The sequence below is a fragment of the Cyrtonyx montezumae genome, unplaced genomic scaffold, assembly GCF_038088225.1.
Source record: "Cyrtonyx montezumae isolate F1298 unplaced genomic scaffold, pur_monq_1.0 scaffold_14, whole genome shotgun sequence".
In the NCBI taxonomy this organism is placed as follows: domain Eukaryota; kingdom Metazoa; phylum Chordata; class Aves; order Galliformes; family Odontophoridae; genus Cyrtonyx; species Cyrtonyx montezumae.
In genome coordinates, this window is record NW_027071870.1 from 1,987,908 (window position 1) to 2,132,086 (window position 144,179).

The window sequence follows — 144,179 nt, forward strand, 5'->3', positions numbered from 1 at the left end:
CAGTGTCCTGTTGAGAAAGTCTCTGGAGCATCCCAAAATGAAAGTTGATGTACAACTTCTGAGATTACAGACAGGTTTCCATAACCTAATACCAGGATATCCCGATCTTAGAATATTTCATTCCAGGTAATGCCAGCCACCCCAAAGTATATTTTGCTGTGGTAAGACATGAAGGTAGTCAAGCTAAACACTAACAAAATCTGCCTACACTAGAATATACTGGTTAAATTTTGGTGTGAAATTATGTGTTTGACAGGTGCTAAAACAGAGTGCTCTAGGGAAATACAATAAATGTCAGCTGAGGATCATGAAGATAGATAACACGATTACTAAAGCATAGCCTTTAAATATGTACATAATGCATCACTTAAATGACAGCCTTATTGAATAACAGCATTTATTTTTAATAGATGAGTATCTTAATAATCTTACATAAAGGAAAATTATCCTTATAAATGAAGATTCATGAAGATGAAATTCAGACGTGCACACGTACATTTTCTTTTCCATCAGTGGGGTATATGGACTCAGTGTTCCTGTAGTAAACAATTGTTTGCATTTTAACTTTTTGAGTTTCCAATGAAGGTGCAAGTAAAAGAATGATCATGTACAATATGGGTTCAACTCAAGAGCACTGTTTTGAGTTAGCCCATGTATAATGTTATGTCCAGCCATCCCAAATAATTGAGAGGAAAGTTATTCTGTATAAACCATCAACCCAGGGCTCTTCCTCCTTTTGGCATCTCAGGAAAGAGGTTTGGGTGCGACATTCAGTTGAATCATTAGATTTCCTCAGTAAAAGGTCTCAAAAATACCAACCTGTCTTTACTTGGCTATGCAGAAACAAAGATGGCACTTGTTCAAGGGGATGGCAGTAATCTGAGCAGCAGGGCAAAAAATGGTGATTGCTAAGGTGGATGAGCTTAAAAAGGCCTCCTCAGCAACACATAAAAAGGAAAGAAAATGCATTGGATAACATCAGTGCTTAATTTGCCACAAGTCAAACAGCAGGATACAGAGCTCCAGCAGGCCAAGGCCAACTCTCAGAGAGGAAAAATATTAGCAGCCTGGCAGGCTTTGTGCCATAAGCCAGTACACAATCCATGACAGTGCTGCTGGTGGGCCTTGAACCTCGGAGCAGCTTCCCTGTGGGCATGAGCTGCTGGACTTCAAGACATCCAGAAAAAGGTGCAGGCATGGTGGACTCAAACTGTGGGTAAATAGCATAGAACCTTTTTATCCTGTGGGCAGCCCTGCAGACCTTTAGCCTAATGTGTTCCCTAAGAGGAAAACAGATTCTGGTTTTATTGTCCAATTAAAAATTGTAGGAGCGCAGTTTGTAACAACTGTACAGTGAGTGTTTGTATGTGGTGGAACACATGAATAGATTGCTATTTAATTTTAACTCATAGATCACGCATTTATTTACCTATACAACTGAGCTAATTATTTTGTTGTTGTTGTTATTTTCAAGTGAATAGAACTACTTCTGTCAGTGAAAGTGCTGTGGAGTCAGAAATAGTTCTTCATGGTCTATCATAAAACGTGACCTATGTTTGCTTTCAACTAGAAACTTACAGAAAGCCATGAAAAGAACCTATAGCTTTCAATTCTGAAACAAAACCATCCTCTCTACACTGTAATTAACGTTCCTTTCTGCACTGTACCTACCTCAATCTTTGATTCCATGCCTTAAAAACTGAAAAAAATTGCCACTGACTTCATTAAAAGCTACATCACGCCCTGCTGCTGTGCTCCTTGCAACATTCTGAGAAAACCAACTTTAGAAAGGTGCTTTGAATGGAAAATTTACTTGAGATGGTCTTTCTGGAGAACAAGAGACTAGCAAGAGCTTTTGCAGTTTTATGTTCAGGCATTAATTTCTTTAATTAGTCATCAAACTAATTGTTTTGTGCATGATTTGTTGACCTATTGGGGAACTAATGACAATTAAGAAAGTACATGATGTTTTTATTTTTCAAGTAACTCCACAGTGGACAAGTTCAAAGCTATCAGAAAACCAGCTCAGAATCAAGGAATCTTGATTTGCATTCTCAGTTTCTCCTTTCTGGACAAGGAAGCAACTAGGATGCTGACTCATTTGTCTTCAGAAGCGTGCTGCAGGAAAGTGCTCTGCCCAGATACCTGTCTGCAAAACAGCCCTCCCCTCCCTGAAATTCACAGTGCTTAAAGCCTCCGTTTTTAACAAATTCTCTACTTTGGATGGTAAAAACCTTTCCTACGTATCTGAAAGGTCAAAACAAACAGAACTCAAATAATCAAATTACTGCTTAATTGCATCTTATGAAGCATTGGCACTGTATGCTCCAATCATCCCATACATTTGTTATACCGAAATGAAAAATATTACTTCCACTTCCACTTCTTATTTTAAATGTATTAGCCCTCCTCTTTAGACATTACAGTTATTAATGTTCAGGCTACTGCAATGGCTCTGAATTCTTATCACTCATTCAGCTGATATTATTACCCCGTCAATGCTGACATCAGAAATGGTACCTTAATATCAGAGAAAGAAGTCATGACTGGAATTATTCATAGATTACACAACACACACTGCTTGGGAGATAAAGAATCAGTGGAGCTTTTTTTTTTTAATAAAAAATTTATAGCCTGATCCAAAGCCAATAGAAAAATTCTCCACGACTTCAGTAAATTTTTATTCTAGCCCTCTGTATTTTAGGAGGGAGACAATCAGTGGGCCCCCAGCCTTCTATCTCTACTCTGATGCAATTTAACAGCACTGACAAGAAATCTATAAAAATACAGCAGAGGTGTGTGGGAGCATTCCCCACCTAATCAAACAAGAGATGGAACAGTTTATGCCACTAAAAAGTAATGGAAGGAAAGACTAAGAAGAATCACAGTAGTTAGCAGCAACAATTAAGTAAATAATCAATATATTTAAATGTTATCCTTGAGGAGAGATAAAGCTCAATACTTCCCAAATATAGCTAATACCAAAATGAAGAGAAAGAAGCTTTCACTGTTAGAAAAAAAAACTGGGTCATGAAAGTGGAAAAGACTGCATTCTCTTTCTTCAGATATTCACTTCAATTACAGCCACTTTCTGCTGATGCTGTTTAACCTGTTGCTTCTCTTTCCCTCAGCTGCTGCGTCACTGCTGAAGTGTCCAGATTGCCATCTCTCTGAGGGTTCCCTGAGGATCACCTTTTGCTGTGATTGGAAAAATAATTGAGAAACGCTGAATTCAAGAACAAGAAAACAATGCAATATGCACTACAGCTGTGAACGTATATAATGCACACTGTATAATTTGTTCTAAGTGTATTTAGTGAGTTGTAAAATCTTATTATGATTTTAGGTGGCTTTTTAGCTTGTAATCATATATATATTTTGAAAGATATGAGACAGATAGTCTTTGTAGGCACAAAATGTTAGCAGTCTTTTGAATATTTGTATGGAAAGGCCTAGGACCACTGGACATGGATGAGTCCATTTCAGTGTACTAAAGAAAGCTCTCCTGATTCCCAGCAGCGCAGTTTTATGGAAGATACCAGAAGTTTCCAAAAGTTGAATCTTGTCCCATTAGTATCTTGTAAATCCAATAAAAGGATATTTTGTCAGGTACTTGGAAAAGTTTGTTATTAAAAAGGCCCAAAGTAGAACATAATTTGAAAACGAGATGTGGTGACAGCAATTTTTTAGCATAGAATCATAGAATGGTTTGGGTCGGAAGGGACCTTTAAGATCACCTATTTCCAACCCCCTGCTAAAGGCAAACCTCCATTTAGACCAGGTTGCTGAAAGCTCCATCCAGCCTGGCCTTGAATAGTTCCAGGAAGGGGGCACCCACAACCTCACTGGGCAACCTGTTCCAGTGTATCACCACCCTCACCTAGTCTAAACCTACCCTCTTACAGTTTAAAGCCTTTTCCCCTTGTCCTGTCTCTACATGCCCTGTATAAAGTCCCCCCCCAGCTTCCCTGTGTGCCCCCTTCAGGTACTGGAAGGCCACTATAAGTTCTCTCCAGAGCCTTCTCCAGGCTGAAGAGCCCCAGCTCTCTCACCCTGTCCCTGTAGGGGACGTCCTCGAGCCCTCTCATCATCTTTGAGGGCCTCCTCTGGACCTGCTCCAACAACTCCATGTCCTTCTTGTGCTGGGGGCCCCAAAACTGGATGCTGATACCAGAAAGAAGTTGTCATCTTTGATAGAAACTCATTAAGAACTGAAACAGCCTCAGTTCTTTTTGACAATATTCAATAAAATGTTTAATCATTGTGGTGGGTGAAACTGAGTTGTCTGTCTGTACTTGCAGTGATTTACTTACATTCTTATAATTAAAGAATATCAATAAGGAACATACAAACTATTCTGACTTACATGATTAATTCTTTGCTTGACTGTCTAGATATCTACACCATCAGCCTCCTTTGAACATGTACAGTCCCAAGGAAGGCATGGTTTTGCATAGCATCTATCTTCTTGATTGTTGTATTTGGAGAATACAACCAGGAAGAATTAAGTTGGTAATAGTAAGTTCAGTGTCAGTGCTGTGGGAGGAGTCACCTGACTGACTGGACTGACTTCTTTACACAGAAGCATTTTGAGTGTTCGTATTTGCTAAATGGCATAATAAACCAGGATAAGAAGTAAAAAAGGATACTGATGATAGATGCTGAAGGATTTTTAAGATGCCAAATCTTAATTATTTTGTGATCTAGTCTAGTTTCTACATGGCTAGGGCAATAGTTTTATTCAGAAATGTATCAGCAGCTGTTAATTGATTGTGCAATGGATTAAACTTTAGCTACCTTTTTTTTTTTTAAATAATTACAGCTTACTATTTAAGAAATCAGCGATTGCAATATTTGATACTAACATAATGCCGCATCAGCTTTTCAGCACCCAAATGATGACTGTAACCTGCTAGGTTACTTTCAACACTTACTGGCTGTGAAAACAAAGCGTTAATCACACAGACTCTGAAAACCTGTTTATCAAACATGTAAGAACAATGTCAATCTGGTTTAGTAATTAAGTAATACAGTGATAATGCTGCCATTATTATTATCATGTTAACAAGATTCCTTTGCTCTCATTTGTGTACTGGAAGTTTGATTATATGGGATCTTTTCAGACAGCTTGACAGCTTTTCATTATTCCTTTTTTCTTATTATTTTTTAATTTATTTTTATTTTTATTTTTATTTGTGATAGAGTCCTGGAGTAATCTACTAATAAACTGTTTGCTAGGTAAATTTATTCATCAAGCCTAACTGAAGCCAGTAAGAGCAATGGGAAAAGGCTCCTGTTGGCATGACACGTGGAACATGTAAAAAAAGAAAAGAAAAAGAGAGAGAGAGAGAGAGAGCAACTGTTGATGAATATTTTGGGGACGGGAGAGAGGGTGCTCGTGCGCTGCGACGGGCCGCCCAGGAGGCGGTGCGGTCCCTGCCCGCGGAGGCGTTCAGGAAGCGTTCAGGCGCTGCCCTGAGGCCCACAAGGCCATCACTACGCTTCCCATCGTCCCGCGCTCCCAGCGGGCCGTGCGGCGCCGCGCTGTCGTGGCGCTGTCGTGGCGCTGCCGGTGAGCGCGGCGGGCGGTGGAGCGTCGGGCCGGCCGAGCCCTGCGGCTGCTTCCTGCGGCGCGGCCCTCTCTGCGGCTCCGGGCGCGGCCATGCGGCGCGCGGGACTGGGTAAGAGCCGTCCTTGCCTGGGGGGGATGGGGTGTGCGCTGGGAGGCCCGGGCCCAAAGGCCTGGACGCAGATGGGGCCTGACGAGAGCAAATAGGAGGAGTCCTCCTCTTCCTGCTGTCCGCCCCTCTTACGGTGCTTCTGGGGGAATGAGGGGATGGGTGGCTATGGAAGGAATGCCATAGAATGCCAGAACGGCTTGGGTTGGGAGAGATCTTTTCTCTTGCTATGAGTAGTAACTTAGAAGCGTTCAAAATTGCTTGTTACTTAGCAGGAGGTACTGTAGTTTGATGCCTTTGTAAAGGAAAGCAATAGGAACAACCCTGACTCCATTAAATGGCATAATGTTTAGTCCACGTTGGCACTTTTGATGCAGGGGAAAAAAACCCTCAGCTCTCCCTGTGGTTAAGTGGAGAGATGCATTTCAGCCTTTCTGTGTGTATTTGTCATTAGCTTAACTAATAGCATAAAATTTAAAAACCATCTTAGAAGTGCAAGAAAATGTCATTAAGTATGCTTAGCAATGGCTTTATGGCTTGACATCTATCATCAAAGTAACACTGTAGTTCTTTTACAAGTATGTACGCAAAGCACGCAGTGAAACTGAGATACAGATTTATCTGTGAATGTCATTGTGTCTCTTCTCTCCCTTTTTCCTCAAAAAGAAAAACACCCAAACACAACAACATTCAGGCACTGTGGCATTCTGGCTTGTCACGTAAATACTCATTAGTGATACAACTGGATCATTAGTAGAATGAATGTGGTAGGACTTTTTTGTTTGCTTTTCTTGTTTTAGACTCACTTCTTTGGTTTCAGAGCTTAGATTTGGGGTCTTAGGCTGATCTCCATCTAGGCTTGACTCAGCCTTCTTTTTCCTGCCTCAGTGCTGCTGCCCAGTTTATTTTGGTAGGGGATCTTCATTAGAACGTGAGGGCGGTGAGTGCGTGGAGCTGAGGAGGCCAACACCAGTTCCCTTCTGTTCTGCTTACTCTCTCTGCAGGATCAGTTGTCTGGAACCAGTCCTGCAGCACCCAAAAAATAAAGGCAGAGAGAGAAGAACTGCACGATGCTGACAGCGATAGCAGTGTGCTGTTGTGCCTAGAGGCTTGGCCTCTGGTCTAAGGTCTTGTTTGTAGAGAGACGTGTAAGGATGACTATGCTCTCCTTCAAAGGCAGCTGTAATCAATGTTACTTGTCTTTGCACTTCCTTCTTATTTTGAATTAGGTTTACTGCTCTGTAGCTGCATCAGTGCTGCTTTCACATCTCCAGGTGAAATGCATCTAGATTGACTTCCATAAAAACCATCTGAATACACTCTCTGGGAGAACGTTGTAACATTAAATTGCAGTCATTCCTCAATCTCGACCTACTTTGATTTGCATATTGAGAAGAGTACTTCAGTGCTTGAAAAAGGTTGAATCTATGTCTTGGGAGCGTGCCTCTTCCCAGTTGCCTGATTTCTGTTAAGGAAATGCATTTTTAAAAGCAGAGTGTTTTTCCATGAGTGGAGAACACTTACTCCAATGATATTTTCTGTGTGTAACTACTGAGTTTTCTGCTTACAGGTGATGGGGCACCAGCTGGCAACTATGGCTATACTAACAGTGGGTACAGTGTATATGAAGAAGAAAATGAAAGGTTAACCGAAAGTCTGCGCACTAAAGTCAGTGCAATAAAATCAGTAAGTATTTAATTACAGTTAAATTTAAATTAGGTGGACTTGTGTCTTGTTTATAGATGGTGGTGAAAAGCAGCAGCAGTAAAAAGTCATGGGGTTGAGGCTGTGCCACAGAAATGTACGGGTTGTGGCTCATCAAGAGCACTGTGGCTGGGGAGGCCTTGTCCTTGCTTCATGGGGGAGCTGCTGGAAGCTGAAGGTCTCCTGGCTGGTGCCTGTCTTTGCTGCAGCAATAACTATGCTGCATCTTTTTATGCTCCTGATCTATAATCTCAATCCTTACCTGCAGAGTTAACTTTCTGGCTTGACAGCAGTGATGCAAGTCCAAGATGAACTTTCTGGGTGATCACCAGACTACTGCTGAGCCTGGCTACAGTCTCTGGACTGACTGACAGGCTGCCACTTGTTCTGCTGTGCCATTGTTGCTTCATGACACACACCAGGGAAGGAACAGACAAGTTCACAGGAGAAGATTGTGTTGATTGCATCATAACTTGTCAGTGCAGTCGCATTAGCAAATGATAGGTGTCAGCTCCAGCAACACTGCCAGAAAGAGTGTGCTTGCTCCTCTGACCCAGGAGTTCTAGCAGTTTGGGAGAACAAGTAATTGCTACTCAGACTTGACTGGATCTTGCATTTTTGAGATGATAAAAATGTATTTCCTTCCCTAAGGATTATTGATAGAATGCTGCACTTGTTTTTATAACTCATGTTTCTGCTTTTCAGAAATGACAGATACTTCTTTCACACTTTGCCCAAGGAAATAGTAGTGGTATCATGTATTTTAGAGCAATTTCTCTAATTTATGTATAACTGACCACTCATATTTAAACCTTTTTTTTTTTTTTTCAATAGCTTTCTATTGAAATTGGGACAGAAGTTAAAAACCAAAACAAATTGCTATCAGAAATGGTAAGTGTTTTTTCACTAACTTTCTTTAAAGGTGGGGCAAGATTGTGGTTAGAGACAAAGAGCATTCCTTTTTGTAGTATGAACATTTGTTGAAATGCTCATTGCTGACTGCATGATGTGGCCAATTTAGCACTAGCATTTCTGTTCCTAAAGACGTGCAACTAAAGTATTAGGAGCATCCAAGGTCTTAATACTTCAGATACTGTTTTGAATCAGCAAATGCTGATCAAAAATGCAGTTAATGCTTTAAGGGCAATCAGTTTTCTCAGAGTAATGTTTGTTTGTTTGTTTTCCCCTCTTTTCTCTCCCGTTTCATTTCACTGAAACACAGGATAATGATTTTGACTCTGCAACTGGACTTCTAGGTGCGACTATGGGCAGGCTGAGAATGCTGTCCAGAGGGAGCCAGACAAAACTATTATGCTACATGATGCTCTTTGCATTGTTTGTTTTTTTTGTAACATACTGGATTATTAAACTGAGGTGATGCACGTTGTCTTAAGTTTAAACTGTGTAATTTCAACCATTGAACAGTCTTAATTAATGAAGACGTTGATCTAAACTGCCATATTCTGTTGATAAAACACAAGGAAATTATTGAAAATTGCATTAGTACTTAATGCAGTGTTGTATACAGTTTTCTTGATGTACCAAAGTTTCTCCCATTGTCCCCTGTTTTGGGGGGATTATTTGTGAATACGCAGGAACTGCTAACACTCTAGGTTGCTTTTTTAGAGTAAAAGAGCGTATAGAACTGGTTAAAATAATACCCACAGCAAGAATCTAAGAACTCCCCCAAAACCAAAGGTTATTCAGATGTGAAATAATTGCAGAATTACAAGGCCTTCACTTTGATTTTGCTTTTCAATCTGAGCCATGCTCTAAATTAGAGCTCCAGTTTCAGGCACATAGTAACTTCTAGTTTGCAGAAGCACGAACAATACTTGGATCTTTTGAAATTGGTTTTATCTGTGGATTTTTGAAAGCTTGGCCTGAGGGTAACAAATGTGATAGTGGTGCCCCCAGAAGTGTTTTTTGTGATGCCTAGATTGATAGGTATAACAGTCTACATGTTTAAGTAGCTTAAACTTTATGTTTGGGGGAGAAGTTACTTAAAACTGGATCTTCCTTTTAAATGTGACAAATGATTGCATGTCTTTTCTTTTAAGCAAATGCCTTTGATCATTTGGATCAACAAATTTGGATGCCATACAAATGTTTCCTTTACATTTAATTCTCCAAAACTTAATGATTCCATTGAATCACTGGAACTTGTACCATTAGTTCATTTGTGTCTCATTCTGTGATGAGCCCTAAGTCTGCTCTGCATGATGTTTGGATATGAGGTTGAATATTATAAATTTTATATTGATGTATATATTATGAACACCTGTTGGAGGTGCTGACATATTAAGGTTTTTACTTTTAACACTTAGCTTTAACTCACAAAGTAGTTTCTAGTGGTTAAAACCAACACATCTCTGGGTTCAATATTCAGAAAAATATTGTTTTCTAGATCTTGAGATTGTATCTACGTTTATAAAATAATTTTTCTAGAAATACTGTATAACATACTGCTATTAATAAGTTAATTATGAGCTGACAAATAAAGTGTCCTGAACTATTCTTGTTCTTGTTTGTATGCATACTTTCCTGCTGTACAATACCATTGTTTTTTTGGAAGAGTGCTGCACTTAAGCAAGCAGACCTGTGTGATGGAGAGCACTACTGAAATAAATGGAGGTGTATGCTACATCTTTCATGTTCATTTTCATACATAACAGAAGTATTACATCTAAATCACATATTTTGTAGAATGCCCTATGCATTATGCCCTATGTCTGTAGCCTATTTGATTCTGGATTGTTAGAGGGTCTACAAAGAACAGAACATATAAATACTACTGTAACAATAATACGTCTTATTTATATGAGAATTGCTAGGCTTGCTAAACAAACATAGTATTCTCAGAGCTGGTCAATAGGTTACACTTTGCCATCCCAAACTGAGAGAATGTAAGGGTGTCTAGCTTGTAGAGTAATAATTATTGACTTTACTTTGACAACCATACTCCTGTAATACGTGGTCATCGTTTAGAAAACATTTCATCTTCCTTTCATGTTCTGTCTGAGCAATTTCTAGGTGTTTGTTTATTTCTTACTAACCAATCTGTCTTACCAGTAAATGGAAGTAGTATTTATCTAAGTAGAGTGAAGTAGAAAATAGGTAGATGCAACTAGTTAAGCAGCAGAGACGTTTCCTGTATTTGTTCTGGACAATGTGTGAGGGTTTCTCTTGACAGAGCACATGGGTAAAAAAACCTCTTACTTGTCTTTCAGTTCATGTCTAGAACCAACAGGAATTTTGTTTTAAAAGTCAAACCAGATTAAAAGCTGAATTGTATGGAGTAGGATCCCTCTCCCTCTTCTTCTTCATTCTTTTCTTCAATCATCTTCAATCATGTGGTGAGATTGAGGGAAAAGGAATGGGGGAAAAAATGTAAGCCTTTATTTTTCTTTCTTTGTTTCTTCAATTAAAGTCTGTGACATTCTCTAAATTTTTACAAATAAAATTTGTAGAATAAAGTATGAACTGAATAAAATATAAAAATCATATAGCCCTGACTGTACCTGTTGCAGTTAGGGTTTTTATGTGTCATTTTTATAGAATATACGTTGTTTCTCAATTTAATGTAACTTAGATTCTAGATAGCAGCTATACGGGCTGTTTCCAAGTGAAAGGAAATACAATCTTTCCATTGTCTTTGGAGACTCCTTAAAAGATGCATAAGCACATTCCTGTGGTTACAAGGAATATTCTAGTGAAACATACTTTTCAATAAGACAAGCTGTGGCTTTTGCCTTAGAAGAGCAGCCAGTGTTTCTGAAGGTATGGCTGACAAACAGTTAAATGTAAAGAATGAGATTTGAAGCATCAGTTCTCCATTTGAACTTCTTAATCGTAGTCAATGTGTATTCTGGTAAGACTGTGTAACAGATCACAATAAAATACTGAAAATATTTAGTTTTATTTATTCTAATAGTATCATATTTATTATATTTCTGCTTCATCTTGATTGTGGCATGCAGATTTTACAGTCACATTTCACTGATTACAATTTTCATGATTGTTTTTATGCTTAATATTTTTCATTAATAATTATACATAAGACACGATACCTTAACTGCTCAAATTCCACCCTCCAAAGATTTCCAATACGATTAAGGTACTGTTTGCAGAATTCTGAAAATAAAAATCTAACCCCTATCCCACCACTAAACATGTACTGCATTCTGACATAGAATGATAGGGACTGGACTGGGGGAGCTTGCGATTTTTGACTTGGTGTTGCTGAAGGAACTCATTTTGATGTTTACTTGCTGAAACTGAGAGATGGAGAAGACAGTGGTAACTGAGAACAAAACCACTGTTCCAGTACTTGAATATTACATGGAATGAATGATTTGTGGCTTGAAAGCAAAGTTAAGAGAAATTAGATTACACTACTACTGAAATTGTACTGTATCCAGGTGGAAGTTACGTTTCTTAACTGGTTGCTTAGGTGCTCTAAGATGCAGCTATGCCTTAATTAAAGAAGACATGGATTACCAGGGCCCTCAAAGCTGTAAATCAGTAAAAATGGAAAAGATATTGCAGGCAGTAACGTTAATTTGATATTGGGGAAGCTGTGTCATGATATTGGTCAAAGACTGACAAGTATTTTGCTGGAAAAAATACTGTTGTATTATAAATGCTGTTTCTATGTATTCCACCCTTGAATCACATTGCCTGTTACCTTCAGGATGCAGTAATAACCACGCTCTTGCTTTCCTAAGTTTCCGAGGAAGAATGCAGATGTGTTATTTCCTTGGAAGTGTTTCCATGTATTTGCATATAATAGAAAGCATGATTTCATCTGTACCACCACCTATCGACATGAATCTCAAGTCCCTGTAGAAATACAAAGAGCAGAGTTAAACACTTGCATACTGCACTCGCAGAACAGTTGCACATGCCCATTTATTCTTCTATACATTCATTATGGAGCTGCTTTTATTACATTTAAATCCCCTGTTTATTTGTGGGTGCATGATGTGGTCAACTGTGTGTCAGCACCATAAATACCCTTCTGTAGATAAGGGTGTTGTTAGTTCAACATGAGAAGATACAATTTAGCATGACTGATGGTTAGATTATTTCAAAAGTAACCTTAACTTGGCAAGAACACTATTCTACCTCTTACAAGCTAAAACTTCTCCTAATACACAACTGCCTTTGCTTAAGTCTGGTCAGAGCTTCTGTGCAGATGCTGGCTCTTCCCAGTTACCTGCACACGAATTTCTGCCAGTTGTTTGCAGAATGCCTCCTCTGCTGCCTCCTCCTCAGGAGTCCATCTGCAATAGGTCCTGCAGTATCACCTCTGCTCCTTTGCAAAAGCTGTAGGTCCCAATCATTCCACTGGATTTTAGGAGGCAAGGAGGATTTTAGGGGGTAACAGTAATACACACTGAAATACTTAACCTTGCTTGTCTCTGGTGTACATAGATATTGCAGAACTGTATGGAGAAGGTACGTTTTTTATACAGTATGTTCTTCAACCAAAAAAACCACCCTGGTCTCCCTCATGGCTATGAGAGCCAGCACAAGTGTAGTTTAAATACGCATTAGCTTCTCTGCTTTAAAAATGAATAGCGGCTCCAAGCTTATTTACTTTTGATATGATCTTTCTAACTGGACTTATTTAAAACCCACCATTTATACTGCTAAATCATCCTTCACAGTATTGCTCCAATTCCCTTGGCTAGCCAGAATGCAAACTACTGCACTTCAAGCAATTTTCTGAGCAACTTTCTGTTCCTCTTTGGGGAGGAGTGAAAAAAAACAACCCGAATGAAAATCAGTTCTGCTAAACTGCCTCTACTCAATAGCCTGAAAATTTCCCACCTCCTTGTGGGTTTCGTTGAAGGCAAGGGAGTTGGAACAAAGGCAGGTTACTCATTCTTTGTGCTGTGGTGCTGCTTTTTCAAGCCAGAAAGCCTCTGACAATGCTTAGCATCTCACAGCACTGTCACCACAGTAAGTAATCCACAAAACCACCCTGTGATGCAGATAAAAACCCTCCATTTGCAGTGGGAATCTTGGACTTGTGGCTTGTTTGTATGAAGTTATAAATAGAGAGGTGAGATCTGGCTTTGCTGTTGTGTGACAGATATTTCAAATTAATAGATAGCAATTATATAAATGTCTTTTAAAAAGAGGAGCATTTCACATGAGTGGGTGAGTGCGTACGTCTGTCAGCCTGTCTTCCAAAATTGCTGGTGATTACATTTTTGTCTCTATTTTGTCTCCATTTTGAGGAATATTTCCTCTAGAAATTGCAGGCAAGCAGCTAGTGCTGATCTCTTCCCTGGAAGACAGGACAGAGTTTATGTGGTTTAAGAGGACTGAGATGACGAAGGATTCAAATGCTGTTAATCTGCCACCCCTCTTCCAGGAATAAGACTGGCTTTCAATGTAAGAAAACAACCACAGGACAACTTATCCTACCAGGAACCCTGTGAGGATGCTGAGGAAGGTGATACAGTAAACTTGTACGTAAGCTATTATAAGTTAACACTTTGATTGTCAACATCAGAAATATAGTAATATCGCATATAAATATTTTTATATATATAAATATTAGAATGTTACGGTGTTAGGCAGGCTTCCCCTGGAATGTTTTTGCTCTGAAACCACAACCTTGCTTTCTCCTTCCTGCGCTGCCGTACTGTTGCCTCCAGTGCAGAACTGCAGGCCCTCAAACACCCTGAACTCATGGGAGGTGAGCACTGACTTGCAGCGGCTTCATTCTTACTAGGGATAATAAGGAACCAGCCCCAAATGCACTCGAGAAGTACAAAAGGTGTAATTTTGGGAGATGCTGTTGAATGCTGTTTTCCTTGGAGAGTGGGAGGATCAGAAGGGCAAAGCAATTTCTTTGAGGAAAAGATAACCACTGTATTCACCGCCCCTCAACTCCAAAAAACTGCAATGCTCCCACACACCTGAAAAACAATCAATTTTCTGATGGATGAAAAAAAAACCAATTTCTTCAATGCTGACTTAAAAAAAAACAACACCTGTATGTATGAGGGAGAGCCCAGGAGCCCTTCCCACCTACCAATTCAGTTCACATTACCGATACTTTCTAGTCAGTAGGTGAACAGGACAGAAAGGACCCAGCACATTGCCAAGTGAAGTTTCCTACTGCCATAATTACCTAACGTAGAACCTCCTGCAGAATCTGAGGGACCCCCTCATTTACAGCCCCAATGTGTTACTGACTGGCATTAAGTCTCAGTGCATCTATTCAGTTTTAATGTTCATCTTTTGGCTGGTGTTTAACCCTCTGTATCCAGAGAAAGCCATGAGACATAGTTTTGCAGAAACCAAGCTGTGCTCGTCACCTTGTCTATAAACCTTTTGGTGCTCATAATCCTGAAAATCAGGGCTGATTTTCAGGCTGAGAAAATGAACAAGGGACAGGTAGATCTCACAGCGAGCACAAGTACAGCTTCTGAACTTGTAACATGCTTCACAGGCACTAAGACTGCAGCTACCACCACACACTACATCTGTTTCCAGCACCAAGCCAATAAAACCATACAACGTGTTGTAGTTGTAAATCCTACTACCATTTTTCATCCAAGAGGCTCTGCCTACTGAGGGGGCCACTCTGAACGACATTTTCCTCTTGAAAGTCATACAGCCATAGGATCTAAGAGGTTCTCCGTGCCCCAGGGAGAGAGACACCTGCACGGTCTTCGATGCAGATGTCTTCATATAACAGTAAAGCTCTGAGAAAATGAAGTCTTTCTCTTTCCTTTTTCCAGCTCATGCTGTAGGAGTTATCAGCGCTATTTTGACATGAAAAAGTGAGCACTCTTGAGAGTGGGGGTTTTGCTTACTTCAATTCTGTTTTCCCTGTCAGCCCGACTTCATAGCAGTGATTCCCTCAGGGGTGCTGCTTCCTGCCTTCTCAGCTAGCAGAGCACTGGTACTGCACCTTGCTAAATCCTCGATGTGATTCAGAGCATCACTGATTCCAAGAAGGCTATCTGAATGCTTCCTGCCAGCACAAATTGTGCTTGAGTACAAAGAGTTAACACCTTCTTTTCCCTCACTGTTATTATGTCAAAATGCATCACTGGCAAGATTTTTCTCCACAAAACTTACAGATGTATTCTTGAGTTTGATATGTGATCTCTTCCATCTTCAGACTCTTACAAGACCTCTGTAGAAAAAGGCTGAAACCATGTGTTTGCTTTCACAGATCACTGAGCAGTAGTTATTATTCTTGCCTCAGCAGTTAGCTGCTGACTTCAAAGCAGATTTTTTGTCAGCGGACATGGATGGGCTTTGTTCTGTTTTGTACAAATATAAACTGTGCTAATGATACAGACAGACTAAAGAAAAAATAAACAATATCGTGCACTCATTCTAGTTTAGAAATATTTTGTAAAGAATGAAAGAATATAAAAAAAATGAAGTAAAGGATGAAACTAATTGAAATATTACAAATGTCTTTTTAAGAAAATATAAAACATAAAAATAATTTAGAAAAAATGCATTAATTCCTTATTTAAAGGCATTTTCAATTAGGTTTTTAACTATCCTTAATTACAAATAAGACTCACAACACCTAGGTGGTAGATGGAGATAGAAATCTGTTTTCTTCCGCAGCTATATACACTTTACCTATTTCACACGACCAATCAATCAAGAATTTTCAGTATTGCTTTCATGAGTCTTTCACAATGCACCAAGGAAAGAAATCAGTATTCTTTCTATCACATCCCCACAAGAGTAAAACCTGTAAAAACTGACAGCCACTAGAGATATTGTTTAATACTTTAAACTTGCCATAGAAGTACAGAATCATTAAGGCTTGAAAAGACCTCTAAGATCATGACCTTAATTTAAGAAAAAAAACACACTTTTTTAAAAGCTCCAGTCAACAAGTTCTTCCTGTCTCAACAGAACTGTACATGATTACTATTGAAATATTCACTAGCTGAAATTTATTGTAAGTTATGAAATCTGAGAAACTGCAATACACTTGCCACTTTTTCCCTCCCTCTGGTCTATCACAGCCTGGGGCTTTCATGTAGATGGGAGCTTTGTTCAATAACTGATTTTTCGTGCTATCTTTGAGGCATTTGATGTCAGACAAGCAGAGAAACACAACTCCAGTCTCTCTCTCTTATCCAGAGTCACACTAGTAAGCTGAAGTCTAGCAACCGCACTCTTTATTTTCTTATTTATATGTTTCTATTCAACTATTTGATATTGGGGCTCAAATCTTTTTTTTCCAACTCATTCTCCTTCTCAGAATCGCTACGACTGAAAATGAAACATTTCAGTACATTACATCAGCCCAGTGTAGGCACCTACATGGTTGAACAGGTACCTTCAGCTACGCCTGCTAGGGAACAGAGAAGATACTTGATCTGCAAACTATTAACTACTACAACTGACAGCTGTGAATAAAGCCTTTTGGCAGACAGTTGCACTGGGTCAGTTCAGTATCTCCTCAGTAATACCCATGACCGCAATTCAAAGACTTAATGCACTAACCCTGCATTACACTGCATGCTATTTCAGGATTAACAGAAACTAACATTTCCTCAGAACTTTGCTAAGCATTGTGTGACAAAAATCTTTGTATGTTCTGGCAGGCTATCATGCTGTGCAGTTATTGGAAGCCCTGCGTGCTGCTTCACGAATATCACAGTGACGCGAATGGTTACTCAGACTGCTGGACAAAAAAACACAACAGCTTTAGGAAAGTTGCTGCTTTGCTTATCGTTACAGATTAACAGGATTCTAACTCGAACCTGTAATTGTTGATTTAGGTAATACTCTACTTCTCCCTCGTGCTTATGATTACTCAATGAGGGAATTTTCCTGAATCACAGAAAATTTTAGGGTATAAATATCACGCTACTTTTGGCCTTATAAGTGCTTATTTTTTTATTTTTTTTAGATGCAGAAAGATATATTTCTTTAGCCAGCAGACGCAGTTGATCCTAATAGGAAATACTCTGGATTTCTTCTCAGGGAAAATGTGACTGTACTGAGGTGCTCAGAAACCATTCTGGAATTCACATGGAAGAACCCTGCCCAGGGTAGGAAACCTAAAGACAAGTCACAGCCATAGAAACGTACATGACTACACTGATGGCAAGTGTTTTAAGACAAGTACTTATTTATTCAAGTGCCTACTGCAATAGCTTTCTGCATCTGCTTCGCTGAGGACATTCAACGCTAAATAAAGAGGTAGTGACAAAGGTAAATAAGAAAAAAAGGCTCTTGTTGACAACTGGCTTAAAACCACCACCATACAGCAGAGTGTACCTTTCAGGAATCCACAGGTTGAAAAAGTCTCTGATTTACCACAGTGAAGTTCCACGTGCTTAACATGCTCTTAAAGGTAGAAAGAGTAACTCCTACTTCCAAGGAATTCTGTGTTCTGCTACTTTGCCATTGATGGCAGGGTGGTCACTGAAGAAAGACACTCTCAAGAACAGAGAGCTTAGCTGCTCCATTTGCTGGAAGGGAAAGTGTGTGTACTACCTATACCACTGTACCCTATTACCTATGTTATATGGCTTAGGCATCAAAACATTACTTGGGTGTTAGAGGTGGGAGAACACTACACCAATCTCCTCAACCAAGGAGCTAAAAAGGCAGGAGTTATGTCTCTTCTCTCTTTTGTAGTGGTTTCAACAGAAGAGACTTGCCATGAAATCACCAATAAGTTTACACCACTCTTTAACATGTTGTTTCTACTACTTTCGAGTAGTCCTCATTATTCCAAATAATAATAATGAAAAACAATCTATTATAAAGAAATAAGCTTTGTACCAATTATTTTAAAGGTAATCTTTTCTCACTTTACACAGATACAGCATTTACCCAACTCTGAACTAACAGAACCACTATTTTGCCAACCATTAATTAGGTATTGTATTAGAAGGGCTGAACTGAAACCTGCTTTTGAAAGAAAATCTAAGCTCCACCTTGGTTTCCAAGCACAATATTGGAAAGGGACAGAATCTTGCAAACAGTTGCCAAGAAAATTGTTTGCTTTGAAGGAATTTTGCTGTAGAATTAGATACACTGCAAAATTTCAAGGGCCTGGCATGGGCCTTATTTAGTTTGCAAAAAGGCTGTTTTAATGATCTAATGTCTTTCTGGAAGCAGTCACATCTCTCAGATGTCTCACGTGATACCCAGTGTGACTAATTACATGGAGACTACTATCAGAAACAACTACTGCAGGTCTGTAGGCAGAGCCAGTGGCATCTCTTTCTGCAGTGAAGCTTACTGCAGGAGCCCAATGCTGAACTCCTCAAACAGATATATGGGGTGGAGGTGTGGAGACAGAAAAAAAGCTAATTTTCAGTGGTCCCTCACAGTCAGGGAAAACAGTGCTGTTTTATTTTAGTTTTGTTCCTGTAATCAGGATTACAAGAAAAGAGCAGAGGAAAAAAAATATCGCGTTCATAGGCTTTGCTGTTTTTTCCTTGTTCAATTGCCTGGCAGGTGCCAGAGGACCATTAAGCAAAACACAGACTTTATTTCCTTTACCTGAAATTCAAGCTAACCTGTGGGTAGTTCAAAACACGTTGTTATGGATGGTCGACATTTGGCAAAAGAACAGTCAACACTTGCGTGGTGTGGTCAGGGATTGCAGTCTGAGCCCTAATGTAAATCAGGGACATGCTATTCAGTGGAACAGTAGTATTCATGTAAGCCAGGGGCTGCTGGCCTTTTCACTGAGTGATCTTTTAGCAAGATACTTAAGAGGGCAAATTTCAGTAAGGAAACATCCTGCATTCACCGTTCACTTGCTTACCTGTAAAATCTGCTCACCAGAACCTCACTGGTGAATCCCATTCCTCCCCAAAACTGGAGACAGCTGTCAGTCACTTCACGGGCCAGGCGTCCTGCCTTGAGCTTAGCCATGGAAGCAAATTTGGTCACATCATTGCCTGCCACGTAGAGATCTAGAAAGGAAAAAACACAGTTACACACACACAGTCAGTGACCACAGCCTAGCAGCCATCTCCTTGTATTCCTGACCTTGTTTTTTGCATTGCAAAAAAGCACACCTGAGGAGGCAGACATAGGAACTCACCAATGGTGCGGTAAAGCAGCGAGCGGAGTAGCTCCACCTCGGTTGCCAGCTCTGCCAGGCGGAAATGCACGACCTGGTTCTGCAGCACGGACTGGGAAAACACTTTCCGCTGGCGAGTGTAGTCAATAGTTTCTTGTATTATAGTTTCCAATGGTCTCAAGACTTTAAGAATCAAAACACAGAACAAGACATTGCCTTCCTCAGATCATAGAATCACAGAATAGTTTGAGTTGGAAAGAACCTTTAAGATCATCTAGTTCCAGTTACAGGCAGGGACACCTCCCTCTAGACCAGGTTGCTCAAAGCCCCATCCAGTCTGGCCTTGAAAGCTTCCATGGAGGGGGCATCCACAACCTCACTGGGCAACCTGTTCCAGTGCCTCACCACCCTCACAGTGAAGAATTTCTTCCTAATCTCTAGTCTAAATATATTATCTTCCAGTTTAAATCCATTTCTCCTCATCCTGTTGATGCATGCCCTTATAAAAGTCCCCTCACAATCTTTCCTGCAGGTCCCCTTTCAGGTACTGGAAGGCCACTGTAAGATTCTCCTGGAGCCTTTTCTTCTCCAGGCTGAACAGCCCCAGCTGTCCACACCTGTCCCTGTATGGGAGCTTTTCCAGCCCCCCGATCATCTTTGTGGCCCTCCTCTGGACCTGCTCCAACAGCTCCATGTCCTTCCTGTGCTAGGGACCCCAGAACTGGATGCAGTACTCCAGGTAGGGTCTCAAGAGAGCAGAGCAGAGGGGCAGAATCACCTCCCTCAACCTGCTAGTCATGCTTTGCTTGATGCAATCCAGGCTGCTTTTCTTCTCGTTGAAAAAGATGCTATTTTTCTTTCAATACGAACATTAAAACATTAATTTTCCCAAACTAAACCATTCTATATGCTCAGTCTGGGGTGCAGTTTCAATTCTTAAAAAGAGCCTGCCATTCCCTTGTACCTTGAGGATAGATTTCGTATCCTTAATACACCTAAGCCCCAAACACAGCATAAGAGGAGGTGTGAAGAGTGCAGTAAAGTCAGAGATCACAGCATCCAATTGTAAGTATGTAACTCTTATCCTTTCTACATCATTTGGGGCTCTCATCACCATCTTGTAGCAACTCCTGCTTCCCATGCTATCTGTACCTCGCAGGGCAGATACAATCCCAAAAGAAAATCTGAAGGCAGACAGTGTGCACACTGAGCAATGCCAGAAATGTGAATTTGAGGAAGTTTTGATGGAGCAGGCAGAAACCTATTCAGAGATCATGGAACATGAACAGAATATGATTGCATTTTGTGATCTAATCTCAACAAAGAACGGAAGGGAAAAGTATGAATCTTCCCACCCACTTTGAGTGAATCCTGAACTGTGCTCCTAATGGTAACAGCATCAAGAGAGGGCACTGCTTGAAAACAGGCCGGAATTAGGAGATGCTACTTTGAAGTAAGGTAACCGGTTTGCTGCAGTTATCTTTTTAGCTACCTTAGTGCAACTCTGTTTTAAACAAGAAAAGGGAAGAGAGATGTTTTACAAGTGAAAGGGATAGGCTCAGTCCCTTGCAGCTTAGCTAGGATAATAATAGGTGCCCAATTTGTGAGGAATCTGGTTTGGCAGATGTGGGCTCAAGTAATTGTGGCAAAGAGTAAGAAGGGTGAGGGTGGAATGAATTCTCAAATACATTGTTACAAGAAGTGTTGTATTTTCTCTTTTGAAAACATGGATATCTACATTCACCCACGTTTAGAACCTGAAACACAGAAATCCAAATCCGCAATACAACATTTAACCAAGCCTTGAACTACTAAGAAATCCTTTTCCCCACCTAGCATGGTTCTTGCAGGTACCTACATGCAAGCTCCCTCACAGAAGCCTGCTGGGAACGCTTCTACTTAAGATTTCATCCCTATACTGCTCTCACACATTTTCACATACATCTCCATACTGTTTTTATATGCAGACCTTGGCTCTCACCACCATCATTCACCAGCTCTTCCAAAGAACACTGCTTTTTTGCAACCTGTCCCCACCACATTGGATAATGTAACTAGCTTTTCTTATTCCTTTTTCTCCTCCTTCCTAAAAAAACTAGCCTGAATGTTTATTTTGAAAAAAAAAAAAAAAAAAAAAACATAAAACAGCACCTCAATTTCTTCTGTGCTAATTCTATGATGCCATTCTAACGTTGGTTTTCTGATCAGGAAACTAACTGCTCTTTGAAATTGTGTTTCCTGTGTGGAAGGAACACTCCCGTTTTCCTAAAGGATGATAAATGATACTGTAAGATATAAAACACTAACAGCTTTTTTGCTTGTACTCCTGTGGTCTCCAGCTTCAGAGACACTACAGAAAGAGTAAGAAGTGTCTGGGCACCTCTTGTTCCTGACCCCAAGCTGGGCAGCATACAGCTGAGCCTGAGCTGCTGGAAGGTAAACCAATCTGCCATTCACTAATGAAGTAAAGAGAAAATTTTCTCAGGACAGGTATTTAAAGCTATGAGCATAGCTCTGAAATGGCAAAGCTTAACTGTTAAGTGAACACTAAAACACTGCAGCATGTAATGGATAATCAGAACTGCCAGCAATCCTGTACAACATCACAGCTCACAATACTTTGCCAGGCATACAGTAAGTACAGAGAAATGCCATTGTCAACATTGAATTTCGTTTTCTCTCTGAACTTTCATCTTTTTATCGTATGCGTGCATTTGTTTTCTCTTTTGTCATACCATATTCTTCACATCCCCAGGCAAACTTGGTCCCATGGGGTTGGGCTGACAGCACATGCAGGAAATATCACCTTGGGACAGCACAGGGACCGTGTGGTCTACCAGGCAGCAGAGCATTGTGAAAGCATTCACAGTTGTTCCACAGCTGCCAATCTTTTCCTCCTAGTTCCATCCAACTTCTATTACTCTCTGCTCATTAGAAACACACTTTGCTTTATGTCTCCACCCAATGCAGAACAAAATGAATCTATTTTCCTCAGGCATCTGCTGATCCCTCTCTGGTGAGATGTAGAGCGAGCTCCAAGCTGAACATCTGTCTCTTACGGACGTTGGTTGCCCATGCAAAAGGATCTGTCACGCTGCTCACTGGCCATGACTCAATAGTGCTCATAAAACTGAGACTACAGGAGAAGAGAGAAGTCATCAGAGAAGTGCCATTCTGCTCTCTCATACACTCACTGAACTCCCTTTTTGCCTCCAAGTTAAGCAATTCTCAAGAAAACTGTTTGCTTTTTCACCATAGTGACATTCCCTTCCTGTGGTCGGTGTGACAGGTCCTCAAAGTGACAGTGTTTGCTGGGTGTCACAACAGAGACGTGGCAGCTAGTCTTTCTCCAAGAAGCAGGAAACACAGCAACTTTTACTAACACCTTTGATAACGTGCCACTTGGAAGAAAAGATCATGCTTGTGACCCAGTTTTGCTAAGTAACATTCATGAAAAACTTGACAATGATAAAAAGTCTTACAGGTAATTCATCTTCCATCTATGTTTTAAATTTGTTTCACTGAAAATATACTTTAAAAGAAAAAAAAAAGGAAACTGCACACACTTTCTAATATTTGCTCATGAGGAAGATAGCCAATAAGCAAACGGAGGACCGTACATTTCATATTAAAATATTTCATTAAAAAAAAAAAATCCTCCCCAAGCAACAAAAACAAAGAAAAGAACTGCAGCAAACTGCCTCTGCCAAGTTTTAGGGAGCAGCCAAAGCAAGCATGCCAGGATCAGTCCCTCAAGTGCTTAAAAGCAACCAATGCTTTTCAGTGTCACATGAACAGCCAAGAATAGGGAATGAGAAGTAGCATCCATCTGAGGGTCAAAAATGAGGGCTAGAATGAACATGCACAGACCTCATTACAAAATTACTGAAGGCATGCAGATAGTCTGGAATATCAGAGCCTTCAGCAAAACACTTGTGGTTGTAAAACTATTTGTAGGACTGGAAGCTTGCAGTGCCTGTAAGGTTTTGGTGTAACAAACCACATCCATCAGGCAACCAGCTCTCTCCTCAACAATTTTTCTCTCATTTACCACAACCGATTATCTCTGAAATTTGGTATTTGATGTAAGATATGGGCTGTGGGCTTTGTCCTCACTCCCAGAGCTCCTCATGCATTTTACATCAGAATGTCAGTGGATAAGAGCAAAATCAACTCAGGACACAGCAAGGCCCAGTTCCATCCTAGCAGACACCGAGGAATGGAGCTCTCATCTCTCTTGGTCACAGAAGAGACCAAAGATTCCCTTCCCACATCGTTCATCATCGTTCTGGAAAAGAGAATTGAGACCTGGCGTCCCACTTCCTGAAAGACTGTGCTGGCTGCCAGGCTGTTGTGCAAAGCTGGACAGTACCAAGCTGCCAGTGGTTTCAGACATGAATGATCTCACCTGCTAGACTTTGTATTTTGATGCTGTCACTACTCGTCACTCTGCCTGGAACATGACTAACACTGCTGGCCACTCTGCTGCCTGGGGAATATCACTGCAACCTAGAGCTTCTCATTGTTCTAACTTAGCCACCAAAATGAGTGTAAAAATGCATAATTAAGTCCATACAATCCACATATGTATCTTGGTTACATTTCAGAAGGCAATGTTTCAGAAGTGTCTTTTTGCTTTGATTAGAGAAATCTTTCCTGGAATAGTGCTTACGATGACCATTCACACAAACGGGGAGTGGTTAAATGCAGTTACTAGCCCCAAAGGTAATGAGCATAAGGTGCAGAACTATATAAATCAAAATAAATCCTGACATGGTTTCAGTGGGGCAAAACTGTTCTGTTCATATGTTCTCCTAAGGTGGCACAGTAACTGCTGTTTAATAGCACTGTTATTAAATAGTGAAAGACTTCTTTTTAAGTTGATAATGCTTATAGAAAAATGAGACAGTAAAATATATCTACAGAGAAACTGCGTCCTGCCAAAGGGCTTGATTTTTCCTGATCTTCTGATTCCTTCAGATTAATTCCAAACTTTGTATAACATAAGTCTGTGATAAGCAAAGAATCATGAAGTCAGATACTTGAGGTACTTCGATGGTGGTCCCCAGAAATGAAGAAGAGTCTCCAGTGAGGCACAAGCACAGAACTAGGCCAAAGCCAAAGCTAGTGCTCTACTACCTTCCCACAAGGATAGAAAACTGATTTAAACTGCTCTGAGCTCCAAAATATCTGGTCTGGGGTCAACCTATAGCAGGGAGTCTTTTTTTTAATTTGGTCACTGGATCAGAAAATCGCTTTGTACAGTGGCCAACTGCCCAGCCACACACAGGCATAACAGCCTACGCACAGGAGTACAGAGGTTATTTACACAACCTTCTTACATCTTCAATCTTTTGTAAAATGAAACAATATTTATAGTAAGTTAAAGGAGCAGATGCTATGGGACAAGGAGAAAGGCTGGGAGGCTGAAGAAGGACAATTCTGGTCTGGATCTGGTTATCTGAAATATCCAGTCTCTCTGAGTCTCAAGCATGTGGATTTGGGTATGGCCTGAATTTAGAGTAACAGGAATTCTGTGATAGTAGAAGTTCAGGGAAAGGAGTTTGGTTTTATGCCATTATATCCAGTGTATACTGAGGTAAAACGTGCATGAACAAAGCTGTTAAATACTGTCTTTACACAGCCACTACACTCATTTTCTACAACCTAGGGTAAAGGAAAACATCCTAGTTTACTCTGCTACAGGAAAAGTCACAATCCTATTGCACATTAGTATTTTGATAGCCTTTGTACTATATTTTTAAATGACATAACATGATGCTGTTTTCTTTTATCAGCAGAATGCACTGAGAAAAAGAAAAAAAAACTAAACTAGCCCCTGTGATGCCTCACAAAATATTTTCTTTCTGTTTCAAGTTTTCCTGTAGAAAGAGAAGGTTGTCTGTAGCTATGCTACCACATTTCAAAAACAGAGGTCATAATTTACAATAAAAGGAAAGTGCTATTAGTCATGAAGTAAGGGTGACCCATGTATCCCTGCCAGGCCCCAGCAGCACAAGTGATGACTTACCATAGGCGACTCCCCACAGCCGCTCTTCTTGGAATTGCAACATCTGATATGTAAAACCCATCCCTTCCTCACCAATTAGGTTTTTGCTGGGGACTCTTACATCTTCAAAAAAGATCTGAGCTGTGTCCGATGACCTCAGGCCCAGTTTGTCTATCTTCTTAGTAACATGAATGCCTAAAGAAAAAAGATTAGAAAGGGTACAAAAAAGATAAAGCCAGATGTACAAGGACACTTCTAAAAAAGTGAATTTCACCACGGCTATAACAAAACCTACCTTTGGGAAAACATTATAGCATTCTGGAATGCAAGAATAAAATATACCATATCCCATTTCTAAGAGTTTTCTCCATTTTATTTGACTATAAAAATCAGAAATTGCAACTTTAAGGGTCTTACTTTCAATTACATCCCCAAATAATAATCATTTACCAGTAGTAATAATCTCACTTCATGTACACCTTCAAGCCGTGCAATATTTATTTGCTTATGTTTGATTTTTTGTGCACTGCAATAAAGTGCTGGAATTTAATTTAGAAGTATTTTCCGAGTCCCTGTACTACAGTCAAACAGCGAAGACATAATTTTTTTGTCATTTCTGAGCATTCGTTACTAAAGAACTTCTGCTCATGAAACTTCTTTTCCTTCTCTTTTTGCCACGTTTATGCTCCACTTTCTAGCCTATTTTGATCTTCTCCTGTACCTACAGAAGAGTTTATAATCATGCAGTCTCACTTATTCCTGGTAATAAAAAAGTTAGACTCCAATGTATGAATACAAACATCAAACAGTTCTCTATCAATTCCAAGTTTCGTTAACACTATGTATTTTCTGATGGCCTGTAATTACTATTTAGTCCATTTAAACAGTCAAAGACATGCTTTCAAAAATCATGATTCATTCCTTTGAGATTCCATGTGGACATCCTTTGAGAAGAGGGCTTGTCTCCCCACTGACCTCTCTGGGCAGCACAGACTCTGACCCAGTGTCCAGCTGTCTACTGGAGATGAACCTGTCTCCCAGGTTTTTTTGTTGTTATCTCCATTCAGATCTCAAAATTGCTTCAGATTTGACCATGTAAGATTTCAGCTACATGCTCCCACCAAGAAGTATTTGTCCTTGGTTATTTTTTTTTCCCCCATGAAGACTTTTTCCCCCCACAAATTTTTCCATGTTTTTGCTCAGATGCAAGCATGGCTTGGCACCATGCCGTGACAGTTAGATAAACATCCACTGATTTTTATGTTACAACCTTTGAAATCTTCCACCTTTACCTCCTTGTGTTCCTGTAAAAATTCTGCACAGAGATCAACACTGCTTCATAGGTAAACTGAAGCCATCAACCAGTATGAGACTTGTGCAGAAAGTGCCAACTACACGTGCCAAGTCAATATATGGAGGAAAAAAAACACCCTTCAAATCAACATAGATGTCTTCTGCAGGAAAGCAAACATTTTACTATCCACAAACACTGTATTCTAATCATGGCACTCTATTCTGGTAGGTTTATTTTTATTATTTTTTATAATTCTCTCTTGCTCTCTGAAGTGGTTTAGCAGGGGTTACTCACCACATGAATTGTGGTGGTCTCTTTCCATATGTGTTTGTATCCTGTTATCGTTCATGGCTTCCATTGAGCATCTCTTTGCGAACTAGAACAAACCTCTCAGCTCCTACTGACAGGAGTCTTTTGGTCTTCCAGGCAGAAAAAGTTGGCAGTCATTTATTTCAAATTCATCCTCTCTGGGAACACTGAGTAAGGTTATGGGAAGTTTAATCTCTCAGCAAAGCAGAGACGAAATACTGATGCTATTTCCAGGTGCCAAGCCTGCTCTCAGAAGAAGGTCCAGGCAGACTTTACACCTTCCACTCAAGACTACTCCATCAGCCGATCTATAAGCAGATTATGTGTTGGGAATATTTGCTTTCATAGGTGTTCAGTGTAGGAAGAAAATTAGGGCAGCTAAAATAGAAAACCTTGACTCCTGCATTGAAAGTTATCCAGCAATTTGCATCCAGTCATGCCAGGAAAGCATCTGAGGGACGTTTCTCTACTAAAATCAGAGCTAAACAAGCACACTCTGAAACCATCTGCAGGCCCAAATGATTTCTGGAACATCTTCTCCTTCTGAAATATCGCTGCTTGCTTTCTTTGAGAGCATCCAAGATCATGTCTTGGTCTACTTCCAGCCGTACACTCCTTCCCATATGAAAATGATCTTAATGATCTTTGATAACAAGAGGTTTATTAAGGCCTCAACTGGAGAAAAGTGCAATTGCTGACAGTTCTCTGTATTGATAAATCAATCCTACTGTGTGCTTACCCAGGCCCCCATAAGGTAACAGATACTGAAGGAAACTCATACAGGTTTGGTTAGGGGAGCTAAATGTGTCAATGACCTCTACCTGCACTTCTTCTCAATTGGACTGTGCATTCATCTTTCCTGAATCCATCTTTCTTTGTTGTGCTTTACCAGTTCCACTTGCACTTAGATTAATGAATCTCATTCAGAAGGAGGCCAACACGCACCAGGCGCATGAGGTGCCCTCTCTGTTGCTAGCATATGCTTTACATTCTCTCTTTTTGGAAGACACCAACACGTAATCATCTCTCTGTGATATGGTGCTATGGACATTGAAATCTTCCTTCATTTAATTAATTTCATTCTCTTCACAAGAAGTAACATATAATAAAATTTCTAGCAGCAGTAGAAATCATCTACCTAAATTATTCCCAGAGTACATCTGTATTAAATAAATCACAGCATAAAAACACATATCTCAACTGAGGAAAGCTAAGTACTTGCCTTACTAAAATCACTCTAACAAAACCATTTGCGCTATTCGCACCAGTATCACTGAGATGGACTGCTCTCTCTCTCCCTGAGAGTTCTTCCCAGGTCTCTTTGATTTTATGTTTTCTCTCACTTCTCCAGCCCTCTGACAATCTCTCTTTTATTCTATCTCGACAGGAAGTAGTCACTCTTTCCTGCCTTTTAGTGCTTGGGAAGAGACACTCTTGAAATTGCAACTTGAGAAACATGCTCTTTTCCCCTTTCCTGGATGTTCTCTTATTCTCTGTGCAATCTACCAAGTGCTATGTGATGACTCACAAGACAAAGCAGTGCATAACTATGTCCCAGGTGGTGCTGCAAGCCATTTGTCTATATATCTAACAGATGGACATTTTATACTTTACTAGAGTCTTTTTTCATCAAAAGAGAGTTCATACTTGTATGAGGAGTATTTACATGCCTAATGTGAGTAACTACTGTGAATCCACACCACACTCACCCAAATTCCCATTTGAAGAGAGGTTTTCAGCAGTTTGTCAAATATAGGTCATGTTTTTCTTCAACCCACAACAGACACTGTACATACCTACAACTAGAAGAATTAAATAACTTTTTGTATCTCCAGTAACTACCAGTTATTAGAGCTAATAATTCATTTCAGATATTTTTTCCCTTACACCACGTTATGTACATATAAAACAATTATGTTTTTATGAAAAGCACTGGACTCCCATCTTCTCCCAGCAGCTAGCAGGGAGTGAGTTAACACTGCACCTTGGATCTCATCTTTTCCCTGCCACACATTCTAGTGACTGCAGCAGTTAGTCAGACATAATATGCTTGTCCTCCACTGTGCTCACTCTTGAGCTTTGTTATACATATGTCTACAGACGCATGATAGTGCATCTTCCTGATGTCACCCAGACACTTCCTGTACAGTCCTGGGCTGCTGCCCTCTGAAGATAGTGATCTTTGGCAGACAAACATCCTTCGGATGTATCAAAGCAGCTGGAGCTTCCTCCTCACATCTGTCAATTGGCAGCCTTCCTCATACTTTTCCTCTTTGCTTCCCCTCCAGATTTCACTTCTGATGTAGCCCACTCACTGAGCACAATCAACTGTCTCAATAATTCATTTCAAAAGGTTACCAGTCTTGGTACAGTGACCTTTCTGGAGGTCCATATTCATGTCACATGGAAGAATGAAAGCATATAAACTTTGAGAAGAGTAATTTATATTTTTTAGGAAGATTTCTATATCTCTGAACATCGCCTTCAGCTGACTGACTGGCAATTTTTCTGCTCAAAATCTGTTTTTTACCATAGGTAAAGCAATTTTCTATATAGGTTGTGTGGCTAAAAACAACCCCATAAAGCTACAGTGATTCACATGTCCTTCTGGAATAAGCAAAATATCTGAAAACCGCCTAGTCAATTTCTGAATATTTGATCCACCTGTAACAGTACATTGGTGCTGAATTCAGAGAAGCAGTATTGCATTTGCACTCTGACTCTTTCATGAAAAATCATGAGGACTTCATGCAAATGGCTGATAAGGTCATCTGGAAATTCAAGGAGATTCTTGCTCTGAGTTACCACATTCATTCATCACTTATTGATAAGGCCAAAGTCAACAGGTGAATCAGCTCAGGTCAATCTTTGTGAGCTCCAATTCCAAGCCAGCTTTGCATGAGCAGTAATCTAGAAAGTCACAACCCACTAGCTTCAATCCTAAAGCAATTTGCTTGCTTCTTGACTTACTCCATATTCTAATTCACTTAAAATAAATTATCTTAAGATGCTCTCACCACTCTTTCATAACTGAAGACCTGAGATGTTATTCTCAGTCTGATTCTAGAAATAAACATACAGACATTCACTTCACTGCCATGGTGGCTTCCCTACAAACAAAACTGATAATGACACATTTCACAACAATCTTATCATTCAGTTTGCAGCAAAAATGCCATACATTTTAATATTTTCTTGCCACCCATCATCATAACTGTCATGCCAGTTTAAAGATTTGAACTTCCTAAAAATCACCAGGTCTTTTTAAAATAGAAATAATTTTCTAGGAATAGGAAAACTTGTTTAATTAATTCAGTGAAATCCAGTTTTGTTTTATGTTCTTCAAGAATGAGTAAAAAAATTATTTGAAACCTCTAAAAGGTTATAACTACTCAAAATTAAATTTCAATAGATAGAAAATTGAGAATGTTATTTTCAGGACTGTTTGCATCTACAAGTCTTTTCTGAACAGAAAAACAAGATGAAAGTTCTGTGGAATTTACTCAACACTAAAATACATTGGATGTTGTTATTTAAAAAAAAAATTGGCTCTAGTCTTAATGATTTCTTTAAAGCATTAATTTTGTCCTTGGCAGTAACCTGGATATATTAAGTTATGAAATACTCCCCTGCTAATGTGTCTGAACAACTTTTTCAGTTAAAAAGATTTTCCACATAATTTAGTTTGGGAGTCTCAAGCTGAAGTCTGCAAAATATTTAATTTCCTTCTCATTTGCTCATCCTCTTCATTTTTTGTGGAAGTACGAGTACAAATGAATTTCAGAACTGACTTTGTGTAACAACAAAACACTTAATTTAAAGGAGCATTAGTGGGTGTAGTCTCTTACCTGAAAACATTCCTCCTTGCAATGTGCATATGCAAAAACAAAAGACAACAACAAAATAAAAACAACAGTAAAATTAGCTCAGAAAGAAAAGGACTCTATGTTATTACCAGGTAGATTCATTGGCAGACATATGAGAGATTTATTTCGATGGGGATGTCCTTCACTTGTATTTGCCAGCAGGCACATCCAGTCTGCTTGGCACCCAGATGTAGTCCACATCTTACCACCATTTATGACATATTCATCACCTTTTTTCACGGCTGTTGTCTTGATACCTATTCAAAGCAAAAGAAATGAAGAGTTACTCTAATGAAAGAAGAATAAACTGGTTCCTGTGTGACTGGCTAAGTTATTCCCTTCCTCTCAGACAATCAATTTTCACCTCTCATTTCACTGCTCTCTAGGCTACAAAAGGCAGGCCCACCTGGATGAGTCTCTTTGATTACGCCCCAGGGAAAGCAGACCATTTCTCTCACTCCCTGTTAATTGGAACCTTCATCCCACAGGATGAAAGCAGAAAACTCTCCATAACTAATTTCAGTCACAGAAAACTCAAGCCAGAAATATTTTAGCCTGGGATGATCTATTACACATTTCTGCCACTGTGTACATTAGTCATTAAGAAAGACGTTAATTTCAGAGTCCCAACTTAAACAAACATAAGCTCCAATATATGTGTATGCATAAGGATATGTATACACACGCACTTCCTGCGTGTTCTAGGTCAGAATGGTGTAATAAATTCAAAGTTAGAAAGTCTTTAAAAAGTGAAGTTTAAATGTTAAGGTTGCCTGTACAACAAGGTGTTCTAACCACCTACTACAAAAAACAAAAGAACACATTATTTTCATTTATGAGTACAAACACCACTGCAAGCAGCCCTAAATGCAACAGGAGTGAATCACTAGTTACTGGTTAAGCGCCAGCAGAATTTCCAAAGAGCTCTCTTCTTTTCACTGAACTTGAATTTCTTCCACTGAAACCTCAACTGAAGGAGACTCTGCAACAGACATCCAGCTGCAAGTTGGTGATGGTGAAAAACAACCCAAGTACAAACAGTCCCAATAGCACTTGTATTATGAGACTATAATGTGCATAAGAGGCTATACAGTAAGGGAGGGAGTCAACTAGGAGAGTAAGAGGCAGGTACAAAGTGTATTGGGCAGCCACATTTAAGTCTGCATGAAGGTATAACCAGCTCACATGAGAAAGGTATAACCCTAGTCTGCACATGAATCTTCATCCCAAATGTTCTAAACTCAAAACAAATTGATAACAGGTGCCTGATCTTCATCTACAGGATCAAATTAATGACTTCCTGGAGCTATGATCTGCATGGCTGAAAAGATTTGTTTGTGAAAAAAAGGGAAAAGAAATGGCTGAAAATTCCGTAATAATGTAAGGTAAGGAAATTGCAGATATAGCAGTAGAAAACAAACTTACAGAAGTATAATGTTGAATATCAGGAGATAGTACAACATGGACTAAAACAGTAGCAATCTATGCCAAATATGTCCAAAGGACATAACGTGGAATCTGAATAATAATGAAGGCCAACCAAGTGAAGGAATCCAGAACACTTACTATGATAATACATGGACACAGACACTTAACAATCATACAAGCAGATGGAACAATACATGAAGGATGCAAAAGTGCTGTAATAAGTGACACAGTACAACTAGCGTAAAAAGGATGGGAACATACACAATGATTTACATCACACAACCCTCTGTTATGAAACAACTACTAAGAAGATTAGATTGAAGTTGCCTATAAGGTCTGCAGATGAACACTAAGCTACCACAAACATAAACAATATTTGCAAGCATGGCGTCACAAGAGACTAACTTTCCAAATACAGATTAGGGAAGAAATGCCTTACTAATGTAAAAGTATTGTCAAGTGTGATAGCCAACAGCTTGTTCCAAGTACTTGAACAATGACTGTTTAAAATCAACTTATTAAGAGTTTAACATCTTCATTAAAAGAAGTATTACCAAGCCAATAAGTAGATCTTACACTAAAAATACAGCAGAATTTGAAAACATGCTTAACTACTCACTAAAGTCAAGTGGACTCAGTCTGATGGATATGGCTGTAAGAACCTTTGGCATTTTTTACTGTAATTACTCTCCCTGATAAAGCATGGATCTGGGAAAAGGCTACTTCAATGTCTGCTTCAGTCACTCCTTTTTGGCATGTCCATATCACTGGCCCTGTGGTGTTTATATCTCAACAGCCTATAGAATCACCAAGGTTGGAAAATACCTCCAAGATCATCCAGTCCAACCATCCACCTATCACCAATGGTACCCACTAAACCATGTCTCTCAGTATAACACCTAAACACTTGAACACCTCCAGGTTCAGTGACTCCACCACCTCCCTGAGTAACCCACTCCAGTTCCTGACCACCTTCTTGGAGAAGTACTTCCTAACATTCAACCTGAATTTCCCCTGGTGCAAATTGAGGCCATTCCCTCTAGTCCTACTGCTAGTAACATGGGAGAAGAGGCCAACCACCATCTCTCCACAACCTTATTTCAGGCCACTGTAGAGAGCAATATGGTCCCCCCTGAACCTCCTCTTCTCCAGACTAAATAATCCCAGTTTCCTCAGCCGCTCCCCTTGAGACCTGCGCTCCAGACCCATCACAGCTTCACTGCCCTTTTCTGGACACACTCCAGAGTCCCAGTGTCTTTCTTGTAGTGAGAGGCCCAAAACTAAACACAGTATTTGAGGTGTGGACTCACCACGGCCAAGTACAGAGGGATGACCACTTCCCTGCTCCTGCTGGCAACACTATTTCTGACACATGCCAGGATACCATTGGCCTTCTTGGCCACCTGGGCACACTCAGTACCCTCAGGTGGATCCTATCCAGCCCCATGGCCTTGTGGCAGTCCAGTCCAGTCGGAGTACTAGGTCTCTGTTTCCACTCAAATTGTTTGAGGTTTGCTGCCCTCTTTCCTGACTTCACCAAGAATGAAGAATTACACCATTTCATGGTCACTCTGCTCAAAACAGCTCCTGATCTCCATATCTCCCATCACTCATTCTCTGTTCATTAACAGCGGGTCTAGCAGATGCACCTCCCCTGGTAAGCTCTGTTACCAGCTGCATCAGGAAGTTATCTTCTACACACTCTAGAAACTCCTAGACTGTTCCTTCTGTGCTGTATTGTATTTCCAGCATATACGAGGGAAGTTGAAGTCCCTCATGTGAACAAGGGCAAGCAATCATCCAACTTCTGCCAGCTACTGGTAGAACACCTTCTGTCTCTTCATCCTGGTTAGATGGTCTATAACAGACCCACCAGGGCATCCATCTTGTTAGCCCTCCCTCAATCCTAAACCACATAGATTCAACCTTATCATTCCCAGCCCCAAGCTCAACAACATAAAAATGCCCTCTAACATAACAAGCCACACCACATCACCACCTATCATTCCCTGCATATCCCTTCTAAAGGGCTTATAGCCATCCATTGCAGCAGTCAAGGAAGCAATCTCATCAAGTTTCTGTCATGGCAACTAAGTCATAGTTTGCCTGCCTCACAATGACTTCCAGCTCCTCTTGTTTGTCACCCATGCTGTGTACATTGGTAAAGATGTATTTCAATTGAGCCCCGTGCCTCACCCAAATTCCCATCATCATTTCCCTAAGCTCATCTCTAGCAGGTCTAGCTTTATCTCCTTCCCCCTTAATATCTAGTTTATTGTCCCCTAGGTAGATAAAGCATGCCATGAGGTTCCCTTCTAGGAAAGACAAGGTACTTCACCACACTGAAAGGCATATGAAGCAGCTTATACCAAATAAGTAACTAGGGCAGGTTATTTCACCACTCATATCACAGCAAGAGACGAGCTTTCTTTTCAGTGTGCTCTTGACTGAGGTCATGTACCTAAGCAGATTTGACAAAAGGCAAGGTTAGTTTCAACTCTGAAGGTCAACCTTATGATCACAGATAAGCATTTAAGTAAAAAATAAAAAACATGTGTGTGGAATTTCCAGGAAAAGAAGGAACAACAGGAAAAAGAAACAACAACTGCTATAAAGTTCCTTCAAGTTTAACTGAATGAATAATTACTTCAAAAAACAGGAGGTGGCCTGCAGGAAAATAAGAAGATTAATAAAGTAAGCTACAGTTTGGAGGTCAAAAGGTAAGAACTGCCATAAGTTAAACTGTGTTAAATCTTACATATGAAAAATGACAGAATCAAGAAAAGCAACAAACAAAAATACTTCAGCCAGAGAAATAAGAGAATGAGAAATAATGAGGTACAGAGAAGATACCTGACAACTAAAAAAACATTTTATGTGAGATTACAAAAAGAGTCGTAGCATAGCCCACAAAGGAAGGCACCAACAGGAAGGACTGTACACAGTGGAAACTAGTGATAACAAAGGTTGTTAGCCTTAGAAAGTTGCACAGACTTAGAATATGTTCGGAAAGAAAACAAAACTCAGTTTACCACTGATACCTGATTTAAAGCCAACCTGACAATTATTAAAATAGATTTTCTAGAGAAAAATCAGAAATGGAAACAGATCCTACTGTACCCAAGCAAACTAAAATATGTTCCTAGGCAACTATGTCTTAGGTGGTTGTTCTTTTTTTTTTTAAGTTGAAAATTAGGACAAAAGTGGAAAAGGGTAAGGAACTTAGCAACACAAAATTACATAAGATTGCATTAATAAAGGAAGTAATGACATGCAGGGAGGGTACTACGGAGCTTCTCCTAGGATATCAGTCTCTGAATGAAACTGATTGCCTGATTCCAGTAGTGATCTTTAGAAAAGAGCAGGAATACATCTGTGAAATGTGTTGGCAAGACAAACTTGGGAGACATCATCAACACATGACTCCGGTGTTGCCAGAAAGAAAGGGATGATTCTGAGTTTTCAAAGTCAACATAGCAAGTTGATTGCTTAGTTGCAAGGTGCAAGTAATAAGAATCACTGCTGTTATCTTCCAATATTTCAGAGGAAAACCAGTAAAGATGATCACTACAGTTAGCACAATTAACAAGCCAAAAAAATTACTGTGTAACAGAACATATCAGAGGCTAATATTTCTACCAGGGTTGGGGAAGTATTTATGACATTATAGACACCATGTTCAATTCTGGTTTTTTTAATGCTCAAAAATAGCTTACCTAAACAAACCCAGAAAAGTAGAAACACTGAATTAAATTGACTTGAAATTTAAGGCTGAAATACACCATCCTTTCTATTAAGCACTGAAAATTCAACAGAATTCTAGGCACTTTTCATTTCTCATGTAGAGAAAAGTTTTTTTCTTCTATCGTGTTCCCATCACTTTCAGTAAATTTAAAAATGGCAGAAGAAAATGCTACAGACACCTACTCTGTGACATTCTCTATTTCAAAATACACCAGCTCCCATCACACAAACTTGTTTCTAAGCTTCTTATATGAGCAGTTGCTTTAATTGAGTGCCACTTCATTTATTTAAGGGAGACAAATGTAACAATAACAACATGTGACTCCAAAGGAGTCACCCTTTAAGAGCACTATAATCTAGTTTCTGGATTTATTTCAAGGATAAAATCTTTAATGGCAGGTGAAAAAAATATCACTTCTCATCCTGCAGTCTGTCTTACTGTGGCACTGACAACCTGGGTTCATTGTATCAGTCTGAGTACACTCCAAGTCTTTCTTTAATTCCATTAATCCAAGTGTATTGTATCAATCAAGCTAGATCATAAGCAACATGCAACTGAAAGAATATTTATGTTACTTATCTAAAACTCTACATGCAGAAATTACAGCCATATTTGGAAAGCTTTAATAATCAGGTAACTTAACTACAGATGCATTTGATAAAATAAATGATGATGTGTTTCTTACAAGAGAGAAAAACAAGCCTATGCAATTATTGATTTTTCATAAGAACAATATTAATTTACTAGAAAGGAAAACAGCTATGGATCATGCAAGGAGATATACAGCCCCTTCATTTCATTTTCCCCATGTAATGCCGCCACACAATGGAAAGCCTGCAGCAAGTGAGAATATGCTCACATACGACAATCACAGACACAAAGGAAAGAGTCTACATACTTTCAGAAGGCCTCAGGTACACAGGGATCTCCAACAAGATACCCCTACCTCCCTGCCAACCCTTAAATGAGATGCACTCATTTAAGTACATCATAAGTACTGCATGCACCTGAGCTTGAGCTCCCCTGGGTTGGCCCTGCAATCTCACGAGGTGCTCAATCACTGTTTCAGGCCATGAACCACACAACCTATTAACAGTCCTTGGAAAAGTGCCTGCTGCACCTCTCCTCTATAGTACTTAATAATTATCTGTTTGTCTTGAGAAAGCAGTATGATCTGGACTGAGGAGATGGACATCGGCACTGGTTTTGCTGACCAAAAACTTCTGTCAAATCTGTTGATTTTTACAAAAGAAGACATCTCCATAATTTGCAAGAGCACAGCATGTTCAGCTTATCCATTCAAATAGCAAGACCTACACAGTGGTTTCTTGTCATTTTGTTTTCCTTGAAGCCCACATTCCACAATCAGGTAAGATATCTCCTCCTACAAAATCTGCTGCAATTGAACTATCTACTGTCTCCGTCACTTCAGAACTGTAGGTTGACCTGTCCATCTTTCAGTACAAGAATATGTTTAAAAACAAGCAAAACAGTTTCATGCAAAGTACCTGAATCACAAAGCTCATACATTTGATGTGGTAAATTCTTCATTATCCCTAAACAAATAATTAACCGCTCAGAGATAGAAATGACCGGAGAGGGTGAGCTGACATAAGAATGAGCTAGAGGAACTTATTGCAAAAGCATGATGCCATCAGTTTCAGAAGGGACTAGCTCTGCAATCTGCCCACATTCAGTGCAGAGGTCTGTATATTAAGGAAGTGCAAGCTTTGTCCATTTGTACAGCCCTCAGTGGATCACGTATGCCTGTAGGTTTGCACAATTAATGGTGACAGTGCAATTACAGGAGGTGCTGGAGTGCACCAAGCTGGAGTTCAGACACAACAGGACAGGCAGCAGGACAAGAACACTAGAGATACCCAGGGTCCACATGACAACTGCATATTAACCTGTTGTGCTCATCCGGCATCTGTTTATTCACTGACAAACACATCCAGATTCTTTGCTTTTGGATGAATCAGATGCATGTGGAAGCCTCCAACACAAAAAGAACATGTTGCTTTTGGAATCGGTCCAAAGGAGGGCCACAAAAAATGATCAGAGGGCTGTGAGGACAAGCTGAAAGAGCAGCCTGGATGCCCACCTGGTCAAGGGTGCCTGCTTTGACAGGGGGATTGAATTAGATGATCTCCTGAGGTGACTTCCAACCCCTACAATTCTGTGATTCTGTGAGTTGGGGCTGTTCAGCCTGGAGAAGAGAAGGCTCTGAGGGTACCTTGTAACAGCCTTCCAGTACTTGAAGGGGGCCTACAGGAAAGGCTGGGGAGGGACTTTTTATAAGGCCAAGGGGAAATGGCATTAAATTGTAAGAGAGTAGATATTAGGAAGAAATTCTTCAATGTGAGGGTGGTGAGACACTGGAACAGGTTTCCCAGAGAGGTCGTGAATGCCTCCTCCGTGGAACCATTCAAGGCCAGGCTGGATGGGGCTTTGAGCAACCTGGTCTAGTGGGAGGTGTCCCTGCCCATAGCAGGAGTTGGAACTAAATGATCTTAAAGGTCCCTTCTAACCCAAACCATTTTACAGTTCTACGATTCTATGTATTCCTGCTCCTGGAATACTATTTTTTTGCCTTCACCCTACCAGACTTTCTTCTGTATTTCTTACAAGCACTGGCAGCAACAGCAGGAGTCAATGAAACAAGATTCTTCCCATTAAAATACCAGATTGTCTGAAAACAGCAGTTTGCTAGGTTAACTTACTTGCAACATCTGATCCAGCTCCAGCTTCGCTGACTCCCAAACAAGCCACAAGATCTCCAGATATAGTTGGTGTGAGGAACTGTTTTTTCAACTCATCAGAACCAAATCTGCAACAGTATAATAAAAAGATAGGATACTGAAAGCTTTTGGAGGTAAACTTTATTAACAAGATACTCACAAATGTTGTTCTACTCTCAGTGATTGTCTGTGACCAGGTGGAATCTATCCTGAAGCCAAAGCCAAAGCGATTTTGTGAAAAGCTATGAATCAATATTCACTGGAAGTGTAGCCACAACCATTTTAAATATGGCTTATTAAGGCAAACACCTTACTCCTAAAGAAATGTGTGGTTCCAATACTAAAAAATCTGATCCTTATGACAGCTGCTTTGAGAGATATCAGATCTAAAAAATGTTGGCTGCAGCGCTGGAAGCATGATGAAGGACATTCTCTCTGCATATCTTCTGACTTCTGTACCAGCTCTTTGCCAGGTTTTAGTGGTGACTTAAAAGTTACAACCAATCTCTGGAAACATCTGTATGTTCATTATATTTATAACCCATTTCTGCATTTAAATCAAACAGTGACATCTATAAGTTCTTCTTCACGGCCTTTCTAGTCTCTACCAAATACAAAAAACAGTGACCTTTACCAGTCAAATTTGCCAGCTGATGGAAGAGAAACAATAGGTACATGGGATAAAACCTTTCTCCTCAGGAATCTAATCTTAGTCATCACTAATGAACATGGTTTCTAAACCACTTAAACCCAATGCTCTGGGTTACCAACTGCCTGCGTTCTACACCCACATGAGGAGGACCAAACTTCTTTTTGCAATGCCATAAGCCTTAGTAGAGCAGGGCTACTATTTCTTCAGGGAGGTGCCAGGACAGGGGGGAGCTGCTGAGTCCCTGTCCCTGGAAGAAACGAAGAGGCACTTTTGGACACAGAGGAAGAGCAAGGATAAATTGTCTGCAAAAGGACAGTTGTGTTTCATCCAGTAGTGAAGCAATTCCCATCCCTCCTTTGTCCTTTCCGCTCCAAAAGGCAGAAAGGCTGCTGAGGGTCAGCCAGCTCTCCCCAGAGACGTCCCTCCTTCCCTGTGGGATGCCAACAAAGGAGCTTGAGGGCTATTGTGTAACAGTGCCTTTTTTATTAAGGCTCCAAGAAACAGTGACCCCTTCCCTAAAGGAGATTTTTTTCCTAACATTTAGCTGTTTTTACCCATTAAACATACAGCTCCATAGTTGATTTTTTTCTTAAGCAACTTTCACCAGTTTGGCCTTGGAGCCTGAACGGTTAGCTCACACTCTTGTTCTTAAACCTCTGCTGTCCCAAAACCAGAAACTCCTTGGTTTGCAAGACATCTCTGTGAGCAGAAACCCATATCAGCCAGGCACTGGATTTAGGCGCCTTAGAAGTGGGTGCTCATTACTGATCTCCTAGCTAAGAGGTTTCTCAGGTCAATGTTTCAACTGACCTTTGTCTCACCAGCTGTCTAAGCAGGCTGCAGCTATCTGGACAATACTGGCACCATACATCCAAGGCATCAGTGCTACTTTATTGAAGGCTGACCCTTTCCCTCTGCTTTCAGTCTGCCACAAAGCAGTCAGAGGCCACAAGAAGCCAGAGATCAGAGTGGGAGCTGGCAGACATCCTTTGTGCACACAGAGAGCTCAGCTCCTAGGGCTGTCCTGGCCCATAACAATCACAGCTGCAGTCCCAAATAAATACAAGAAGTGAGCTTGCAGTGTTCACTCCTTCCCCCAGCACACTGGGACAAAGTCCCCTGGTTTGTTACACAGAGTTGTTTTTCCTTAGAACATGATTGTGTGTGGCCAGCTGAGAGCACTCTTTAAACAAGACAGAAACCAAAACAAACCAAAACCAACATAAAAATTAGATTATGAGATGAGCTGGCAGCACTGCCATTAGAGATTTCTGGCAGTGCTTAACAACGCTTAAAACTTTTCCAACCTTTAGTTATTTCAACAGAGGATTTTCATGACAAGAACTTTCCTCAGAAAGAAAATGTTTTGGGTCTGACAGCTTTGTTTGAAGTTCCAGAAAACAGTTCAGCTATTCCCAAAAATGAGGCTGGAGAAGAAGTTATTTTGTAATTAAAAAAGTAGTCTGGCAACACTACCTTCAGAAGATGATGCTCTGCAGGAAGGATGTGCAGCCCAGCAAATGGCCAGCTATTGTGTTAGAAGTATATCGCTTTTGTTAAACTCTACCCATCTTAAATACATCCTGGAAAGGTATTAGGTTTGCATAAATGCAATATTCACTTCTTTCCACTTTAACAGCTCCAGCATGACAAAGCTACACAAGGAGACTCGCTCTGACTCAAGATAGATCAGACTATATCAGGTTTCTGGGCTGAGACCATACCCTAGTGCATACATAGGGTGCCACATCATTAACTATACAGCATTAAAATCCATCTCAAAGACATATTCATGCAGGTGCATACCTATGTGTACACACACAGAGTCTACAGGTGATAAACTAGAGCTCCTTGTTGATGCTTGATAAGCCAGAAATCCTATTTGTGAAATTCTAACACACTAAGAGCTGCATGGAAATGGTCCACACTTAGTAAGTAACACTGGTAGAACGCCGTGAATACAGACACAAAAATGACAGTGATATACAGACTTGTAAATTGCGGGTAAAAGGTGAAAGAATTATGATGAAATACAGATTATAGAATGTTTCCTTGATCCACTCAGTTTTGTTTATGTGTTCTGCCAATTAGAAAATGGCAGCCAGTTTTATTAATTACAAATATATATAAAAATATTATTTCTGACACGTTAGGTTGCTACATTGAATGAAAATATGTCTATCACACATCACTGTTCCGACTTCATCGGGCTGATAAATCACTTTGTTAGAGCTCCAGATCTCATTCACATTTGTTTCTTACGTTTCTGAGAGAGAAATGCTGAGCTGTAGTGAATTAATTAAATTAGTAAAGGGTGTTCTGAGTAGAATTGACATTGTTTGATTCATGATTAAGTGCAAACTGAAATTCTGAAGATGAACAACTTCAGGCAGTTCTAACACAGCTCTCAGCATTTGAACAACTGAAGCTTTCCTGCACTGGAGGTCAAACATTCAAATTCTCACCTGGGCCTCTGGACTTCCTGAGTGGGAATATAATACCATCCTTTTAGACAAGAGGCTTCCTAAACAGTCATTTCAAGTACTGTTGTGAGAGAAAATACTGATCCTGATGCACATTCATGTATTCAAAAGGGCTGAAGCTGGACATTAACAGTGAAGCAACTTCAAAAGAATTATTCCACATCAAAGCAAAACAAAGCAAAAAAAGCTTTCAGATGATCTATGCGTTATTCTATATTTTATGTCAAAGATGACACAGGAATTTGCTCACAGACTTTCCAGGAAAAGAAAGAGGATTTCCTTCACCCAAAGAAGGAGTTGACTCTGACCTACGATCACATAGCAACAGGTAAATTACTTCCAGTTCCTTTTCTATTCTGCTTCCACACTCAAACTATTAATAATACATTAGCCACATGCCATGTTTTTGCATGATTTTAGTGTATTCTGCACAGATATCCTACTATTTAAGTCTAGTTCCAGCTTGGCAGTACACCTTTGGTCCTCAAAGTACATGGAAAGAAGCAAAAGAAAACGAAAGGCAATAAATTCTCCTTACAGACATGGAAAGAAACACATGGGGAAGCTCCTTCAGGCAGCAGGAAAGCCTCCTTAGGATCAGCAATTTGGTTTTCAAAGGTTTTAAAAGAATTGACACTGCAATCAGCTTTCTCTCTGTGAGTCCCTATTTCAGTCGAGATAAGAAGACACGCACGTTTAGAAATACCTGCATTTAGAAAACTTACTTACCTTTTGTGAAAGACAGCATAAAGAAAAAAAAAAGCAGTTAGAAAAATACTCCCAGTTTTTATCAAGCCTTAGCTTCAGTTATTTGAAGACTTTGGGAAATAAATTGCTCAGTTCAAGCTGCAGAGAAATTCTGAACAGAATATAGATGAAAATCCCAGAAGCCCCTCCTGACTACTCCAAGAGTTCTGGTTAAGAATGATTACATCAACCTTCTATTTATTTAGGAATGTGTTTTGCACTGAAGTGCAGGCATTGTGAAAGAGGAGTCAAATTAAAGGTTATCTTCAGAGAAAGCAGTTTTTAGCATGGCAGGTGTCCTGCTGCTCCCTCACCAGAAAGGCTGCAGCACGGCCAGCTGTCATCAGAGAGAGGGACAGCAGTGTGACACTGCTCTCTGAGAAGTTTGTTAGGAAGCAGCTGATTGGCACATTGCTCCAGAGTACCCATATCACTATGGAAGCTCTTCCTCCATGTCAGCACCCAGATGTGGACTCCATGTCAGCACCCAGATGTGGACTTTCCACAGGGCTTTCCAGCACAGGCTGCTCCACCCAGTGTGGGCACACTGCTTCTGGCCTGTGCCAGCTTCAGGCTTGGGAGGAATTGGCTTACAGCTCCTGCACCCACAAGGGCACAAAGGAGACCTGGAAAAACAGGACAGTGAGAAATATTTCAGATCTCCTTAGATGGGCTCCTCAGCTAACTTCTGTTTCTCCTCAGTTAATCTGTAACCGTCTCTGTGATGGCTCAGGACAAGGCCCAGCATGCTAACAAATTCAGTACCAAATGATATGGACAACACAAGAGTGCTGAAGGAGCACAAAACTGAGTTTTCCCTATGCTAAGCTTGTGGGCAAGCTGCCCAGCTGTCAGATCACCTCTTCTCACTTTCACCATTTCCCCTGCTGATTAAGCGGATGATCATGCTTTGCAGAACCTCTGTTCTTACTGTCAGCAGTAACTTATTCTCTCACAGTGAACAGGAACAGAGACAGTAACATCTTCGTGTTTTTGACACTAATTCTCAGATATGCAACTGTTTAGCATGGAGAAAGAATCTGCAATGCCTAAGCCAATAAAACAGAAAAGCACTTTCTTCCCACTGAAAAGTCCTCACTATCCTTACTGTCTTCCTATAAAAAGTAAAGTTTAGTGCCTGCTGATGAGATAAAAGAGCTTTATGCTGACCTGGTATCATTATGGATGTGTCACACAACAGTTTTTTTTTTTTACAAGCCCAGGGAAGAGCATTTCACTCACTGCCTCAGCTGAGAGCTGCTTCCACCACTCTGCTTGTAAGCAAGAAAGCAAGAGAGGCACTTTATCCAGAATGCATTTGCAAGATCTGACAGAGAGTTATGTTCAGAACCAGACACATCATAGGCTGGGTCACTGTTGACAGAACATTAGAGGAATCTGAAAATAACAGAGCAGTCAGTCTGGGCATCTTCCAGTGAAGGACAATTATTTTCTCCTGTAATTGTCTGCACAATAGAAGTGCACATAAATAAAAATCTGCAGAGTCGCTTCTGAGTATGATCATGCATATAGCTTTCTGAAGGTTGTCAGTAAAAAAAAAAAAAAAGAATGAAGTAAAAGGTGTAAAGACCACGAACAGGCAAACAGATACAAGTAACATTTTCAAAACTACTACTCTGTTTATAATTTTAATTATATAAACTGTTACTAAAATGTACTTTCCATTTAACTGAATATCTCAAGGGTCCCTACAGTGTAAGCCTTACAATAGCTTCTCGCTGCAGCAAGAAACCCATGGAGCAGAAGAGCACCTGGAGGAACCCTGACCTCTATTTTAAGAGTTTATTGTTTGAAAGTTTGAAAATATTAAAAGCTGCATAGTGTGTGTATGTGTATGTGTGTGTGCATATGTGTAACCATCCATCCAAAGTACTGCATCGTCCATACACCAAATTGCAAAAACGTGTGTAATTTATGCTGGCAGTGCATCCTTGTAACATATCACATTCGTAGAGTCAGCTCCCAGGTATACTCATACAAGCTTGATGAAAGCTATACAAAACCCAAATTTAGGAAAGTCAACAAATGGCTTCAGACTTTTAAATTGTTTTCTAGGGAATGATGTTTGATTTCTGAATTACTGTTTACTTTGTGCATCACTGATGCATCATCTATAACAATACTTAGCTAAAAAATTCAAATATTTCAAATTCACTTCCTGAGAATATGCGCTTTAGAATTTCACTAGCACAAGTATATGCAGTTTCATTGCTTTACTGCATCAGAACAGAGCAACATAAAGCCAAAAAACTGCAGTGGAAGAAAATTCTTTTACCTACAGATTTTCCTAAAACCTTGGGAATAAAAGGCTATCAAGGAAGAAAGGTCTTTGAAGATATTTGTGGTTTGGTGTTTGTCTTTTTTTTTTTTCCTCCACTGGACTATAAATAAGCTGCTGTTGCAACAGAAACAATCACCTCCACACTTTTAGCAAGATTTTGGCTCATTACACAAAGGAGAACAAAATTTTTGGAAAGATATCCTATGGTTGAGATCTCCAAATTCACACATAGCTAGCAGAAGAATGACTGGATGGATGGATGTAATGGGAAGAGAGTCTGAATTCCAGATTCTACAGCTGGATTTAGAAATATTTTTTCTAATAGAATGGAGAAACAAACCAACCAATACTAAAAAGCTTTTCTGTGCAAGTACTCTCCTGTATACTTGTTTAGTACAGAAAAAAAATCTGTCTTCATAATCATTATTTGAAGATAATTCCCACCACCACCTTCCAGAGTTTTTGGATGAACCTGTATCCCAGTGTGTCACCTCCCTCTAGTTTCGCAGACTGCTGTTAGGAGGCAGAATATGTGTGAAGCTGTGAGGTAAAGATGGAGAAGTGGGCAACTGCTTCTTAATGAAGGAAGAAGAAAAAAAGGTACAGGAGTTTGAATGATATTACATGATAAAAGGTGAACACTGACACGAGCAAATGAGAAAACGTATGACAAGTAAATGACAGGAATGGGCGTGTTCAGGCAGCATGATAAGTGTTACAATTTTAGCAGGATTTACACCAATCCTGATCATTATTTCTGGAAAGCCGGAGCTGGCAAGGAACATCTTGAAAAGCTGGAAGTAAGCTAGTAATTGTTAAAACATAATTAGACTCATTCTAATAATTAGAACTAAGCGTGGCCTTAGTATGACACCATTGGGAATTCTAGCTAAGAAAAAAAATGCACAAACGTGGATTCTGGAATCATGATTGTTTAATAGACTGTAACACCAAGGTTCTGTGTATGGAAACACATCAGTTACTATTAAACAAAGCCTACCTTTATTATATAATACTCTAATATTAAAAATGTGCATTCTCTCCCCTAAATTAATATGCCTGAAATAAAGGTAGAAAGCTGCTTTCAAGCATTACAGATGAGCAACTGCAACATAATCTGGACAGTAATGTCTTTTTCTACTCTAAAACACATGCCAGGATGATTTTTAAGATTAAACACACAACAGCTTGGGCTTTAGGCTAAACTAAACATTTTGGAACTTACCTTGCTAGTGCAGGAGTGGCCATGCTAGTTTGGACCCCAATAGCCATAGGGATACCTCCACACCGGATACTTCCCAGCTCCTCTGCCACTGCAATGCCATAGGAGAAGTCCAAGCCCATTCCACCATACTCTGGGGAAAAAAAAAATTATATATATATATATATCATACTGATGTCACTTATCCCATGGAAAAAATGATTTCTCACAATGATGTTCTAATTGGTTACAAGTGACAAGAAAAAAAAATACTGCTACTGCAAGGACTTGCCAAGTGAATTTACTGCTGTCTTGTAAGCATTTGATTTTATCAGACTTCATTTCAGAAAAATGATGTCACAGTTTTTTTATAAAGCCCGAACTTTAAATTCCATTTAATTAGCTGTGTGCATATTAGGTAACCTCTGGATAAGTTAAGTAGCATTATCACTTTAACTGGAAACAGCAGAAAACAGTAATAGCTGCTGAAAATGAAATCAGTAGGAAATATTACTTTTTATAGTGAAGGAGTTACCACAAAGATGTGCTTATATTATATTTGTTCTCATTCCCCATTTCACTTAAGTGCAACTCATCTTTCTCCCACCTAGCAACCAATCATCACAAAGCAAGATCATATGCACGTGGTGTCCACATGTGAAGCTGCCTCTGTTGCTCAGAACTCAACACTAGACAAAATCACAACACTAAACAGGAATACTTCATATCCTGGCACCTGGTCATGGCTGTCATTAAAGCATTATTCATTAACATAAGGTTGATGGTCCAGGGCCCAGGACGTTCTTCCTCCCCACATTCCATTCTACAAATTCAATTAAAGAGGATATTATTCTTCATCTTCTTTCCCAGTCCAGCACTGATAATCCCCCACGTAGAGTAACACAGAACAGTACTATGTTTCTATGATGGATGAGGTAATTTCTAGATGTATTAAATAGCTTTTATTCCAGAGGAAATAGTATGTGAAAGAGCTGACTGTCTGATGTCATTAGTTGACTGAGTAGTTCTGATTACATAAAGTTTTCCTCTTTTTTAATCTTTTCACTCATTTGAACACCAGATAAGAAAATGTCAAATAAACAGATATATGATTTCCCTCCCCAACACAGGGCAACGGACCACCTTCCATTATCACTTGCTGATGTCAAGTACTATCTGAACTCACTTCTAATCTTCTTAGACATTTTCAAAAAACACATTAAAAATAAAAACATCACAGTGCACACAAACACAGTGCTTTGTATGCTATCATCTATGTCCTAAACTCACAGAGACTGCCTTTGTGCATCCTTTTCTACACAGAGAAGGGAAATGATCAATGGAAAAGATTAAGCGTGAAGTTTAATTTTCTGGATTATCTGAATTACAGAATAGTTACTTTTCAAAACTTTTATCAGAAAATAAAGCATGCTCCTTAAAAACATAGACAAAATTTAAATTCCTAAACACACACACAGCAAACCCCAAAAAAGGAACTGCTTTATGCAGATGTGCACTTTACACACATTCCTTCTATGTACTATAACTTATTATATATTACCATAGAGCAGATTTACAATGTTCTCATTTAAGAGTAGGTATTAGATAGCACATTTCAAAAACAAAATGCAGCAAAAGAACAGCTCTCAAAGTGGTGATATTTGATGAATTTCCTTCTTGACAGTAGAAAGAGTGCAGACTCAGAAGATGAGAAAATGAGGGTGAAGCCCTAACAAAGAAACACAGAACCACAGTTAGAAAGGATCAAAGTGATCATCTTGTTCCAAACCACAAACCATGGGCAGGGCTGCCACCCACTAGAAGACGATGCTCCGAAGACTTTTATTGTTGGGATGGACAACATGAGAGATAACCAGAGAAGCAGAGAGGCAAGAAGGGTGGAGCAAGCTGCAGGAACACTGCACAAGAACCAACACATAAATGCATCAATTCTGCTCCAGAAGCCAAGGACAAAAGGGATTAATGAAGAAATACACGTGCTTGAATATAGGGAGAACTTCTTGTGGAAGTGCCTTGGGAGAAAGGTAGACACCATCCTCACCACCCAAAGGTCCACTACACATCCATACCACACTCACTGAGACAGCCCACAGCAGCCCACAGCTTCCTCTGGAACAAGCACTCAGCTCACACCAAACAAAACTGCTAGGTCTTCTCACTTCCACCTCCTGAAGAGACAACAGCAAATGCTGTATAGAATGAATGCTTAATTCTGATAACAGATTTTTTACTGCTCGTGGGCAGGAGGGTTATGTTCACCAGTTCCATATACAAAATGATGCTTTTTACAGTTATCTATACAGTGCTGCCATGCTACTAGGTTGATCTAATTTTCATTCAGAAAACCAAATAGGATGTCCAATATCATTTTTGGTGAAAAATCCGTGATTAAGGCGATCAAACCAATTCCAGATTTGATTGGTTTTGCTATATGTAAATATTCACATGTAAAGCATTTATAGGGTAAATATTTAAATCAAGTTGAGTGACACTGAGAGAACTGTTTGGCTACGTTTCCATTTTTAATTTGCAAGAAATATTCAAAGACCAAAGTGAAGCAAAACTACTCAGAAAGTCTAATGCACTAACATATTATAATTCAAAACATGTAGAATAGGGCAACTCTGCTATATCCAAATTGTTACTGTTTTGCTGACGATAACACAACTTCCCACTGTTAAACAGATTCATACGCTATCTTGTCCATTGTTCGACTTCAGGTACTTACACAAAGAAATTGAATTATAAAACTCAAAAGTAAGCACACGTGAACATGCATATAAACAAAAGGTCACATTGCAGCCCACGGGAGGGACCCACGCTGGAACAGGGGAGAAATGTAGGAGAGAAGGGTTGCTATGGACTGACCACAGCCCCCATTTCCACTCTCCCTGTGCTATTTGGGTCTGGAGGAGGAGATGGAGGAGTTGAGAATGGAATGAAGCTGAGCTTGGGAAAAGCTGATATTCTGTCTATTTTTTTTTCCTTCTTAATATATAAATCTATTTTAATTGGCAAATAATTAAATTTATTTTCCCAAAACCAAATCTGCTTCAAACATGATGGTAATCGGTGAGTGATTTCCCAGCCTTTATGTCAACTGTGAGCTACACTGAAAAATACAGTAGACATTTTTCTCATCATGTAAAGATAGGAAGCTCCATACAAAAACAAGCAAGCAGAACAGCAGGGAAACAGACCACATGGACCTGGCCCTAGCTAGGGGCACGGAAGCATTTTAAGAGGGTCTATGACACTGCTTTAGAATGCCAGAGCAATGTATTTTAAATCAGTGGCTCACAGCAGCTGCACCAGTTGCCCTCTGATGACCAAAGACTCCCTCCCAAGCCAGCCTTATTTACTAAAGAGTCACGGTCACGCAACACAACTAACTGCCCAAAGCACCAGCAATCACATCTGCATGTATCTTAAAGCTCAAGATAGCATAGCTCTTCAGAAATCACAAAGAAAACCTAAGGTGTATATAAACAATGTTACAGGGAAGGGAAGGCTAAGCTGCAAAATACTGATAGCATAAAAGAAGGAAGCACAGTGAACAGTAACTGTGTGAACAGCCACAGAAAAACAAAAATCCAAGATTGTCTGCTGCCCTAAGCACCAACTCAGAGAAACTTGATGTAATCACTGCTCACAGACCCCTCAGTCCTTTTTGCCTACTTTTAAGCTAATTATTTTTCCTCTTCAGAACCAACCTAACACCAACTTCACAAACATATACTTAAACTGTCCTGCAGCTATTTTTTTGCTTTTCTTTGAGGTTAAAAAGCACAGATCCCAGTTATTATATGCCTGAATATGTCCTTCCAACTGAATACCACAGCATGAAGAAAATAGGAAATAATCACACAGAAAAATGAAATCAGGAGGTGTATTGGCTGACTATCACACCTCCTAAGCTCTGATGGCAAAGTCATGCGACTTCTCATGTGGTTTCTATTTGGGCAAGCTCATAAACAAGGCATAGCCTTGGTTTCAAGAATACCACCTCTGCAGCCTCCCTGACAGTCCACCAGCAAGAGCTGCCAGGTCCCTTCCCCACACTGAGCACACACATTGCTCCAGTGTGCTGCATTTGTACCCAGCTTAAGTTCGTAGAATCACAGAATATCCCAAGTTGGGAGGGACCCAAAAGGATCATCAAGTCCAACTCCTGGCTCCAAAGAGGACGTCCAAAGGCCTGCCTTCGCATTACCCACTACCCTTGTTCTCCCAGGGGAGTGACTGCACAGGTCTAAGCCAGCTTCTTTCAAAAGTATCCATTTTGAACTGAACATTAATTAATAATAACATTACAAATAATCTCACTCCTCGATAAGAGTAATGCAGGTACAGTATCTTTATGAGCTGCTGGTACACCACACAGGACTCCTCCTCTCACAAAAAGTAGTATAAAACTATAACGTTACTCTGCATCATGGCACATCTTCCTCCAAAGGGATCTGAAGAAGTGTGAAAGCATAAATAAGTATCTTAAGGAACCTACTGTAAACTACAGTAAAGTACAGACACACAATATCCTGTAAGTGAATAAGCCAAAGAGAATGGGAATAGGTTTAACAGCAGACAGCACAGACATAGCCAAAAGAACTCCAGTTACATTTGTGAGGAATTTTTAGGTGCTTTATGAAATGGTGTCAAGATCTGAAAGCAGAAGAAATTGCACTAAGTTTTGTTGCAAACCCTATGACCGAAAAGCAAGCTAATTACTTCCATTTCTATAAGGCAATGGAACACACAGACAGTATTAAAAACGTCCAGAGCTCATTCTGGTTCTGTGTTCCACATAAATAATTAAACTGAGAAGCAATATTATGTGAGCCAGGGATTAAACAGATTTATTATATTTACTACTTATTAACATTTCTATGCCAAGACTTAATATGAAGGCTGACTATTTACCAGCTGAAAATTGCATTTAATGTACTTTCCTACAAAACCTTTTATTCAAGTTCAAGCTGATAAATAGCTTTTTGGAAACCCATATTTGTCTGACAAGGAAAACTTCAGCCAGTCAGCTCACAAGGTCACATCCAAAGATATAAATTTTTACTGGATCACACATTCCAAAACTTTCAATCTCCACAAAGGATTATAAACTGAGAATTAGAAGGGGTTTGTAGAGAAATATGACAAATGTTGGCTTTGAAAAAACTCTAGCAAAAAAAGGCTTTAGGAATGCGTGTAGTGAATAATACAATGAAGCTCAGATATTTTTTTGAGCCAACTCGGCAAGCAAATAGGGTTTAGTTCAGCAGCACAGGATTCAAAACAAAAACATACCGCAGGAGGCTTCCACAGGACTTCAATTAGCACGGGTATGCAGGACCAAATGGTATTCCAGCAGTTGATTACCAAGCTCCACAAGGAGCTGGGCCCAGATACTGAGCTCTACTATGCCTTCCCAGAGTACCTGCCTCACTGTAGGTCAACACACTCCTAGCACAGTCACAGACAACTATGAACTGATGTCCCGTCTTTAGGTAAAGCCAAAGAACACAAGAGCATCCCTATTTCTGAGCACATTTTCAGTTTTCCAAGAAATATTATGAGTTCGAACTCAGTCTGTAAAAAAAAAAAAAAAAAAGAAAAAAAAAAAAACGAATGTATATAGATGTATTTGTTTATGACAGGAAGTTTCATTCTTATTTCAGTTGTTAGTTTGCTTTTTTTCCTGAAGTAAGCTATAAAAGAAATTTCATAATTAAAAAAAAGCATTCTGGGATGAAAACAGAAGATTTTGCAATGCCAAAGCAGTGCATTTCCTCTTCTTTTTCTACAACAAAATCAATATTTCAGTTAAAGTGCAACATTTCCCTTCTTGATCTGTGCTCAGTAATTTTAACAGAAAAAAAAATGAATCGAAAACTCTGTCCAAAGGACTGTGGACAAATACTTACTGTTCTGGAATTCCAATTATCTGTTTTAGTTCTCACTTCTGTGTCTGACTTTGTGTATATCCTTTCTCTTACGATGAAAGCCGTGTTATATCGTAAAATAGATCATCCTTCTCCAATTCTAAAAAAGCTAACACAACAGATTTCTAAACTGAACTGCAATCACCAATGGGATTACATCACTATTTTCTTTTATTTACCTTGAAATTGGAGGGCGTGTATTATAGGGGACACTGACCACAGGTGAAAGGACTTCCAGTATAGCTCAAAGCATGCCAGAAATCACATCCTCCATCCAACACTGCTTTCTTCAAAAGAACCTTCTACTCAAAATATTACATAACTTCTACAAACAGTATGTCATCATCTGTATTATACTCCAAATATATGTATCTATTCCGATTATCTGTCTCCTCTTATTGAATTGGTTCTTAAATCAGTGACAGATCAGCACTGAAAGCAGTTACAGCCAGGAAAAGGAAGGCACTACAAGTGGGAATGACAGTGCCCAGCTGCAGAGCAGATAAAGCTGGAGCACGGCTCACTAGTAAAAGAATGTTGAGCTATTGTATATCTAAGAGATAATTATCCAACTGACACAGTGAGGTCTGTAACGTACATACCGAATACCCTAGGACAAAAGGAACTTTTCTGTTCTTTTGTGTAGAAAAGTGGGATGAGTTCTTTTAAAAAAGACATGTCTACAGAAAAGCCTATCTTCCATGAATCCCAATCTTACATGAATTTTAACTGTGACCCTAACCGTGCACACCCACGAGATAAGTACCTTTTTAGTATATAATTTAACTGTGATTTTTTACAATGAAAACAGAACACTGATTTAGCCTAAGTCAATTAAACTCTATAGGAAATTGCACCTGTGGTTCTGAATGTTTAAAATCCTTGCAGCTGAGGTCAAACCTCTCCTGATTGCAAATACTATCTGTAACATTTAACATCCCTCAGGAGCTTGAGCAGGGATATTCAGCATGCAGCTGACACTCAGGAGCTCCAAAAATGTCAGAAGCTGCCTATTCATTTCAGACTTTTTTCTTTTTTTTTTTCTTTAAAGTAGCTACACAATTAATCTTACCTTAAATTCACGTTGTTAAAATACAAGTAACAGTATAATAACTTGCTGGAGTAACAGCAATAAACATATTCCTCAGGAAAACAGTGCTTTGACTATGTAGACATATGGTAAGTTTGCAAAGAAATTACATTTCATTGCATATTCTGAATAATTTTGGTGAAATATATTAAATCAAAACACACATTGTATTGCACATCTCTCTACTTATGGGATGGCTCTGAAACCAAGCTTTAAAGCACACATATTCAAAAATAAAAGCAACAAAATGAGCTCATACGTATAGAAAAAATTCCAGAGATCAGGAAATTTTTGGAGGAGGTGCTGGAAAACCAGACTTAGAAGTGCTGAGAAATACCTGAGCAGTTACTTCATGGCTCCACGATCTTGCCAGTAACTCACCTTCCTTTCACATCACAGAACTACTGGGGGGGCTGGATCCCCCCATCAGCCTTCCACTTCACTCCCACACATCTTCAGGTAGATGATGCAAACTGGGGATGATGAGGGAGGGAAAGGGAGCTTGTTCACAATGGAAAACACACTTGTCAAAGCTACATATTATAACTACTGGCTTTTAAGTTTGTGTTGTACCATGCACTTTCCACTAGATCCAGCTCATTGCAAACAACTCGAAAAACACGACAGGCTTGTCAGCCATCCAGGAGGCAGCAAGAGTTTATGGCACTGTCATGTGTGCTGTTTGTAACTGAGTAAGTGAAACATCTGAAACCACAAAGACACGGTCAACGCGTGGGTGCGTAGGTGCAGGCACTGCCAGAAACAGAACCCACAATTAACATAATTAGCATATGAAGGCTTTTGGCAGGTGTTTGAGAGTTACATCCCCTTCCACACCAACGTTTTCAGAGGCACTATTTTGGAAACACGTCCAACAGCTGCAGAGCATTTCTCTTTCTCTACTCTCCCAGCTGTCCCAAGCCAGCTGTGGCACCACCAGCACAGCAGAGCTGCAGCAAAGGGAGCAGTGCAGGACTGTGGCACACAGTTCAATGTGCAGCTCCTCCACTAAAGCTGCTGTGCAGCCTTTGGCTTTCCATCCCCATGGTCTCCTAGACACTATTTCAGTCAGAAAAGTAACTATATTCCTTCGCCTTGCTTTTACTCAAAACTAATAAGCAGAACAGAGAAGTAGTGGCTGTGCCTCCTTTCTCTCAGCTACATAATTATCCTGAATAATGAAGAATGAGAAATTCTGCACCAAAACCATTAATTTACACTGAACTATCCCTATACATCTCAAGTGGTTGAGGAAAGAACAAAACCACTGTTCTTTGAAGGCTGAACGGCCTCAGAATTAGCAGTAAGGTTTGAGACCACGCTATACTTCACTGAAACAATAGGAAGGTTATAAGAACTATTCCTCTTATGTAAAGATGAAATTTTCTTTCCATTATAACAAATAGTACAAAATTAAATTGAATTTGTATTAAATTTAAATTAAAGTGGGACAACTTACAAAACAAAAAAATTCACAGTACCTCCAAGGCTACAGCCTGATTGCTTCAGTCAGGGGACATGAAACAAGACAAACATGAACTAATACACATCTTATTTCAGAGAATTAAGAAACAAAATAAAATACTGGCTCTTCTTATGTATTTATTTTTTGCTTGACTGTACGCCAGCATGGTAATGTGGAGGGAAGAAGGGAAGGAGGAGAAGGAATGAAAAAAATACCAAACTATTAATATTTTACATGAATTTCTGTATTTTGGAGCTTTGCTATTGCAGTCTGTGGTTACCCTGGGTAATGTTTTACCAATATGAAACATCTCCCACTTGTGATTTCATTGCAGTGCCCTGTATAAGCTTTGTCTTGCTCTGATTTTGTGCTGGAGTCGGTGCAGTTGGATTCCTGCTCAATTAAGCCCCGTGGCTTGAAAGGCTGAGCGCACCCTCCAGAAAAATTAGTCTTAAGGCTAAATAATTTGAACAGCTAATAATAATAATTAATAAATATATATAACAAAAGAAAAACAAAACAAAACCAAACAAACAAAATAACCTGCAATATATTGGAATTAAAAACTTTAAGAAACATTACTTTTATTAGTATAAAAGTAATAAGTATAAATCAAACAATGCATCTTGATATGATTTTCCCTTCCAGCTGTTTCCCATCTCTCAGTGTGTCCTTTGATGCTGCCCCTCCAGAGCCAGGATCACACTTCAGACAAACCTTGTTCTCTGCTCTGTGCCTCCCCGAGCTATGCTTGGCCAGGACGCTCCCCTCAGTGCAGGCTCAACTCCAGGCACTGAACATTGCCCAGCCCCGTCCTTGTGAGTATTGATCTGCTCTCCTGCTGCCCACAGGACGCTTTCAGAATGCCCCACTGAGATGAATGGCTATCGCTGATCTCATTGTTTTGATTGGAAACACAGAAAAGATGGGGAAAATAACACAAAACAAATTCACACAGATCTTACAGCTGGATCGGGAAGAAACTGGTCTGTTTAGCCTCCCAGCAATGGAGAATGCACAACAACAAGATTATATAAAAGCTAATCATATTGGAATTTCAGTATACATAATGTTTCCCTGTTGACTCACTTATTCTTTTCTTTCTTTCTTTTTAAATCTGATCTCTGGCTGTTTCTCAGTTGCAGTCAGCAAGAGCTCAGCACTGGCTGATGCTGAGCTCAAAGCCCCCACCTTAGAAATGCAGGGTGTCCCTAACAGCAGATGGCTCCTGTTGACAAAACCAAGTTTAAACAAAAGGGAGCAAACGTCCCTACCTCTCATCCCTTGTTTACACGATCATCCACCTTCATTTTCTACCTCTTTGCATAAGCAAAGTGTCCTTCTGTATGCCTCTTCAATAAATGGCCAGTGGGACAATTCTGTGGAAGATAACTGTATCACTGACTTCCTTTTAGAGCACCTTACTACTTAGGAAACCAACCTTTAGTGACATCATGATCCACAAAGCTGATAAAAGGCATAGAAGACATGGAAGGAAAAAGTAACTCAGAAAAATTACTTCTGTCATTCAAATTATTATCTCTACAAAATGGCAGATGCTGCAAGACTTACAGAGGTGTAATAAGTAAGTCTATTGATAGAGGAATCACAAGATTAAAAAAAGAAAAAAAGCCTATATCTGGGAAGAAAGTAATTATTTAAGGCAAACAATGGAGTAATTTCAGCGAAGTGCATGGGGAAGGAAGGCAGACAGATGGGTGGAGTGATGCTATCCATTACAGAGAAGAACAGGGAAGGAAGTGTCCTGGCTGTTGTATTTTATTTTTAACCTTAAGAGAATCGAGGGATGGAAGGAAATATGAATCCTGCTGGGCAATCTGGTATGTGCTGCAACTGGAGATTCCTCTTGGTAAAGGAGACCCTTGGCATGGGTGAACTACTGCCCTTTGTGAAAGCAGAAGTCTGCAGGAAAAGCGTTTTCCACTTCCAGCGCAGCAGTGACTGTCACTCCATCCTGTTCCCAGCATCACTGCTGCTGTTCCTGTCCAAGCATCATTTAGGTTGGATATTAGGAAAAACTTATTCTCAGAATGAGCAGTGAGGAACTGGAAATGGGCTGCCCAGGCAGGTGGTGGAATCACGTCCCTGGAGGTATTCAAGAAGTGTGTGGATGTGACACTGAGGGACAAGGTCAGGGGGCATGCTGGGGATGGGTTGGTGGTTGGACTAGGTGATCTTAGTGACCTTTTTGAACCTTAATGACTATATGATTCTATCATTTACCTCCCATTACTTCCCCTTTCCTCAGCACAGTCACAATGCCTGCACTGTGCCTGCAAGAGTTAGGAAATATCTGCAACTAAAAAGCAGAAAATGAACAACCCTACCTGATTCTTCTAGATGAGAGAAAAGCAATTTTTAGGGCTTTTGGTGGCTGTGCCATAAAGTATACTTTAAAAGTCTTCTAAGCCCACATTGAGTCTAACTGAATTGTGGCTGAACAAGCTGTCACAGGTTTTGACAAGAGGACTGATTTCTTTTTATTTTTTTTCTGTTTACACTTGAGAGTACTTCTCATTATTCTTGTGATAAATGACTTCACATCATCCACTACTTTCAGTGACACCTCAAGACAGATCTCTTTTACTCAAAATAAAAAAATAAAATAACAACAAAAAAAACCAACACCAAACCATAATGTTTTAAAGAAGTTCACAAAAGAATTCACTATTTATCCCTGAGTTTAAATATGATCTAAAATAGATTACAAATAATTCAATTTGTAATTGCATTACTGGAAATAATTCAGCCATAAATAAGCTGTCTTTCTACGTGCCTGCTAATTGAGAACATGTTTCTAAATGCTATGTGAAATTGTTTAATAAACACTTTCTCTAAACAAATGTATGGAGATAATGAAGATAGATTGTTGTCTGTTGTCAGTAACAACCTGACATTGACTTTTCATTATCCACTTTGAAAAGTGACACTGTCCACTGATAAGAGATTTTTATTTGTACCTGTATCCACCTATAAAGAAAAATGCTTTTGCTGATGATTACACATCAGGAAGACAGACTTGATAATGAGAAATAAAGCCAAGGAACTCTACAGATATATTAAATTCAAAACTAGTGCATGTACATTAAAGAATATTAATTTCTTGGACTTGTAGTTATATAGTTCATAAGTAGTAATGCTGACCATGTAACCACCTCTGTTTTTATCCTTACTGCCTTTCCTAAACTAAGATATGAAAAGTTGATTTGAAATGACTCACTGCTTTGATATTTCATTGTTACTTTAAAGGCAGAACCTTTACAGTACTTACTGAGTTTCATGGAAAAAGTACATAGAGAATTAATCTACAAATCATTATTAAAAGAAAAAAGAAAAAAAGAAAAAGAAGGAAATAAACCATAAATTTGATAGTTCCACAAGATAGCAAGCATCACAGACAGTTGCACTACTGAGGATAAGAAGTTATAAATGCAGCTGATTCTGAACACATCTCTGTCACCTTGGAAAGATCACATGGTGCAAGGTTTTCACCTTACACCAGCTCCAAAAATGAATGCTCCTGCATGAACTGGACAGAAGCCTGCTGATAATAGCACTCCTTCAAACACCTGTCAACAACTATTCTGGTATGCTACTTTTTGGTATCAGTACAGTGGCTTTCGGTCATTCCTTCTGCTACCTTCACTCCATGACTCAAGTCATGATTCATAAGAAGGCAGATAATACACAATCCAGCAGCCACAAGATGAAAACAGAAAAACTAAGTCTTGACATAAGACATAGATTTTTAACAGGGAGGCTAGGTACTAGGTAACCACTACAACAATCTTGCCACATACTGTGCCTTAGCATGCCAATCATTCCTCTATATAAATTCTAATCTGGTAGCTTTGAAAGCATACACAGACAAGCACATCTCAACTATCTTCCATTGTTTTTTACTCCCTGTCTCATGGATATTTTTATTTCAGTAACTGCATATAGCCAAGAAGTTTGTCATCTTCACCAACCATCTTGGAAGTGGCCCACAGAGATCCAAAGGGCACAGGCCAAAACCTACTTCTCTAATTTATCCATAAGTACTGGATTTGATCATTCAATTTCTGCATGGAACTTTATTACCTACATTAAACCTGAAGTTGGATGACATACTCAGCAGCTCTCTGCTTGCCATTAAATCTGAATTAAAGAATCAAAGAAATTAAAGAATCCCGTAAACTCTAGAAGAGCTTACATATTCTCCTGGTATTTAATACAAGTGGTACATCTCCAGACATAAGTTTTCCAGCTTTTAGTGAACAATTGAAAATCTTGCAGTTTTACCTGCTGGCAGTTGTAATTCCTGTGTCATAAGCAGTTCCTCCTTCCCTTGCCCATGCTTGACACGCACAGAATCACCCATGCCTTTAAATCACTCCCAGCTAAGGAGCTCTCTAATTGCTCCTACAAATCAGCTCTTTGATCTTTCTGCATTTCTTCCCTGAACTCATTACAATTTGCCAGAAAGTTTCAAGCCGAGACATGCCCAAACAAGAGGTGCTATCCCAATTTCATCTCAGTGTTGGTATAAACTGTTAATCTTGGATTTGAGTTCATTTGTAGATGCAAATTCCCTTAAACACAGGAAAAATGGACTTCCTCTTTTTTGAGCTTTCGCCAGCAATTATGGTGATGGCTCTCACCATATGTGCACACAAAGTTGCAGGCAAAAGCTTTGTAGCAAAGAGAAAAGTGAAAATAGAGAGGGAATTAAATTCTGCTCTCTGTTGCATAAAAGGACAGCTGCAAACTTCTGACAGCAGAGTGTGGATTGGTGCTGCTTACTGGGCTCAGAGGTCTTCCAGTGGCAGAGGCACTCCTGCACTGCAGCAAAGCATTCCCAACAAACAAAAACAGCATTCAAAAATGTATCTCTTGCAGATGGAAAGACAGTTTATTAAAAAATCTGAAATCAAGATCACTATTAAAAAAAAACACAAAAAAACTCTAGCAACGTGTAATAAAAAGTCAGTATTTTTTTGTATTTTTTATTTGTGCAAAGTGAAAGCAACATGAGAAATTCAGCTGACTGACCTAAAGTACTGAAACCAGCCCTAAGTTCCTTTTCTTGCCACTAGGCATAGCATGTGCCAGGAAAAGCTACCCCAAGAAAGATGCCAATAGCCACCCTCAGTCTCCCATGTGCTTCAGGGTACAGTTCTGCTTCCTTCATGGGGAAATAATTACAGTTTGAGGTTGAGAGACAAATGTAGAACAACCCCAGCTCCAAGGTTGGGATAAAGAGCAAACCCTTACAGCATGCTGCAGCCATGCCTCCCATGCCTGCAACTTCTACACCAACAAATGATCTCTGATCACTCCATAAAGAAGACGACTTCAGACTAACACTACAAGCAAGAACCAAGCAATGTGCAGGAAAAATAAAAACAAAAGCACGGCATTATTTTGTAAAAAAATCACAATTTTGCTTTTCCTTCTGCAAGTGAGAGATCTCAGCCCCCCCTTTTCCTGAGCACACCATGAGTCTCCGGTGTATGCTCTTAACATAACGCTCTCTGAGATTGCTTAGCAAATGTTTGCACAGAACTGCAATAACTACAGAGCATGAGTAAGTTTCCTCACTGTAACCAATCTGGCATGTTCCCAAATTTCACTATGACACACTTATTGCAAATGTACAGTAATTTCCAGCTGCCCAGCAGTGAGAATGCAGACTTTAAGAGTGTGTAATTCTTCACTGAAGTTTCACAAGCTGGTAAAACTTGCAGACACTTCTCCAACCAGCAGTACCTACACAGCCAGGGATAAGCACCCCGACCCTGACACAAATAGGCCTCCCCCACAGGCACCCACACCTGGAAACCTGATTAGGAAAGGGCAATGGGAAAAATACAAGATGGTCCACAGGCAATGCAATTGCCTTCCCATTTGAAATTCACATTAAAAGAAGCAAAGAAAAAAGTCCAAAAATACTTAAAGCTTGGACAATATATGTACATATGTCTTAAGACAATATTTTTATCATAGAATATCCCAAGTTGGAAGAGATCCACAAGGATCACTGAATCTAACTCCTGGCTCCACACAGAATCACCCAAACATGTTATACATATAACCTATCTCTAAGCCTGCCTTGCCTGTGTTACAAACACTGTAATGGAACAGCAGCACTGAGGATTCCTTCACTGCACCCTGCAGGACACAGCACCACATCCAGGCTGCTCTGCCATCCACAACTCCCTGGTCTGCAGATGACAATGAGGGGGCCCAGACCTCACCCTGCTGCACTTCAGCTCCAGCCAGGACCTGCACTGCACCCTGGGTCCCTACAGAGAGCAGCTTCCCACCAGCAGCCGTCTGCAGCTCTGGGTAATTAGCAGGTGTTGCATTAGTCTGATTAGTTTCAAATGAAGTCTCTTAAAAACTCACAGAGAATTACAGCAACAAAGCCATGCTAATTAAATACTGAAGCTACAAATGGAAATAAGTATCAGGGGAGGGTTATCTATGCCCCACTCCCATTGCTCAAAGGATTTAAGGTCATTTACTGGAATGCATTAATTGTTTTTGTGGGCTCATCCTTTACCCTTAATTTTTCTTTAACGTATTTAAGCTGTGTAAAATATGTATGAATCCATGAATTATGTGTAAGGCACAGCTACTGAAAATATCTTCATACAGATTTCCTTAGGAAAACATAACTGCAGCAAAAACTTTCCTAAAATGTCAGAAAAGCTTCATTGCTGTGTAACAAGCACAGAAAAAGTACATTCAGCAATAAAAGCATATGATCTCAAACAATACCAAAACACTGTGTGAACAATGTGTGCAGTATATATCAAAAAAGCACTCCTCCAAAAATAACACAATTACTCTTCACCTAATAACCAATATATGCAATATTATGGTAGACCTCAAATGTAAAGTGAGAGGTATATTGGATAAAAAATGAATCAGATGGGTAACTTGACAGTGAACACTGAGATGCTGAGGATAAAACCACCACTGAAAGTGGAAAAGAAAGTGAAGATTTTTTTCTGTAAATATTTATGGCATCAGTGATGAGCAATCATTATTTTCTACAACCCAAATCTAAAATAATTAGATTGTGGTATCTCTTGCCATCATACCAAGGAAATCCTGTCTAAAAGGCAGTATGAGACACGTTTCCTGTCCTTCAGTCCAGAGTTCATTAAAGTCAACAAGGATGCTGCCATTCAATCCCTGGGAGCAGGATTCACCCTATCTTGTCCTTTCCTGCTCTGCTCTGCACCACCATCATTGCCTTGGGAGAGAGGGCAGGCTTCCACCAGCTAAGTACTTAGGGTCCAGCTGATCTTGTTGCTTGGCTTAAGGCAGAGCAGAGTGGCTTATGGCTTGGTAGAAACCTGCAAGCAAAGATGTGTGAAGAAACACACCACAGAGGAAGCACAACGTTTATCACAGCGCTTCCTTTATGGAACTACGATGTCCATCTTCAAAAAATTGAAACTGTGGATACATGCACCTCACCTCTCACAGAGAATATTAAAATACAACAACCAGGACTTTGCAAAGTTATCTTGCACGGAGGTTATTTAAATAAAGGTGCTGTTTGCCCATAAGCAGATAGGAAGGCTCAGTTGGGAAGCCCTCTGCCATTACCTGATAGCCTCAGTCTGCAGCCAGAGCGCTTAAAGCACTGCTACAGGAACAAGCAATAGAGCTGACACGACTTCAAAACACAAATAACCCCTCAAGGCTGTGTCCCCTGAGGAGCAAGCTGTGACACGTCTCACCCAGCACAACCCGGAGCTTTCATTTGGCTTTCATCGCCCGTGTTGAACATGGACGTTTTCATCAAGTCCTGCACTTCAGTATTACTTTGTATCGTTGAGCTGTTTTTCATCCTAAACGATCTGATTGGTTGCGATTTGTTACTTATGAACATAGTTGTATCCAATCATTAAAAATGCATTTGTGGTATCCTTCAGACTCCCCAGGGCCTGATGAAATAAGAACAGCGCTGCCAAGTGATTTCACAGCCCGATGCCTGAGCACTAAGAACATTTGTAATATGTTTTGAAAGCATGCCCCCCTTCTCACCAAAATTAGCCACTCTCAATGAAAAAAAACCTGACTGAAAAACACCACAGATGAAGGCCAGGGAAGCCAGGCAAGGTGTGGGGAGATTCTGGACGTGAGCACTTCTCTGCCACACTTGTCTGCTGGCATCTCTCATGTCTGCCATTGCTGTCACTTTTCCAAGCTGTTCTGATCACAGGGTGCAGACCACCCTGAGCAGGAATTTCCTTCCTCCCACACCTCTCACAGCAAACAAGCCCCTGAAGCTGGGCTCCAGCTGCCTTTGCACCCTCTGCATTTCACTTCCCACCGCCATCTCGGGCTGTGGGTGGGCACCTCATGCCCCCCAGCAGCACGAGCTCACTCCAGCAACAGCTTCCAGACACAAGGGAAAACAATCACGGTCCAATGAAGGTTTCCATCATGCCTTCCTAACTGTCTAAGTGTAACTCTTGGGTTGTCTTTTTTGCCTTTTAAATAAGTCAGCATTTCCCTAGCATGGCTCTGTGATGAAAGGGAAGCCTGTGAGGACTTGTGCTCCTCAAAAGTCAGTGATAATTGCAAAAAACGAGCCCTATCTTGCCAGTGTTGCTGTGCATTTTGTAACTGTCGCCTCAGAAACACTGGCCTAAGTTTCAGTCTCTCTTATTTTTATATTATTTTTTCTTCTGTCTTTGTAAAAAATGTACCATCTAAATGTTAGCTCATTTTTTCAAAATTTTCTGCTTACATTCACATGTCCAACAATATTCACTACTTCCCAGCTTGTAGATATTCTCATCCACATGTTGTTCCATTTTGCCTTTTCCTATCAAACTATGTTATCACTGAACTGATTTCTATTAAGCCCTTCTTTGTAACTTTGTAACACCAAAATTCAGATTTCAATTTCTTTCCCCCAAAAAACATTAGTAGGCTACAGTAACTAACGTTAAGGATGTTTCCTTGTCAGAAATTAAACAGCAAAGATTTGTGGTTAATTTTGAGAGCTGGCAGATTAAACTTATTATTCAATTAAAAGCTGCTTCACAATGTCAAAAAGAATGTTCTATACACGAATCTGCCTTCTGATGGTAATTTTGTATAATTAATGACACTTTTTCCTGTAATCTTTTGTGTTCTGAAGTTTATTCTGTACTCCCACATGGAAAATGAGATCGTTCAGCATGTGGAGACACTTACAGAACCCATTGAATCCACAAAATATGGAAAGGAAAGGAGAACTATTTTAAATATCAGCTCGTTGTCCCCTCCAACACTATTAGCATTTTCACTCAAAAGATAGCAGATAGATGACTGTATGTAGTGTCAGAGACCACCATCTTCCACATGTACTGCTTCACCTACAAATAAGGAAAATTCAGGTTTCCACCTCTGCTTTTCTCCACCTCACCTTATAGATGCTTGTAGTGTAGCAGGCAAGAGGCAGTGGTCAGTGCAGAACTATCAGCCATGTCAACACACAAGTACTGCATGGAACAGACCTACTGCAATGGTAAAACACTTCAAGTTTAATAATCACATGATTTTAGTTTTGGAATCTTAAGATTTTTCAAGTCATTTGCTTTAAATGTGACAACAATTAAAACTTTTTAAAGCTTTTAGCAAGATCAGAGCCATAAGACTCTGAAATTCTGTACATTTATATAACTACATGAAAGGCACCTGTTTGAAAATTACGCCTGGACAAAGTCTAATTCATATCATTCCACTCTGTGCCATCCCCTTCCGAAACAGAAAATGGAAAGATTTCTCACTCCTTTCCCTAATTCAGAGGTCAGCACTATACAAACTGTACAGAGGCCCAAATTCTGGTTTATCACAGGCAGATGCAGCCCTGAAATCCCCAGTTGCACAGGGGTTACATAGAACAGCAACCCTATGGGTCAGGGCATTTCTGCACATCAGGGCACGTCCAGAGGACACCTCCAAAATGGAGGGTTTCTTCAGTTTCACAAGAAGTCCCCAGAAGAACTCTGCAGGCATTTTGTAATTGCAGACAAAGTTTTCAAAGACCAGCACATACTTATCTCAGAGAATTTTCTAGGAAAGAAGAAACTGGATTTTCAGCAGTAAAGAATAAATCAGAGAAAAAAGCAATGAGCATTAGGAGTATAGTTTCAAAGTAAGTTTGCTGGATGGAACAGAACACTTCCTTTTGAAATGACTTTTCCTTTAAGCACTTTCCTCCTGGTATTTGTTTCATCCTGCATTCTTCTGGCCCCACATCCTGCCCTGGAACTAAGGGATTTGATGATAATCCAACCGCAACTTGGGCAGAGACAGAGGACAGGACTCACAGGACCATGTTTGGAAGAGGATAAGGAGAGAGCACAGATAACCACTTTTGCTTTGGAGTGTTATCTGACTTATCCTGATATCTCCTCGGTGTGGTGACTAGGGAGGCCAGGAGAGACCGGCCCAAATGCACCACACAGATCCTGGTTTCTTTTACAGGTCCACAAACTGACAGGTTACATGAGCACAAATCAAGGCGTACAGTTTACACGGCCATGCAATGCAATCTGCAATGCTCAGAGCGTGTATCAAGTTCAGCTTAAACTCAACACAGAACACAAAGTTGACAACACATACTGCCCCCTCTAAATGCAGCACCGCTACCAATCTCAGCAGCTACAATCAGCTTTTCAGTAACAGAGCCTGGCACATGCAGAATACGGGAGTGTTTTGTTTTGAGGAGGTCAGCAGGTGTACAGGTGGCATGGAGAAGAAAGCCAAGGGAGGCTTTCAGCCGCTAGAAATGATCACATTTTCTGCAATTCCTTTTTGTTCTTCAAAACAACCCCGAGCATAGCAGCACTGGCCAGCCAGTGAGGCTATCCCCCTCCACTGTGCCAGAGGACTGAGCTAAACACAAAATAAAACACAGCCAGAGGGTGACTTTATTTGTTTTTAATCACGTGCCAAGTATGACACCAGCACAGTGTCAGGAAGCATCTGGACATATTGGAAAGAATTTCCTGATTTGCTGCGAGTTAATGGCTTTTTTCTGTTTGCCACAAAACAGCAAACTGAACTGCTTGTTCAGCTGCATTCCTTTAAAAGAAAAGGGGCAAAGAAATTCAGTATTCTACCTACAACAAACAAAACGACCCTAAAAATCTCTTGTAAATGTGGGCTTCCATGATAGCTGGGCTTAGCCTGAACTGCTCAGCCACAAGAGACAAGGGAAAGCAAATCCCTATTATAATGCTGAAGGAGTAAGACATGCTATTTATCTTCCAGAGTAAAACTCCTGAAAAGGTTACAGAGCAAGAATAAACAAAAGAATAGGTAAATGAAGCACAGTAAGTTACTAGTGTAAGGAAAAAAATATGCAATTTAATTCTTAATAAGCTTTCCCAATGAAGCGAAGTCCATTTTTATGCCCAGAACTTCATCAGTTTTGCATGATAAATATATATATATTACACTCACTCCTCCCAAAGGAAGTTGAAAACAGAAAATTTCAGTTATTGGAGAGGTCATGTGAACCCACCTGTGTCGTGTCCCCTTAAGAGAGAAAAACAGCAAAAAAGTGAGAAGAGGCTCAGCAGGAAATCACAGACAGTGCTGGCGGAAAGCAACTGCTAGGACTGACAAATATGGGTAGCAATGACCTGTAAAATTATGTTCATAGTAATTCCAATATGTGAAGGAAGAGGGAAGTGCAAAAATTATGTATTTCTTCTCTTGAGCTGGGGGAGCATGGAGCAGGATTTCTGGGTTAGGTGCTCAGGGAAGGACAGTTCATTGCAGTCTCACTCCTGCCCTGTGCTGTTTCAGTTATTCTGCAGCTGACTTTGTTGCTGGAGACCTTGGCGATTTGAAATACAATTGCTCACCCTAAAGTAGCTGTGGATGGTCCCACCATCTATAAAAGTATGTAACAGCTTCTGAGTTCCTATTAAACTTTGCTTTCCGGGATTCTTTGGCATGAATTTCACGGGTTATGCATAATGCAAAAAGAAAAAATAAAGAATTCCTTTTGCTGCCCTATTACTCACTAAACTTCCACACCAAGAGACCCCATTATTGAATAATAAAGGGAGAGTGAGCAGAGAGAGTCACAGCCTCTGTCACTTCCTCTGACGTATAGAACAGGGAGCCAAACAAATGCTGACTAAAGTCACCTTCACAGATTTTTAAACCATTTAATGATGCTATAAAAAACTCATGTAGCTGCCCCTGTGATACTCAAGGAAACTTTCCATTATTCTGCCCTTCACTTCTCTGCTCAGAAAATTGAGTGAATTTGTAAATGAAGGAGGTTTTTAGGGAGCACACGTTTTCTGCTAGCTTCACAGGCCAAAGGAAACCGCACGTGCCATGCCATGTTGTTTCAAAGCTCCTATGTCAAAAAAGCTTTATCCAAAATATGTCTCCCATCACCAAAAAATTTCTGGGACTGAAATGGATATTGACACAGTCAGCAGATAACAGAGCTCAGCTATTAGACCATGAAGAAGCTAGATAGTACTGTACTAGTTTTCCTATACACTGCTCAAGGTATTATCAGCCACTGTTTGTTCCAGTTCAAGTTGCTGTGGGTTAGGGACCCCTGGCTTCACTCATTTCTCTGGATGCAACAGCAGTTGAGATGAACATACTTTTTAAAAGTAAAAAAATAAAAAAGAACAAATTGGCATTGTAGTGTGATTTCAAAAGCAATTCTGTAAAACAGAAAAGTGGTATTAAATTTTGGTGTACAAACAATTCTGGTGGTTAGAAGAATGCTTCCCTTATCCCTCTGTCCTTCCTGGTTGGATAGCACTTCAAACACCTAAATAGCTCAGTCTTAACAATTTTAAAACCACTCTTTATGTTACTGGAAAACAAACAAACAAACAAGATTAAGGCATCTAAAGGATAGATGGAAAATTAAAAAAAGGTTTTAATTCAGCTTTTAAACACGACCTATCAATGCTACTACATTAAGCTTCTGCCTTAAAGAGAACATCTTACATAAGTAGGACTTAAAACAACAACCAAAAAGTTTCAAAAAGACACGTTTCCTTATATTCATTCTTTATGCAGTGTGTGTCAGAAAAGAAAAAAATGAACAACAAATCAAATCATTTCCTCTTGCTGTTACACAAAATTCAGAAAAGAATAGCTATCAGTCCCTCATATCTTATCACTGTCCTCTTTATATGGGTTTGCAGCTTGCAGGAAGCATTTGTTTTGTTTTCCTTGGATGTTACAGGTTATATTAGAGAAAAACAGTTGAAGTGTGAGTTCCTCATATCAAGTGGTTTGCAGCCAAGTCCTTGGGAACCAAAGCAATAAGAGTGGACAGTGCATGCAAACACACACTTAAAAGACCTAAAGGTTATCCCGTGTTGCACAATCAAAGGTTTGAGGGGTACCTGGCAGGCTTACAAGCAATAGGTTTTCTAGTCAACCCTGTAAGCTGACCAGACAGCACTGCCCATAAGAAAGAGTCCACACATTTCTCTTACGACTGACTTAAAAAGACTGGATACATGTGTATTCTAGATTTAATTATTTTAGCAAAGCACACTCAAATCGTGTATCCTTAAAGTACAAAGTTTAAGTGCTTATTTCAGTTCAAGTCATCTCTTTGGCAGACCATTGAAAGTTTCTAGGAAATGCGTGACAAACCTAATTGTAAAATACTCTGAAAATATGAATAATCCCTTTTTTAATGTAAAAATAAACTAGAATAATGATTACTAATTTAGCAGTGTACAGAAGATGCCAGATTAACTAGGTCAGGCAAGATCCCTGAGCACAGGCTGGGAGAAAGCAGGTCAGCCAGACACGTACTTCTGTCTCATGGTGTAGGGAACCTGCTTTGGCAGTGGGGTTGGACTCGATCTCTTGAGGTCCCTTCCAACCCCTATGATTCTGTGACTCTGTGATGTGGAATACAGCAGGTCACAGCTCAGCCTGGGACACGGCCAGCCTGGGGACAGGTTGGCCCCTCAGACACTGGGAAATATTACTGAGTTGAGTTCTGGTGCTTATAACAAATTTCAGCATGGTGCTAGGCAATGGGACGTCATTTCTGGTAAGGGCAGCACAGGAGAAGAGGACACACTGCTCCTATGCTGTATGCACTGCTCTTAGATGATACAGGAAGGCAGTATGGACAGCAATCACATAGGCATGCTTATGCTTAAAAACACTCATCTACAGCTCACTCTTAATTCAGCATAACACGGCACAATTCCTCTGGAGAGGATAAAGAACGATGAAAAAAAAAAAAAAAGAATCCAGGAAAGAACAAGAAGAGTCAGTCAGGAACTGGTGAGTACTCTAAAGAAGACCAAAGTGCCCAAAAAAGGAGCAGGCTGAGCAGCCTATGACTGCCAAGCACTGAGGTCAGGACAGTGCTCAGGGGGCATGGTGCTCCCCTGGCTCAGCTCTGCAGCTGGGTTTTGGGATTTTGGGACAGTCTCCTACAGACCCCAAACCTGGCTGCAAGTTTCAACACATTCTGAAGTTTTTCCATCAGGAATCCCTGCAGTAGTTGTGGTTATCTGACAGAAAAAAAACCTTCACAAGGCAAAGCCTTCCTACTGCTACATGTTATGGTATCTCAACACTGGGCTAAAGTGGTGTTATTTTAAACAGTAAAATTTGAAATATGAACCTTGAACAGCAAATGGACTTTGAAAGAATTTTAAACCAAACAGCTGGCCAAGCTGACTAGATGGATATTCCTTTCAAGTTTTAGAGAGAGATTAAAAACAAAAAACTAATTAAGAAAATCCTTCCTTATCTATAAAAATCAATGTATAAAATGAAACATACTTTACTGCAATATGTCATATAAATGTATAGCATATATAATACAGTCATGCTTATCACTACAAAGTACTATTCAGGACAGAATATTACTTTTCCATTCTGGGTACGTATTACAGCTGGACAGAGCATTTGCACATGCCTGAGACACTTGTTGCTTACCCACCCCAATCAGGAATTCACAGAAGCCTCAGAACTGCAAGGCACACAGCTGATAATGCTATGCAAGTTATTATGGCACAAAATCCCTGCTTGCCTCCCCAGAAATGAAATGAACTACTGTCTTGCACTGGTCAGACTGCTCAATCAAAAGAACTACTTCTGAAGTTTTAAAGCATCACTCATCACTGTCTCCAGTGTACCTCGCCTTCAAAACCGAATCAGATGATTTTAAAATTGACCACAAACCTTACAAATTAGTGCAGTATTTAGGCCAAGCCTATAAAAGGGTTTCAGTATGGCTGTACCACTATACAAGAGTGTAGGTTACAATATGTCTCAGTCCTGATAATAGATTTTAGAAGCACCTCAGAACCAAACCTTTTATTTTTGTTTACATTTCCTACTTCACTTGCTAGAGGGTACCAGATGTGCCTATCAGTATTACATGAGGGTACGCAACGAAATCACAGCAGACCAAGGTTCAGCCCCAGGTCACATCACTAGATGTGTTAGCTTCCAGGTTTACTGTGAAATGATGATATCTATGTCACACAATACAGCACAATTAAAAACATCACGATCTCAGTTCTCTGCATCTTTTCCTCGAAATTCACTTGTTGCACTCCATCAGATTGGAAACCTGCAAACGTATACATCTACATCTAAAGCACAAAGGGGCTTCATTCTTACCATTTGCTTTTTTTTTTTCTTAACCATGTAGAATATGCTATAAAATGTGTGCATCTCCTGTATGCAGGTTGCCAGACACACAGATTCACCAGGACTTGGCCTGTGCCACAAGCTGTCCTTCTCTCTGGCATAATTCCAGAACAGATTATCACTTTCCCCAGGAGTCCAGTGTACAGCAGGGGAAGTCCTACCGTTGTCTGGCAAGGATAAGGACAAAATTAACAAAGGTGGCTGCAATGTTAGCTACCTTTCAGAAGAGGAGAAAGATACTGCCAAGATCTGTTTGTCACCTTTATGAAAAGGCACATTACTAGTATGGGGAACTCTGATCTCCCTTAGCAACATTGGGATGATTAAGGGCTTACGCAATATCACCACGGATTAGATTATTAATGATGCATAATAATGATGTAATAATGATTTTGCATTAACTGGGTCCGTAGCAATTAGAAAAATTGGATCAGCATAGGAGAACCTAAACTATTTTTTTTTTCTCTCTCTCATTTCCTCTTATTCAGACATGTTCTGGTTTATACAGGACACCAGCTTCTTCTGTTGCTCAAATACTAGGCATAGAAGCACTAACCTAGGAACGACACAATCTTACTGCAATCTTGTTAATGATTTCCTCAGACCAGCTGTCATTCGGTTTGTGATCTCGTTACTGACCTATAGGATCTGCAAATGCTGACAAGTCAATACCTCCTCAATAATTTTCCATGACTGTTCCACAGTATTTTTCTCTGTTCCAGTCCCAGGAAAGGACTTCACTCCCAGCATAACACAAATGCAAGTGGATAGAAGCAAATGAAAGCTACACTTCACAGAGATTATTTTCCCACACTCAGCGTACTGACATGTCTCAATGCATTAAGTGTGCATTTATACTTCTCAGAAAGCATTCTCATTATGCCATCTAGGTACATGACAGATGTCAAGAATCTAGCATCAAACTTCTGAAACTGGGAAATGACGGTTAACTGTAAGCTAATGAGATTTCTAATAGCAAGGTGGTTTTTTTAATACAAAACATTCATTGTCAAGTGACAGTCTTGCCACTTGATCCAGAGAAATACACAGATAAATTCAATTATTTTAACTGAACCTCTCAAACATAGCATCTTAGTTGATATTGTCTCGATCCCTATATTCTTTCAATGTGTTGTAATCTTTCTTATTTCTTTAATTTATTTAGCTCCTCCCTCTGATGCGCTCTTTTGCTATTCACAACCATAAAATTAAGAACATCAGATTTTAGCAGATTTGCCTCTTCAAAATCCCTCAAACTCAGCAATTCTCTACAAAAATGAAAGAAATTCTAACCAATGTTACATAAATAGATATTTAGAAGTAAGGAAACAGGATCAACATGAAAAAATGAGTACCTCTCATACAGATAACACATTAAAAGCTACAGAATTTAATATAGTTGTTCAACCATAGCTTCTGAAACAGGTCCATCTCCAAATAAATGATGACAAGATACTACCAGGAATCCTGATTTCTTCTTCCACTGTTTTTCCATGATGTTACACTGAGGAATACCATCTGGCTTTTGATTCAGTTCAGTGCCAATTATTACAATTAGTTCTGTCCCACAGGTTAGATTGGGCCAATGACTCAATACTTAGACCTCAGAGCAGTATGCAGGTCCTTTTCATTGAAAAAAAACAAACATTACTGCTGCAAGTTTAGTATCAGGGAACGGAGAGAACTCTAAGTTAGAGAGGATTTCTCTCTTTGGAAGCCTGAAGCAACAGCACATAAAAAAGACAGAACCCATTAGGCAGTAGATAAGACCACAGCTCTGCTTCTGGAAATCAAGGATCTCACTCTGGTGCTCCACCTCAGTGCAACCTTCAAACAATATCACAGCTGCCCATGAGCACTTCCTGGCTGGAAGGGGGGATCATACCACAGGCACAGCATCTACCAGCTGTCCCTCAGAAACAGGCGAAGAGGCAAAGTGCTGTGAGCTGGATTCCAGACACCACATGGGGCTGTCAGCTGCGCGAAGCCTGAGAGATGCAGAAGAGAATTTGGCACAGCAGGTATGTCATGAAGCACCAAGAGCTCATGTACTTAAATGTGGGGACAGACGTAAGCATTTATTCCCAGCTAGACACCTCTAACTTCTTCCAGGAAGGAGGTATTTATTTATTTATTTTTCCTCCCAGTACCATTCAGATACAACCTGTAACCATCAAGGGGTACAGGTATCAGGTTATCAGTCTGCCCCAAAAGCATTGGTATATGCACGCCCGAAATGAACAAATTACTGTCTGGTCCTCCATTGTAAGCCCCAGGTATGAGGATTTACTTCATCTCAAGTACAAAAGCAGAATCCCAGGAACTAATCTGATCCCTCTATCAACAAGTTTAAAGGAAGATTATCTCTTCCACAAAGACTCACTGTCCTTCAGTAAGTGTTTCCTGCCGCTCAATAGCCAAACAAGCTATTCCCAGAGGTCCCACTGCGCTTCCTAACCACACACAAAGAATGAAGCACCTATGCTTCCAAATCATGGGCAGCATCAAAAAAATAATAATAGTAATTAAAAAAAAATCAAGAATCCATTTTCTTGTCTGACCAGGAAATTTCATCCTGCACCTTCCCATTTCATAAGAGAAAAGAATCACTCACGTAGAACTTGTATGTGTACACATAAAAATGTTTTCCTTGACATTAAGAAGTCTTAACTTACTTGACTGAGGTGTCCTTGCCACTGCCATCCATCACTAATTTTGTCAGCAATTCAATTCTAATAAAGCAGTGACTAGTTGGGGTTTATTGTTCTTCAAAGGCTATTTCAAAGCTATTTCTTGATTGTAAAACAAGTGCACCTTCTAACTGCTGATTTATTGGTTCATTGGTACCTTAATACACAGCACACTGCCCTCCTCCCACACTTCTGGAGCACAGCTGGCTATGCTTAAACCCAAAAGCATTGTAATTGGTCCACTCCTGACATACAGAATGTTGGGAGGCAAACAAATTCTCTACTGGCAACCATATCCCTTTTTGTCTCTATCCATAGATACACTTTAAGAAGTTTACATTTAGTCTCTGAAAAACCATACAACTCCATCCATACTATGGAAAAATCCCTCTGTAGTGACAGAATCCACTGCTCCTCCAAGGTCCTTTTGTTAATTTCAGCAATAAGGCTTAGTATTACAGAAAGGAAAGAAAGAGACAGCCCCCCACACACACTTTAGAAGTGACTTTCCAGGACCAAACTCTCACAAGGTCTCCTCTTACAAGAGAAACATAAATTTGTGAAGAAAACAACAGAATTCAGAGGATGGCACAGATCTATATTCTCACATTCGATACAGAGGCACATAAAATAAACAGGCTTTTCCAGCTGCACTGCAATCAATCATTTGAAGCTTGTCTTGTTGCATCAGATGCCCATCTGTCTCAGGTGACAAGAATATACTGCTTATTACTTTATCCAGTCCCAGATCTGGCACATATCCCAGCTCTATGGGAAGGAGATAATGTAAATCCTTTTTCATGTATGGGAACCCTTACATACTCTCCTGATTTTCCTAGTATGTTTAAGAATGTATTTCTGCAAGAGCACCGCTAATTCTTTGACAGGATTAAATTAAAGCTACTGTTTGGACGTATTGTCATAATCATTTGTGAATGCCAACACATTCTGCTCAAAATATTTATAGGACTGACAGTGAAACTGTTAGAGAAATACCTAGCACAGGAAACATTGCTGCTCAGTCCTCACAGCAGTGCTGTATACACACATGCAACAGGAGACGCTGCTCTCCTGCAAGCCTCTCCTTTGCTTTCCCTGAGCCTTTACAGGAGGATTCCTGTACTTCATCATCTGATAAAAACAATCTTCAGTCATCTGCATTGGCACACAGTTCTGCAAGCATGTAACAGCACATCTGGGGCCTGTCTTTGGCAACACATCCTAAAATTTACTAACAGCCAAGGCTTTGATTCAGAAACCATAAGATTACAAACATGGATTCTTCCAGCTTTTACTCTAATATCTCATCTAATCTGCACACGAAATGCTCCAAAAAATATGTCTTGCCCACTTCCCTTATGGAATCAACAATGGCCAATTATCAAGGCTGTTTAAAATATTTTTGGTGCCTACCCTAATATTTTATGTCTTTAGTTTTGGGACTGTCAATACCTCAAAAGCCCAGAAACTTTATAATTTGAGGAGAAACACGCAGCAAACATAAATGAAGTGGAGATGCTGGGTTTTTTTCCCCACAAACAAAATACTTTAGGCTGAATGGAGGGATTCAGTAAAACACATTCTGCATATAGTAAAAAGATGGTTTTTATTCATAATTAACATTCACTTTTTCACCATTTATTTTACCAGTAGGAAGGATTTCCTACACTATCTTTTTTTTTTTTTTCCCAAGGAACAGCAGAGCAGAAAAATGATTTAAACAAAAACATCACTCTGACAGAGGACTGACCAGAGAGCCCATTAGGTTAAATGCACTGATCATCCTGAGCATTCTCCAATTATGTATGTGTATGGCTTGGCCTTGCCCAGTGTTTACATAACCCCTGCAACTAACATCTTGAACTATTGTACTGCAGCAAATATCACTACAAGCATAAACAACTGCAAAAAAAGCATCCAGGAAAAACACTGACAAGTTTGGAGCCCACAACTGCACATGGTGGGAACTGATGGAACCTTTGCAATGCAAATAGTGCCCCAAATCAGTTCTTGACACAGAGAAAGTTTCCAGCGATAAGGGACACATGGAAGGCATGTTCCCTTAAAGGCCCAACTCCCATCTCAGAGCTCATTGTTCACAAATGGAACTGTGTTTACACAGGAAGAAATCCAGTTCCAGCAAACGGGAAGTCCAGCAGATGTTTCCTTCCATCAAAGCAAAACAAGTTTAAAACAAGGTTGTGAATTGGTTTTGCCCAATCAGAAAGCATCAAAATTAATTCTACTGAAAAAAAAAATTACTCAACAGAATGACCTTAGAAAATAAATTCAGAAAAAAACTTTTAATTTCAAAACTGCAGCTGCTAGAATGAATTTGCTTGAAAGAATTTAGTCTTCTTTACAAATGTTTTATGATCCAGGTCTGGAGGAATAAGAGGAAAATTATAATTTTGGTCTGTGCTGGAAAGGAAAAGTAGGGCAGACTGTTACTCACATGGCTCCACGTCTCAGATGCTCTCCTCAAGCCAATAAACCTCTCTTCTTCAGACCTCTCACAACATCCCCCAAACACCTGGCTGCTCTTGGCTTCCTCAGATCATTTCAGATCTTCAAGTACCTCTTCCTCTGCACACAGCAATTAAATAATAAAAGTGGCTGGGCAGAGTGAAAAAAAGGTACAGCTCTTACCTTTTTCTTTGCTTTTTCTTTTTTTCTTTTTTTCTGATTTTAATTACTGCTAACAGTACACACTGGTTACACAGCAAGCATAAGCACTCTGAAAAAGGATGAAGAATTTCATGCTTTGCCAAAGTAAATGCCATTGAGAGGGTGCTGTTACCCATCTGACTGTTTCACTGATCATCCCACTCTGTACTCTCAGGATGTGCCTGGTGTTATTGTATCATTACAATGGTACAAAAGGAAAGCTGGGTCTGAGCTCCTGTTGCACAGCTGAACGCAAAGGTAACATCTCACAGGAGCTATTTCATTTTCTGCAGCTACCAACATCTTGCTCCAGACGATCAGATGAGAGGGACAACGTCGCGCTGAGGAACTGTTCCAGTTTTTTAAAGCTTTTGTAAAATGCAACCACAGAACTCCAACAAATTAGACTAACAGCTAGACACAAATGTCAAAGCCAAGGATAAAATAATCTTAACTACAAGTATAACAAGTGTAGTCAGTGCATGCAGACTTCTGTGCCCATTTTTGCCTCTGCAAGCCCATTCTTCACTAGATCTTATTCATTTCCTTTTTCTTACAACTTTGTAAATATTATACAAAGTTCCCACCTCCACAATACTCATGCACGGCATGCTTGGCACTGAGGCTCCTTACCCCAGTGGAGGCCTCTGCACATCTTAAAATGCATACAACAAAGACAGAGCTATAATCTGGCAGCAATGAAAGGCACCATTATTACAGTCAACATGAGTATTAGCAGTCTGAAGCAGACACTGCCATGTCTGCCATGCCAGATGCTTCAGATCTGCCTAGCAAACAATTACGGCAGAAGGTGGAGGTGTTGTATTTTTCTCTTTCCTCCAATAATCCTTTTTGTCCTTTATGTAAATCTTAAATGTAATCTCAATCCGTCAGCAGTATTGTAAAGAAATACCAGCTCAGACCTAATTGGATTTGTCAGACAACAACAGCTAACCAGTTCTGCAAGCCCCAGAAGCTGAACAGCTCGAGCTTTCAAGTTGGAACATATAAAAAATATGAAAGTTCATTTCAAGAAGAAAGATTTCCTCTGAAAGTAACTGGTGAAAAGACCCTGACCCTTAGCAACATAGTGATGTGGTGTGGCATAGCTAAGGTTGTGTGAGCTGCTCTGTACAGATGATTCTTTGCAGTTAACTGTTCAAATGTTTTCACTTCAGGTTGCTCTGAATTTGATAGGTTGCTCTGAATTTGATAGAATTGCTAAATGTTTGCCTATCCAAACTACCTGCCCTTTTAAACTTTTAATTGACAAATAACAAAATGGGGAAAAAACAGAATTCTGACAGGAATATCTAACAATAGTATTTAAAAAATAGTATATACTATATTGAAAGCAAATGAAAAAAACTTGAAGCATGCATTTTAGCTGAAGAGTTGAAATATCTGGGCTTCTAGACTTCTCACAAATACAGGAAAACAAATATGAACCTTGCTTTGTTCTGCAAATGCTTCTGGCTGGAACAGTGCACTTCAAGGACAGTCTAGGATATAGCGGCCCAAAACCCACACAAACATCCCCTCCAAATGATGAGACACAATGCAACGATGCAGAGGTTACAGGTTAATTATTTATAATAGGCCAAATCTTACAGAGCTTTGAATGCATTCAAACCGTGATTTCCTTAATGGTGCTCAGATCCAGTAAAGAAAGAAAAGTCACTAGATGACCTGTACACTGAGAACTGAAGTGACATTTATTTCACTGGCTTTAAAACAACAACAGCTATTTTTTTTAACATTTATATTTAAGAGAATATCAACTTGATCACTTAGAAACATCATCATTTTCCATATCTGCACAGTTGTTAAGAAGCACGCCTATGACTTGGGAATAAAAGTTATCTTTGCACTGAATTCAGAACCATATTTTAATCTGGGGCAAATCATTTACTGTCTGCATCAATACTCAGGAGCTGTGCACTCTCCTACCTGTCGGCTTATCCACACCAAGAAATCCAGCTTGTCCTAGGGTTTTAAATACTTTATGTGCTGGGAACTGTCCTTCTTCTTCCCATTTGTCCACAAAGGGGTTAATCTCCTTGTCGATGATCTAGATTTGAAAAATAAAGTTACTGACAGAGACATTCTTACCGATACAACATTGACTACTTTTGTCTAAATAAAAAAGGAAAAGGAATGCACAGGGAAAATTTTGAAATCACCCACTTACAACCACTACAACAGCTACAGTGGGGTAAATATTAACAATCCTTTTAGCAATAGCAACTGATGTCCCTAGTCCATGTCCACTGTTCTACTGTTACACTGTTCTACAAAGAGATAATTTATTATTTTAAGAACTTCTATTAGTCTTTTCTCCAGGCTAAACAAACAAGTCTTGTAGCACTAACTGCTCCTTAAGCTGGAAATAGATCCCTCTCCCTCATGAAGTGCTGTGCTCATGAGATCCTGTGGAGTGTTCTTCTCAGCTGTCTATTTATTGCACATTCTTTGGAGAATTTCAGCCCATATACGGCTGCTTTCTGCTTCCCTGTTGGCCACAGAAATTCAGATACTTCACTGTTGGCTACACAAACTTGATTTTTCTCTTCTACTAAATTCTGAAAAATGTATAAGCTCAATATTCAACCCACTCAGTAATTACTTTCTCTCTTCTTCTACTACCTAACACAGCCCTTGTGACCAGCAGAAACAAAATACTCACCAGGACAGTAAGACAGCCTACACTTAATTTTCTGTATTGCCATATCCTTGATGCTCAGACTGCAGCACATGGACCCTTCACGTCAAGTTACAGGATGTGAAGCACCTTTTGGATTGTGCTTTTTCTAACAACATCTGGTAATGCTGATCTGAAAACACCCAGGGAAGTGCCTAAAAGTGGTTGTGAATCCTATACAGAAGGCTTTGTTGGGCTTCAGTGTTTTGACAGGTCTTGGCAAAAGTTTGATGTGAACATACTAATACAATTCTTTGTATTTGTTATGGCTGGTACTGGGCCAAATGTTTCACAGTCTACACATGAAACTACCTTTGAAGTTCAACAAAGAACTAAGGCATTCAATAAGTTCTTTTACATAATTCCTGCATATTATAATCTGCTCACTCCCATGCCTTTGAGCAGAGCTCAAGTTGTTTGACAAAGCCAAAGTTTATTAGCAGGTGAAGTTCGTCACATATAGTAAAGCAAGATCTACCTATCATTAAACAACAAAAAAAAATGGAGACAGCCTCGCTGCACAAACTGCAGTGTTTCCACATTCAAGAAAAAATGAACATCACAGTCCAATACCCAGTTAGTTCTTAACTCCTGGACCATCCACTTTAAACTGTGTTTATGATTTAAAGTCTTATTTACGATTGCAAAACAAACTAATCTTTGAAAAGTAATTCCTTCAAAGTATTATTAATGAAAATAGGGCTTTGGATAATTTGCACAGAATCAAAGAGGAGGAAAAAGCTATGGGTCAATCAGACAACAGAGCATCAATGTAAGAGAGCATTTGGGGAAACCCCTCCTCTTTTTGCTAAGGCATATCAACATGCTAGAGAACTGTGGTGCAGGTCACACAGCTGATGATTATATACTGATGGTTGGATATTATCACCCTTTCATACAAAAGCTGACTGAAAGAGAGACATTTTCAAAGGGCCAAATCATCAATGACCGAAAGGAATTTGCATGCTTCCAGAACATGTGCTTTAAACGATGCTGAAGACAGATGTATTTGGATGCAGATCAAGTATGCCACATACCTCTTTCTTTTGCCCTTTCCTTTGGCTTTTGCCAAAATGTTATTTGTGTGCCCCCAGAGAATTACATCAAGCTTCAACCAATTCATATGGTAAGTAATTCATTTTGAATTCACTTACATGTTCTCAGTGCACACAGCTTTCAGAAGCAAACACTAAGTGCTGCAGGCACCTTGAGCTAAATCATAAAGTATTCCTGCCACACAGAGAAAAAGCTTTCAGCAGTAGCCAAGAATCAGTTCTGTTCATTTTTACAGGCTTTATCATGAAAAGAATGTGGAAGTCATGGGGGGTAACATTCAGACATACATCACTACGATAGTGACTACAGTAAGAACTAAAACTCCTCTCAGCAGAAATATCTTAACTCAACATACTGTAAATGATATCCAACAAATATTCCCAACCACAAAGGAAATCCTTTGATCTAATCCATATGGCCAAATCATAGAGGTATTTGGGACCTGATGTCTATTTGGGAGTATCTTTCCTGCCACCGCAGAAATTCTGCTCTGTTCCTGACATTGAGGACATGGTAAGTCTTGTGTACAGGAACAGAGGTTTTTCAGGCTGCTTCAATAACCCATAAAGACATAAAACTAAAGGACTCAACTCTGGAGACAGAGATGGCTTATTCTGCATCTCAGTGATGCAGACTGTCATAGCTGTTCTCAGCCAGGAATTATTTTAAAAAACACTGTGTGCATATGTCCAGTCAGAAACTGATCAAGATGACAAACTCATTTCATGTTGAATGACAGTAAGAAAAATAAAAGTGTTTTATATTTCTAGCAGTCTTTACAAAGTTTTGTGAAAACAGAACCTGCAGCTTCCTGCTCAGGAAAGAGGAAATTGAGTGGGGGAGTTAAGGGGAGGAGAAAGACTGAAATTCAGATTTTTTGTTATGGATTATTTTAATCTCCATCTAGGGGAGAGCAATGAAAAATATTTCCCCAGAATTCTGCCAGATATTTGCATATTTTCCTTATTTTCCCCTGGAAGTTATTGTACTATTTAAATGAGTAAGAAACAAAACTGCACACATGAGATTTTCCTTCACATGGTGTTCAGTATTTTCTGCTGACACTGTACCAGAAGAAGCATTAGACATTGTCATTTAATTCTCACTGTAATCTAAAACAAGTATCCTATTTCTAGTGGAAATTTTGGGTACTGAGAGTGTCTACAGATGTTCTTTACAACAATTGAAGATTTCTTCACATGATTCACCAGCAACTTTACCTCTTAGCAAACAATTCAAATCAGAAATTAAAGATACAAAAAAATTTCAACACATAATATCTCATATCTGCCTCCTACAGTACTGTACAGTGGTAGTACAATATTTCAGCACATAATAAGCAGGATAATGTACAGCCTTGAGTCTTGCAAAAAACAAACAAACAAACAAACACAAAAAATCACATTAATATGCATTCCTACAAAGAGAAAGAAACTTTTACTAAAGCTCCCTGTGAGTTATACCTAAGTTGAGATTAGACTGACTTACTAGAAAAGCAAAAGAAAATGTCTGAGAAAAAAAATGTCTTATATTTTTTAAATTATTTGGATACATGGGCACAAACTGAAACACAGAAAGTTCCATACGAATGTAAGGAAAACCTTATTTACTTTGAGGCTGACAGAGCACTGGAACAGGCTGCTCAGTGAGGTTGTGGAGTCTCCATTTCTGGAGGCACTCAAGTGGACACTTTCCTGTGCAACCCACTGGTGCAAAATTGCTTTAGCAGAGTGTAGGACTACATGATCTCCAGATCTCCCTTCTAATCCCTGCAATTCTGTGATTTAGAGGTGCCATGTCATATCAGGTTAAAAGGAACAATTTTGCTTTTAAATCAAGCTGAGATAACAACTGAATCTTTAAATCTTTAAAGTAACATAAAGTACAAATAAATAAGCAACAAACTACTAACAGCATTCCTTCCTTGATTATATCGTGACAATTAGCAAAACACTGACTTGAAAGAAAGGAGGTTAAAGACTACAGAACCCTTTCTTTGCCTTTGACACCAGCAATAATTAAAGAGAATAATGAACAGCTAGCAGTACAACATTTCTCCTTGCAATTGAATTCATAACCTCTGGCAGCAGTGAGTGCACACAGCATAGCACAGTGCAGACTCTGGTGCTGAGGACAGGCAGTGTTTTCCCAAGGCTAAGAGTTGAGGTAGCCAAATCCATTACACTGCCCATATGCACTACCAAAACAAGCCCATAGAAATCACCATGGGATGCAACAGCAGCTGAGGGGGGGAGGCTATGTGACCCAACCCAACCTGGCCCAGATGAGCACAGCAGTGATGACCCCATGCCTGCAGTGGATGGCACCCGGAAGGAAGAGGACATGGCGTGGGTCTGACGAGATCACGAGCAGAAGTGGAGGCAGTGGAGGACATCGTAGACCACAAGAGTTACGAATCATCCCATCACACAAAGATGACTTAACCGCACAGCCACAGAAATCATTCCCTGAGTGTAAACTGTGTCTGCTTATAACACCAAGTTACTTAGTGAGCTTTCTTCCGGCAAACAAAATGCAGTATTCTCAAGTGATCTCGACAGCAAGGCTGCAACCCACTGCTTCCTCTTTCGGGATACATAACCATTACAGAGTGATTAACTGAAGATTTTCAAGCATTTTTGCAGGACCTTTATCTGAGGATTGGTTTTTTTAATACTAATTGCTGTAAATTTGTTAGCAACACAAAGCTATGGTTCCCTATCTCACTCTCTCCCTTTTATAACATAAATGCTTTCATTGCCATATCTCAGGACTCATCTAGGAAACCTAGTAAAAACAACCCACCACTACACAAGAGGTCCTAGAGATGGGAGATATCCTAGAGGTTGCCATAATACTTCCCCGTCCTTGCATGAGGAAGGCAAGACTCTCCTGTGCTCCCAGCCTGGAAGATAATGGCATTCAAATTCAACTGACGGAATTTATTCTGTATTCACTTTTGTCACCAAAAGGTACGATGTAACACCTCAGCCTTCTGCGGAATTTGCCCTATTTGAGCACACGATTTGGGACTGGGCCTCGGTGACAATTTGGGCTTCAGTGACACTTTGGGCCTCAGTGACAAACTTCTGCTCTGAGCTGTCATCAGACTACTGCTGGGAACAAACAGAGAGAACATTTTCCACAGTAACACAAGGTTGAACTGAAACAGTTCAATCTATGCATAGACATTCAGCTCACAACCCTGTAAAAAGACCTAGGAGGAAACAAAATAGTCCTAAAAGCAGAATATCAAGAAAATTATAATACAGAACAAAAAATGAAGTTATTCTGACTTCATTTTTTTTAAAGCAGCATGATTCAAAAACCTCAAACCAACAAGTTTCAAAATTATAATTTAGAAAACATTTCCTTTTAAAGTCTCAATACCTCTATGTCATCAAGACATTAAATAATGACATAAGTGTAGCATAGAGTATGGGGGAAACAGCAGGAAAAAAAACCCACGGTAATTAAGTATCCATTTAACCTCAAACTTTATAACTACTAGTAATGAATCTAGAGGGTGTGGTTTAAACATCCACATAAAGGTTTACAAACTTCATTTAGGAACTTTGAAACATTCCCATACCAAGCAGGATGTCTCCAAAACTTTGTCCTTGAAAACACAGATCTATGAATGTCTAAAGGACCACAATGTGCTGTCCAGGACCTTTGGTTTATTTTAGTCTCTCCAGCTCTCCACACACTTCATGTGCAAAAGCGACCACACTGCAGGATGTCTGTAGGACATGATCAGAGAATAGAGTTGGAGGTCTTAAAGGTCATCTAGTCCAACATCCCTGCAATGAACAGGGACATACACAGCTAGATAAGGGTGCTCAAAGCTTGGTCAAGCCTGGCCTTGAATATCCCCAGGGATGGGTTAACCACCACGTCACTGGGCAACTTGTGCCTCACCACCCTCACTGAAAAGGACTTTTTCCTCATCCAGTCTAAACCACCCCTTTAAGTTTGGAACCATTTCCCCTTGCCCTATCAAAACAGATCCTGCTAAAGAGTCTGTCCCCTTCCTTCTTACAGGTCTCCTTTAGATACTGAAAGGCCGCTCTCAGGTCTCCCCAGAGCCTTCTATTCTCCAGCCCCAGCTTTCTCAGCCTGTCCTCGTAGGAGAGAGGTGTTCTATACCTTGGATCATTTTTGAGGCCCTCCTCTGGACACAGTCCAACAGGTCTATGTCTCTCCTGTACTGAAGACTCCACATGTGGATGCAGTACTGCAGGTGAGACCTCACCAGTGCAGAGCAGAGGGGTGGAAGCATGTCCCTCGACCTGCTGGCTGTGCTTCTTTGGATGCAGCCCAGCCACGTGAGTAAAAAGAACAAAGACCCACAGATTTCATATCACTCAACTTTTTCATGTTCCCTTTCTAGGCAGCATGTTCCAAGTTAGGAAGAAAAAGTCATTCCAGCTTAGTGCTGTGAAGGTGGTTGAAAGGGGGCAGATAACACACCATTGCTAGCACCTCCAGATGTTAGGATACTGCTATTTTTTGTCCATTACTGCACAGTGACAGTGAATAGACCCGGCTCATGTTCTCCTTTCTCCAATGCCTTTAGACATAGCTGTGGCCAGAGCTGAGCTTCAGGAGAAGCTGACAGTGAATTTAAAACCAATACTCAGTAGGTTTTATAGAAAGTGAGAATTCTTGGAGTGCTCAAAAATAAATGTCCAGAATGAGAAGATGTGTTTAAAATTGATTAATTATAATACCACAATTCTTTTTTGTACCTTCAATTATATGTGCCACAGGCAACAAAGGATTAATGCAGCATGCTACAGCGCTGGGTACCAAAGACTGTGAGATCAGCAAACATAGGAACAAATTGTTACTAAATTAAATTTTCCCTAAAGGGGAAAGAAGAAGGAAAGAGAGGGAAGGAGGGAGGGAGGGAGAGAGGAAAGGGGGAAGGGAGGGAGGAAGGAAGGGAGGAAGGAAGGGAGGAAGGAAGGGAGGGAAAAAACCTATGAAAAAAGATTTGGCAGCATCTCATAACATACCTTTCCTCATCTATTTTATTTTCATGCAAAAAGCATGCACATTATGAGTATAATGTAGTTTCTTCTGCTCTGTTCATTTGGCCATAATTGGACATGCTTCTGTTTAAATCATTCTGTTTCTTTCCTGTCAGAGACACAGTTCTCTGCCATATACATAATACATAAAGCAGAGCTGATTATTGTTTCAGAAGTTTAAATACTGCAAATCCTTTAGTAACATACATCTAGCTACAATTTTTATTTTGGAGGAAAAAAACCAAACATATATATCTGAATCAACCACAAACCTTTTTGCCACTGCTTACCTAAAACTCGAAAACCTACACGTCCTCTAGGGATTGCAGGGCTGGGCAGAAGCATGTGCTGTCCCTCTGCCTATATGGAGCAGAAGGAGGCTTTTGTCACTCTGGCTCATATGATCACCCTGTTAAGAAAACAAAAAGTCCAGACCAGGACATGGGAGCTGAGCCCAGCTTAAAACCTTTCCCAAGGAACAAGATGCTGAAAGACCAGCTCTGGCTGGCTGGGGAGGCACGTGATCCTCCTCCCTGTCCAAAGGGACACACGTGCAGACAAACCCCTCCTGCATACACCTGGGAGTTTTTGTAGTCCCTGCTCACTCCCAGCCATGCTTTCAGCATCCCTATCCAAGAACATGGATAAAAATGGGAGGGTCCCAAAATTGCTTCTCACTCTGGACTCCAAGAATTGCAAGTATGATGCGAAAACCTCTTCTCCAGCAAAAGCAAGAAAGGAATACATTTGCAAAGCCCCCCCAAGATCAGGCAATCATTTAAGTGTTTATGTTTGGTTCCAGGGAATTTCTCAACTTCTTTCCTTCGACCACATTCAAACTGTATTTATTTATTCTTCTGTCTCATTGATGGCATCTGCTGCATCCTCCCTTCAACCACACCACAATGAGCAAAGTAGTATGCTATCAGATGAGCATTTCTCACTCTTGATACCTAACACAATAGAGTTTAAGCCATGCTGGGCTCTGTGTCCTTCTCAGACAAGAAATTCTGTTCCTTTTACCATGATCTTTTTGCCAAAACTGTAAATTAGTCGGGAATCTAGAAAATACGTTCACACTTCTGCTACCATGGTATTCATGGCTATACACACCCCTAACACAAAAATATAACCAGTGGATAATATCCAAGGAGAGACATGCTAAAAATACAATTTATATCAGGGCAGAAAATAAGGCTTTTTCCTCATTACTGACACTATTCCCCCAAAGTCTCTCCACACCTCAGGCTCCCCTGCATCTCTAGAAACAGGACAGCACTTAATATAACAGAATTACTTAAGAAACACAAAACATTTGGGAATAACACTTAAAATATCAGAACTTTGACCCATACAGCTACTCATTCCGGCCTCTGGAATCTCTGCAACTTACATAGCTACTAATGTGAATGCACAAAATTCGTATTCTTTTCCCCTCTTTTAGTCAGTAGGACATTTTGTGCACACATGGTATCATTATGGGGAAAAACTAGATTAAAAAAGAACTCCCTTTTCCACCTCCCAACAACTTTACTAAGTTCAAACTCAGCCACAGTGACCACAAATTATATTCTTAGGAACTGTGATTATTCATATTGGTTCTGGATTATATCCCTGCATGAACAAAACAATTTATCTCACTGTGGCAATCCCAGGCCACCTTTCCACTCCAAGTTATTAGGACTTGAAATAATCTGATGGGATCCAAAGTGAAAGGCATGTGCCCCTGGATTTTATCCATCTTTGCCACCCACACACTGTTCCCCATGACAGGGCTCAACATTTAATGCTGTTACTAGGTAGAAGCTCAGCCTGAAATGTGGGTACTGCTGGAGATACTGGCTGTTTTGAGCAATGTGGTAGGAAGAGGTGGCTGGGCTGGTTTGTCCAGGCTGACACACATCCCTCTTCAAGAGATTTCAATTAGCAGAGCTTCCAGATCATGGTGCTTTTTAATGGTTTGGATCAGGAGTGGCAACAGGCATCTCCTGCAATATTCTAGGACTTCCCAGAGCACCAGGGGGCCATGATCAGACATTATGTCCCACATCGTGAATGAATCCTTCAGATAAAATGGAAAATATCCAGTCCTAGGAACTGATCTTAACTTCATTGCTGCCTTCACTTTTTCTTTATCTTGTGTCACTGAAAGAGGAAAAATAATTCTCTAGAGCTACTAAAAGAAAGGCTCTATCCATGCCAAACACACCAGAGACTCACAACTCCTGTCATGTTATGTATGTCCTGGCCCTTAAACTATGCTCATCATTGTATCAGCTGAGTACCTAATCAGCCTGGGGTATCCTCACAGATCCAAGCAGCTGTCCTCACTGAAGGGCTGCTAGCCCTAAATGCTGAATCATCAACTAAAGATTTGGACTGTCATCTCAACCACAAGAAGCTTACACAGAATCTACTTACCACATTGCTTCAGCATCATGGGAAACATTTGTATTCAGCACACTCTTATTCCATCTACTTTCCATTTATCGTTTTCCTTGTGGCTGGGATAAAGCTAAGCTGAAATAAAATGTTCCACATTTCTCTTTGGATGAGGTGATCAACAGAATTTTATCAGCTTCCCCTGGGAAAGGGATGTTTTTTTCTCCAGAATAAAGGAGGTGTTCCTGAATTCCACTTCTGTCTTTGAAAATTCAATTACAAAACACATCCTTCTGCTTATCCCACTGCAAATTTCTAACTGCAACACTTGAGACCCTCCTAAACCTGCCTGAGGAGCAGCTCCATTCTGGACCAGTGTAGTATGACACTCATGCTAGTTTCCCCTGTCTCAAGTTTTTGTGTTTTTTTTTTTTTTGAAGGCTACAGTACATAAAATGCCAGATTGCAGATAAAATCACATTTCTGGAAATATTCCAAGCCATGTGTGGCCATGGGGCAGGGGTAAAGATTTACTCACACATTTTTATGCTAACGGGACTTAAAATTATTTAAAGAGCTCTACATTTCTTTAATGGTCATGGCACAACCTATATAAATCACAGACGTTTGCTCAGTCATAAGCTGCTTATTAAGATACAATTTAAATTGGCTGAAGTTCATAGCTGCACTGGCTACTCCAATCCAGTGCGACAATGACAAAGTACTATTGAATGTCTTGGATGGTATTTCTTATTACAGTGGTATTTCCCAGCTGCCCTGATAACAACAAAAATCAATTATGAAAACTTCCCACTAAACTACTGCCCAGAATTCTAGGCAGTAGAAAATGGTATTTCTGTGGTTGCCTACACCAGAAAGGGATCCAGCCTTCAAATGTTTACAAAAAGTTTCCTTTAGATACAAGATGACAAAAGCTACAGCAAGTATCCCAGAATCTGGGAAGTTTTTTTGCCTATACACATGCCTGTAATATATTTGTATATACTAATGAACAGAAATTCATGACACTGTTAATAACTGGGGCCAGACATACAATCCAGGAGTGGCAAATAAGCCAATGGTGTCCTTTGGTGGAGTCCATCTTCACAGGAATCCCTCTTATTCTAACACTGACCAAGCCACCACCATACATAAAATGCAATCTCTTTTAAATTAGATGCAACTCTATTAAAATGCATGCCAATCCCTTTCAAACCTACTTCCCAAAGCTTCTTACTACTATTGCTGGAGGTATATAAATATGGACATGTTAATGTACATATTGTATATCTACATGCATAGTTATGCATGCACAAAAAATAGCTTAAACCCTCTTTTCCTTCAAACCCATGATAATTTAATTACTGCATCAAATTATAGGATACCAATGCACTGCAAGTATTGTTTAACAAGGTAAAGAAAAGTTACGTTTTCAATTTCCAAGAGGAAGGGTGGCGACCTATGAAGTAGTAAAGGAAACCACTCACGAGGTTATTTCAATACCCTTGCTAAAAACAGCTCCTGGAATTACAGGAGTCTCTTCCTCATCCTGCTCAGAACAATTGGAGAAGTACAGATCTGGTAGCTGCATCTGGATTTGCCCAGTGGAAAGAGTGCCCCAAATTCAATAATTGGTACATTTAAAATGCATTACAGATACTCAGTGGCCATTCTCTGCCATAGTGTTTACTTTTCAGTTTGTCTTGAATTCACTGGTGTCAATTTTAACTTAGGCCAAAATAAACACTGATTGCTAGAAGGTTTAGAGTAAACTGTTGAGGATTTTTTTTCTATATGATCAGACAGAAACCGAAATAAGGGTTATATAAGCATTTTGTAAAATCCAGGACTAGGAGACAGAGCAAGGCAGGTGACTTTGCAGACATGGCCTGTTCCTGTGATACAAGCGAAACCATCCTGTATTATTCACCCAAGTGGCAGTAGAGGAATCATCTTCAACTCTTTTACTGACCTTTTTCCTGCCACCTCATTCCTGCTTTGAAGAATGCTTAGGAATTTAGATGAATGAAACGAATGTATAAGGAAGTCTGTTGTGCGCCAGGTTTCTTTGTTTCTCATGTTCTGTGTTTTTCTAACACAGAAAATGAGCACATAACTGCAAAAGTTCAAGGATAAGAGGTCTAACTTTAGCCATAGAAAGCTTAACTAAATGGCCTTTGCAATATCCTGCTTTAACTCTGGAAGTATGAAAGCTAATTCTAAAAAAAAAAAAAGAAGATGAACTGTTTGAATAAGAAGTACCCCCACTATATTTTCTTCAAACTGAACTTGGAAAGAGGAGAAATTTAGAAAAAGGTTAAACTATCCATAAAACTGTAAGACTCTTCAAGTCATTTTTAAAAGCTTCTATCAAATTTATAACAGTACAGCTCCGAAGTCACATCAGTGAGCTAACAGTAGGACATCCAGCAGCCGCTGCTTTTAGAAAACTACCATGTAGCAGCAGCCAGGAGCTGAACATTTACCTACAGGCAAATCAGGGACAACACCTCACATTCTCAGGAGATGTTCAAGACCCACCCAGACACCTACCTGTGCAACTTGGACTAGGGAGCTGCTTTGGTTGGACTAGATGATCTCTGGAGGTCCCTTCTAACCCCTACAGTTTTGTGATTCTGTGATTCCATCATACTCATCACCTCCTGCTTGCAGTTGAACTTGGGCATTTCATTCACAATTCCATAGCATAGAGGCAGACCTCTCACACACACAGCTTGGCTTATTTTGCCTCATCCTATCCCATCCCACTCAGTTCTGCTCTGTTCCATTTAATCCCATTTCATCCCATCCATTCCACACCCCCCACTTCCTCCCAGTGGGCTCCACACCAGGGCTTCCTAACTTTAAAAAAAGTTAATTCTCTAACTTTGACAGGTGTTGCTTTATTATACCACAGCCTTCCACAAGCGACATTGACCCCTCTGCTGGGAACATAGAGAGTTCACAACTGTCATCATTATTCGCAGGGTGGCATTCAGCTGCCATTTGACGTTACCAGAAGCCCTTCTTTTTCTCTCGATTTATCATTCGGTTTCACAGGATGGCCCTTCTAGAAACACCACCAGCTGTAAACGAGCTCTGCTCTGCCTGTCCTTACGCTCAGTGTCCACACTGAACGCTGACCCTGTGCTCTGCGGGAGCTGGAAGGGAACCCACTGGACGCCCCACACTTTCCTGACACACACGGACAAGCCGAGTTCCACCAACACCCCGCTCGCGCTCCCTCCCCACGCACAGGCAGCGCAGCAGCTCGGCCCCACTCGCAGGAGTCCCCACAGTCCCACCACCCGACGCTTAAAGCGAAACGGGGAGCCAGGCGCTGCCAACAGGCGGCACGCAGCAGCCGGGGCAGCGCAGCGGGCAGGACACGCCGGCTGCCGGGCCGTCTCCGCGGTACCTTCCTGAGGGCCGCCCGCAAGGCCCCGTGCTGCAGCGTGTCGGCTGCTCGCCCGCCGTTCCACCGCACGCAGCCGCCGCGCAGGGCCAAAGCCCGCAGCGCCCAACGCCGGACACCCCGCAGCGCCATGGCCGCCGCTCCGCTCCGCTCCGCCCCGCCCCGAACCGCCGTGCCCTCTCGTGTTACCGGGCCGGAGCGAGCGGCGAAGAGACGAGACCTCGCGTTCAGATTCATCTGTTTATTTAAGAAAAGGAAAAAAATAAAATGCACAACACACAAAAACCGCTCCTGCACTGCGGGGACAGGCCCAGCGGGCTGCGGTGTCCTTCAGGCGATGACACATCCGCCCTTCTCCTTGAAGGGGTTCTTCTCCTCCGGGACGCCCTTGACCAGCGGGTCCTCTCCTGAGCGCTCCTCGATGTAGTTCTTGATCTCCTCGGAGCACTTGGACACCTGTGGGGAGCACAGACACGTTGTTAGAGCTCATGCACTCCTCAGCAGCGTGATGCTGAGCTCACTCCTTTCTCTGTTTGCCCGCCCACTGGGTACCACAGGTCAGCACTCAGCCCGTTGGCTGCTATATGCTTACACTTCCATTTTTTAAATCAATTGATATTAAGCCAAGGGCTGCACATCTCTGACTTGACTTACGGTCAACACGCTCAGAATCAACATTTCAGCTCCACAACAAGCTATCTGTCTACAAAGCATCTGTTACTTCACACGCTTTTCCCAAACAAAACTCTCTGTACTGGTTTTTTCAGTGACGATACAAATCCCCATCCCGAGTTCTACAGCAGAAACCACGTGTCTGCAATGACAGTCCCCTAGGAAATAAGTTCATAAGTTCATAAGTTCATAAGGTTGGAAAGGACCTATAAGATCATCTAGTCCAACCATCCTCCTATCACTATCTCTACCCAACTACTAAATTAAGTCCTTAAGCACCTCATCTAAACGCTTCTTGAACAGCGCTAGGGATGGTGCCTCAACCACCTCCCTAGGCAGGCCATTCCAGTGCCTGACCACTCTTTCAGAAAAGAAATGCTTCCTGAGGTCTAATCTAAATCTTCCCTGGCGCAACTTGTGGCCATTCCCTCTCGTCCTGTCATTACTTATCAGGGAGAAGAGGCCTACCCCCTCCTCACCACAACCCCCCTTCAGGAAGTGGTAGAGTGCTATAAGGTCTCCTCTGAGCCTCCTCTTCTCCAGACTAAACAATCCCAGCTCCCTCAGCCGCTCCTCATAAGACTTGTGCTCCAGGCCCCTCACCAGTTTTGTTGCCCTTCTCTGAACACGCTCCAGGGCCTCAATGTCCTTCTTGTAGTGAGGGGCCCAAAACTGAACACAGTACTCGAGGTGCGGCCGCACCAGAGCTGAGTACAGGGGGATGATCACCTCCCTGCTCCTGCTGGCTACACTATTTCTAATACAGGCCAGGATGCTGTTGGCCTTCTTAGCCACCTGTGCACACTGCCGGCTCATGTTGAGCCGAGCATCAACCAACACCCCCAGGTCCTTTTCCTCTCTACATTCTTCAAGCCATTCTGCCCCAAGCCTATAGCATTGCATGGGGTTATTGTGGCCAAAGTGCAGGACCCGGCACTTGGTCTTATTGAACCTCATCCCATTTTGCTCAGCCCAGCTGTTCAGCCTATCCAAATCCCTCTGAAGGGCCTCCCTACCCTCAGGCAGTTTGACACATCCTCCCAGCTTTGTGTCATCTGCAAACTTACTGAGGGTACACTCAATTCCCTCCTCTAGGTCATCAATAAAGATATTAAACAAGATGGGCCCCAAAACTGACCCTTGGGGGACACCACTCGTTACAGGACGCCAGCTGGACTTAACTCCATTAACCACTACCCTCTGGGCACGGCCCTCCAGCCAGTTCTCCACCCAGAGAAGAGTGAACCTGTCCACACCACGGGCTGCCAGTTTCCTTAGGAGAATACTGTGGGAGACCGTGTCAAAGGCCTTGCTGAAGTCCAGGTAGACTACATCAACAGCCTTTCCCTCATCTACCTGTCTGGTCACCCAGTCATAGAAGGAGATGAGGTTGGACAAGCACGACCTGCCCCTGGTGAACCCGTGCTGGCTGGGTCTGATCCCTTTATTGCCATGCACGTGTCGTGTGATCTCCCTCAATATCATCTGTTCCATAACTTTCCCTGATACCGAGGTCAGGCTGACAGGCCTGTAGTTCCCCGGGTCTTCCTTACGGCCTTTCTTGAAGATGGGAGTCACATCGGCAAGCCTCCAATCTTGTGGGACCTCTCCAGATAACCAGGAATAATTTATTTAGAGCTCTGCATGTGGCGTTATGTCAAGCAGCTAATAAAAAACTGTACTACATGAAGCAGGAGTGCAACCCATGGGCCTCCTTGCACGATGGCCCCCATGGTGAGGCCCCCACAGGAACCTGCCCTGGAGGAGGTCCAGGGCTGCTCTGTGCCCTGACCACACACACCTCTCACTCCCCTTCCTGTGGAACAGACACTGTCCTCAGGTGCCTGGATAAGGGATACCTCTAAGGACGGCTTCCAGCTCTGTGCCTGCCAACTCACAGACACAACAGCACAGTCAGCAACAGGATCCAGCTGTTGCCAGGCCGACAGGGGCCATTATTTCTAATTTAAGGCTCGCTGCTTTCCTCCGTAATTATATCTTACCCCATAGGTAAAGTTATGCCAAGTGAGATGGTGAATTCACCCGCTCCATCACAGCCTCTGAGCCATCAGAAGTAGCTCAGGGTTAATCCTCAACCACAGGGAGCACAGAATAAGGCCTAACTTCCTCCAGCTGTGGTACAGCTGTGATACCTACAACACAGATTTCATTCTCACTGTGAAACTTTTGTACAGCGCACAGGTGAAAATGAGGATGTTTTACTGAAGATAGCTTCAAAGTACTCATTTCCTCAGTCTTTTGGCTTATTAGAATATTAGAATATGTCTAAATATTAGAATATTTAACTAGTTTTAAAGTGTTGTTAAGAAATTAAAATCTATGCATCCTACAGAGTACTTCAGGAGCTTGGGAACTCTCTGAGGGATGATCCAGGTGCCTCTAGTACTCAGAGTGCAGCTTTTAATACTTCTGGGTCCATAGACCATAACATCTACAAACAATGATATTTAACTGACATGTAAAATGCAAGGAGGCACTGGCACTGCTGCCCAGAAAAGCCATGGGTGCCTCGTTGCTGAGGCATGCAAGGCCGGGTTGGATGGGTCCATGGGCAGCCTGAGCCAGTGGGTGGCCATGAGCTCTCGGCAGAGGGATGGAACTGGGTAGGCTTTAAGGTCCCTTCCAATACAAGTCCTTCTGTGATTCATTCAATGAATCTATTATAATGGATTTTTTATCTTGTTGGCTATGTACCTAGACCTAATGCATTGAAAGAGAAGAGTTTAGATGTATATTTTTTCCCGTAGGCATACAGAAATAATAATAATAATAATAATAATATAAAGTTTTATCATGGAGCTACATCAGTTGTATTTTTCCATTTACAGAAACTGTGCAATTAAAAATCACTGGAAACCATTCACCTGTGGAAAGAAATTGCCAGTGTGACAGAAAGTACAGCGTTCCCATCGAAAGCAGCAGGACGGAGCTCGGCCCTGGGGCACCAGCCGCTCGGCGTCGACCCTTCGCCCGGGGCCGTCCCGCCGGCTACAGCACCCCGCACGTCCGGGTGCCTTTTACACAGGAGGGGAATTCTCCCTCGCCCGACGCGGCCGCTCGGAGCGGGATCTCAACGACTGCCGTCGGGCAGAGCGCGGCGCTCCTCTCCCCGCGGCGGGGCCGCCAGCACCGGGCGCGCCGTGCCGGGACCGGGCCCTCCCGCTCCGCCCCGCCGGGCTCCGCGCAGAGCTGCCCTCCCGGCCCCACCGCCGCCCGACGGCACCGCGCCGGGGCCGTACGGCCGCCCCCGCTGCCGCCCCAGCCCCCGGCCCGCCCGGCGGCCCCTCGCTCACCGGCTGCCTCTCCAGCTTCACTTCTTTCCGGAGCTGCTCCACTTCCATTTTCAGTTTGTCCTTCTCGCTCAGATCCTCGATGTTGATCGCCGGCATGGTGTACGCTGCCAGAGCGCGGAGGGAGGGAGGGGAGGAGGGAGGGAGGACAAAGGGTTACCGCTGGGCAGCGAGGCCGCCGGGCCCGGAGCCCCCGGTAGGACGGTGGGACGGCGGGGCGGCCGCCCCCGGCCCGCCCCCGGCTTCACTCACCCTGTGCCGCCGGGCTGCTCCGCGGCGGCCGCTTCCTCCCCACCGCGCGGGCACCCTGCCCCGCACCGCCCGGCCTTTAAACTCCGCGCTAATCCCCTCTAACCGGATTACGGCCCGCCCGGCTCCGCGCTCGGGACGTCCACGCTGCGGGGTCCCAGCGTCCCGCACCCGCCGGGCTGCGGCCACCCCCTCGCGCCGTGGGGCAGAGGCAGCCGGGCTCTGCCCGGCGCTGAGCCCTCTCCTCTGCTCCTCCTGTCCCCCAGTGCTGTGTGGTCGTGTGCCACCGGCATCCTGAGAAAGGTGAGCCGGTGGCAGCAGGTGCTTTTCTTGGGAACATTCCCCTAAAGTTCTGCATTAAAACTACAGGCAGATCAGACTGAAAGGCAGAGAGGTGAAGGAATGGCTGTCAGGTCAGGCTGTCGGTGGGACACAGAGCTCTGCAGTGCAGAGCTTCTGGGGTCCTGCAGCTGTGCTGGGTGCTGGGGATAGGGTGTGCTCTGAGTGATGGGTTCAGAAAGCACAAGGACTTAAGAAAGCCCCCTGTGCTTGCGTAGACTGCTGAGGTCCAGACCCTGAGCAGAGAGCTCCCTCTGCAACAAGTGTCCCTTCACCCTGTTTGTGCCCTGGACCTCTACTCTTGACAGCTGCTTTCATACAACATCAGCAGATGTGGAATCAGCATGGCCACAGCCCTTCATACCAAGCAAAGCTGCAGGCCTGGATGCAGCCTTTTGAGTGGACTTGTGTGAAACCATTTGGTTTTCAGAACCTGAAATGCCCCTGAAGGCAGTCACCCCTCACCCTCCTCCCACCTCTGGCTATAGCCACAAGGACACTACCTGCCCCTCTCCCACCCACCAGATGTAAGCAGTACAGTAGGACATCACGATTTACATCTCCCTCCTCTGCCACTTCTATAGTGCTCAGAGGGTTTACATTAGATTTCTTTCAGTCAGTTCACTCAAATTAGCTCTTCTTCCTCTGCATCTCTTTGGTTGTTATCCATGTGCAGTTCCTAACCCCTGCAACCTTATGCTGGCATCCTCACAGCCCCGCTGACCCCAGTGCTGCTCAGAGCAGTGGGAAGGAGCTGCTGTCTGGGCAGCACAGCCCTCGCTGGGGACATGGAGCATCTGTAGAGAATGATGGGGCACAGAGGAGCCACAGCTGAGGGGTGCCAGTGGGAGCAGGGCAACTTGGCATCATAGTCCAGTATGGGAAACCTTTGTCAGCCACCTGCAGACATGGCTAGTTCTGCTGACTGTAGCAGTAAAGGCTCTCGCCACTTGCTGGTAGTTGCTCCTGTTCATGTGTTTTCACAAATATCTACCTAATCTAAGTGAACTTTGTTGCTGTTACAGTAGAGGAGCAGCTGAGTAAATGCCACACTGAGCTGCAGGGTTGATGGATAGAGGTTTTAATTCAAACTTTGTTTTGTATGTGTGCATGCACAGAGGAAATGGAAAATGGTATTAGCGTGACAGCGTTCATTTTGCTGCTATTGTTTGAAGTGGAATTTCAATGGCTTCCTATGCAGTTCTGACAAAATCCAGTGAAAGCTAAAGGACATCAGCCTGGTTGTATAAAAATCACATGAGAGTTCCCTAATATTAGAAAGACGGCCTTTTTTTTTTTTTTTTTTCTGGAAATAGAAAACGTGGTGGTTGTTTTTTCTTTTTCCAACTGGAGGATCGAAGCTTTATTACAATCGCTGCACATCATGAGTTTACCCAAAAATGAGGGCATGTTATTAACGGCTGTAGCAGTAAGATCCCGAATCCGGTTTTCCCCCTTGGTGACGCATCACACTGTACCGGGATTCTGTTTGGTGTCGGTGTAGTTTTGTGCGTGTTTTTGTATGTTTGTGACTTCACCCAGCCGTGCTGTCTCCCGAAATCCACCTCTCTGCCCCATACAGCGGGCATACACCCGTCCGTCCCTCGGCGTTTCCAGGCGTCCGACGCCGGCTCGGTCCCTGAGGTTGGCCAGCACCAGAGCAGGCTGAATGCGGCCGGCTGGAGGGCTGCTGCCGCCCCGCGCCCGCCCGGGCTCCGTCATTAACGGGAATTTCTCTTCGGGAGCCGTCCCGTACCACGGCCGTGGAGCTCCGCCAGCGCCGCGCAGCCCCGGCCGAGCCCCCCACCCCCCCCGCCCCGGTCCGCGGGGCTCACGCAGGCGCGCGTCCCGCCGCGCCCCGCCGCCGACCTGCTGCCCCGTGAATCACCCCTTCCCCTCCCACAACGTGCGCAAGGAGGGAGGCGGCCCGGGGAAGCCGTGTCGACGCATATAAACGCTGCCGTCGGGCCGGCCAGCGCTGACCGCTCCCGGGACCCTGCATCTATCCCGCCCGCCGCCGCGACATGGCCGCCGGCTCTCGCCTCCCGCTGCCCGCGCTGCTGCTGCCGCTGGCCTGTGCCGCCCTGGCACCGCGCGGCCTCACAGGTAGGAGCGGGGCGCGGGCGGAGATCGGGGCCGGGGCCGCGATGGTGCGCTCATCCCCGGCCTTGTGTCTCCGCAGACAAGCAGCGCGCCTGCCTGCTGCCCCCCGACGACGGGCCGTGCCGCGCCCTGGTGCCGCGCTGGTACTACGACAGGTACACGCAGAGCTGCCAGGAGTTCAGCTACGGCGGCTGCCACGGCAACGCCAACAACTTTCTCAGCTACGACGACTGCGAGAAGAGCTGCTGGACCATCAAGAGTGAGTGCGGAGCACCGAGAGCCCTCGGGTGCGGGGGGCATCACGCCTCGGGAGCTGCGTCAGCCCGGGCAGGGAGCTGTGTTGGATGGGAACGTGCATACCTCCTCCCTTAGAATCAAACTTAGTGTTATAACAAGTGTCTAATTAATGCATCGGATTCCTCCTGCCAAGTTTGTCCCACGTTACTAAGGAGTGCAGGTGCTGGGACAAGCTGAGGCTTGCTACAACTGGCACAGCCACACTTGGTGTGCAACGCTGTACTGTTGGGATGGGGGCACAAAGGGTTGGTTTTACTGAGGATGCAATGCCGTGCTGTGGGGATGAGGGCATGAAAGGATGGTTTTACTGACTGTGAAACTGTTTTTGTTGCAGAGGTGCCCAAACTGTGCCGGATGGAGGCTGACACAGGACCCTGCCGCGGGCACATAAGAAGATATGCCTTCAACTTGAGTTCGATGAGGTGTGAGGAGTTCGTCTATGGGGGCTGCTACGGGAATGGCAACAACTTCAAGGACCTGCAGTCCTGTGTGGATCACTGTCTGCCAGAGAAAAGTAACGGTTGTCCCAAATCCTTAATAAACTAGATCGTTTGAAAGCGATATGAAGATGATACTTTATTTGGTATTTTGCTCTAGATACCTGCACAGTGGTGATTGTGAAGATATCTATAGTGCAGATGCTTATAATTGTCTTCAGGTTGTGGTGTGTGGCTGCTCTCACCCGTTTTTTACCGAGAGTGCTCTATTACTCTGATGTAGTGACTTTAAATTTGAGCACAGCTGCACCCAGCCAGCTGCTTGCCTTCTAGGGAGCTGTGTACCTGTAAGCTGAAGGGCAGTGAGGTGGGAGATCTGTGCTGGGACAGATGTCTAAGGCATTGTGGCTGTCATGGTCAGGGAGGTGATGTCCTGATATATGCAGAGGCTCCTTTATGAATTCAAGCCTGAGGGATGCTGTTGGGAGTGCTGAAAACTCCACACCATCTAATTCAACTGCTGATGGAAGACTTTTTGCCTCATCTGGCGTGGCCCTTCCCTGCCTCTTCGTACCAACTTTTAAGAGGAGAGAGGGTAATTATAAGGAGGTGACTGTAGATGGATGCTTTCATAAACACATGGTTGATACCTGTTGCAGGACAGTGCCTTTAAAGAGCAGCTACCAGAATAGTGTTGCTGTCTATTCTTCATTAGTGCTTTATGAGACAGTTATTTTTGGTCGATGACAGATTGTCACCATTTCCTTAAGCAAATGCTGAATTATTTTTAATTTCTGTTAGTGAAATGTCTCCAGAAACAGAAGTAAGATTTTGTTAAACGCAAACATCCTTGTGAGAAATATGGTGAGCTTTTGTACTTTTTGTAGCAATTAGGCAGGATTTACTAGCAAAACTGTGTAGCAAGGGCAGACAAAATAGTTCCTTTCTCACCTACAGAGGTAATTCCACTGGATCGCTGTTGTGTTCCTGTAAATATAGAATCAGACTGCTGTCTGCCTCCCATGAACATCTCTGCTTTCTCAAATACAGCACTGCATTTGGGAAAAGCAGATTAATTTCACTTGTGGACTACTAAGTTTGTTTTCTGGGATTGACTGCTGCTTTCTCCAATGTATAACTCATAGGAATAGTAACCCTCTGAAGTCATTGGTAACACTCATGTCAGTTCAATTGGAGTAATGGGTGTTTAGCAACCAAACTACTTGCATGGTAAGTTTTAATATGCTAGGCATAGAGATTATATAAATGATCTCATTTTTCTTTTTCAAGCTGGTCCCTTGTTATGCTATAGCCCAAAGGATGAAGGATTGTGCTCCTCTTCTGTGCCCCGTTATTACTATGACACCACGAGTAAATCGTGCAAGGAGTTCAAGTACACTGGCTGTGGTGGAAATGCCAACAACTTCGTTACTGAAGTAGATTGCTACAATGTCTGTAGAAAAGGTAAGATTTCTTGGTATTTTGTCAGTCAAAAGCAGATAAACCAATCCATACACCAGTACTAGGTGTTCAGTGTGTTCTTTTACTCACCATGTTTTTTATAAATTATGCTTTTTTACAGTTTGAACTAAGTATTCTCAAAGGAGGGGAAAACTGAGATGCAATGCTAAATTGTTCATGTGAGAAGAGTGTTGTGTGGTGATTACTCAATTTTTAATTTTTAAGTGAAATGTGAAGAAAGGCACATGAAAAGACTGTTTAATTTAGTAGAGCCCACAAGGAATCAGTCTTTAAATTGCTGAGTACGAGCAACAACACTAATTAAGGTTTTACTTTCTTCCAGATGCTTTAAAGTAGGATTAAAGCAAGTTGTGAAATCAATTTACTTTTTTTCTTTAACATTTTTAGCAGCTAACACCCTCTCCTGATTCTCTGCTGCCTGTTCCCATTCCCATTCCCACTGCTAAAATTTCTGCCTCATCACTTGTGTGGAATCTGAGGCCATGGAGGGAAGGGTTAGGAATTATGGCTATATATATTTTTTTCTTAATGATTTTATTCAAGCCAGCTACTTTTTGTGCTTGTAATTCAAAATGGTTGTGCTGTTAGCTGCAGTAATATGTTCATATCCACTGTTGCAGATCTAATACTCTAATTTGATTTATTTGGTATGTAAATCTATGAGAGAGGGAAAAGCATAATTAATGTAAATCCTCAGAACAGTCAGGAAGCAGACACAGCACAAAACTTAAAAATTTATACTAACAGGGAAAAAATAGGGCTGTACCTAACATATACTTCGCTTTCGAAAACAACAACACCACCAAAACCTGTATCTATTTTAAACATGAGACATTTACAGTGCCCAGGTACTGCTGTATTTAAGGTGTGTGGAAGGCTTAAGTCAGGAGATGATTATCCAGTTCTGGGCTTGAAGTCCATGGCTATTGCAGCTGGTAGTTGAAGAGCTGTGAGTACTGACCCCAGAAGTAAAAATACTGCTTGCCAGTTACTCATGGCAGTACTATTTCTGTGGCATAGCACTCTGACTGTACCTCTGCCATTCTGGCATTATAAGGGAGACTTAATGGTGTGCTAATTCTATCAGAGATGCCTATGATTACCTAATCTGCATCTATTACTCCCTGGAAGTGGTAGGGCCAGGCTCCAGCCTAAGCATGCAAAGAGAGAGGAGGAAGGAAATCACCTCTTCAGTACCTTGCCCTCTGTTCCTGCATATCCAGCCATATCCTCTCTGGGGGCTCTCCTCTGCTCCCTCTTCACAGGGAAGAAAGACATGAAGAAAAGTTGTGTCTTGTTATTAGTGCAACAGATAGGAAAACCCAAAGGATTTGTTATGATTTACTTGTGCATTTCAAAATTCAGTAAGGTGTTGACAACCAAAGCCCATAGTTAAGGGCATAATTAGTTTATGTACGTATACATTTCTATAGCTTGGGAGTGTACAGCAACATTAGGTAAATCTTTAAGGCAACTTAGTCTACTCTTCTCCCCTTCCCAAAGTTCCCCTCCCTATTATCTTTCTTGTAACCTTCTGGAGTCTAAAGTTGAAATCACTTAGCCTCTTTTATGTAAGTATGTAACTGCTGTTTAACATGATGTATAGCTTTTGGAATCACAAGGTACCTGAATAATTTCATTTTAGAAGATTAGAGTAGAAAAGAAAACAGTTGCAGTGAAAGCAAATGAATTGGAAACTGCGTGCCAGGGCTCTGTGTGCAGATGAACTGGCAGTGCTCTGTTAAAGACTTTTGTAAAGTACTGTTGTACTTTGTCAAGTACTGGTTTTCAGGACTGTACTCACACACTTTGTGTGGCCTTTGTCAGCTCTTCTGGAAATTACCCCAACTGCTGCCTTGGAGCACTCTGCAGCATCTGAGTGGAAAGCCTGTTCTGTGCAGGAACCCAAAGAATTTTATCTTTGTTCCATCTCCCACATGTACTGGTTATAATTAGATTTTGCCCTTTTGTTGCTCAAAGAAATGGAGCAATAGTTTTCTTTTTCTTTCGCAAGTAGAGGGGGGCATACATTCTGGTGTTATTGCAGGGCAACTAGAATAAACTTGCATTCTTTCTCAGGAAAAGGACAAACAAAGAAAAAAACAGAGTCCTGTGCCATAGTAGGTGCACTGAGAACCTTACTGTGTGTGAGAATAGGGTGTCCAGAACTCATGCGACAGTTTCTGACATGAGTGTTATTATTGGGTTCAAGTGGCTTAACAGCATCATAAATAATAATAAAAAAAAAAAGTCCAATGAAGAGTAATAACAACTTGGTCATTCTGCATGGCTCACTACTTCCTTTACTTTCTTAGCAGGGAGTCAGAAACCGACCATCAACAAGCCAAAAGATCTCCTCCGCAGAAAAATGATGAGAAAACTGATCAAAAAGCCTCAGACACGTCACCCAAAGTCTTAAATCTAATGTGCCATTGAGTGCTTGAAACACTTTGCTGACTCTTCGTTCCATTTTTGTATGATAACTTCCACTCAGTTTTGTACATTGACATATAGTTCTGTCTTTCAGAACTGCTTGTTTTCCAACTTACTTTTTATAAAGGACTGCGTTTAATAGAAGCAGAATGAACCTAATTATGGTTCTTCTACTCTGTTGTATTCACAGTAATACTTTGCCAGATATTTAGATTTCCATGTTTTTATGGGGGAATATTACTACTGCCTTGGGAGAATATTTCAGCTGTTAAAATCAGTTAAGATTTGAAAAGAAGTTGCCTTAGTGTAACTAAGGAGAATACAAAGCAAAGTTTGTGCAATGGATTTTATTTTTATTTTTTGCACCTTCTCCTTGCTAAATAGAGGGCACCTTTCAGAAGTTCAGAAGCTCATAGCCCTGCAGTTTCACATACTTTGTCATTTCAATAGGCAGCTCTTTACAGTCACACTGATAGTCAAAACTTTTTAGCCTTTGTAACAGAAGAAATATAAACATAAGTCTGGTTCATCCCATCAGAAAGAATTGGGATCAGGGATATTTTGAAAAATACTCTGACAATGAGTAACCTACTTGAGTATTAGAAGGAAAATGTTGATAATACTTTGTCATGATGTTTGCAATTTCAACTAAGTTGTACTCCAGATCCTCCTATGGCATAAATCAGCATTTTTTTATTTTTTATTTTTTAATTAAACACACTGAAGACACCTGCTGAGGGTCTTGATAGCTGTGTTTATGGGTCGTGTTAAAAAAACAGAAGCTTCTGCAAATGTCACATATCTGAGGCACTGTTGTATTTCTTAGGTTATGCCTGTGGCAATATTATTGCACTTTTGTATTTGAACCGTGTCTGAATTTCAATTCATTTCACTCACAATGTTTTCTACTATGAATTGATAAGTAATATTAATAAATTTTTTGGGAAGAAGAGCTTGTTTTCTTTCATATGATTCTGTTAATTACCCTGAGTGACTTGCACGCACCAATATTTGTTATGGAACCTATTATCTACTAATTATGACTAGCAGAGTTTAGCTGTCTCTTAAATCATTTCCTTATGCTGAAGTCTCCATGTGAAGAAAGCCATTAAACTGCATTGATGTCATTCGGCCATGACAGTTCTTACAGCTCGGTTGGCTCCATTAGGAACTGCAGTTGAAAGGGTGCTTGGCTCAGATGACTGCTGCTGGCTGTCCTGTCTGATGCTATGCTGCCTGATTAGCTTTTGTGAGGGTGGTGGGCTGAGATGTGAAATTCCTTTCAGTTCCAGCTGGATGGTTTCAGGGGCCTGCTTTATCCCTATTTCAGTGAGGGTACATGGTAGGAAAACTAGCCAAGATTTGTTTTTTCTGATTTTTCTCTCATCTCCATGCTTGCGGCTGAAGCAGGAAACTGCTTGCTGTAGTCATCCTACCACTCTATTTCTTGTCCTTTATCTCGAAAGAAACTGCCTTATTTCAGTGGATCTTTCATCCTAGCCCTGTCCCATGACTCAGCCCTGAGCTAAGTCTGGGGTGTGCTGGCCTGGTGCTGCCAGGATTTTGGCTGAGGCTGTTTACTGAGCCCAAGAGGCTGCTCTAGCTTTGGGAGTGATTAGAGCTCTCTGGTGGGACGTGAAGCACACTAACCAATGGGCACTGTCTCGTCTCTTTCCTCAGATTGTGAATTTTGGCTGATCTTCAGGCAGCGGTGGCCCAGAGTATCCCTCTGGATGCCTGGCACTATGGTTTGGGAGGCCCCAGCTGCATTTGCTATGGCTTGTGAACTGGTTTAGAAAAAGAAGCCCATTTCAGAAGTTCTAATTCAGTTTAACTGCTTTTTAACAGCAGAGGGTGGCTGTCCTTCAGCAGCATCACTCTGGGAAATAATCTGCTTTAGAAATGGGCTAACAGTGCATGGGCTCGGCCTCCTCCCAGCACAGCAGTGGCAGCTGCAGGCCCCTGCAGTGTGGCTCTCCCTGTGCTCTTTCTTTTCATGCAGGAAATATTCAAAGTATAAGAGCCCATTTCTAGGGTACTCCGTGAAATATCAGAGGCTTAGGTTTGAATCTCCTACCTACCTAGGACCAAACAAGAATTTAAGCTAAGACAGTTTTTATACTTAACAGGTTTCCTAATAGAACAAGATTGAGGCTGTAGAAATTTCTCAGTCTCTATTCTACTATTCCACCTAATAAAAATTGTACTTTCTTTCCAGGTAAATGTCTTAATCTCTCTCCCTCTCTCTCTTTTATTTTTATTTATTTTTTATTTTTTTAAGACTTTCAGGAATTTCAGCTGCCACCTTGCTGTTTTGTTTGATGTGCTTAGGTTACTCTGCTACCTCTCCAGAATCCTGTGGCTTTGACTAATCTAAATAATTCCCTATTACCTACAGCATTTTATATGACTCATAACTTACTTCCTTCTTCAGCTTGCTGATGAAACAACCATGGCCCAAGGTTGGGTCAGCTGTTAGCGTTTTGCCACGTTGAAAATTGATGCTGCTCACTCCATCCTGCAAATTAACATTTATTATAGTAGCCAGTGTCCAGCAACTGCTATAGTGTGTCACAGCACAAATTTCTGCTGCAGAGGAGGGAAGCAGTGATTATAATCAGTTGGGTTCATCTCATCTTGCATAGGTAGACTTCCCTGGAAGCTCATGACTAATGATTTGCATGGAACAGTCATACCTGCTGCTTAACAGCAGCTGCTGAAATAAGCTGATCTGACTAAATGCCATTGCAAATATGGACACAGATCTTTAACTTTCCATTGCAGTCCATAGTTCTGGTTCTTTTCTTAGTGGTACTTTGTGAAGAAGTACATCAAAGATTCCATAAAAAGGAAAATTTGCACTGATTCTTTCTCCTTAGTCTGTGCAACACTCAGGGAATGGCTTTGCAGTATTCCAGGAGCAGGAGAGTGGCTTCATCTTTGTATGTCAGTGGAAACTTAAAGTGTCAAAAAGAAAAATAATGGAATTTTTTTTTTTACTGATAGGCTGAATGATGGGAGACTAAATTTCACTATGTCTTATTTTAACAGCAACAGCACTAATAAATGACTTTCTCAGAATTACATCATGAGCAAAATGGCAGTCAGTTGGTGTTGCATTGATGGAGTTGGATTTCCAACTGCCAGAAATGTCTCCATTCCTCTCTTGATCCTTCAGCTGAGGAGGCTGAAAATGTGGAATGTCTTAATGAACAGTTGTTCACTAGATACAATGAGCCACGTTAAAAAAAAGTAAATCACAGAATCACAGAATTGTAGGGGTTGGAAGGGACCTCTAGAGATGATCATCGAGTCCAACTCCCCTGCCAAAGCAGCTCCCTAGCCCAGGTTGTACAGGTAGGTGTCCAAGCAGGTCTTGAATGTTTCCAGAGAAGAGACCTCCACCTCTCTGTGCAGCCTGTGCCAGTGCTCCATCACTGCACTGTGAATATATTTAAAGACATGGATCTAAGGAACATGAGGTACAGGGATGAGGCTGGACACTTCTCAGCAGTGTGTGATGAGCTGTGAACTTGCATCTCAATCACTGGTGACAGAATTGGTCCCTAAGCTTAAGGTCAACCATAACCTGAGGGCAGCTCTCTGTTATCCAGGCAGTGACCAGAAATCTGTTGCACTACATACATGTGCTCCAGCTGTGGTTGTGCAAAACTGCAAGAACGACACAGATGTGCCAAAGTTATTGAGCGCTTACGTTAGTGATATTGAAAGCAAAATCTACTTCATTATCTTTCTAGAAAGCTTTGTATTATTACGTGTAACTATCACTGCTGGTAATTAGCACAGAGACCAACAGTGACAGTTACACGTATGTTTTATGGTGGTCCTGTGAAGTAACGTCTATCATCTGATAAATTACTTAATTGCTGTGGAGAAGATGTATTAATCATCATATATAAAACCTAATGAGCAGTAGTGATATTAAAAAAATCCAAGTAAACAAGAAGTCTGAAAGTGTGTTCCTGTGGTGTAAAGCAACTGATGTGACCATGAGCTGTGATTGTCAATCTTGTGAGCATACAGCAATATGAACCCTTTTTTTTTTTTTCTCATGCTAGATACTCAATATATATATTTGTGAAGTTACTATATATGTATATATATATAGAGAGAGAGAGAGACCATGAAAATATATAGTGGATATATATATATATAAATATATATAAATATAAATATATATATAAAACTATATTTGATATAGTGAAGGCCTTACTACATTAACTATGAGTGAAGTTCTCTCACAGATCTGACAGTTGTGTTACACGTTTTTTGCTCGGTGAGTTTTCTGGGTGGTGAGGTACTGCTTGCTTAGCAAACTGCAGCAGCTTTTCTATGAGGCCAGTGCATGATTTAAATTTTTAAAGGTTAATACAAAGCCCAGCATTAAAACTCACAGTAACTTATAAATGCATATGAGCGCTATTCTCTATGGGATATTTTTCTCTGAGTGTGGAAGCCAGATAAAGAGGATAAATTATACTAATAAAAGCTACTCAAATAGTCAAGAGAGCAAGTTTGAAAAATATACCTCATTATCAAGCTTCCTATCATAGTAGTAGTTTTCAACAAGCAGAAATCTTGATTTTTTAACAATGTTAAAAAATAATACTGTATAAAAAAAACCTCCAGAAGAAAGCAGCAAGACTAGCAAGAGCTTTTGAATTTCTCTCTTTATTTTTCTCTATAAAGACATTTTCTCAATTTTTTCTCTCTATAAGTGGGAGGGAAGTCATATGAGAAAAACAGTGATGACAAATGGTATTTACTGCTCTCTGAAGGACATGGGCTGCCATGCTGGAGTACAAGGAGTCAGCACAGCTCCCACAGTGCCAGCCAGAGGGACTCTCCCACGATTTCAACAGGACCTGAAACAAGTCCAAGCATTGCAACAACCTCCATCAACTGCAGGACAGTGGTTTTGCACAGAACAGTGTTCTCTGACTGCAGCAGATGTATCTGCTTTACAATCATAGAATCACAGAATGGCTTGGGTTTGAAGGGACCTCAGAGATCATCCAGTACCAGGCCCTTGCTCTGGGCAGCACTGCCACTCACTAGATCAGGCTGCCCAGGGCCCCATCCTTGAGCACCTCCAGGGATGGGAAATCTCTCTGGGCAGCAGTGCCAGTGCCTCATCACTCTCTGAGTAAAGAATGTCTTCCTAACATCCAAACAAAATTTCCCCAAGTCTTTCTCAGCAGAGCTGCTCTTGTAAGTTCTTCTCCCAGTCTATATACATGTCTGGGATTGTTTTAACTTGAGTGCAAAAGCTTGCACTTGGCCTTGTTGAACCTCATTAAATTCACATGGGCCCACTTGTCAAGCATGTCCAGGTCCCTTTGGATGGCACCACTTCTTTCTATTGTATCAGCTGCACCACTCAGCTTGGACTTATCTGCAAACTTGCTGAGAGTGCATCTGATCCAATTGCCTGTGTCACTGATAAAGATGTTAAGGAGTACTGGTGCCAAGAAAGACCCCTGGTGGGCTCCACTCATCACCAGCCTCCACCTGGACATGGAGCCATTGAGAAAAACCCTCTGGCTGTGGCCATCCAACCAATTCCTTACCCACCAAATCGTCCACCCTTTAAGCCCATCTCTCTCCTATTTAGAGATAAGGATGTGGTGTTGGACCAGTGTGAGGCACTTCACCTGTGCTCTTCTTCAATTCTTATCCATGGGTGCAAGTCAGTGAGCAAAAATCCCAGCAAAAATGGTCCCTACTATTATTTAAGTGCACACACTACTGTTGGATGCTCAGTGTCAGTGACTGTGTGCTCTGGTGAAGCAATAGATCTCTCCCCTCTGGGAAAGTACTAACTCATTGCTTTACCCCAGTGTGTCTCCACACAGGACAGGCATCACAATTCCTCTGAAGTCTATTTTAGAAAAACATGGGAAAATATCTGTCTTAATATTAAAGGTGTTGACTTGACTAGGTTTTATCAGGAGTTTTTCTTTGCAACTTTAAAAAGTACTGAACTTCAATATTTTCAAGACCCACTTCTATCAAAATGTAAAGCAATAATGAGATAAAGTGAGATTGATTTATGTTGAAGGAACTTTAAAATCTCCTTATTTAGACATAAAGTCATTGGATAGCTTGGATGTTCTTTCTTCTGATGTATTAAGTGCTACTGGAAACCTAAGCTAAGCGTCAATTTTGTACTCGCAATTAAACCAGGCTCCTTTAGCTGATCTTCTCATGGCATTTTTGCATCATTTTATTGTAAACTAATCTAAGCTGTGATGAACAAAAACTGGACAGTGTAAATCAGAATAAATTCTAATTTCCACAGAACTATTTAAAGCTGCAACACCTGGGAAAAGAAAAAGCAGTGTTAAAGTAAAGCCTGTTTTTATTTTTATTTTATTTTTATTTTTTGGTCAATTTTGAATCTTCTTTTTCAAACTGCAACTGAAAAAAAGATTATAGATTGCACTCTGTGGTTGTGCTGATGGAAAGCTGCTCTCATCTCCGGATATACAACAGAGGAGATCTTTGCAAACCTATTGAAATGGTGCTGGCAGAGCATTGTCCAACTCTTAGTGCCTTAGTTTTGAACAGACATCTGTACTTAGCGCTCCTATTACCAGCAGATGGAATTATGCCTTTAAATCTTGTAGGCATTGAGATTTTATCCATGGTGAATTGCAGAATCCCATGGAAAGTAGCTCAGAGGACTCCAAAAAAAGAGGCAGGGCATGTTTCCCACACTTGAAAAAAGTAAATCGGCAGAATATAAAAGCCATCATGGCTCTGCAGGCTCAAGAGGTGACTGAAGGTGTGTTTTCTAGTTGTGCACAGATGCTGGTGCCTTTGCTGGGAAATCTTCATCTGGAGAGAAGAAGGGAGACTCAGAAGTGGCTGAGCTGGCTTCCCCTGCTGTACACTGCCAATCCCTGCTGCAGTGCTCCTGCAGAGCCGGGGAATGTGGCACCTGGCGTCTTGCTCCACGAGAATGAGCAGAGGGTATGCAGAGTTTGAGTTTATCTTAAGTGAAGAGTAATGTAATTCCAGAAATGCAAATTAGTTCTCTGAGGACATCACTAAGAAACTAGGGACCAAGCTGAGTCTAGGCAACCAGTGTTCTTCCCATAACCACTGCTGGGGGAAATCCCTATTCCCAACACATGCCACAGGCCTTGCTGGGTTTGGGGAGGACACCAGCACTAGTGCTGGGCACAGCTGGGGGCAAATCCCAGCTTGGCAGGGACAGTGATGGTGTATTTGCTCCGGATAGGGATAGAGAAGTTACTATGGGAAGAGAGAGAGCCTGAAGAGGAAGATGGACTTCCATCCTTCAGCACTGCACATACTGTTGGCCACACAGCAATATTACAGAACTATCATGCATCAGCTCATGTACAGACAGCAAAAAGAAATAAGAAATGGAAACAGCTGCCTGTCTTCTGTGAGTCACACACTATTAACAGACCTTCTAAATGCATCACTGTAGTCAGCAGCAGCCTAAAGGTAATTCTTTTCTCCAGCAGACATCCAAAATCATTAAAAATAAAGAATATTTTGTTTTCCAGCTGATGCAGTTTCTCAGTAGTGCTGGAGCAAATGCCCATAAAACACAGCAGTGCACAACTTCCGTACTTTTTCTAATGCTGAATGACTGTGGCAGTTCTTCCTCTATTACAAGGCATTCAAACTAAGCAGTCATGAGGAGAAGTTATAATGCAGGAGTAAATAACATGCCATACCCAGGAATGGGATGCATTATGACTAGCATCCATTTGCTGTTTTTCAGACTCTTGGATAGTCATGCTCCAAAAGATGATTCGGACTCAGTCTTTCTGTTTGCTTTGGCCATTAAGTTTCCATTTAGCAGACATTCAATTTTCAGGAAAAAAATGGTTGCTTTCATAACCAGCAACTCTGGAAACTGTTTTGTCTCAGAGAGACCTTAATGCAAAATGTTTAGTCTCTTCAGTGTCTCCTTCACCAGTAACGCTGTTCTTTCCTTGGTTTTAGTGATAAAAGAGAACCAAATGAAGGTCATAAGGAAAGCAGCTGCACATGCTATATCTGCACAGAATGTCAGCCACACTGAAGTTGGAAAAGTTGGAACTAGAAAGGATTGGGAAACAAAGACCACATTTACAGAAGTGTTTGGTTATTGGTACTTAGCTACCCAACTCCAATTGATAGAGTGGGAATTTCCCAGACACTTCAAAAAGTGTCTAGGGCACCTTATCTCTGCCCCTAGACATACATGTCTATCTCCATTTATGGAGGCAAATAGCTACACCTTTCATTTTCTGAGTACTGTGTTTCTTGCGGCTCATTCAGTTGTCCTTCTCAGAACTGCACATGTTGGTGTGGCCCAGGATTTATGCTCCCTCCCTACTTGTGTGCCAGCTGCCAGTATCCCATGATACTCGGCTGAGTGAGACGACCACAGACATGCATAATTTGGCCCACTGATGGGCAACTGCCTAGAATTAGAAGAATGAAAACCAGGAAAATAGGTGAAAATATACATGTACATATATAAACGCCTGACAGTGTAGCTGCTTAGGTGACCATCAGCGTCCAGGACCGGATCCCACTCTGCTGGTTTCTGCCTTTGAGTGAATGAACCAGAAATCAAAGTTGGTGAATTTTCTACTATTATTTTCCCAAAAACATAACTGATTTAAAGATAAAAATATATCCTTAAATTTCCTTAAATGCTGCAGTATGAGAAGATATCAAGACATGAACCACCTGCGGTCTGAATTTTGCAAACTAGAAACCTGTCTGACATTTTGAGCAATCAAAACCACACCCTTTTCCATTTGACTCTGATTTATTGACTAGAAAGCTCCCATATCATTCCCTCCCTCCATGGTTGCTGGTACTATCTGCAATTCCAGATAACATGAAAGAAAACTTGCTCTGCCAAAAATGGCTGTGGTTACCACTGTAATTTTCTAACATGGTTATCATTTTCACATTTCCACTTTCTGTGTTTCCCAGTTCAGAAATGAGTCATTCATAGGGAAAAAAAAAAATAAAGTGCTCATATTAAATTGGTTTCAGGACATTAAGAAAAAACATCTACCCCACCCCGTGATTAATTCATTAATCTATCTTTCAAAACAAGTAATCTAATTAGCTTGCAAACAAGAACATGACGCACACGTGGCTCTTCAAATGGTGTTGACATACTGAATAGCTCAGATTCCTGAGATACACTGCCTTTCACTTGATGCTTCCAGTTCCAGTAAGATCCAGGCCAGAATGCTTCTGCAGGGCACGGAATGCACTCATCTCCAATGCCAGGATACACTGAATAGGTCTCATCCTTTGGAGAAAATTGAAATTAGAAGTGCTTCTAGCCAACAATCCTAAGCTGACTAGGAAATATGAAGATTTTAAAAGACCTGGGAGCCATCTTTTAGCCTTTTCATAAGAACTAAAAGTCAACCAAAAATTCAGCAGCTCATGCGCATAGATACATATTTATACAAAAGACAAGGTCTGAAGAAGCAGACTGACCAGTGAAGAATACAAAGAGAAGTCTGTTAGCTTAGTTATCAATGCTACGCTGTGGCAAGAGGTCACAAAGTATAAAGTAAGGGTGGTGGTTTGGGGTGGACTGAAGCTGAAAGTCATGTATACCTATCATCCAATTAGAAGCCAATCCAGAAAAAGTACCCAACAAAATATTGCTGTTCTATTCTTAATGATACAATTAGCTTTAAATTTTTTCAGAAAATGCAACCACAATAAACAGTCTGCTTTTAGCCTTTCATTTCAATAGACTTCTTTTTTTTTTTTTCTGTTTATGTCTATTCTGTCATGTCACAAAATAGGACTTTGGTGAGCATGTGGCAGCTATCAGCATCTCAGTCCTTCTGGCTAATGGAGTAGATACAGCACCTAAGTCATCCTTGATGTCATCCAACAAGGAAGACTATTTTCTGGTAATGACTTCCTGATTTTTTGCCAACATTTTTGGGGGGGATGAATTGTAATATATCCCAAAACTATTCATCAACTTTTTTTTTCAAAGTTCAGCCCTAAAGAGAAGTAAATGCTAGCTATGCTGTTCATTACCATCTCTGTCTTGGAAATCTCTAGGGAATCCAGCCAGTTTCTGAGAATTCATTTAATTGACTGCTGAAAAGAGGAGGAAGTTATAAACATTATGATGAAGACAGGAAAGGCAAATGACCTATCACATTGACCCGAGTCTGGCAAGATGTCTTCTGGTACACCAATACTTGGTTAATGGCTGGGATGGGTGGAGACTGACGTGGGAAAATACATATATACCTTACATGTTGTGTAATGGTTCTTGCACTAGTTCCTTTCGCATGAGCTGAATCAGAAGGCTTTTTTGGGGTGGCCTTGTATCAGATTATGGGAAAGCCCAGAGATTTGGGTTCATGTGGGTTCAGTCATACAAATAAAGTTGCAGGGAGGTTAATGAGTACACTGAATTTGACAGTGATCAAGCTGAGAGTAAACCACAGACCAACAGAATTCACCCCACAAATGCCACTCTACAAGTGCCACCCTTAAGGGACATCCTGAACTTCAAAGAATGCAGGCTGAAAGCAACCGTTGCACTCAGAAAATGTGAAGTATAGGCCTAGTAAGCAGCATTGTCTGTCAAAAAACAGACTTCCTGTCCTCTATAAAGTTTGAAGATCTTCTGAATTTCAAATATTTTCCTCCATTGTTGGTCTGGAACAAAAGGAAAAAAAAAAGTAGAAATATCAGGCTTTTACTGATAAACTATTTTTTTTAATGATTTAATTACATTTCAAATGTATCACTTTTACCAGAAGAAGTATCAGAGTAGTTGAGACAAAACAAAATATGATGAGCATATGGAAGAAAAATGCTTTTCTCTTCTCATGCTGTTGACAAAAGCATGTTCTCACAAAAGAGCCGGTCTCAGTCAGACTGATGTTTCTCAACAGAAGGATTTTCCTTTTGTAATTGTGTGGCCAAGCCTAGTCAGAGACTTCATGTATATCTGGTTCATCTGTACTTATCACACTAATGAGAAATATTGGAAACCTGGCAGATGAAAAAACATGGACTGAATATTTGACTGAAGAGACCATGAAAAAATGCAGATGAGAACAAATGTTACAGCATTTGAAGTTCTACTAAACCTAGCAGTCCTTCCAGGATGCTTATATCACCACCATTAATGTACTAGTTTGAGCTATTTAATCTACAGGTGAGTTCTCTATTATCTGGGGCTTTGAGGCAGAGGTTCAGTGGATAATAGAGCTGTACAAAGAATATATTACAACCAAATACCAGCCCAAACAGCCTTGTGCAAATGCACCAATGCTACTTCTGGCCTGAACTGACTTTGAAACAACTATAAAGCTGCATTTGCTTGACACTGCACCTGAGCTAAGAAATCTTATCAACAAGACAATTGGAGACATTGTCTGTACCCAACACATAAATACACCTGAAGGCACAGTCTCCCAAGTTAGGGTTGTTGATTCTTATTATGCTCCTCTATGAATGAGACAACTTCTTTCATGACCACTTCGTAGAGCAGAAAGGAGTCTTCAGAAATCAAGATGGACATAATCTTACTTTATTTTGTCATGTTTTCTATTTCCATATTCAGTGTTAATGCAATTTTATTTGATACTCAGTGTCCTTACATACATTTTTTATGTTCTATGTTGATTACTAGATTCTTTTCCTTTAAACCCGTAAGTCCAGTATCTGGCATAAAGGCAAGAGAAGGTACTGTAGCAGTGTTTGGAATAGGTAGACATAGGACTCCTCACATATCTTGGACCCATTCTCATAACTCATAAGTATTTCAAAAAATAAAATCCTGTCACCTTTTACAAGCTGCAGATATAGCCATAACCATTTTGCCAGACATGATTGGCAGTGCGTATTACACAAGACTAACCTTTTATATATAGGAATATATTTGATGCTTTGGAAAAGACCTGGCCCCTAAATGTTTGTCATCCAGAAGACAGAAATACAGAATACAAGTCATATGGAGAAATGTATACATGAGTATATCTGAGTTTGCTTCAATTCCTCTTTCTAATGATACATAGATTGCTCTGAAAGTAATGCCTCCTGTTTATTTCCATGGAAACTACAGCAGGCACAAAGAGCTTTATAACAATGTTTGATAAAAAAAATTCAGCTACAAAACACCATTATTTTTCAACATATTCACCACCACTAGTCAATTCACACAGATGAGGTGATCAGGATGCTCTTCATTTCATGATGTGACAGCTATGAATTATGACCATCCAGAACGTGGCTAATCTTTCATGTCGCTGTCACCACTGCTGGAATGCACCACCTACCACCTCACTGTGCTCACATCCACTGTCTGGTCTCAAAATGTTCAGCAAGCATCGATGAATATCAGTGGGTGCCATTTATTCTGCATGGAATAATTTGATTCTATACCTTACTTCATATGCATTTCCATGTCAGACGCCATTCTGTCAGACTGTCCCTCTGCTGCCATCTGTCATACAGCAACAACACGTAATGGAATATTGGTGGGAAGTTTCAACCTCAACCATACCAACATCAACTGCTTCTGATGTTGTGGGTGTCATGGTTGTACTGCCAACATAAAGAAATACAAGACAGTACTTTTGAAGCAGCTCAAATATTAAAAAAAGTCCAGAAAACTAAGTGTAGGTAATATGTTATTCATGTGAAGTCGCCATTTTAGGAGCAAGTATTCATTTTTCCAAACTAAATGTTATTAATATGCTGAAGTGTGAAAGAAAGCTATTGTCTCCCATTCAGTTTCCTACATTAAATACTGGCTAGTTGGAGAGATTTGCAGAAAATGTAGACTGTTCCTTCATTTCCTAAGTCACATTTTCCCCTAAAGTTGAAATAGAAAGAATGGTTTTATAGAGTGTTTGCAGTTTGGTTTTATTATATACCTCTGGTTTTATAGCCCACTATTTTATGATGTACCATAAAACTAACCCAGAAGCATCCCACCATGTTCTTCGAATCCAAATGCCTATCCCTCCAGCCTTTTTCCAGGCAATACTCCTAGTGAAATTCTTGGGAATTTCAGTTGAGCAAAGACTAACTTCATACCATAGGATTTGTCATTAAAACCTTCTTAACTAATTTGACTTTTCCATTTGCTTCAGCAGTTTTAATTTCAAGCATGCCCTACCGCAGCCAAGTATGATGACAACATCTTTCAGAAAAGCATAGTGGCTTTGCTCTCCATTCATTTGCTTCCCCCAAATCCTTGTATCTCCTTTAACTCAGTCCATTCTTTACCGCATTTTACTATTGATAGGCACTACTTAACAACACTTCCTGCATATTCTTGGTAAAAAATGAAGATCAGCAAAGAAAGGCAATTAAACAAGGAAATGTTCTTACAAAGTAACAATCAGGAGAAATGCTAAAATAACTCCTTTGGTATTGCAACAAGATTTTTTTCCAAGCCTAAAGAGTCCTTTGAGCTGTTCTGAGGCCTACTCATTTTCTTTTTTCCTTTAATCTTTTATGGCTCAAAAAGATGTAATGAGTGGTCTTCAAAATATAAGTTTTCCCTGTGTGAAATCATTCTGTTTCATTAAAGTTTTTTGAGAAACCATTTTTATGGTTCAGAAGAATAAAATCATTTTCCGAGATATTTTGATCAGATTTCCAAGGTTCCCCTGACACAATGCAGTGAAGTTCAGCTCTTGTGCTGCAGCTTTTGTTCCTCTGTGGTTTGAGGGCACAGAAGTGATCACCTTATGTATTATGGGAAACCAGGTCTGACTAATGCCAGGTTGCACTTGGACACGTGATCACATGGCACTGTGGGACAACCACACCATTTGAATTTCCACTGTGGAGCAGACCTCATCCCATCCCTGATATAATCCCTTTTATTATTTCCTTCCAGTTCCAGAGTCTCATAGAGATGGCATATCCCACCATGAAAGGAGATACAACTAATTACTGAAAAACAGAACACAACGTTATGCCCAATAATGTTGATAGAGAAGGATTTACAAATACAAAACCAGACCCAATTTGAAAAATTATTGAAAGATCAGATTAATCTCATTGCTCACTGAAACCAGAGATGACTGTCCATTGAGGCTGAACAACTCCCACAAAGCACAAGTTCTATCTTCTACTCACACCTTCTCTTGGCAAGTTGTTCTAGTGTCCCATCACCCTCTGAATAAAGAATTTCTTCCTTACATGCAACCTAAATTTCCCCTCTTTTAGTTTAAGGTCATTCCCCCTTATCTTATCACTAACTACTAACTACAAAAGTTCAGTCCCACTCCTGCATATAAGCTCCCCTCTAGTACTGGAAGGCCATAATCAAGTCTCTCTGGAGCTCTCTCTTCTCTAGGCTGAACAATCCCAACTCCCTCAGCCTTTCTTCATAGGAGAGGTGCTCCAGTGAATATAGCATACATGTGATGTGTGTTTCTGCTTTCTCACATGCAGGCATGTGTGCCATGCCACAGGACCACATCTGGTGGGCCTCTCAGGTAGAGCAGCTTGAGGAGGGGTTCAAAAGCATTACACTGAAATTATACCAAGGTAGAAATGTTTCTCCTCCTCTTCTTTCTGCTTGTTAAAAATACCAAGGAGTTTATCTCCAGAACTCCCAGCAACTTTGGCGCTATTTTTACACAGCAAATGAAATAACTTTTTTTTTTCATGTGATGGATATTTAGCTCTGAGTAAATGAATATTTCATATTCATTAAAATTTACCTTAAGTCATGTTCATGACCCCTTAATCCTGGATTGTGGATGGCTAATTGTGCCTACCTAACAATTACTGGGACAGACCACTGTTAGACTGCAATGAATGCACTCAATAAAGCTCATCTGATTAAAAATTACAGCTAAGTGTGACCTCTCACATCTGCTAATGTTACTGCTGTGAAAAGACCCTTACCTGCTGCAGATTGGCACCAGGCAGCTGGATGAGTCAGCTGAAAACCTGTACAATGCCCTGGGTGAATTAGTAATACTGATCTATCATTTAGCAAATGTTCTGAGTTCACCACCATCTTTCATATTGAAACTGATGAAGAAATGAATGATGCGGTGGCTTAGTGACAGAAGAAACTGTTTAATAAGGCAATGAATCCTTTTAAATTATTTTGATCTCTTCTGAATTGGGTGGCTTAAATATTTGGAATAGCAGCTGGGCTCCTGTCTGAGCCTTTTCCCAGATGTAATCAACATTTGCTTTTGTTTCATGAACTGCCTATTTTCTCAGTAACTGCATCTAATATCTTGAGAAATACCATGAGGGTGGACAGGTAACAAGATTTTTCCTTGCCCCCCCTCAACTTCAGCTTTTCACATACTTGTTTGAGATGAATTACAAGGAGAGAGAGCGAAGTGCTTCAGTAAGCTGAGCCAGAATTGCTCTTTTATCTAATTCCATCTGTAAATAGCCCACTTGAAGAAATTCTGCCTGCATAGTGAAAAACCTGTGCCTAGCTGCAGAATGCTGACAGCAAGGGAGAGTATTGGAGACTATTAGGTTAGAAAGGGCAGTGACTGACTGGGAAGAGAAATGACACTCTCCTGCTCAGTGCCATCTCACCCAGAGAGAGCCACTTGGGCATGGTATTTACTCAGAGGTGTTAGCTGCACTTCTGTGTGTTAGTTAAGTCTCCTTTTTGTCTGGAGCGTTTAACCCCAGATCTCACTGTTGTACAGATACTGAACAGATAAATCAACTCTGAAAAAGATGTTCTACTTGAAATGGTAGAAAACATTTCAAACTGCAGAAAGTTCACATAATGCCTTAAGACAAACAAGCAAGAAGTACTTTTGACTGAAGGACCTGTGGAAGTATCCCCGGGGAGGTTTACCTCTCTGAACCATCCTCAGATTTCTGCTCCCCTGCAAAATAATTTGTGAATACTTCAAAGACAACTTAGATAATTTCTAGAGAATTGATGCTGCAGGTATAGCCAGCGCCAACCAAGCTAGTAATGGAGCCTCGGAGTGGTGCCTCTGGAGACTTGGCATGCCCTAAGCTTCTGCTGGTTGGCAGATAATACAGTGCATATTCATCTGGCTGGCACTGAAAGCTTCAAAGTGTACAAGAAAGTTCATATTTCAATATTAGTTTCAAGATGTTTTACAAAACAGAAGCAAAAATAAATGCAGGCTGTGATCCACTGAGGATAGCCACAGCTCAGATGTAAGACAACATAACCTCAGCTGACATTATTAGTTCTCCTAATACTTCTGGTAAACAGTGGGCTGCCAGTGATTTGCATTAGATGTTGGGGAATTTTTTCACTGAGAGGGTGTGTGGCATTGGCACTGCTGTCCAGAGATGCTGTGGATGGCCCATACCTAGAGACCAGGTGGGACGGAGCCATGGGCAGCCCAATCTGGTGTATGATTTAGTGGATGGCAATCTTGCCCACAGCAGGGGGTTGGAACTAGCTATCTTTGAGGTCCCTTCCAACCCAAGCCATTCTATGATTCCATTTAGGAATCTGCACTCTGAACCCTTCCTTCAAGGATCATCAATACTAAATAATATTACTCCTTCTGTTTCATCAGTTAGCTCAGTGGTTACTGCACTTACACAGATGTGAACATCCATGGTTCCCTTCCTTAGATAAGAAATTATAAATCCACACATTCTTCATAACCATTCCAGCTTCACAACACAGAATATTTTTAGCTGAGCTTCTCCAAATCCCTACCTGTGGAATTATTCTATAATTCAATATTCATTGGAAGTGAAAGATGTCAGTAACACAATTAAATTTCAGTGGAATACACACACACAAAAAAAGAAAAATCTGGATGACAGTAACCTGCTTCAAGGAGAATTTCATATTAGAAAGATGAATATCTGCCATCTGAATCTCTACCTTTCTGGAAAGAACATCTTTACAGTTCTAAGATCAAGTTCATGTCCCATCATCCATGTACCTGCATATATGAGGCTTCTGTCATGTCAGTGCTCTTGAAATGACAATGGTGAGATGATTAAGAGACAACAGAGTAGCTATGGGTGAGATGTTGATTTATTTCTGACCACAGCACAAAGAAAATCCTTTTTCACTTTAAGTCTTTGGAGGAAAAAAAAAGAATTTAGAATCTTCAAAGCTAGCTGGAAATCTGAGGACTCAAAGTTTGAATGCAGGCAGTGAGAGAGCAATAATTGATAAATGCAAAAAGTTTCATGTATATGTGCTTTAACTTTTCCTTTAATAACAGTTTCCTGGGATGATTCGTTCCTAAATTCAGTGTGGTTACACTCTGAAATTCAGTGTGGTTACACATCTGAAACATGCAAGCAGTGTGACAGACACTTCCAACTCTGCTGGAAGCAAGAAGTTGGAAGTGTCTGTCACACTGCTTGCATGTTTCAGATGTACTTCTGCAGTGAGTGCCTTCTACATCAGCCTCATTCTTACATTTTCAGGCTTTATTTGCTTTTGGCAATCAAGTGAAATAAGCTCTAAAAGTGCCTGTGAAACAAAGAAGCTATACAGAGAATGGACAGAATTATGGAGATGCAATGTTCCTTGTGCCAGAATTACTTCACCCTAAATATTTCACATGTATTTCTAAGTAACTGCATGTTCTCTCCAGAGAGAATCTGCATGATGGCAGTTTTCAAGTGTAATAAATCTGTTAGGTGAGATAATTGCAGCTGCTAAGCAATGCTGTTTTATCTGTTGTAAGAAAACATTGCACAACACAAACAGCGGGGACGTTGTACAGTTCCTGAACACTTCCCAGTGGTATGAACACCTATGCTAAGCCGAGGACTCCTTATTATACTTTAAACATCTGTTTTTACAGCATTATTTCCAGATCAGTTGCTAGACCTATTCCCTGTCCCATGGGAAATGTCACAATGTGCTGTCACACTGAACACCACCTTCAACTGTGTCTCTGCCGGCTTTGAGAAGTGGTAATAGCTCAAATGTCATTTGGGTTGGATCAGCCCAGATTGCTGAACAGATTTTTAAAAAAGTTTGTGTGTTTGCTTTCTTCTTGGGGGTGCATGTAAAATACTGCTTTTTCTATGATTTCCTAGATGATCCTTAAATCCCAGCTGTATTCCCTGGACAAATAAATTTTGAGCTAGACAGAGAAATTACAAAATACTTAAGAAATAGATTCTAGTGAATAAAAGACCAGCATGATGAGTTCATTCCTGAGTACAGCGCAGATTATTTCCTAATTAGTTGGTCATTGGATGACTTCTAAAACAAAGCTTAATAAAGAAATGAATACGATTATTGCTACAGTCATGGATGATACTCAGAGTATGGTGAGGTACTGGCACTGATGGCTAGAGAAGCTGTGGATGACCATCCCTGGAACCATCCAAAAACATCCCTAGGTACTCTGATCTAGTGGCTGGCAGCCCTTCACATGGCAGGGGGGTTGGAAGTACATGATCATCAAGGTCCTTTCCAACCTAAAACCTTCTATGATTCTATGATATCTTGATAATCACAGTCATGGAGATGATCTTGGCCTCCAGCTCCTGCTCCATTTTGTTCTGGTGCTCAAATTAGTGTCACTCCATGCTAAGCCAATAGAGCTATTCAAATACTTGTCATTGCACCTCACCTGATGCCCTCAATATTGCATGCAAAATACAATTGGAATTAATTTTTTCCCCAGCAGTCATAACTATTACCATAGTTGTCACATTTGTCCTGCTAGGAGTCTGGCCATTCCAGCATGTAAGGAGAGATATTTCTTATTGTCACTCCAACGCTTATTTCCACAGCAGTGCTGCCCTTCTATCTCACTTATGTCCTTAAAGTTTCTTTTGCAATGTCATCTTGATAGCAGTAGCACAAATGCAAACAGAAGTTCTTGTATTTCAGGCTGGAATATGAGGAGCCAGATATTTTGTCTAACAAGTTCATGCCCAGCACCATGAGAGACTTTGTCCTGTCATGTGGGACCTGTGTATTGACTTGTCTTATTGTGTGCATGTGGCAAGCAGGAACTCTTCACAGACAGCCAAAACAACAAGAGTTGTTACTCCAGCAGTTATATCTACGCAGATTGCTAATGGCTGATTGCGTGTCTTGGCTTTGCTATTTTTTTTCTGCCTGTTTTGCTTGGTCTTTTGCTTGCTCATTGCCTCCTGCTGTAGTGCCCCGCTCTCCCAGGCATCTCAGGATCCTGTCAAATAAAAATTTTCACAGCAATATTGGATCTTAGATTGATTCTCATGCGGTAGAAAATGGTGATGCATCCTAAGGCGATGCTTCCTTACACTTCACAGACCTGGCATCACTTTTTTACTTTAGTTTTATTGGTCTCCTTAAAAAATCCCAGCGAACTGAGCTGAATGTGAAGGATGTTTGGTGAGTTGTTTGATGCTGTCCTAACAGTGCAAGGAATCAATAAGAGGGAAACTGGTGAAATGGAGTAACTTTGCAAAAGAAAAAGAAATAAATCATTCATTTCAATATGGTAGATACAACAAATTTGCTTCCTTCTACTTCGTAAAACTGAGTAAAATTCATGGCCAGTGTTGAAATAGCAGAGAATGACAGCATTCTTCAGACTGAGTGGGCAGTACATCAATACCAAGCACAGAAAGGGGTGTACAGAAGTGCTTTGGTACCAGCCCGGCTCAGTCACACCTCTTGGAAAGCATCCACAAAAGCCAGAAGAGCAACATGATTTGCTAATGCCAACAAGATTTATGATCTGTGCAGCACACCAGGGTCCAGCAGGTGGGGGAGCTGTGAGGGTGAAGTACGTGCTCAGAGGTGGGGAGTGGCTCTGGAGATAAGAGAAACTCCAGCACCAGAGAGACAGCTGGGAAAGGAAGGAGAGGTGGTGGAAGCTGCTGAAGGCTGAGCCAGAGGGTGCTGACACTACTCCAGGAAAGACAGAGTGAAGATGGTCATATTTTGATGCATTTGCTCAAAGGAAATCTCAGAACAGTTTTTCTTTTTCCATTTCAATCTGAAAACATCCAAATGTTTTCTGATATATCAAAAGATGTTTATTCTTCCAAGCTGGGAAAAAAGTGCTCCCTCTGATACTTAAAAAAGATTAGAAGTGATACAAGTGACACAAAATCCACATTGGGAATTTAATACAAAGTTCATCCAATTGAGTCTTAATTATCGCAGTCGTTATCAAGACTGGGAATGGTGTTAAATGAATTTTGGCATTAAATGAGATTGAATGAGGCAGGAGTGAACCTTCATGCCTCCTCTGAAAATAGGTGAGAGGGAAAGGAGAGCTGGGAGTTCCAGGTGCAGCAGTCAGTGCAGCTGTGCCCAACAGGAAGGCTTTGGCAGCTGTTTCACACAAGGAGCTTCTGAGCTTCCCTATTTCCAGTCTCTGTGTGCAGAGAAAGCAGTGTTGCCCTCCTGGATGCATTACCAACAACCTGCTGAACAGATCTACTTTCCGGAGCAGAGGATGCTCTTTTACTGACTGTGGAAAAGAGGCCCTGTGGTCCTGCCCCTAACACATTTATGAGAGTCTCTTGGAGAGATGGATGTGGGTATTTCATTCCCATGCTGTTTCTATGCATTTACAAGTAGAGAGCTGTGAGCAAGTACTGATGGTGCAGAAAAACAGGCCCTACAGGGCAAGAACTGCAAACTGTACAGCATCCAATGGTAAGCCCCTAATGGGAGAGGGGCTGTATCCCAGAACGCACTTTACAGATTTACAGGGAGCCTCAGATAAAGGTGACAAATGAAGTAACAGCAGGTAGAAAGAAGATTTGGGAGGGAACATGCTACAGAGTTATTGAGTAAGAAAAATTGGTGCACATTCTGAATTCTTCCCCTTTTGGAAATCAAACCTTTTCACTGTGCAGCATGTTTTCATCAGATAAAATGCTTTTTGGCTTAGATGCTGAAGCAGAATTGAGCGAAATCAGAGTTTATTAAGCAACTTCACTTTTTCTCCATAGTGATGTGTTATCTGTCCATCATTCTAAATGTCTCATCAAGATAAGATGGGGCTTTTCAGTGTTAATTTCAATTTGCTCTAGAAATGACAAGTTAGAGAATAAAAGATTCCTTCCCATTGCATAAGTACTGCTCTTAACAACCTCCTTCTGGGAAGTAGTAGGTCAGTGTTAGGTTGAGAAGCTGCATTAGTTTCAAAAGAAAACAAAAATAAGTTCACAAAGTGAATGGTATGATAGAGCTGTCTGTAACAGCTGGAATCTGCACTCCAGCACATGGGTTACAACCTTAACTTTAATTTTGATCCTCAGATGTAGCAATGCCATCACTGATCCTCTCTTGCTAACATCTGAGGTTTACTCAGAAGGGAGCAGAGTTGGAAGAGGCTCATCTTTTAAATCAGTGCAGGGCATCACCTTTAGGGGCAAATAATCTGCTGACAGGGAGAGGTGCAGCTACAGACCACAGCTGCTCGGGGACCACAGGATTCAGCTGGCTGCTCAGCATGGGAGCAAGGGTGTTGTGGGAAGACGTGTGTGACCTTGCTGCTATGATTCATAGAATCACAGGATATTCTGTGTTGGAAAGGACCCGTAAGTATCATCGAGTCCAACTCTTGGCTCCACGCAGGACCATCTGAAATGAAACCTTATGTCTGAGAGCACAAATGCTCCTTGAACTCCTGCAGCTCTGGCCAGGCCCACTGCCATGGGGAGCCAGTTCTGTGCCCACCACCATCTGGTTAGAAACTATTTCTTGATTACCACCCTGAACCTCCTCTGTTGCAGCTCCATGCTGCTCCCTCAGGTTCTATCATTGATCACCAGAGAGAGGAGATCATTGCTTAACCTTCCACTCCCCCTTGTTTGATGCTTCCTACATAAAGCCTCCTGAAATATCATGTCCAGCAGTTCATAGGGCTGATTCCAACACTGCTTTCCAAGTCAGAGTCTTTTACATTAACTGCAACCTGTAAGGAACCACTGGTTTTCAACTGAGAAAGACTGAGAATAGTGGACTGCAGGAGCATTTTACACCAGCAGCATAAACTGTATCATCAGGTCCATTAATCAGTTACAAATGGTTCTTCCAATATGTTAATTTGTATGGATTTCTTTTGGCCATTGAAATTCTCTCACAGGTGAAGAACAGAAGAATTATAGGTAGAGAGTGAGTACTCCCTGGAAAAAGCACCCTAAAAACAACAAAACCTTCTGAAGAAAGTGCAAAACTGGGGAAATTCTGCCATGTTACAAAACAGCTGTTGCAAGGCTGAGCACAGGGGAAGGAAGATTTGTACCCCTCCCTGAATGCAGCTGAGCCTGCTGCCATAGGTCTGCTGGAGGACAAGCCTGGGTGATACAGAGAAGACACAGAATAATGTTATGAAAGCCTTGCTGATCACAGCATATATGCTTTTAAAAAGAAATAATTAAAAAAGAATATATATTTTAATAAGAACAAACTATTTGAACCAGGTCAGTAACACAGCCTGGTATTTACTCAGTAGCACTGAGCAGAGACAGTGTGTGTGTGAATACCAGGACTGGTTGGCCCCCACCATGCTGCATCTGCTGGAGGGGTTAGAAGAGAAGCTTGCTCCATGTGGCAGGGGACAATCACAGACCTGATGGCTTGGAGGAAACAAGAGTGCCAGCAGCCACTCAGGGTTGTTCTAGACATTCTTCCCTGTGCTTGTGATGTTTATGAACTTAAGCATAGTAGTTATCACTCAGTGCCTGAGAATGCATAAATAAAATATAAGGTGCTCTTCATTCTCACCTCAAATCTTAATTTTTCATTCTGTGCACAGTATTATCCATGCCTAACAGGTTTGCAGGGCTTTCTCTGCTTAGCAGGTGACAGACAGTGCATGGTTTTCTTTTTCTGCATATATTTTACATGTGGTTTCAGCTATAGGAAAGTCACTTTCCACTACAAACATAGAGCTATATACCTCCGTTAATTTGAAAGATTGTCACAGATACTTTTTCATCTGTACAAAGGTAGGATAAAATGTTTTCAAGAATTCAATCAAACCACTGCAGAAAACCTGCTCCAAACGTTATCCAAAAGAAGATCAAACATTTTATTTTAATTATAGCAGGAGCAGAAAGGAAATGAGAAATTCAGAGCTGTTCCACAGCGTGCACGATGTTCATGTGAGCAAGTTTTTACTGTATTAGTGATTTCAGCAGAAGACACGGAAGGTCTATAAATGAATTCTGAGTTTGCTATCAAAAGAAAGTAATTTTATCGAGCCATGGCTTTGCTGTGCTATTTGAAAAAGAGGGTCACGGTCTGGCAAAGACCAGCTTCATTCAACTGCAGCACTGTGCTTATGCTGTGCTCACAGGGCTGGGGCAGTGCTCCATGTCCAGCAACAACTGCTCTGCATGGAGGCTCCCACCTATAGCTTCATGAAATCAGGGGATAGAGTAAGAAAAGAAGGTGCATGTCAAAGTGCAGTGAGACTGTGTACCCAGAGCTAGCAGATGAGAAGTTCCTTGAGAACCAGCTTTCTTGTAGCATAAACCACCAGTGTTAGTCACATCCTGGACAGTGCTAGGAATGTTGTGAAGCCACAGAGTGAGTCTCGGTTCCTGATGCTGAATGCAATACTACAAGTCTCCAGAGAGGCTGATTTATTTATTTTTATTCTGCTACAAGGGTAGTGTGAGGGCTGGCCTCAGTTTCTTCATCTTTCAGGAAAGCCTCAGTGCCAGCAAGGCTCTCTGAGGTAAAAAGTTCCTACCCTCACTGGAGTTCACTATTTGGCATATGCTGCTGCATCATCAAATGCACAAAAACACAGAAAGAAATCAGCTCACCACATCAAATAAAGACCATGGTACCTTGTGTGTTCCCTACTGGAGACTGAACCTTGACATTTTGAGTTGAATTCTACTGCTGGAAACCTCTTGTGGCTGAGGAAGAAGCAATTTACACTGAGAAGTGATTTATGATGAATCTGATCCGCCCTTCAGCTGGGAAAGCTCTTCCCTCCATGCTCTTGCCTTCTAGTTCCAGTTATTAAGAACAAGTCATTCTGGTTTGCTTTTCTGATACACTTTTTTGAGTCTTGCTGCTCACTGCTAATAGGAAATTAGAAATGCAGCGTCACCACCTTTACAGCGATACTGAGCAGCCCTGGGACAAAGCCTGAGAACGGTGCTGGTTTTGGACCACAGTTCTTTACTACTGTGCAGTGAGGATAAAACACTTTAACCCAGCCTGCATTCACATTTCACTACAGTGAAATGTCTACAGTGCACTGAGAGCCTGAGATTGACCACAGCACTCTCCATGCAGGAATAAGCACTTTAGCAGCTTGTTGCCTTGAGGCATACGATTCCCTGCACAATGTGATGCTGTAAACCACAAGGAAGCTTGGCTCCACTACCTTACAGAGTTTTCACCTGAACATCTCTATTTCTTAAAGGATTGAATGATTTAAATTTCTTTGTCCAACATCTAGCTCTGCAGGCAGGAGTCCAGTTCAGGTTGTATTTGAATCCAAGCAAGGCCAGCCTATGCCTGAAACACAGATATGTTCATGCTTTGATTTGTCTAGTAGTTATCTATATTTCTAAGTGCTTTCTTGGAACATCATGGATAAATGTGGGAACGTACTCTTCAGCTACATTTCAGAGGAGTTGCATTACCCATATTCTATCTTGGAGGCATGATGAGATGCTATGATTATGTAGGTCAGCCTAACTCTGTCGTCCATCCTTCCAGTTTTCCAAATGGTTACATTAAAAACCAATTTCACTCCACCTCCACTGAAAGTTATACTTAGTGGTGGAATAAAGAAAAAAAAGCTGTAATATTTCACAGCAGGAAAGAGCATGGCTTTTCAATTCTAACTATGTTTAACCCACAAATTACCAAAGAATTGTAGCATTCCCCTCTCCTTCACAGGGAACTGGAAGTGCACAGGAAGGGTAAGAACGAGCAGTAAGGAAAGAGTTTGAGCTTCCAGTCTTGCCATCCTGAACCCAGCTGACTCCCAGTCCTGGGCGTTGGCCTCTGGCAATGCTTTGCACACACCCTACCTATCACAGGCAAAGTGTGCAGTGCTTCTTGAAGAATGATTTGAAAAATGAAGTGACATGCACAAAATTTGGAATGTTTCACACAGACAGCTGTCACTCTGCACCATTTGCTGGCTGTTGTTGGTGCCCTCTGCCACTGGCTTAAGACATCAGCAAAAGCATTTGCTGAGTGCACAGAACAGGACAATTGTGATGGCTCTGCAAAACTTGCTAGTTTATCTCTGTGTATATGTATGTTGTGCTCTTCTTTCCACAACCTTTAAACAAAAGAACAAAAACACAGATTCACTCACTTCTTAGTCGACTTATAAGAGAAATATTGTTAGACACTCTAGACCAAGCGCACATGAGCATTTTTTTATTATTAAGTAAAAGGTTAAATTTAATTTTGAAAGGAAGGCTTCAAGAACCCAGTTGAGTCTTTAAAACAATAATTGCACTGCACTGACAATGACCTTATTTCTGTAGCACACCATTTTCAGAGGTAGATGCATGAAACCAGACAGTTTTGTGTGAGTTCACTAAGTGCTTTTGTGTTTCAGACAAATCAGTACTGCACAGCTCCTTCTCTAGAAGCAAGAGGCTTGTGACTGAACCTGAGTCTACCTGGGTACACATAACTAGACTTAGGAATGCATTTTTAGCAGATAAGGTGTGAACATTTTGGAAATGTAAAAAATGCTGCTGGCAAGAGGTAAAGAGGAAAATCCAAGTTTTGCTGAAGTCATCAGAGAGATGTAATTGGCAGAATGGCCTTATTATTTCACAGAAAGTTGTGAGTAAGGGGCTGATTCTGCCTAAATTTTGTAGCGATACAGACAGTGTGACAGGAATAACCTGTCTACAGGAGCTAAGAGCCAGTGGAGAATGTAGTGCTTCCTCCTCTCTGATTTCCTGGGTGCCACCTTTCCAAGAGAGGCTAGGAAGCAGTGACAGGACAGAACAGCCTTTTTCCTCTGTCTTCATTTCCTTTTGTCAGTCTGAAGGGGCAGCACCCAGCATGCCCCTCAGAATTATAGACTGCTCCCGGTGTTCACACTAGATTGAATCCATGCTAAACACATCCTCTCCTGGGCTTCAGCAGCAGCACAAGGACAGCTGCTACCACCCTTTCTGGGTCTGGGGAAGGCCCAGAATAACCTCAGCCCAAACCTTTTCTTGATTTATCTCATGATGTCCTCCAATAAAGACTGAATGATCTTTTAAGCACTGTCATTGCTCTACTGCTTTATCAGGGCTCTTCAGCTTAGTGCCTTGTGCCTTCCTGGCACATTCACAGCTTACTTGAGCATAAAGATGGGAATCATGACGCTGTGCATGGCTCCAATGCAACAGAAGCTTGTCTTACTCAGATTAAGAGCAAAACAGGGCACGAGACAGGATGTGGTTTCTCCCTGGGCACAAGAACGTAAAGACAATGTTGGTCTACAAAGAAATGGAACAACCATCAGACAGCTTAGGACAGAGATTCAAAAGCAGTGCTGACCATAATAGCAGTAAGATTTCAGAACAGCTGCTCAGAAAAAAAGAATAAATGAGGTGAAATGGCTATATGAGTTTTAAGAGAGACTACAGTCTTTTTAGAACAGAGATTTTAAGATGTGCTTATTAGAGTGAACAAAGACTTGGTCTCTTCCAGTCACCTGTGCTGTGTTGGGAGGTTCCTCCCCCTGGGTCCCCCTATTTATTTATGAGGCCTACCTCCAGGTGTTGGTATTTGCATGCTCCAATAACAACCTCTGTATGGCTGAGGGCAGTACAGCCCTGACTACCATGCAGATGTGCCTGGCTGCTGCTCACCTCTTGCACAGCTCCTGCATTCCTTGGAGGCGATATACAGGCCAATTAGTGATAAAGCCACAGGCAAGGTTTAGCTGTTGCTTTGTGCTTGCATCTCAGCTACCTCTTGTGCCTGGGTCAAGGCAAACTCATTACCTCACATATTCCACATATGGAAGGAATATTTACCTAGCAGAATCTGTAACTCTTTAATGAGTTTCAACACTGGGATAAGTCCCATTGAGAACAGCCTAACCTTAGGACCAGACCCACTTCTAGTATCTTCTAGTCATCTTCCCTACCCTTCTTAAAAATGGGTGCCATATTGCCTTCTTTTCCAGTCACCAAGGACTTCACCTTACTACCATGACTTTTCAAATATTGAGAGTGTCTTGACGACTGCATCAGCCAACTCCCTCACAACTCTGGAATGCATTTCGTTGGACCCATAGACTGACAGACATTCAGGTACCTCAGTATACTTCAAATCTAATCTTTGCTTACAGCAGGAGGGGCATTGCTTCCCCAGTTCTCACTTTCAGAAAATTGCCCTCAGCTTAAGGTTGGCATAGCGGTGCCATGCAGTGGAGGGATGCCTCCACCTTCTGATACAAGACATGCAAGCACTGTTTCTTCTCACCTCTGTCCACTCCCAGTGCGCACTCAATCCCATGGTGAAGCTTGCTTCCTTAATCTCACCTCCCAGCAACTTTATCATTTTCCTTGGGGACCTTCCAATTGCACTCAGTTTTGAAAACGACAGTGCTTTGGTACATTTACTTTTTGCAAGTTTGTGCTAAAATACTATCTGCTTCTGTTTAGACTGATTTTTATTTTTAGCCTTGCTCTACCCCTACATGTGACTTAGAAATTTATCCCAAACTCTCTTCATATTGTTCAATTATGTCCTCATAGTTGCCTCAATTCTACACTAAATAATTTTCTTCTTCTAGGCTTATATTTTCTGAACTTCAAATAATTTACACTGTTCTTTCAATGTAATTTCTCCAGAATCTTTCTGAGTACTAAAACTAAGCTGCAATTATTTAGACTACAACTTCTTCCACATTTATTTTTTCCTCCTCCAGTCTCCTACAAATGTTATTTTTTGTAACTGCAATTTTTGTTAAAATAATTATTCAAGCAGATACTCTCAATTCCATATGGAAATAGTTGAAATGTGTGTTCATCTTGTGCTTTAGGTCCACATACATCTCACTGAGCCAGGCAGTCTTTAACCACTCTTTCCCTCTCCTGGTGTGAACTTGCCTTCTCAATATTCATTAGTTGCTAAAACTGTGATAACTTAATATTTCTGTAAAAGCTATACCAGAGGTGTTCTAAAAATTTTCATCTTCTTTCTGACAATTAGTTTTTTTTCTCCCTCCCTCAAAAGAGATGTAAAGATGCAAATATGGGTTATCCCTCAACCCCTCCTGCCTTTGGACAACATAGTTTTCAGGTGCAATTCTTGCTCCTTTCTTTCTGAAGGGAATATCACTCCTCCCTCCTTGCAGCAATCAACTTGTAGGTATCTTCTGTTCATTACCAGCTCTGTTTTCATTTTTTTATTCCTTTTTTTTTTTTCCAGGCACACTCCTCATACAGCCTGATGAGCCACTATGGCATTTTCCTATTTTTGTCACAGAGAAGGGCAGAAAGGCTTTGTATCTTTGATGCACTTTAGGAAAGCATTGCTGTCTCCCCGAGATGCCTCTCCATGGCACCACTCCTGCTTCGGGAGACTGTTGCTTTTGCCCTGCTGAGCCTTTTAGAGGCTTATTCATTCAGACCTCTCTCAGAGTCATGAACTCTGCCAGCACAAGATCATTTTCCCTTTGATTGTTTTTGTTCATTTTGTCCAAAGTTCCAATCAAAGCGAAAACCAAACCAGCCACAGAGCCGTTTAGAACCTCTGAGTGCTGAGACAAAGATCATCTCCCAGGCAATCCAAGGCATCACTGTGCTGTCTGCATTGTGCCATACTACTTTTACAATAACTATCAGGAAGAGAAAACGTGCCATGAAAGCAACAGTAGGAGCTCTTTCTTACAGCTGTAAGCATAACAAAGAGAACACACAACACACACACTGCCTATGTGGAGGACATTCACAAACATGAGCCCAGCTCTTGGATAGACTATGAAATGCAGACATCTGTGCAGATGAAGAAATGGCACCATGATGCCACTTCCTCCTCACAGCTCTGCAACACAGGCCCCAAAGCATTGACTCAGGGTGCCTCACGCCTCTCATGTCTACAGGTTATGGCCATAATTCTGGCCCTTGGAGAATAAATCAGTCATGGAGAAAACATAAGCCAACCCAAAAAGCAGCTGTTACTCTTGCATGTCAAAAAATGAAAAGCCTGAAGCATAACTGTACACAGTGTACACTGTGAGAGGAGACACCACATCTTCAACTCATGTCCTTCACTCATTTATGTGACAACAGAAAGTTGGTGTCAGGAGTATATATATTTCAGCCGAGAGAAAGAGCAGAGTTAAGACCTCGCGTCAAAAAAAAAAAAACACTTTTGCTAACATGGTGCAGAGTCTAGACTTCACATTCAGGATTTATTTGATCTTTATTTTATCTCACATATAGAAGATGTTTGAAGTAACTTGCATAATTCACCAGATTAGTGACTTCTGCTAGTCATATTTATAAGACATAGCATTAAAACATTATTCTTTCTAGAGATTACTCACTTTCTAAGCTGCTTGGAGTGAACTATTCAACAAGTGCAATTTTATCCCCCAGCGTCACATATGAAAAAAGGAAGTGATTTTTTTGCCTACTTTTGTTCACTTTTATCTTTTAAATAACAGAGAAAAAACCAAACAAACTTCATCCACCTAAAGTTTTGCAACAAGTCTGGCATTTTACCCAAAACAACTGCAAATTTTTTTGCAGATCTGCAAGGCCACTCTGTGCCCCATTAAATACTTGGTGTTTGCCAGTGTTTGTATACATCTGTTCTAGGTACCTTGAAGTTAACAGCAGTGTGGTCTGTGAGTTGCATTAAATATTGACTCCTCCACCAGAAATGTCAGATACCTCCCCTCCATGCCATTCAGAATTTTCCTTCCTAGTTGTATTAACTTGTGTGCACTACAGAGACCATATACATTCATGCCCTTATTTTTGAACTCACATGATTTCCTTCTCTTCCATCAATGTGTCTCATTTTTAAGTAGGTCATATATATAATCAATTTATATGTTATCTGATAAAATGAAAAAAATCTCTTCATAAGGAAAATGATCCCAAGGTAAGGAAAATAAAGCTAATGAATGAAAGCTGCAGATGTGATAAATGCAGGTTGATACTTATTTGTACCATCAGACTAAGTATACAAATAAAAAAATTACTCCTATGTAAAGGTAGCTCTCACTTTCATGCAATGTTACTCTAAGCAATGAAGCAGTATAAAGCATTTAAGGAAAAGAAAGCTAAAGAAAGCTAAAAGAAACATTCTCTCTCTTTAAGAGAAAATACTCCTGATTCAGTTTAGAATCCATTCAATCTTTAAGAGTCGCTTTCAGAAATAAATGTTTTTGAAAGATATTCATTTTTTTCTGGACTTAAGCATAGTTTTTCATTTTTCTCTTCAGAGACTTAGAAAATAACAGTAGAAAGACATTGCTTCTCAAGTTCCTTTTTGTCTCTCTTTGAGTTTTGGACTTCACACATGAAAACAACATGATTACTGTGAGAAACTGGGTGTTCACTGCCATTATCTAAATGGGATTTAATGAAAACAAAGGAGCTCTGTGAAAGTCCTGGGCAGACAAAGAGTTGTTCTGCAGACAGCATAATGTACATATGTATGCTTATATATACACATGATTCATCCCAACTTCCAAGAAAGATAAAATAACAATAAATTCATTCTGCTAGGTGAAAGATTATGTTTCACATTAGAATCTAGCACAGCCTCATAGAAGATTATCACCATTAAAAGAAAGTCATTCTAAATAAATCTATATAAACACTTTCTCTTGGACAGAAAGGAACAGTTCCTCACCAGCAACTCTGTAAGTCTTCCCAGAAAAGAAAATCACATTAGTCCCTCATCCTGAACAAGATTTGATTAAAACTAATGCAAAATTCCTTTTCCAGTCTCTCCTCCACATCAGAAATATTTGACACATACTCTGGAGCTCAGCAGTTCATTCATTAAACAGGATTCTCCAGGCTCTTGTGTTCCTGAAAGCAAAAACTAATTGTTCTATGATAATCCGTATACAAAACCCAGATTTTTTTCTTTGATTTTTGTATATTGTGGCAAAGCTGGTTTAGGAAGTTTTGGCCCAGGGTACTTCCATTTCTTCCCTGGATATTTCACTGCTGCAACTGCACCACTCTGCTCCTCCATCCATAGCAGTACTGATGCTGGAAGAAAGGCTGCTGGGGAATGAATCTGGCACTTAAGCTATGAGAAAATAAATTTCACTGGATATTTTAACCCATACCAACCCCTAATCTGTTTCCCAGCAGGGCCACTAGTAAAAACATTTACAAGGACCATACCCAGCAAAAAGGGGCTGATGTGGAAAGAAAACTGAGGCTGAAAGCCAGAGTGCTGGATGGTGGGGTGGAAATACATGTCAGGGAACAAAGATAGAAGATGATTTCAGTTTAAAAAGTAGGCCCCCACAGTTATATTCAAGGAAACAGATTTGTTAAGCATTATCCTTGTCTCTTGCTGAGCTCCCTCCTTATTATACCATGGGAACTGTTTTTGACAACTGTCTACTTAAAAGACCATACTTACTAAACTGGAATGTGCCAAAGTACAGAACTGCTAGAATAATGCATGATGCCACTTGAATATCAGGGACCACAAATTATGGCAGAATTTCCATTTTAATCTTTCCAGTATAAGACTTCACATTTTCATTCAATATTCAGATTTTGGGTAAAATGGAAAACTCTTCTTCCCATTCCTCAGACACAAGGATGATGACCTGCAGGATAACAAGTTCCAGAGCTTTATAGCAACTTTGCCATGTAAATTGACTTCACTCACTAGTTGACTCAGCAGCATCTGCTGGGGATGTATCAGATGTCCTTAATTTGATTCAGAAGGCAGAGCAAAAAGCACTTGCTGAGCAGCCAGGCTCACTTGAGTGCAGTGAAAGACTATGAAAGGATATAGGTAAATTAGGCCTCACATACTGTAGTAAATGCTCAGCACATAAAATAAACTAGATGGGAGACATACTCCAAGTACAGCCTTATGTGAGTCACTGTTGTACCACAACTGATTAGCACATTCTCAAGGCTTTTCTGTGCCTTTGATATATCCGGCATCATTCAAACAGAATAACCATGTTCATTCTCCTCCCACATGCATCAAGGCACAGCAGGAGCCTGTGGAGTTACAGGGGAGGAAGGCTATTAGTTCTAATTCTCGGATTTATACATATATATTTATATATTTAGTAACCTGCTCTGGGACCTTTTAAGCAAAATAGATTATATTCAAGTTTTATCCAGGGGATTATTTCCTCAAATGGTCTCCTGTCTCACCAAGAAATAGTACTACCCAGCATAGATTCAAGCAGGAAAAGGCAAGCTTAAGCAACTCTGCTGATGTTGTTTGGGTAGGTATAGAAAATCCATTAGTTTTCTTTGAAAGCACAGTCAATATGTATCAGCACAGAAAAATCTCTAGGAGTTACTGACAGATGAAGTCAAAGTGGAAATAGTTAGAAAGTCTGCTTACGAGCAGGAGCCAAAAGCTAATAACATCCTTCATGCCAGAAAGGACTTTCTGCCATAGGGGGAGGTAGGGCTCCACCTAATGACCACATTCCACTTCAAGTGCTCCAGTTCCTCCTGTTTCATTTCATCAGCCACACAGTTGTCACCATGAATAAGTTCATAAAATCATAGATCTCTTCTAACTCAATGTTCTGCAAGGACCACCTATTCCAGCCCCCGACTTCACACAGAACCACTCAAAATCCAAACCCTGTGTCTGAGAGCATTGTTCACATGTTTCTTACACACTGGCACTGAGGGCTGTGCCCACTGCCCTGTGCAGCCCGTTCCATACACTCTGCCTTCTGGTGCAGCCCCTGTCCCTGACCCCCAGCTGCCCCTCCCATGGCACAGCTCCATGTCGTTCCCTCGGGCCCCGTCACTGTCACAGAGAGCAGAGCTCAGTGCTGTGAAAAGCTGCAGCTGCCATGAGGTCTCCCCTCAGCTGCACTTCTCCAGGAGGAACAAACCACAGTATCTCAGCTACATTTATATACCTTTCCCTCACACACTTTCCGCTCTAAACCCTTCACCATCTTCGTAGCCCTCCTTCAGGCACTCTCAAATAGCAAGAGTGCTCTCTTTGCCCCAAGAGATCATGGTCAGGCATTTGCATTGTGGGCCAATACTACTTGGCCTAGAGTGATGAGTTCACATCTGGAGCAGCTTGCTTTCACAGGGGAGTGAATGACCTGTTTGATTTCAACACTGCTTGGCTGACTGAGCAGAGCTCATCCTTGCTCCAGGACCAGATCCTAGCACCTTGTGCAGGAAACACTGCCTGAGACAGAAGAGTGCTTCTTGATATAGGGAACTCACACCCCACACCCACTTCCACTGAAAGGGTATCTAGACATAATTTTCCTGAGGAATCTGGAAAAGAAATAAGGCATCTCAAATACCAGATAACAGTAACATGCCAGTTTAAACTCTTCAGCCTGAGCTTTGTGAAAATCTTTGTGCCCTGGGGAGCATTAAACTCACAGAGCCCCACCAGTGTGGTATTCCATGTGCTGTTGGCCATACACAGCCCATTGCCTCTTCCCAAGGCACTGTTTCTACAAGAATCCAGATATTCTTGTACTTGAGGTTTACTCACAGTAGACGTGAGCACAAGCAGCACCCTGTCTTATCTCCTTCAGTGAACTATGCAGCCATTAAGGGAATTAGAAAACCTTTTGCTTTTTTAGCCCACGATTTCCTGACTCATCCACAGCTGGAATACATCAAAAACCAGTCTCTTGGAGGAAAGAGAAACGTTTGCAACCACTTCAACAGGAATGTTCCATCAACAGTTCTGCCTTGGAAAAGCCCAACACCAGAGGTGCTGCTGAGACACATTCTTTCCAACTGGGATCTCCTAGGCTTCTGGGAACACCGGGTTTATCCTCTGGGATGCAGGCATAGCTCTCAGCTGGTCTCACCACTTCACTGCCAGTTTCAGATAAAGTGGTAGCAGCTGAGAAGCACCTTTTTCTCTCAGCTCGTGAAACACAGATACAGCAGTGTGAACTACAAGACCACGAAAAGAGCCAACCAGTGCAGCTTTGAAACTGTAGATCTGATAAAAACATTCTTGCCAAAGGAAGTCTGCTCGAATGCAAAGCACATTCATTCTCCATTTTAATAACTTGTAAGTATTGAGATATTAGCCTGGCTTTGTTATAAAAAGAACTAAAACACTGAAGCACAGTACAGAAGATTAGAAGAAAAAATCTTTTCCAGTTTTCTGAATAATGTCTAGAGCCCTGTTTATTTAAATGACCTTGTGGATTTTTCTCTCAGCCTTTGTTACATTGTGTAAATGTACTCTGAATAACTCTAGAACTAAAAGAAAAGGGCAGGAAAAAATCCCTCCACCTCCGATAAAAGATTTTTTCAACCTTCATCAGGAACTAGATGTTGACTGAGATATCAACGTTCAGACCTCACGGTGACAGCAGAAAAAGCAAGCTGAATTTTGTGTTTTTACATATAAAGAATGCATGTTTGCACATATACATATAGCAATATATGCAAATCATATTTGTTTTAAATAGAAAAGGTACCAAAACCCATGGCCACAGGTAACGTTACTGTCCATAGTGAACAGAAAATTAAGGAGAGGAACATGCTTTTAGAAAAAAGGTTCTGCTTTTCTGTTGCCTTCCTCTGCTACACTATTCTCAGTAGACTGAGAACCCACTCACAGTTATGAAAAATTAATCAAAAAAATTAAGGATTAAAAACCCTTGAGTTAACAGGTCAGTGACATGGTGCTGTTTTATGTGTACAACAGTAAAGGCAAAGGGACCAGCACAAACAAGGAGATATTACAAAAGGAATTAAAATGAATGCTCACCTGTCTCTGAGAAACCAGACTCTCAGTAAAAGAAGTCCAAACTGAAGGATCTCCAACAAGAGTTGCTTCCTCAGTGGCAGTCAGCCCTTAAATGAGACCTAAGAGGGGTGGAATTGCCTTCACTTGTTCTCCCAGAGCTGACCAGGTCTTTCCTTCAGTGCTCAATCAATGGTTCAGGCTGTAACTTAGCAGCCCCCATACAACAACACTACAGAATTACATTATCACTTAATAAACATGCCAGGAGAATCAGTAGGTAAGAAAGCCAAATAAGTAGGCCTCACTACCATGAGTAGGTGAGGGGATGATCTGGCTCATTAGAGGAGTGGCTTCACTCTTCATTACGATCAGCTCTGTACCTGTGCTATGTTCAGGTTGCTAGCTACTCTGTGCTTTGTAAATGGTCTAAAAGCCAAAGGCATACAATTCAAAGATCACGCAGATGTTGTGTGAACAGACAGTACAAAGCACAGCTCAGACCTTGGCGACAAGGACTCTCACAATTTCCTCCTTCCAAAATATTAGTTTAGTATAGAGCTTGTACCATGAAGGAAAGCACACCAATGAAAGCAAAGTAGCAAGGTCCTAGGCTACAGCAAGTGAGGGCTTGCTCAAATACAGCAGCTGTGGGCACAGAGATAAAAGAAAAAACTTAACTAAGGCCTTAGGCACGTATGCAGCTCCACCAAGATACCCTTCCCTCCACTGCCAACCCTTAAATGAGGTCTGGGAAAGGGTGGATCCTGGCTGCACCCCTACCAGTCACTCAAGTGCACTGCATACACCTGAGCTCCCCTGGGTTGGTCCTGCCTTCTCACCAGGTGCTCAGTCACTGGTTCAAGCCGTGAGTTAGCATTTCTGCTACAAAACTGGTTAGTGTAGAAATGATGAGCGTAAGGACACCTTTGTGAGCATGGGGGGTCCAAGCAATGGAGAGAAATTTTATCAGTAGTCATGAGTCATAATGCTTATAAGAGAGTCTCTTACTAGTGCAGTGCTGGTTGCCTTCACAACAAAGCTTTTTGAGCTTGTCCCTTGTCTGAACACTGTTAATAGCTGTTTTGGGGGATGACTGGAATCTTTGGGGTTAGTGAAGAAAGGGAGTTCTACCAGCTTTTGTGTATCTTCCCCAGTACTGGAGAGCTGACCAAACACCAGCACTTAGAGTCATAAATGAGAGGAAAAAGTGTGTTTATCAGAGTCATCCTGATGAACATACATTTCAGGCTCACAGACGGGAATGAACAGGTCTGTTTTGTTCTCTTTTCTTCTGCAGTTGCCTATAATCAGAACTACTCACAGAGAGAATAAATGTTATGATTATATATTCTTCTACTAATTAAAAATGAGAAATAGCAGTGAGTCATCTTTAGTTACAGATAATAAAAAATAAATCAATAGTTATTAAAACCAAAACCACTGCTTGTCACAGAGACACGTTTTACATTTATGTTGTGCCTTCTTTCTAGAGCACTTTGCTGGATTTCTTGAAGATATCCTTACAGCTGATGAGCATTTTACACTTCCAGGATTATAACCTCACAGAATGCTAAGCAAACAGTAAAAACTGAGATACAGAAAAGTTGATATTTTCATGAAAGAAGTGAAAGAAACAAAACAGATTCAGAGCTGGGAGATGTAAATGCTCAGCATCACAGGAGAACTACACAACACCCATGGCCAACATCAAATAGGGAATCTGACAGCAGATTTAAGCTAGTGATGAGCAACCAAGGCTTTGAGGCAACTTGGACTGTACTTAGCATGGATGTCCCATCTTCCAGTGTTGGGGACACCTATGGTGGGGTGAGAGCATGGGGGGAAACCTACCCTCTGCCCTGGCCTTTTCCCAAGGATGGTTCAGATGCCCCCATGTCTGTCCACAGCTCAGGTAGAACAGAGGAAAGGGTCATCTCCTGCCTTGTTCAACAGAGGAGTGAGAGACCATTCGAGTAATGCAAATATGTAAGATTCACGCATGGAAATGGTTATGATGTTTTTTAAACCACTTGCATTTGTTGATGTAAAGTTTGAATGTTCTGTGCTCCCCCTCAGAAAGGAGCTAGTCCTCTGCAGTAACAAGATGGTAACATACACTGAATACCAAACTGTTTCAGTAAGTCAATTTTCTTGCTCCTAAGCATCCCCAGTAATATATCTTGATAGTACCAAAACTGAAATCTAGCAACAATATTTCTCTCAAACTTTCTAAGTTTTCCAATTGGGTATTTAATATATATCTACAATTCCTAAACTTTCCTAGGAAAATAGAAAATAAGGTAGATTTCTGGCTGTGGTGTCACCATTTTTTCATGTTAGGACAAAGGAGTTAAAAGAAACATATTTATGTTCCTACCTGGCACATTTTGTTGCTGTTGTTGTTGTTTGTTGTTTGCTGTCTAATGAGCATACTAGCTTCCTTTTGTTCTGTGCTCCATCCAGAGTAACAAAAATTCTTGCAGTGAGTTTTGACCTCGGTGATATTCCTATAAAGTGATTGGACTCATGAGCATCTGAACACCTCCAGAGTTCCCCCAGCAGAACCTGGGGAGCAGTCAGCTCTAAGCAGCAAGAGGCAACAAGCACCTCTAGTTCTCATTGATTTCCACAGGTCACTGCTGGCATCACAGTGTTTACATTTTCCCTCTAAACTGACAGTCTTCATAGTCTGACTTGGCTTTAATTCCAAGACAGTGTTTACATTTTCCCTCTAAATTGACAGTCTTCATAGTCTGACTTGGCTTTAATTACATGAACTAGAAGCTTCATGTTTTATATGTGAAAACCAGATTGGCTGTAAATAAGTGTATTGTTAGCCACAGTTACTCTGAGGTATTGTGATTATGTATTCTCCAGTGTCTCCCTAGCAGAATATCAGCTTCCATTTGATATCATTATTCTGCACTCCACTATTTTGATGCTGGCTTTCAAAGCACAATGCATTCAGAAGTTTGTTTTTAATAATACGATAATAAGTCTACAAGGAACATTCTTCTGCACATGATGAGATTAGAAAAGAAAATGTTGGTTTATTATTGGAGTTAATAATTGTAATAATAACTACACTGATCATAATAAAAGGCTGTGTATGCTGTTTTTCCCCATCAGCCTCCAAACTTTTTACAAAGGCTGGTGAAATGCAGAACATCCCCTCTTCCCTATCTAGCTGGGTTTAAAATGCTTATATTTCTTATATTTGTATTCGGATATCTGCTGCTTTTTGTCTCCTGTCTGAAAAAGGTAGGTGCACACTGCATGCTCTGAAAATTCATGCTCAATAATGCGCTGGGTTTACTGGCAAAGCACACTCCAGTCCCACAATACAAGCAGCATTAACAAAAAGGAGGTGGTAGGGGTGCCATATAAAATTTTGCAGCCACTTAAAACCACTAACTCATGGATCTGAACATCTTGCAGCAGAGCTGAGTTGTATTGACTGTTTTCCTATTATTATGTTGAGAGTGCCCTACAGGATGCTATGAGTACACAGGTTGTACAAAAGTAAAATAAGTTCTGGGGACATTTGGCCTACCTGAACTCACTGAGATATAATGGCTAATTTGTGTATCACACTATAGTCTTTCAAGGTCACCACTCAGCACTCATGCTGACACTGCCAAGGACACAAACTCCTGAAAAGCCAAAAGGGCTAACACTTCTATACCTGAGATAGAAAGTTGCAGGGAACATGCAAAATTCCTGATACATTAGTCTGAACAAGATATACTTCTCCCTGGCTTTCAGATAACTGAAAAAGGGGCTTCAAGTCCTTACCAAACAAACCTTCCACTCACCCCAGTGCAGGTGGTGGGTCTGGTCACACTGGTGAGATGTGGCCCAGCTTAGGGGCCTGCCCTGCAGCATCAGAACCACATAAACTGTCACATTCCTATCCATTTCTCTCAGTGGAGCCACAGACACCAGGGAGTCCTAGGACTGATTTTATAACTGGAAAAATAGTTGTAAGAGTATTTATTATTATTGGTGTTATAGCAGCACCTAGAGATCTATTCTGGGACTGGTGATCTTCTGCCCTGAGAGTAGGCAAAGGGGATTAAATAGTCCTTTGGTGAAGTGGATGGAACCTAAATGGAGGATAAAGTCTGGAGGAGCACGCAGATGAGGAGTAAATGGAGCTGCTGGGAGACAGCCTGAGCTACACCCAGAGTTAACGTTACCTAAACATGGGGGACCTGCAGCCTTCTGGTGGGTGGGCTGTGCTGGCTGGCAGTGTTTTACACCGAGGCTTCCTATACAGGATTACACTGGGTTTAACTTGTCAGTGAAGGTGTTATTAGAACCCGCTCCTACTTATAGTTATTAGCAGAAGGGGAAGGTCTGATACAACTATAATCTTCAATTTCTCTTCACTAAAACAACAAGCTTCTGGTTCATTGAAATAGTTTGATCATTGAAGAAGTGGCAAGTGAGGAGTTATGGAAAGTAAATAAGCATTAAGTTACTGATGTTGACTGAAATCAGCCAGACTACCTGAGTGGTGGTAGAACTTTCTGGAAACCTGCCCTCCTGGGTTTTATCCAAGCTAACATAGGGATCAGCCACTCCTTCTGCCTGTTGCCTGGAAGGAACAGATATTCATCAAAATGTATCATCTTAGCTTAAGTAGATAGACAGAAAACCCAAATAATGTTCTTTCTTATATGAAGGTATTTTATACATGATAAAGACACAGATTGTGTTTGCTTTAATTTATTTTCAATATTAGAATGCCAAATCCTCTTGCCTAGAAAACTAAACATGAAAGTGAAAGTTTAATTATGGATATCCTGGAAAATATTGGCTTTTTTTCAGTTCTGATCTTATGCTCAATTCTTGAAAATTGAGTTGTGTATTCTACTGCTAACAATACAGCTCTGTGGGAATTTACAGAAAAGAGAAGAAGAGCTTATGGCTTAGGGTTTATCAGTGCTCATTAGAAAGATTATTTTCCAATTTCCATGAACACAACTTTATTTGAGTTAGGAACACAATGGGACTTAATGGAAAGTGAGTATATCCTCTATTTAGCTGACAGTACTTTCAGGAATCAGCATTTCTAGAGAAAATATTTGAAATTTTTTTTTCCTTTTCAAATAAAAAAATAATTAATGATATCAAAAGGAAGTGATTACTATATTTATACTTTAATGCCTGTGCGTAGCTAAAAGTGCTACACAGCACAATACAAACCTTAGTGAAAATAAATAAATCTGTGAATGCTTCTCTGTTTATTTCCCGAAGTAGTGCAAAATAAAAAAATAATAAAGAACAGCATCTTCTCTGACACCTTATGCTGACAGACATCCTCTGCTGTGGGAGGGGGTGGCCAAGACTCTGTTTTTTGGGGGGACAATCCCCTAAAAAAACCTGTATTGGTGTCAACGCCTCAACTAATGTTCTCACAGTTAAATACTTTTTTTTTTTTTTTTATTTTCTTTGGTAAACACATGTTTTCTGATTCTCAGCCTCAAGAGCAACTCTCCAAAGCTGGTGGAATAAAATAACTGTATAGCTTAGCCACACTCAGTTTCCCAAACAGCGTGATCCCAGGATGTCTCACCTGCCAAACCTAATGTCCATCTCACTGAGGAAAGTTCCCTGGAAAGAAACCCAGCTCCGCAGATCCGCAGATGGTGTGTAGGACGTGTGTTCCTGATGTAAGGTCACCTTCTGAACGCATCGAGCAGCCGCCAGGTGTCCCCACAGAGGGCACCAGGTCCCCTCTGTCGCATCCTACCCATCCCGCTTCCAACGGAGGCGCCCACTGAAGCCCTACTCTATGCCAGCTCAGCTAATCCCTCCATTAGTGTTAAGCAATAGTTTTAACACACAGAGAATGGAAACTTCCATTACCTTCAAGAAAACTAAGCTCTGGGTTCAGTTTCCCATTGTGGACACTTCTCTTTCAATTAAAGGGATTTAGATGTTATAGAATCATAGAATCACTGAGGTTGGAACAGTCCACTAAGATCACCTAGTCCAACCACCAACCCACTCCCAACATTCCCACTGACCACGTCCCTCAGTGCCAGTTCTACACCTTTCTTTAACATCTCCAGGGATGGTGACTCCACCACCTCCTTGGGCAGCCCATGCCAGTGCTTCACTACTCTTTCTGGAATCTCATACTATTGATGCTAATTCTGGCTTTATTTATAGTCCCAAGTGCATATATTTCAATTAAATCTGCTTCCATATATTTAATAATTGTCAGGTTTGATTATTATTTGCTTTAAATTTACTTTTTCTCTTTTAGTTTGGTAGTTACTGTATTTACATTTTGCTGAATTGTTTTGAATATTAACACCTATTTAGTTACAGTGTGAATCAGTTATTTATTAGTAAATGGCACAAAAGCATGAACTGAAAGAATCCTTAGAAGTTACCTATACCTGTCTATTCCTTATTCTTCGTACTGCAGAGGGTGTGACATAAGATAGCCAGGTCAGGCACATAGAAGAATAATGAAGGAAATAATTCCTGCAAATTAGCTGTAGTGAGCATTGTTGATCCCTTCCCCAATAATAACTGAAACTGAAAAAACTGTAAGCTGTAGATATTCACATTATATTCTATACCAAATAACCTGAAATAATAATCAGGAGTGGGAACATCTGGGGTTTTCACTTTAGAGTAACCGGGAACCCTATAAAGTCTTTACCACAATCATACTTAAGAAGGAGGCCTAGAAAACAGCTCCTTGCTGGTTAGGAGTTGGGCAGTATTGTGTAGTGGAGCAGAAATTGCAAAGTATGAAGCAGAACCTGTCTCAGTGGTGGGACTTTCCTCATCCCAATGAAGCTCACTGCTCCTAAAATAAAGGGTAAGTTCTCTGAAGAACTAAAAGTGAGATATTTTTACTTGGTGGTATTTTCCTGGATGAGTGGTATCCTAATGTGAGGAAGGAAAATGCATGGGATCCAGATGCAAAGAATGAGATAATTCTGGACAAAAATAATTGTGACAATGCCATTTATCTAGTACAAAGTCACGGCTAGGAAGACCATGTTGCTATCTCATGAGAACATTTGAAAGCTTATATGAATGGTTGGCAACCATTGCATGGAGTTGGCACTAGATGATATTTAAAATCCCTTCCTACCCCAGCCTTTCTACGATTCCATGGGAGTCTCAAAACAGGTTGGTATCAATCAGGTTGCACAATACACTTGTTTATTCAAGACACGGAAGTCACACAAAATAGTGGAAAACAAAGGAAAGCTGGCTGCAAGCGAGCTCTCTTTATTGTATGAATATGATTTGCTACAACAGAGAACTGTACAAAATGAAAAAAAGGGTAGATGAGGCACAGACATAACACAGAATCTTTGGAGATCCAGGCCATGGACAGGAATACTGGGAGGTAGTTAAATGGGCTTGGAGTCTTCAAAGGATTGCGTGATGTTTATGAGAAGATTGATACCAGCTGGGATACTTGTGGAGTGACGATAAAAAAAGCATTAGAATTGATTGTAGGAATAAAGGAAAAATAATGGTCTGATAAAGGTTGCAGAAAAATGTCTGAGGATGGTATAGAGCAAGACTGTAGCCTTCAGAATCAGAATTAAATTCTGGATAAGAAATACTTTAAAGTCAAAGTA

At 41.0% G+C, this 144,179-nt stretch overlaps 4 protein-coding genes across 5 annotated transcripts; 2 read left to right on the top strand and 2 right to left on the bottom strand.

The window, feature by feature from the left end:
- Positions 1-5,646: 5,646 nt before the first annotated feature.
- Positions 5,647-8,764, top strand: BET1 (Bet1 golgi vesicular membrane trafficking protein). Its single transcript, XM_065731234.1, has 4 exons — positions 5,647-5,681; positions 7,249-7,364; positions 8,217-8,273; positions 8,605-8,764. The coding sequence occupies exons 1-4, from the start codon at positions 5,663-5,665 to the stop codon at positions 8,758-8,760; spliced, it is 348 nt and encodes a 115-aa protein (XP_065587306.1). The 5' UTR covers positions 5,647-5,662; the 3' UTR covers positions 8,761-8,764.
- A 2,987-nt stretch (positions 8,765-11,751) lies between these two features.
- LOC136045425 (probable acyl-CoA dehydrogenase 6) lies at positions 11,752-90,505 on the bottom strand. The gene is made up of 9 exons (XM_065731280.1): positions 90,377-90,505; positions 77,734-77,854; positions 46,237-46,366; positions 38,810-38,916; positions 31,003-31,170; positions 25,466-25,639; positions 19,456-19,617; positions 19,174-19,324; positions 11,752-12,224 (listed from the first exon to the last, which is right to left on the bottom strand). Exons 1-9 carry the CDS (start codon positions 90,503-90,505, stop codon positions 12,134-12,136), a joined length of 1,233 nt encoding a protein of 410 aa, XP_065587352.1. The 3' UTR covers positions 11,752-12,133.
- A 94-nt stretch (positions 90,506-90,599) lies between these two features.
- Positions 90,600-94,717, bottom strand: LOC136045552 (guanine nucleotide-binding protein G(I)/G(S)/G(O) subunit gamma-11). The gene is made up of 3 exons (XM_065731558.1): positions 94,609-94,717; positions 94,360-94,463; positions 90,600-90,829 (listed from the first exon to the last, which is right to left on the bottom strand). Exons 2-3 carry the CDS (start codon positions 94,453-94,455, stop codon positions 90,704-90,706), a joined length of 222 nt encoding a protein of 73 aa, XP_065587630.1. The 5' UTR covers positions 94,456-94,463; positions 94,609-94,717; the 3' UTR covers positions 90,600-90,703.
- A 2,202-nt stretch (positions 94,718-96,919) lies between these two features.
- Positions 96,920-102,092, top strand: TFPI2 (tissue factor pathway inhibitor 2). 2 transcript variants are annotated; one of them, XM_065731235.1, is made up of 5 exons: positions 96,920-97,050; positions 97,127-97,306; positions 97,679-97,864; positions 99,072-99,245; positions 101,579-102,092. In XM_065731235.1, the coding sequence occupies exons 1-5, from the start codon at positions 96,969-96,971 to the stop codon at positions 101,680-101,682; spliced, it is 726 nt and encodes a 241-aa protein (XP_065587307.1). In that variant the 5' UTR covers positions 96,920-96,968; the 3' UTR covers positions 101,683-102,092. The 2 variants fall into 2 exon arrangements, with proteins under 2 accessions (XP_065587307.1, XP_065587308.1); XM_065731236.1 differs by having other exon boundaries at positions 96,922-97,050; positions 97,679-97,858.
- The last annotated feature ends 42,087 nt before the right edge of the window (positions 102,093-144,179 follow it).

Bases quoted from the DNA above. Each gene is read 5' to 3' on its own strand.
- LOC136045425 (XM_065731280.1), bottom strand. From the start codon at position 90,505: ATGGCGCTGCGGGGTGTCCGGCGTTGGGCGCTGCGGGCTTTGGCCCTG. The intron at 38,917-46,236 runs GTAAGTTCCAAA...ATACTGTTGCAG, and splicing joins GCCACTCCTGCACTAGCAAG to ATTTGGTTCTGATGAGTTGA. The intron at 12,225-19,173 runs GTAAGCAAGTGA...GTATTTCTACAG, and splicing joins CTGGTGAGCAGATTTTACAG to GGACTTGAGATTCATGTCGA.
- BET1 (XM_065731234.1), top strand. The intron at 7,365-8,216 runs GTAAGTATTTAA...TTTTTTCAATAG, and splicing joins AAGTCAGTGCAATAAAATCA to CTTTCTATTGAAATTGGGAC. The intron at 8,274-8,604 runs GTAAGTGTTTTT...ACTGAAACACAG, and splicing joins ACAAATTGCTATCAGAAATG to GATAATGATTTTGACTCTGC.
- TFPI2 (XM_065731235.1), top strand. From the start codon at position 96,969: ATGGCCGCCGGCTCTCGCCTCCCGCTGCCCGCGCTGCTGCTGCCGCTG. The intron at 97,051-97,126 runs GTAGGAGCGGGG...GTGTCTCCGCAG, and splicing joins GGCACCGCGCGGCCTCACAG to ACAAGCAGCGCGCCTGCCTG. The intron at 99,246-101,578 runs GTAAGATTTCTT...TTACTTTCTTAG, and splicing joins CTACAATGTCTGTAGAAAAG to CAGGGAGTCAGAAACCGACC.
- LOC136045552 (XM_065731558.1), bottom strand. From the start codon at position 94,455: ATGCCGGCGATCAACATCGAGGATCTGAGCGAGAAGGACAAACTGAAA. The intron at 90,830-94,359 runs GTGAGCGAGGGG...TGCTCCCCACAG, and splicing joins TGAAGCTGGAGAGGCAGCCG to GTGTCCAAGTGCTCCGAGGA.